This window comes from Sinohyriopsis cumingii, chromosome 15 (assembly GCF_028554795.1).
Source record: "Sinohyriopsis cumingii isolate HCF-2022 chromosome 15, ASM2855479v2, whole genome shotgun sequence".
NCBI classification, from domain to species: Eukaryota; Metazoa; Mollusca; class Bivalvia; order Unionida; family Unionidae; genus Sinohyriopsis; species Sinohyriopsis cumingii.
Genome location: NC_142975.1, coordinates 136,148,686 through 136,292,864, shown reverse-complemented (window position 1 = coordinate 136,292,864; position 144,179 = coordinate 136,148,686). Strand labels below are relative to the sequence as shown.

Sequence of the window (144,179 nt, the reverse complement as noted above, 5' to 3'; positions counted from 1 at the left end):
GGGACCACACAACTTAAATGGACTGATAAATAAGCATGTTTCTAGTGCCGGTCCGTGTTTCCACGAATACTTTTCACACAAATAGACATGTAACGGCTTCTCTGTGGTACATAGTCATACTTTGGATGTTAAACTTATAAAGTATCCTTTTTAGGTCAATTGCCACCACCGTTTTCGGCCGATGTAAGGCAACACATGAAATCTAATATAAATCGCGTGGACAAAGCACCGATGTAGCTGTTCGATCCGCCATGGTGTAGATAGGGTTGTCGGAACTTTGGCTAGCGAAGATTCGGTAGAAGCTGCAGCAACTTACAATGCTGGAATGGCGACAAGGAATGAAGTTATTCCGCCAGTATTTTTTTACATTTGCGTCACCTCTGACTTTGAAAACTTTTATCTCACCTAGGTTTATTTTGTTTGGCTGCATTAGGGTATGTTGCGTTTGGGTCAACCATCGGGAGTCATTTCCAGTTAACAGTTTTGGAAAAATTTCTCCATGTGAACTGGCAATCGTTTCATATTGCGCTCCTTGTTTTTGTCAGCCGTTATAGTTTAAAGCTAACCTTAAGCTAACCATAACTTCGTGACAGATATTGTTATTTTGAAAATTTAACAGGTTCAGACATTAGTCTGAGAAACCTTAATTAGTGCGTCAATAACCTGCATTCACATACCTACACAATCCATTAACAGCAGCTTATCAAAAAGAATCACAATAATGCATCTATAATTGTTGTAATTGTGCATGAGAGTGTATGTCTACCACAGACTGCTTAACCTTGACTAGATGCTAAAGAAAAAAGTAATAAATAGGGCACATTCCAGTGCGGTCTTTTTGATAAATTTGCAGACATGTCTCAACGTTTTGAGCTCGGTCTATGAATGGTAATAGCTTTTGATATGCACATGCAACATGATTGTTCTCAAAGTCAAGAACAATTTCTTCAGTGGGTTCCTGATGACCGTATAACCGCTTATTTGGTCAAGTGTCATATTAGTATGGACCTCTCCCCCACGCTCCCAAATTGCGTCTTGATATAATACATGTTTTAGGTACGCTGATACGTTGCTGGTTAGTTATTTATTTCTCTTGAGCCTCTAAAAAGCGTGTGGAATGACATCTGTGATCTGCCTCCAGAATTCATAAACGATAACAAACATATTTCGGCACCTATTGAAGGGATTATTACAGGCATCCACAATGTTAATTTTGACAACATAACTTTGCAAACAGTGATGCCAGCAGCCCGTCAATTGCGTCATTGCCGTTGGGTTTATGGTATAATGTTAGCGTGTGTTTGGCACAAAAGATAAACTCGCGGATATATCTTCAGAACCGAAATATATACCAGAGGAATCGCACACAAAACGACACTGCATATCCTTTTAAGTTATCTTCGACGCACCGCGAATCTAACATTATATTTCAGGTTTTTTTTTTTTAGTTAGCATAAAGGCGTCCTTGCCACCAGGTCTTTCATCAAAACTGGGAGGAGGGGTTTGCGGGTCCACGAAAAACACTTTAATAGGTGATTCTAAGCCAAAAGGTTTGATAAAGATTACGATAACCTCATACAGATCATATTACTTGAAGAGGTTAAGAATTGCATCCATAGTAATGTCACGACCTATCTTGATAACCAAAGGTGGAAACTTTGGAATATGCCGCTATCAGAGCTGATGATTTTTGCTTGAATCACAAAGTTTCATTTGTCGGTAAGTCTTCCTCTCAAAATTTATTTTGGTCAAAATCATACCAGTCTCATACGAGTACTTCCAAATCTCAGTCTGGCACAGCGTTTAGAAATCAAACTTCTGATAAGACTATTCAGAAATCCTTACCTCTTTTTACGTGCACTTATTGTAAAAGGAAAAGGCTAGATATTGATCACAGTAATCCTCTTTTTGTTACTCGTTTTCTTTATTCTATCAGGGCGACATTAAAAGAATAATCACTCATTGTCGGACATAAACAAGATCTTGACATTTCCTGTTCCTTTCAGACAGCTATTAGTAAAACTTACGCCGCATAAGTCCCATTTTGTTATTTTGTGAAAAATGGGGTCCTGGGGAGGAAATGTAGACCGCCTGGATTAGCCGCTGGTAACGAGTGGTTAGTGAACTATCAGACTGGTATTCAGAAGTCATATCGTTAGGAAATTCTTAGACTAATATAACTCCCATGGCTGGACATTTAGGACTCAATAAAATTAATCACAAGATCTTGAACCATTTTTATTTTCCAAAACTTAAAAGTGATGTTTCTAAAAACTGTAGATCCTGACACATTTGTCAAACGGTAGGAAACCTAACCAAAAAATCAGATGATATATAAGGCTCATCTGCAACATATTCCTACATTTGACGAACCACTTAACATAATAATCAGATACTGTGTCGGTCCTTTTCTCAGACCAAGTCTTGCAGCCAGCACTTCGTGGCCATACTGTGTGCGTCATTCAACATTCAACTGTTTAATGAACATGGTAACATCTGGTCTGGACAATTGTGAAGCGTACATTGTAGACGTCATAATCAACAATGATACCAGGAAAAGATCACTTGGAAACCATTCAGACTTTCATTGATCGACTCATTGATGTAAATTAGGTTAGTTATGGTTAACTTGAGTTTTGTCGTGTTTGTTTGGCGGTTTTTTTTAGTACATTTTTTGGAGATAAAGTCAATTGAAAGCTGTAGATGTTAAGCTCAAAGCTATCTCTGAATTCCCAAAGCATGTTAGTAAACTGCAAATAATGCGATTTTTAGGTACAGCTGGATATCATGAGAAAGTTTGTTAAAATCTCTCCATAATTGTTAAACCCCTGACCATTTTATCGAGTAAGAATTCCAAGTTCGCTTGTCTGACAAATGTTAGTAGGCTTTGGATAAATTAAAATCCATACTTAAAAGTGCACTAGCTCCTTCAGCTCAAAATTTTAGTAAATTATTTAAAGTCTTGATTGATGCAAGTGATGTTGGGGTTGGCGGAGTATTGATTCAAGAAGATAAAAATGGTATGGCTCATCTAGTGTGCTATTTTTCTATTTTTTTTTTTAAATAATAAGCACCAGAGAAATTATTCCATAATCGAGAAGGAATGTGTGGCTTTGGACCTATTTGAGGTGCCTATAGGTTCTGCTCCTTTTCCGATTATTGCATTCAGTGATCACAACCTCTAACTTCTAGTAACAAAATGAAAAACTAAAGTCAGTGATTCTTCAGGTGAGTCTGCTGTTGCAGGAATACAACATTGACCTCGTGCACAGCAGTGGAAAGGTAAATGTGATTGTACATGTACTCTCACCTGTAAAGAGGTTGTATATTGCTTTTTGTATATTTCGTGGCCTTCATAAGATATCTTCCAATGTAATTTTAATTATCATAGTATCATATGTGTGTTTGACTAATATGTAAAAGAAACGTTATAGTACAAACTTTTCGTTTTCTTTATGAGGGGAGATGTTATGTATATCTATAGTGTATACAACTTTTGTCTATGATTGTAGATTGTACCTTAAGATGATAGTCATTTGTATACAACATGATGACCTAGCTTTTTTCCAATATAAAATTACTCACATCTACGGAATTCAAGAATTTTCTATTTCGTCTCTTGTCAAGTAAAAAAAAATTATAAATGGATAATTTGCAAACGAATTAATTCCTTCTTTTTTAAGGTTCGTATCAGTCTTGGATAATCTATGATCACAGTTTGCAGTTATGGTGAGATATAAATTGAAAGGAATTATTTAAATTATTCATTGGAATTACTGAAGTACTCATTAACTGGATTAACATGTTATTTCGGGATTATTGAGGATTCTTTTAAAGACACTTTGGATTGCATCATTTTTATACACCAGGATATTCAAGACTATCCGAATTCATTCGGAATATTCTATTCTCCTGGACTTCAGATAAGACATTTAGGATTATGTGGGACTTGATGTACAATACTGTGAGTGTTTATTAAAGTTAAACTTTGTAACTCATAAAAATACACAACTTGTTGATTTTACTTAAATTTTTTGTTTCGCTTCTTTCTATTACTTAGTTTAAGATCTAAAGTCGTAATAGTTGTTTGTTTTTTAATTAAAAAAATTATACAGGCGAGCTCACGAGTAAATTTTCGGCTTAGCTCAGAACCTGAGGATGCAAGACCTGGAAAGAAAAGTTTTAAAAATTATTAATTGTTTAGAAAACTTTGATTTTCTAAACGGAAGAAATCAATCAGTGTTTGGGACAGTGAGACGTACAGTACCGTATCTGGTTCTGGTTCTGGTTCTGAAAACAAACTTCAAATGTTATCATTCTGATTGCGCATATTTTCTTCCAAGCAGTTTTATATTTTACTGTAAACCAGTGTTATATTTTCTTCCAAGCAGTGTTATATTTTCTTCCAAGCAGTGTTATATTTTACAGTAAAGCTTAACTTTTATACTCTAAACTTTCATCGGCATCCAGTCTTAGAATTGACGAAATGGATGACTTTGTTGTGCACTGTACCCGGTTTACAATTAAGTTCATCAATTTCATGTTTATAATTATAACGTTTGCTATCCGAGGAATAACTTTGCAGTTGGCATCAGCGACCCTTCAGTTATTATAGGTTACTGCATTTGTATGGGAAAATATGAAAGAGTTTTGGGATGGAATACTGCACGAACTTGTGAGTGCAGTATATCCTTCCGACAAAACGAGTTCATATTTTCCCACACAAATGTAGTAACCTTTTTATTATATGCTCATTTTTTTATTCTACCTAAGGTTTAATTATATAAACAAAATACACTACAAGAAACAACGTAAATGAATGAATGCCGTATTCCAAACTAAATACACAAGCGCAGATTTGACATTACACAATGACATCATTATTAATGTGCACATAACTCCGCCCAGATAAATTTGAACTTAGTCGCGCGCTCGACATAACTTTCGAAAGAAAATGGCGTGTTTAATTAAAATTGAAATTTGCAGTCATATTGTGAATGAATGCGCATTGCAACAACTGTTCCATTTGATATGGAATGAATATATTTTGGTATTTCGTTTCGATTCGACGAAAGTTTGTGATTTTGGACTGGATTCATCTGTGCAAATTATACATGAAATACATCGGATTGAAGTGGCGCGGGAGAAGCGTGTTTACGTCTGCAAATGTGTTTCTGTTTCTGTCACTGAATGTTTGAAATCATAATGTAGGAAAAATATGAAGTCTTTCAATTTCAGTTATCAAAAAGACGCTATGGAATTTAATGCTTATTTCATTTTGAGTGCAGTAAGGAGGATGCAATTGCACTTATCATCAAAATTACAGCACAATTTCGAAATGTGTAATCCAGATTGAAAACCGATGACATGGCTCATGTAATTCGGATTTGCAGAATTAAGAAAATACATTTTGAGGAAATTCAGGATGTAAAACTGTAAGTATATTTTAATTTGCCATTCTTATCACCAGATAAAGAAGACAGCATATGCCTTGTCACATGTATGTTATTTGCAAGGACCTAATCTTCCGTCTTTTATATAATGTAGCTAGCCTAAATCCGTAACATTGTATCAACGCGGAATATGCCAAAACAGCTGGGATTTTTTGCAGTCCACGAAATATGTTTTAGTTCACTCAGAAACAAATTTAAACAACCACAACGTAAAGAGCCTCTTACGCGAGTGTATATGATTTGTTTACAAATCAAAAGTGCTGGGTCTGCGTCATTGTTTGTTTACAATAGAATGAAGTTCCTTTATTCACGTGAATGCTATATGTGTATTGTCGCGCGCGTTCAGTATCGGGGAATATTGAACGATTCTGACAATGTAAAGTTAACGGGGGAAAAATGAGCATATAATAAAACACTATATAAAACAGGATTAAAGAAGCACCCACAGATCTTACGAATATTACAATATTTTATACCACACAACAGAAAGCAAAATGGCACACAGTTTTATTACATGCTTCTCGTAGAAGTTCCTACATTGGTTGAACTGGTTTACCGACTAGGTACTAAATAACTTGTGCCGTTAAGCACACAGCTAAACCACACCAAACCTAAATCGCGTTGATACTGAAAGAAATTGATATATTTGCAGATATTGCGACATTCCACACGTCAGTTCAAGATAACATTACAATCTGAAAATAGCCTCTGCATGATCTTAATCAGATAAGTTGATGGTGTCACAATAATGGAATGAACATACATGTAATAAAGATCACTAGGAACGTCGGTCAGCTTATCCGTTCAAAGTCTCATTCCATTGTCTATATTAAACATTAAAGTAATGAGTGAAGAATTATCTTCCGAAGGATGGTATTGTATTCAACTTACATATCACCTTTTATGGACAGCGTGGGGCTCATGCACACAAAATAATATTAAACTTCGTATAATCAAACTGTCAAATGCATGAAGCCAGAATTTAACTAGATTTCAATCCAATGACACCATATGCTGACATGTTTAACTCTTTAAACTGACTTCCTTTCGACGAACAAATTTCAAATTGATGTATTTTGGTTTACAAAGCCCTTCATAAATTTACGCTTTTTCACATAAGTTATAGACTTATCCAAACTAGTAATACATGTACCACTGCTATGGACACTTAAGATCAACCTCAAATATACGCTTGTAACTATCAAAATCAAAAACAAATTTATTTAAAGAGTCATGTACATGCATATTAGATCTGTTGACTTGAATCATCTTTGAAGTATTATCCTATGTTCTTTTCTGTATACTTGGCACCATATCGACAATAGCCACTATTGTGATTAAGTGCCGTTAAACACAGCTGCATACAAACATTTCTTGTATACCTGTGGTGTTTTTTGTTTCGGGGATGGGGTGGCGCGAAAGAACTGAAGCGTTTCCAGGAGTAAGTTTTCTTTATCTGAAGACACTTAAAATGCAGGAGCTTATGGTGGGGGGTATTGCCTATTTGGCCCCGGGCTGTGTTACAGTCCCACACACCATTTGCGTGCTTGGTTGCGCCCTACTCCCCTCCCGTATTTCAGGATCCTCTCCACTGTATGCATTCATCAGCGAGAGATATCATACAGTGATGTACATATATGTATATTATTGTACGTTTTATATCAAATGTGTGCCATATCAACCCACAAATTATCACCGATTCTTTCTTTTATTAATATTCTGTACATGTGTAGAACAGGGTGTGATCTTTAATACCTGATCTGAAATGAGCTAAAATGTATTTAAAAAAATGTTTTGTACCATCTGAAAATGAATTATTATTATTATCATTATTATTATTATTGTTATTATTATTATTATTATTTCTTGGGTCCGGAGCATATGTCATCAATACACGTAATCAACACCTCGATGGCTGACATGTGTAGTGACACAGTGGGCAGGGGGAGGCAAGCATGGAATAAATTTTCACGTGAAAGGTCTATAATATCGACGTGAATCACCGCCATGTCCGGATATATTTTTTTTTATTGCTATAATACGGTCACTTTTATTTTGATTATTCTATAACTTCATTCTCTGGGAATGTAGATCACATTGTGAGTTAAATCTTTATCGCTGCCAGTATTTCTTTTGAATGTTTCATACTGGAATACTGCAATTCTGCATATTCGACTTCAATGTGAGTGATTTTATGTACATTCTTTTAGGCTCATATGACTGTATTTCAAATGTCATCATTCCATCCTTTTATTTCTTCTATGCATTCTAACAACGTGTTTAATGTCATTTATATTTACCATAATGGTATACAAAATAATTTTTAAAGCATCTTAGTAAAGAGGTTCTCAAACTGACCACCGGTCATCCTTGAGCTCCATTCAAGTGGTCTGCGGAAATGTTGCAAGAGTTAGCTAACGGTACAACCAGCATTAGGAAATATCATTAAATGATCCGCTGAGACAAATGAGTAATGTTCACGTTATCCAGGAAAATACAAGTTTGAGAACCTTTGTCCTAGAAGCTACAGTGTAACAGCGAAAAATGTTCCATGAAAAAAAGTTAGTATAATGCAGATTTGAACTATGAAATCAGTGCCACCTCTTTGTAATGAAACATTACAATACAATAGGAATAGATGGCGTTGTTACGCCTCGCCATAAAAACTTCAATGCGTCTGCAGGTCCTGAACATTTCAGGTTCGGAGCATAAAAGACAATGCGCGGATACCTGAATATACTCACGACCCAGGTTGACTTGCCAGAGAAAATAGTTTAAATGTTTTAATGCTCTGGCGATCTCAATCTTCTGCCTATTTTGCCAAAATGGCGTCCACTCTCTATAATTAAAATGTTCAATATTTATTTATTTATTTATCATAACAAGCTGATTGGTGAACAATCAGCTGTTCCTTGAAAACCTTGCCAAAACCGGATAACCATTAGATAGGGATACACACGAACATATACAGATATTACATCATCGCTTTCAATGATGCAATACATCTTTCTGTGTAAATGTATTTCCTTCTAGATCAATGGACTTTGATACGAAACTTATTTCATGAATTGTAATTATGATATGTATATATATATATATATATATATATATATATATATATATATATATATATATATATATATATATATATATATATATCTGTGTGTGTGTGTTTGATTAATTTCTTTTAAAGTTTTGAAATAAAGCAATTTGTTGTACCTCAGTATTGATAAATCAAATTGTAATTCGCTCAAGGCACTTTCATATGCATATATGAACATAGTTTCAACTGCAAGCCATCGGTTCGATCAGTGGTGAATTTCCGCTGAATAATCACTAGCAACGTAAGAAAATAGCGATAAAAATATTAATAATCAACCGTTTTCTAACATAATTTCATTGCTCTCTCTCTCTCTCTCTCTCTCTCTCTCTCTCTCTCTCTCTCGTGTAGAAGGGACAGAATACACAGAAATCTGGAGAGAGAAAAAGAATTTGGTCCTGATGAAACCCAAGTGTCCTACATCAACCTGATTTGTCGCAACGGTATGTGTACACTTTCCTTGTGATTTATCTACAGTGTTCACAATATGGATGATACAAAGCTGTAATAGCCTGTCGATACTGTACGGTAAATGTCTTGGTTACGTAATCTATTCAATGCTTGTCTTGTGTTTTCTTAACGCTAAAATTACGTTCTAAAAATACGAAATTCTTGAAAGGAACACACACACACACACACACACACACACACACACACACACACTTTCTCGTCAAGTAACAGACTAATCGGCAAACAAACATAGGGATTGACAATAACAAAAATACACCCAAACAACATCTCTCTCTCTCTCTCTCTCTCTCTCTCTCTCTCTCGCCAGTATCATCATGCTATAATATCTTTGAACCTTAGACCTATGACTGAGACAGGTGACAACATAACCATGGGGCGCTTCATTCGGTCGAGTACTACCATCTTACAGTCAATTTGTTTTTACAGAGAGGGTACCCCTCTTTACGGAACTCCCATTCTTTCAACTTTGAGTGGATAATTTCATGGATAGCGGGAAAACTTTACGTTTAAACCTGCACAAAGAAACCTATTTTGCTTTCGTTTTAAAAACATATGTTATCAGTAAAAATTTTATACGGCACAGAGAAAATGTTTCTGAAAAATCAACAAAATGTGTGGATCGGAAAGGATTTCATGCGGCAGATGTTTTATTTATGTATTTAAATATGGAATCTGTCGAGAAACTTTTAGTGCTTATCTTCGTTTCGTGGGAATAGAGTTGTATTATAACAAACCCACCCTCACCCCATCTTTAACTGGAAATGCGTGCAGTTCTCTCCCTTGAGCAACTGGGAACGGCAGCAGCTATATGCTCACTGAATACAAAAACGATCGTTGCTACCGCCACCAGCTCAATTTGTATTTATTATTACTGTTACAATACAGTATCACACTTGCTTGATACATACGGATATGAAATTACATATGGATATGAAATTAATGTAGTAGTAAAAAAGATTATTACACATTTTTACTTGTATATTATACAGATGAGATGTGATTATTTTCTGTTCGAAAAATAACACACAAACCTATCTGTGATTGTTTTTGTTTTTGTTTTTTTATGTATTTTTTTCCTTTTAAAGATTTTAGGCTGCTCACAGCTCAGGCTGGTGTAGCTTCCACCCCCACCTCTGCATAAACATCTTCATTTGTCTATGTTTTAATCATTATTCTAGCCTGCTTAAAAAGATAATTCGATATTATTTTATGGCACACAAAAATATCAGCACTATGCAATAAAACAAAAGATATAAATAAAACGTATATACAGCAATGTATTGAACTTTTCATAGGAAATATTAGAAAGAAAAAAAATTATTTTGTGTAAACCTGTAATCATAAAAACAATATTTTTTTGGGTGAATTAGTCTTACAAAATTCTCATACAGGTAGGCATTTGTAAGGAACAAATTTCTGGATTGTCCTGTTACATTGTCCTAATAGATTTATTTGAGAAGAGAAGTAAGGCGGTACATATTGCCAGTGTCTTTTTTTTGTCACTTTCGCATAAATAAAACATGAATAAAGACAATCATTTTACATAATTTGCCTTTTGGATTGGACATACACTCGTAATTGCAAATTCTGAGCAATTAAAACTGCAAATTGTTGATTGGTCGAAGAGCACATTTCCCAGAAATATCCTTATATATATATATATATATATATATATATATATATATATATATATATATATATATATATATATATATATATATATATATATACACACATACATACATACATACATACATTTGTGAATTATTCCACAAGAATAGTCTGATTATATTCATTAACGACTGTTTGAAGAATTAACCCCAGAAAAACATTCCGTTACCTGATTTGTGTTCATTATATACACTTTATATAAAATGCTCCCATTTTGGAGAAATTTTTGGCAGGCAATAAATTGTTTGCAATTACTATGATCAAAAACCATGAAAAGGAATATCTTTTATTTGCTAATTTGTGATTTTTGATGCTTTGACCTTCGAAAAAATTACCATATTTATGAACCCGAGATGAAATTTAAAATTTTCCCTGTTATCCTATGGTGGTGAAAGTTAGTCAAATGACTCAAACCAACCAAAGGAAAGGGGAAAGAGAGATAGATATAGGATAAAAACAATTGTATGATTGATAGAAATTTTAATTAATGCAGAATAATGACTTATGCAAGCTATAAATACATTGTACATTTTAAAATGTTCGAAATACCTTTTTTGAAATCGTTATTTCGCTTAGTTTATATTACACACTCATTCCCATATATTCGCCGATACGTGAATGGCTGAGCGTTCAGTGTTCAAGGAACTATGTTTGTAGGGCTCTACTGTTTTCATTAAAATCATCTTTCACCTTTAAGTCATAAGTGTGTCTTATATTTATTTAATCTATATGAATGAAAATAGAAACAAAAAAAGAAAACAAGCAACTTATCAATTTGCAAAAGGGATCGTGAATAGCAACAAAAGGCACAGATCTACATACTGGGCTGGGATGTGAAGAATTCGTTCACACGGTCAATACACAGTTGCCTGTAGTAAATCTTAATTTCGTTCAAAGGCAGGTATGTGTATTTGTATGTGATATTAATAAAATAGACGTATAGTATGTACGCTGTATCTTCGATATACCGCTCGTATAAATGTTTCATAAACAGGAAACTCGGCAAGCCTCGTTTCCTTTTAACGAAAAAATTATACATCTCGTGGTATATCAACAATACAGCGTACATGCTATATATGTAGTCAAAGCTTGTATATATATATATATATATATATATATATATATATATATATATATATATATATATATATATATATATATATATATATATATATATGGTGGGGCGGACAAGGGAATCCAGAATGTTATTGTCTCAAAATTAGGCAGTGACCAATAAAATGCGTAGGGATTTTGTTCCAGATGAGATTTCTTTACTTGCAAGTACTTACAGTCTTCTTGGAATTAACTAACATTTTATTTTGTTTGAATTCACCCCTGCACGCTCAGAATGAAGGATGCACTTGATGCGCCCTCCTGTGTGTCATAATACGTGACTAATGGAGACAGGAGCTGCAATGGCACAGTGGTTAGCGTGCTAAACTAGCTTTCGTACGGATGTGGGTTCGAATCCTTCCTTTGGATCCTTTTGACCAGTCAACAGCCGTGACGTTCTTTTGAACAAGGTATTATACTTCAAACACCTCAATACTAAGTTACCTACTAGCGCTGCGTAAATCACACTCAAACAATTGCTTTATTTTACTTCATTCTTAGTTTTTATTATTTTTAGTGGGTGCGTATATTTTGTTAAATGTATATTTTTGAGAAGTTGATATACTAACTACAACATCCGAACTACATAATGTGCCCCCGTGTCTGTCTGTCTGTCTCCAAGCTCTATTTTCAAACTAAATTGTATTTTTATTTACCACCCCAATGTGAATATTTAGGACCGACAATTACCTTATTTAAACGGAGGAGATCATTTCTTTAGTGTTTCGTTTATGTAAATATATCTTGGGAAGAACTGATTTTATCACATAAAAAGTATCTGTAAAAATCAATACTAATTCTCCCAACGTGACCTTTGAAATAAATGTCCTGCTAGTTATAAAACTTTCCATATCTAATAAAGTCTTACTTCCACATGATTGTAATAATAATGAGCAAGAAGCAAAATTGTATTCTTATTTTTCTTCTTTTCTCAAAGCTATAAACAACTAATGCAAATTATATAAATAATGCTAAATGTTCATTTATTCTTAAAGCGAATTAAACTTTAAAGTATCACACAAGTTTCCCAAGTGTTTTTAGTTTAAAACTAGCTCGTGATACCGTCTGTTGACTATGTAACCAGCATAGTTATCGCACTTACTGTTTAACTCATCATGGACTTATCTTGGTCCCTGATTTTATATACATGCATAACGATTTCGCATACATGTATACCACAACCTCTGTATGTGTACGCGTGTGTGTCTGTGCGTGCGTGCGTGTGGGCTTTCGGTTTCTCTGAAAACTTATTTTCGAATTGATCGTTTTATTTAAATGAAAAGCAGCAATGTACCTGTGCTGGAACTACGGAGGAGCGGTGGAGGTGAAACATAACATTGTTTCCACACCTGTAGCGAATCATTCATTAAAAACGTCATTATCTGGAAGAAGGAAGCACTGATAATATCTCAGATGAAAGTGAATATTATAACTATTTATCAAATTAGATGTCCTTAGCGACACACGGCAGGCATACCGTCATCAGGTAGACTGGTCGTATCGGATCCATAGATGAGTGTTCGGTGATTAGAAACTGCATTATACATGACCAAGCTGGATGTTTTTGCGGTCAGATTTCACGGTACCATTTATTGTCATACTCGAGTATTATTTATTATAGCGTACATTGTGTTGAGAGCTTATTTGCAACTTTCTTTGTGCTACGTTGTAACTTGTAGGATATTTACTTTCTGCCACTGTGATACGTAGCAGCATATAATCCAGTGAAAGTGGAATGAGGAAATTTAAAACTGTTGATGAGCAACTTAGAATGCTAGCGTGTTTAATATGAAAAATATTACATCGAATCTGTGACCAAGAACCTGCAAACATGAAATTGCAATCTTCAAATATTATGCATAATAAACACAGAAAAAAAACATAACTAACATGTTAAAACATACAAATATTAAGTTAGAATATTTGTCATATATTATTGGAAAATATATACATTCAGACCATGTCTGTTATTTCTCTGGGACCAAAATATGCCTCGGATATGTCGGCGCAGTAATTACAGAAAAACATCATACATTTTGTTCACATAAATTTTTTCTCAACAAAGAAACTGCATTCTTTTCGGACCATCTCGGCTATTTCTAAGATTGTATTGACTGTAGGACTGACCGAAAAATTACGACTTAAATAATGGTTCAATGCATTCGTAAATTTGTGGTCAATCCTTATTTTGTAAATGACCGAGGTGCACCGAATGGTAGCTATGTGAATACCATCAAGGCACGATCCATAGGATTGACTTGAATGTTGCGAATGCTCCGTACTTTCCGCTACCTTCATGTTTTCGATATGGCAATAGCTCTGACCTTCCGCCCAACATTGTCCTTCAGAGATCTTACCCGTTGTGAGAAAGGGCGGGGAAGCTCGTACTACTGTTTAAGTTGATGGTATAGGGCATTTCACGGTTAGTATCTCCCCTTGAAAACACCAGAGGGCATCTCGGTGCAACTCACTTCCGGATAGTTCAATCAATTAAGATGGCAGATGTAGATCAAGAAAATGTGACAGACCGCTCACATTATGTAAACGAGATCGATATCTAACTATCTTAAAAAGAAATTCTATCAATATTTGATCAATTATTTTTGCATCTTTTATTTTTTTTCACTACTTGCGCTGCTCCCAGCTTTCAAATAAATATTCTCTGCCCATTTCAGAACTTTATTATCTTTCCATTACTACATTATGCTCTAGTTTGTTTTATTTGATTGTGCGAAAGTGTATCGCTGCCTAAAAAGTTCTTGCAAGTTATCTCGCTTGAAGAATAATGAAAATATGTTTGTTTTCTAGAGCTTCAATCATAGCAATTAATGGAGGTTGAATGACAACGAGAAAAAAAAATTATAACTTCTTAAGGTTCTTTTATTATTGGTTTAGACTGTTGCTTTTCTATTAATGTTCATTATATTTTTCATGAAATAACTTTAGTTTTTTCAAAATGCACAGATGTCAACCACGCTTGAACAGACAGGCGAACGTACGAGTCTCCTTGATTATTTTAATTTTATTTCCTTGAACGGTTGAAAATTTTAGAGTATACAGTTTGGAGAAATATCGATGTTACACACTTTATGCATGTATAGGACATTTGTGGCTCTCACCTATCTGCCTGTCTGTCTGTATGTATGTCTGTCTCCTTTCATCTGGTGCAATGGTATGTATATCCTCGAACGAATGTGTGTTCGCATACGTATATTATATAAACACACTTCTGGTTAAACACGAGTATAAAACGATGCTGAGATAGAAAGAGTGATAGATAAAGACAACAAATATGAATATTTGTGAGTATCCATTTATTATTGACTTGTAGAGCATGTTCTTACAAGCAGTCTCTTTTTTAAAATCATAATGTTTGCAATTTTACATCCAGTCACGTGGATCAATATTGATTTAAAAGGCAAACCAAAGAAATAGGACGGAATCTATGAAATAATCGGATTTTTACAACTTACATATTTGATACAAGGAAAGTTAAACAGATATAAACTAATTTTAAGAAGGCTGTTCTAGATGAATATGCTGGTGGCGATCAGAAATGTTGTCTTAAGACCCCAGCAAATTAGAGAGTTATTACGTGTCAGAATAAGCAAAGACAAATCAAGCTGAAAGTTACTGCATGTACCGTCCGATACTTGATGTTTCAAAAGTGAAAAAGAAAATGAAAAAATAAAACGTCATTGGGCATGTTATTTAATCTGAATATTGTACGATATTTACACCCAAATATGAATAAATATCCCGTCTAAATTAATTACACTCCTTTATCGTTATGATAGCTTTGTAAAGTTCCTCTGAATACATTAAAATACCGTGTTCCATTTTTTAAATAAATTTTCTGGTTTAAAATATTCAGCATTACTAATCAGCTGACGTATCGAATTCGTGTTATAATTTTCTTATCGAACTTGTGTTATAACTTTCTTATCGAACTTGTGTTATAACTTTCTTAACTCGTGTTATAAACGAACTATTAACCTTGCGAAAGTAACTGAGACAGAAGGATATATCAACATATGAAAAATGCAAATTGTTGAGATTGTTTTCGTTAAAGTTATATAGTCAAAACTGTGCAATAAATGTTTAAAATCGGAGAGCAAAGTGAAATATTCCTACAAATGCATCTGAAATTATGGATAATGAATCTATATTATCAGGTATGGACAGTGTATTTAATTTAATTATTTGATATCATTTAAGTATGGAAAGTAAATATTATTTAATTATCTGATATAATGTAAGTATGGACACTGAATCTAATTATCTGATTTAATGTCTATAATTATTCTCCTAGTATGAACAAAAGATGTTTGACATATATAATTGATTCATTGGTTTAACCATAATGATCTGTAGTACAGATTTAATGTCTATAGTTATTCTCCTAGTATGAACAAAAGATGTTTGACATATATAATTGATTCATTGGTTTAACCATAATGATCTGTAGTACAGCTAAGATTACTTCCTTTGTTGACTTTATGTTTCGCTAACCAATTGTAGAACGGTGAACTATTCGGAACTGGAAATTTTGTGTGGGCATGCGCATTGGAGCTAAGGGAGGTCATTTTAGGCGCTACGATCAGTAACTCCGTTGCAACCGTGAAACCCCCTTACACTATGTAAGAAAATAATTCTCTCCTCACTTTGTCTCAGAGCAGGTCTAATGGATTGTAGCCGCACTATGTCAGACAAAAACATGACGGCGCCCATAAAGTGTGCAATAGAGTCTGTGCATTATCGAATGCCCGTGCCTAATTTAAAGATGTTATTTAATTTTAACAATGGTTACATTTGGGAAAAATTATGATCGCAATAAATCAAATATAATCACATATAAAATTCTGTACGATTGTCAGCTATTGTGATGTCCTGATGATATTTGCCAGCCACGTATCGAGAAAACGGAGGTTATTAAATTGAGGCATTTAGTCTTTCCTTTCGTCAGTCCGTTTCTGCATACTTATTGTTGCATTTCAACCGAATTTTGTATGCTAATTGATACTGATAAGATCTTGTCTTAGTTCGATTGTCAGAACGCTGAGCCAATGCTCCAGGGAGTTACAGCCCCTGGTTTTCAGACCCACCCACACTCATTTCCACACGATAACTCCCTTCATTGTTTTACATTTCAAACAGTTTGATATGCATCTTGACATCGAAGCTACTTCGAATGAGTTTGCTTATTTGTCACTTTTCACGGTCATTATTCGCTAATCGTATAGCTCTTGTCTTACCCACACACTTTCATGTTAGCACATTATCTCCCTTAATTATAACTGGGTTTATTTATTTATTTTATTTTTATTTTATTTTATTTTATTTTTTGTTGCAGCTCGATAATGATACTAACGAAACCTTGTTTGACTTCGATTGCCAGCTTTCTTTATCATAGTTCAGCAGAGTTATAGCCCTTGACTAACGTACACACGTTCGTTCCACAGAGTAACAACCTTATTTATTCTTGGATTTTAAAGACTTTGGTTGCTCTTGATAATGAGCATTCTACATCATTATTCAGCGGAATTTCTAAAGAGTTAGAAGTGCTTATGATCCAAGCCATTTACCGTCATTTCACCGCAATAGCCGTATTAATTATTTGTGGATTTAAACCAACATTTGTATGCAGTTTAAAACTGTTAAGACAACAAAAAGAGTTCAGGTATCAGCATTTCGATGTCATTTAAAAGATGTAGGGCCCCTTATTTTCAGACCCTTCTACACACTTTCGTTTCTTACTCATAACTTTCCTTTTGGATTTCAAACAAGTTTATTAGACAGCGTGATACTGATTAGGACTGGGCTCAGTTTAGTTTTTCTGAGTTACATTTCCAGCACGTATCATTCTTTTAACGGAGTTACAGTCTCTGATTACCAGACTAGCCCACTTTCCCATATATTCATTTTTGAAAACCTAATGTTCAGGTCATCATAGATAAACTTATATCCTGTCACCGAATATGAAAATTATTCATGCTGATAAATAAACTAACTGATACATGCAAAAATGATAGAATAATGTTATAACAAGATATATACCAAATTGAAAATAATCAGAATCTTAGAAGACAAATGCCATTTTCATCACAAACAAGGACCATGGTTATTCCATTTTCATCACAAACGAGCATCATGGGAATGACTTTTTCATCACAAACAAGGATACTGAAGTGGAATTTTCGTCACAAATAAAAACGCTACTAATTATATTTTCATCACAGACTTCAACCCTGGTAATGTCATTTTCATCGCACACAAAGACCTGGTAATATCATCTTCATCATATACAATGACCTTAGTAATGTCATTTTCATCCCAAACAACGCCCCTGATAATGCCATTTTCATCACAAGCAACGCCCCTGGTAACGCCATTTCCCTCACATACAAAGACCCCAGTAACGCCATTTTCATCACAAACGACGCCCCTGATGATGCCATTTTCATCACAAACAACGCCCCGGTAACGCCATTTCCCTCACATACAAAGACCCCAGTAACGCCATTTTCATCACAAACGACGCCCTTGATGATGCCATTTTCATCACAAACGACGCCCCTGATAATGCCATTTTCATCACAAGCAACGCCCCCGATAATGCCATTTTCATCACAAGCAACGCCCCTGGTAACGCCATTTTCATCACATACAAAGACCCCAGTAACGCCATTTTCATCACAAACAACGCCCCTTGTAATGCCATTTTCATCGCAAACAACGCCCCTGATAACGCCATTTTCATCACAAACAACGCCTCTGATAATGCCATTTTCATCACAAACAAAGACCCTGTTAACGCCATTTTCATTACAAACAAAGACCCTTGTATTGCTACTTTCATCACAAACAACGCCCCTGATAATGCCATTTTCATCACATTATGTCTGCAGTGTGGCAATTTATAGTGATGCCTAGCACTGGGGCATCATGTCGCAGACATGTAGCATGATGTCCCACCTAGTCACATTATCCTGACACTAGGCCGACCAGTCCCAGCACTAACCTCTTAATGCTGAGCGCCAAGCGAGGCAGATGTTAGTACCATTTTTGTAAGTCTTTGGTATGACTCGGCCGGGGATCGAACCCACGACATCCCGCATCCGAAGCGGACGCTCTAATATAGACACAACAATATAACTGTAGACTGGTCTACAACTACCAGGATTTCCTTACTAAAGATGGTTACATAAACACAACAATGGAACTGTAAACTGGTCTACAACTACCAGGATTTCACTACTAAGGATTGCTATATAGACACAACAATGGAACTGTAGACTGGTCAACAACTACAGGATTTCCTTACTAAAGATGGTTACATAAACACAACAATGGAACTGTAAACTGGTCTACAACTAGCAGGATTATTTTTGAAGATGGCTATACAGACAAGGAACTTTATGGTAAAAATTGCTTAATTTACCTTTCAACAGAACCAGCATTGTACCATTTATAGGCAGGCTGCGAATACTGTAAATAATACTTTAAACAGGACCAAGAAACGAACTATGCCTGAAAATGGGTCCAACGATAGCAAAAAGGATAAAATATGACATCAATACAAACAATGTAAATGTAAGTAAAAACGAAACAAACAGTGTAAATGTCCGTAGAAACTAGTGATGTCTCCTTGAGTGCGGAAAATAGTCATTGCAATCCTGCCAATGTTCCAGTTATGAATTTAGGAATGTCAGTAAAATGTGTCAAAATAAATATTCACGGCATCAGAAGGAAAATAGATCAAGTTAAACTCGTGTTAATTTCTTTAGATAACAATGTACATTTTTCTTGGCATATCAGAAACAAAATTGACTGAAAGTCTTACTTATAATTTTCTCTGAATTCTGATGGATAAGACATACCGGCTTGTAGAGACAGTAAGCCAGGGAGGTGGGGGACTCATAGCACATGTAAACAATTTGACAGTTTACAAAATTAAAATCAATATGGATTCAGATCATGCCAGGAAAATCCAAACCCTATCTAGTGGATTTCATGTAAAGACATCCGTCCTCAAATGTTGACTGGAATGAAGATTTTGAATTTCAAATAGAGAAAGAATTTGACATATTATGTGACATAAATAGGAACTTCCTAAATGAACAAATAAAGAAACCTTGGTTGGATTTTCTTGAACCTCTATTGTTTTCACGATTCGTCAAGGACCAAATAAGGTAACATTCAAAACCACTTATAGACCATATATACACAAATTCCTAAGAAAATGTTTCAAGTATTTCTGTTCCAAAAATTGGTTAAGCTATCATTTTACAATTTTTCTCAAAAGAAAACATAACAACAATGTAGGATATATGAATTTTCATAGATCTATCACATACACATCTTTCAATAGTGAAAATTTCTTAAAGGATTCAGAGCAAATACCCTGGGAAGATATTTAAGCACTTGGTCTGATCTGTTTTTGGAAGTTTTAAATAACATGCCCCTTTGAAGACACATAGAGGTAAGTATAATCATCAAACTGGTTGGATCACCACAGAAATTGTAGATATTATGAAGAACGAGACCACATGAAATCTGTGGGTAATGAAAATGAAAATAAAGTTTGGAGAAAGAAAGCAACCAATAAATCACTACCAAAAAATTGTTGTAAAAAAAAACACAACCACAACAATTTCTGGCAAATGTTAAAGAATTTGGATCATGAAAGGACAAAAATAAGACAGATATAATATCTATAATTAATGATGGAAACCACGTTTATATGATCCATATGACATTTCAAATATTTTCAATTAATCCTTTGCGAAACTCCAAGGTTACAGAACATAAGTTTGACTCTGATCGTTCAGAACTCAAAAGTCTTTGTTCCACAAAACTTCCAAATGAAACTAAATTTGAAAATCCCAGAAACAAGTTCCGAGTTTGTTTTGAATTGCTTCTAAATCTACATGACTTGACATGATAGGTCCAAGACTTCTTAAGACAGCTGCATCTGCTATTATGATTGCATTACATTTCTGTGTAATCACAGTTGAGAACAAGGCAATTACCCCAATCATGGAATATTTGCAATGGTCTCAATATATAAATTATATTTAAAAGAAAATAAACTTTTATCTCTGGCTTTTTACAAAAGCTACATTCAATCGCATCTATATAATTTGGGGGACAGACAGCTTCTACAAGTATGAGAAAATGTTCCAGACTCCAGGAAAGGGCATGTAAAATAATTCTTGATCAGCAAACAGGAGATGTTCAAACTGCAATACTTACATTAAAAGTATTACCAATACATGAAAGAATATTTCTGAGAAAGGCCAAAATAATGTACAAGGTGTTTGTTTACAAAATCTGCTCCCACACATCTAAACACCATTTTCCAGAAAAAGGGAATCTACTGGTACCCCGAATCTAAGATCGTTAAAACGGCAAAATTTCAAAGTACCCGAGCCAAAAATGGATCTATTCAAAAATAGCTTTAATTTTCAGGTGCGCTTGTTTGGAATAACATTCCACATGACATTAAATCATCTCCAAGCATATCTTTCTTCCACAACAGGTGTATTAGATGGATGAAATCATAAGCAATGGTGTACTTATTAAAGTAGATGTTACACCATCCACCTCCTGTGCTTCATTTTCATTTCTACAGCAATGTAGCATTTTTGTGAATAGTTGCTTATAATATACTGTGTATCTGCTTGTGTGTGTGTGTGTGTGTGTGTGTGTGTGTTATTGTTAGCTTGTGTCTTATATGTATATAATAGAGGGTCTCATGGTTATAATAGAGGTTCTCATTGTAGAGCACTTTCTCATTATTATTATTATTATTACTATTATTATTATTTCCCATTCAAAACACGGCATACGGAAACAAATGACTTTAACCTCATACTTACCCACTGAAAACACACCTTTCTTATGTCACGTGTTTAGCTCGAATAAACAGTAACACAAGAAAGAGTGAAAACAACAGGCTTTGAAAAATATAACAAATATTTATTTCCATGGAAAAATTCTTTAAAATTAAAAAAAATGAACTTACGGGTTTTAAGAATCAAATCCAAAAAATAATCCAAGAATAATCCACGAATAAAATTTTAGTAGCCCTATTAATAAATGTTCTAATGATTTCAAGTTCGAGTCCCGACGAAGAATCCAAGATGAAAGAAGATGACGTACGCTGTAATCTATAGTGTTGAAGTCTACAGTTCCTTGTAGAAACAAGAAATGTCACTCCGGTTTTGGAAATCTGAATAAATTCTTATAAAAGCTTTCCTTGTTCAACAATTTCAAATAAGCACACGTATTTTTCAGGGGGAAAAAAAAGAAAGAATGAATCCTTTTGAATCCAAGTAATTTGAAATAACTCCAAGCAGTACAACATAACTTCCAGTGTAAGAGCACAGCTAACACTGAGAATATCTCTCCAAAACAAAGGTTATATCGTATTCTAAAACGCAAAAGGGGGGGGGGAGAGTCACGTGATCATGTTCCAGAACCTCGTCGAAATTATGTATTTGTTAAAGATTACGTACACCTAGTGTGGCCCTGACGAAAACCAATCATTTGACTCTAAGAAATAAAGAAAATAAAAAATTGTTCTCATCTTAAACACGTATTCCCATCATTACCTCGACAACCACCGATCATTTTAAAATAAAAATAGAACTTATTTACGTGATTGCTACAAATTTTTAATCAAGGTCAGGATCTAGATCAACACTGGTGTTTACAAAACGAACAGTCAAGGTCAAACTATTTTCTGAAAAGGTATCATCTCTAGTGAATAAATTTACATTACAATAGCATCTAATGAAAAATATTTAAAAAATTAAAACTGACAAAAAGCAATTAAATTGAAATAAATATATATTAGATCAGATATAATTAGATCAAATATACATAGCACCATATAGAAACAAATGATGTTAACCTCATCCATTCCCTGTACAGAAGGTGGATGGGAGGAGGGCTGTTGTTCGAGCAACCGAAAATAGAGATAGAAACGTGACACGACGAAAGTAAAGGAAGCTCACCGAAAGATATTTTATGCCACCTGGCCACTCAGAGCCCGGAACTAAGATTTGCTTAATCAAACAAGAAATAAATCCTCTGTTTCGCCTCAGACCTATTTGTTATTCGGTAAAGCAAACTTTAAATGTTCCATGCTATGGTAGTAAGATTCGTTCAGTATGTATTGTGTAACAAAGATTAGAAAGGCGATCGTTACAATTATCAGCCTATATCCCTATTAACTTGTATGGGATAAATTATGTGAACGAATCATTTTCAAACAAACCTTTTCGACACGTCAGTCAACTTTGTCAAATACCTCCTTATCAAATTATCTAACGCTAATGGAAGGACATGCAGCTTAGACCTGATGTGAATAGTTGTATTATGTTGCATAATGTTAGTCACCCAGTGGAAAATGTTTCCATAACCTGGGCCGAAATATCGGTTATATATTGCAAATTTGTGCCAGAATTTATCAGCAACTACTGCTTCGATTTTAATAAAAGTTTAAACTTGTCTTTCTTATAATTTATGTAGTAGATCTGTAAAATTTTAATGTTTTGAGACATCATAAACGATTTTAAGCCAATGAGCATTGGCGAGTCTTCGAGCAAGTCTTGGAAAGTTGCATACATTCATAATTACTTACAAACTAGTGATCATTTTTACCAGTAACAATTATATTTTCTTCATATTCATGCAACTGTATATGACTTGATTGTGTATTTGTGAATCACTTGATATAAATCAGTGGTTCCCAAGCTTTTCAAGTAGAGGGCCATATCTACTATTTTCGGTAACTAAGCGGGCCACAACGTTATAAAATTATAAATGTTTATCAATGTTTATCAAATTATAAAAGTCGTGTAATATCATTCTTAAATTTATTAACTTTCAGCAACCAAATTCTAAAACTTTAAAAGCAGTCAGTGTCAGTCCTACACTACAGTCATTTTCGGTTTTAAATCAAATGTTCATTTAACAAGTTTAAATCAGTTTCGAAAACCGATATTAATATAATTAATTTACAATTGTAACTGTTTTTCACAACCAGTTACTGAAGTTCAGATGCAAGTTTATCAATATCTGGGCACAAAGCTGTCGTGCCCAAAGTCATAAGCACAGCTAGGTTACTGTCAGTGAGTCTGGAACGTTGCTTGTTATTTTTATAATTGTCATTGCGGAAAATGACTGCTCGCATCTATAAGTCGAACCAAAACGACAAATATATATATATATATATATATATATATATATATATATATATATATATATATATATATATATATATATATATATATATATATATATATATATATATATATATATATATATGTGTGTGTGTGTGTGCGAATGAACGCAAGTATTCAAATTGTTCGACAGGCAATAGTCGCCAGAATGAGATCATATGATCAACTGAGGGTGAAGCAGGCAGCTCCATGAATTTGTATCTCAGTGCAGAATTGCATTTCAAATCAATTACTTCGTGCTGAAGGTTTTGCTGTAATTGGCAGATCTTGGCATCCGGAAATACGAACGGATTTATGAAGAGGGCAACATTATCCTCCTCTGTTGTGAACTCTTGAAATCTCGACTGAAATATATCCAGAAGACTTTCCACTTTAACCTTGTATTGTAACAAGTCAAATTTCTTTTCCACCACAAGTGTCTTCAGAGTTGGAAACGCCTCTAAAGTCCCTTCTGTCAGCTGTCTGATAAACAGGTGCAGTTTCATTTTAAATGCAGAAATGTCATCGCACAAATTTGTGAACAGTTTGTCTTTTCCCTGAAGCCTCGCATTTAAAGAGTTTAAATGAGACATGATGTCCACCAAAAATGTCAGGTCATTAAGCCAGTCATCATTCTGCAGACATTCCCGTTCTGTAGGCAATTCATCTATTTCAGACAAAAACAGATAGACACTATTTTTCAGTGCCCAGAAACGTGACAGTACTTTCCCTTTAGACAGCCATCTGTCTTCGCAGTGTATCAGTAGCTCACCGTATTCCTCGTTCAGGTCTGATAGAAACTGTCTGAACTCACGCTTGTTCAGCGCCTTGCTTCTAATTTTGTTTACACATCTCAGAACAACATCTATGATATGTTTCAGATTTAATGTCTTTCCACACAGTGCTTCCTGGTGAATGATACAATGATATTTTAATATAGTGCGATCAAGAAACTGTTCCAATAATGCCAGACATCCATATTTTTACCCGTCAAAGCCGGAGCACCGTTGGTGCATACACTATCCAATTTTGTCCATTCTCTGTTGTTTTTCTCTACACACAACTTCAGAGTTTCAAACAGATCAATTCCTTTGGTAGTCGCATCCATCGATTCAAGTCCTATAAGTTCTTCAATGACTTCAAAATTACCGTTTATTGCTCGAACAAAAACTGCGACCTGAGCTGTGTCAGAAATGTCAGTGGATTCGTCCATTGCCAATGAAAAAACTAACAATTTTTGACATGTGTTGCTACTTGACGACGAACATCGCTGGTCAACTCTTCAACTCTCCTAGCCATAGTATTATTAGACAAAGGAATCTGATCAAATTTTGTCTCACACTTTTTATCGACAAGCATTCTAGCAGTAATTTTAAGCGAAGGCTTTATTATTTCTTCTGCATCGGTGAACGGCTTCTTTTTGCGTGCCAACAGAAGAGCGACTTCGTACGAAGCAACAACAGCACTCATGCTCTGTTCTTTAGCCTTGGTGAAAAATGACTACTGACTGGTCAGAGAACCTTCTTTCTTAGCTATGAAATCTTTTCTTAACTCCGAACCGACCGGATATTGAGCATTTATGTTTGAATGTGTGGTCGTGTAGTGTCGTTCCAGATTGTATTTTTTTCGTAACAGAAACACAAAATCCGCAGATTAAGCAAACCGGTTTACCACTACGACTAGGCACAAACATAAATTTCTCCGTCCAATCTGCGTTGAATTCACGACAAGCAACGTCCTCACATTTTCGCTTATTAGCATTGTTTGATTCTACGTTATCCACGTTCATGCTTATCGGCTTTAACGGTAAATTTTTATATGAGAAATCTGATTTCAACACCAAACTGCAGACTACTAAACAGTTGTAACAGATGACATCATGGCGTCTTGCGCACTCTGATTGGTCGACAAGGCTGGGAAAAGAGAATTTCCAAACGTTTCGTTCGCTAACTCAACGGGCGCATTCGATAATTATATCCAAGCACAACCACGCGCAGAGTGAATTATCGAACGCCGACGGAGCTCCGAGTGCTCGACCAAAATGACAGACTGCTTAGAAATAACATTCTAGACTCTAGATACTGTAGATCGCGCATTATTGCAACTTTCGTCTAGTTATTATTTATTTATTTGAACGTCAATAAATTTTTGAAATTATTAAAATACATTATAGTAAATATAGAGGCCTCGCGGGCCACTTTCTGAGAGCTGACAGGCCACAAGTTGCCCGCGGGCTGTGGTTTGGGAACCCCTTATATTATAAATGTATCATAGTATTTGCGAATGACTTGATAGAAATGTATCATAATATTTGTGAATCACTTGATAGAAATGTATCATAGTATTTGTGAATCACTTGATAGAAATGTATCTTAGTATTTGCGAATCACTTGATATAAAAGTATCTTAGTATTTGTGAATGACTTCATAGAAATGTATAATAGTATTTGTGAATCACTTGATAGAAATGTATCTTTGTATTTGTGAATCACTTGATAGAAATGCATCATAGTATTTGTGAATCACTTGATATAAATGTATCTTAGTATTTGCGAATCACTTGATAGAAATGTATCATAATATTTGTGAATCACTTGATAGAAATGTATCTTTGTATTTCTGAATCACTTGATAGAAATGTATCTTAGTATTTGCTAATCACTTGGTAGAAATGTATCATAATATTTGTGAATCACTTGATATAAATGTATCATAGTATTTGTGAATGACTTGATATAAATGTATCATAATATTTGTGAATCACTTGATATAAATGTATCATAGTATTTGCAAATCACACGATAACAATGGATCATAATAATTGTTAATAACTTTATAGAAATGCATCGTAGTATTTGTGAATGACTTGAAAGAAATGCATCATACTATTTGTAAAGCACTTGATAGAAATGTATCACAATAGTTCAATTTGATTAAAATCAGATCTGCACTGTCCTAGGTAAAGATCTGACAATGACAGCTTAAGGGATATGTTCTGGTAACCTATGTGAGAACCATAATCGTTAGTTTTATTAGCCAATCGCATGAACTCTTCTATCTTCGAATTTCGGAGACTGAGCAATATGGATGAAGAGCATCAACGGATGCCAAACGATCTGATTCACTTTCAGATTTTTTAAAGCTGCATTCCCACTGGCTTATTCAAAGGTCACCAGAACATGACCGTTTTCAAATCATCACCTAGGACTGTGGAGATCTGATTTTAATCAGATTGCGCAGTATTTGTGAAACAATTGATAACAGATAGAACGTGCGTGTTATTTTCGGCGTCGACTTTGATCGTGTGACTTAAGGGTCTCTTACAAATATTGAAAGTTATGGAGTAGTCAACTCCTCTGATTATCTGGTTTTCATATTATTTTTCAAAAAACTGGCCATTCAGGTTTTGTTAATACATTTGCATCAAGTTTTCGATCAGCTTATGCCGGTGTACATCAAGGTTCAGTCCTTGGTCCTTTATTGTTCCTAGCATAAGTATATAAAATAATACAGCTGACGATTTTCTTAGTTTTACAAAAGTAGGTAAGCATATTCGTCAGTTCGAAATTAGAGAAATTGAATGTGTATTAAACGTTGACCATAGAAACATTAGATAGGTCCAAACAACTGCTTGAAAATTTGAATCAAGCCAAAACTGGAGTTCCTTTTTTCCGTATAAAGCAGCATGTACTTCATAATATTAAATTTAAACAGGAACAGCTTACCTTCCAAGAATATCATAGACGTCTTGTTAATTAGACTTTAACATAATTAACATTATGGTAATACTGCAATTTATAATAAGAAGAAAAAAATCTGGAAAATATATACCATTATTAAAAGATGCGGATGTCATTTGGAATAAATGTTCCTCTCCTGATTCCGAAAACATGAGAAAAACTACAGTTGGAATGTAGCTTTCCTTACTTGTAGTATATCATATAAAACATATTTATGAAAACCTTTCTAAAAATATTTAACATGATACCATAAAAGAACCAATGCAATGTGTAATTCCTATTTCCCCAATTTTAAAACTTACTCCATGTTTATTCCATGTTAGAGTTTTTTTTTTGTTATTTATCGAGTGTAGTACTTATTCAATCCGCATCCCATTTGGACTTCAACCAAGTTATCTAAGACTGAATTTAATATAATTTCGAAAGGTTTAAATCTTCTGTTGTAAACACTTTTGAAAATAAAATTTTAATTTTCATGTATAGTTGATCACAGTAACGTGACCAGTCATTCGGATTTTTTCCTGGATGTTACAATAACACAGACATAGTGTGGACAAGAAGGATATGTGATTGAAATTTGTCTGAAACAAAACTTTTGTCAGTTATTTCATGGATTAAAATAGGCATAAAATCTTCTAAATTATGTGACACTATTTAGTTCTCAAACTTTAGATTTTAATTTCTCACAACCCTGCACAGCCCACAAATCTCTTAACTGCCGTCGAGGCAGTGCTCTGAGGTCATCGCTGACTATCATGAAAGCCAAGATATTACAGACTCAACAACAAAAAATTCTCTTTTACATCTTTATTAAATAAGTACATGTAGAAATAAACTAAAATAATATACATGAAGTACAAGCACTTTTCTGATTTTTAAAAAAATAAATATATAAATATATAAATGATTATACTCGGATATGCTTCAATTTTAAAATAAATTACAATTACACTAGTTAACAAAATATGCACAAATGTTACTTTACTATGTTCATAAATATTGCACAGGTTATATGAATTTCATGTATCCACGATTGTATGTATGTATGTATGTATGTATGTATGTATGTATGTATGTATGTATGTATGTATGTATATGACTGAATTTGGACGGATAAAATTCAATATATTACCATTAATATAAACAAATTCAGTTACTTTTCTTACAAAAAAGTACATAAACGTGGGTAAGCACTGTCTGAATATAAATATATAATGAGAGAGAGAGAGAGAGAGAGAGAGAGAGAGAGAGAGAAACTATTTTGTTTGGATATGGACTTCATACAACTGCAATTCAATTTTAAAAACAAAACAACTCATTACTACGCACCAAAATATCTCATAAGGCACATATATAAGGTAAACAAGGTCTAGAAACAAACATTCCTTAATATATCGTCCAACCACAAATTTTGTGGTGACAAATAATTTCTTGTCCTTCATATAACACAGAGTGTTCAATAGCTACGGCATGACACTTTATGGGACGAAAAATCTATTTTATATAAAATAGAGTGCACGATGTTATTGCATGATCTGTAAGGGACGCGATATCCTTTATATAACACGAAGTGTACGATAGCGATGACTTAACACTTCCCGGGACGAGATATCCTTTATATAAAAAGGAATGTAAGACAGTTATTGCATGACACTGCCTGTGAATGTATATTCTTTATATAATACGGAGTGTATGACAGTTATGGCATGACACTGCCTAGGAATATATTCTTTATATAACACGGAGTGTATGACAGTTATGGCATGACACTGCCTGCGAATGTATATTCTTTATATAACACGGAGTGTATGACAGTTATGGCATGACACTGCCTAGGAATATATTCTTTATATAACACGGAGTGTATGACAGTCATGGCATGACACTGCCTGTGAATGTATATTCTTTATATAACACGGAGTGTATGACAGTTATGGCATGACACTGCCTAGGAATATATTCTTTATATAACACGGAGTGTATGACAGTTATGGCATGACACTGCCTGTGAATGTATATTCTTTATATAACACGGAGTGTATGACAGTTATGGCATGACACTGCCCGCGAATGTATATTCTTTATATAACACGGAGTGTAAGACGGTTATGGCATGACACTGGTTAATTTAGATTAAGTACATGGAAATGTGCAAGAAATATAAATCACGTGGATTTTCTTTTGGTTTTCCTTAAAAAAGAACGATCGCCTTAGGAGACATCTTCAAGAGAAAAAAAACCACTTCAGAAGTGTTCCAAAAATAAAAAACTCCACTTATAATTTGAAATAATTTTCCTAATAACATTTTTAAAACGGCCATAAAGGTAACAATTTTCAGGTTATCTAGTTCAGTCGATGAGTAGCGGGAATACGGATATAGTTCTTGTGAGTTTGAGAAGAAAGAAAGAAATAAAAGCACATTATATGTCTAAACGAACCGTGCTTAAAGTTGATGGACAGAGAAAGACGAGAGAGTTTGAAGATCCTACATAGGTGGTCCCTTTCTTCGGCTCAAACATACTACTAATGGACTCTCTTACGTTTATTTGTTGCCCTTGTTTTCCCGCTTCTAAGATTTCCTTTCACACGCCCTTTACTACTGTTAACAGTATGCTCACTGTTTCCGAGACATTCTTGAGCGATATTTTCCATCAATCTATGGGCTGACACGCCTCCACCAAAAGAAACAGTTTCCCTGGGCTGCATTGCTTTGGAGGTCGCGTACATTTTGTCCACCATAGACGATACTATTGTTTTATTTCCAAATTTTCGAGTCATGTGATGAATTGATAATGCGGGCGAATTTCTCAAACTTTTAGAAGCATTTTGTTTAGCCATTTGCGAGAGATGATTCTCTTTTCTTTTTAATTTACCCAGCAGTATGTCTTCTACGCTCAGTTCTGACTGACTGACAGATTCTCCGGGTAGAATATCACATTGGATACCATCCGATGGCTTTGCAGCAGAATCAGAAAAGTCTTCAGGTCTTTCACTCTGATTGCAATATTTCTGTGATGTTCCAGGCGTATCAAGCGATGCATTATGCTGTGGTGACGCTACAATGGAATGTGAAACTCCAGACGGTTGTGAATTCTTGGATGATACTGATGGCCCGGATGACAGTGTTGTGCTAGATCGCTGTGAAGATCTGGATGACTGTGTAGAAGGCGACGTCTCCTGAGAGGAAACAATACTCGAAGATAATGTACTTGAAGAGGTGAATGTCTCCTCTGATGAATGTAGGGACTCTGATGTTAATTCCTGTTCCTGTGGTGAGGTAGAAGTAGCTGAAGTTGTTGTTGAAGAAGAACTTGAGAAGAGACGAGGGAACATACTGGGGTCAATGTAATCTCCCCTCAACCAAACGTGTTGGCGTCCGCTGATATAGTGCCGGAAATGGCGTATGACGCGACTGCCTATTGAGTCGTAAGATTCTCCCATCACCTACAATTTTCAAAGACGATACTATCAGATTTTAATAACAGTGTTTACTACCAAATTCAAGTGACACTGCAAGCTAATTCAGTTAACCAGAGAGAGAGAGAGAGAGAGAGAGAGAGAGAGAGAGAGAGAGAGAGAGAGAGAGTCTGGTAGATTGATTTATATTATTTCATTCCTCCATTTTTTTAAGAATTAAAGAATATAAATGGAATACATAAAATCACGAAAACAGTGGATATGTTACTTATTAAGTCCTTTGAATTACTTCTAATATCAAACTAATAAATAAATTACTACAAGTACTAAGCTAGATAGAATACAATACGTTTCAACGTTGAAAAATAGAACTACACAACAAAAATAGATCCTTCTCGTTTTGCAGAACACTACAATTATTTATTTTATTATATTCTGTGAAAAGTTCTATATTCAATCGAATATATAATATCCTTTATCTGAATTAAATACTTGGTAGATAATCTGATCACATTAATCCATGCCTCGAGGTCCAGTCGTTCTGAAATATCGTTTTAACCACGAAGTAGCATACTCATTGTATCATCATCGATCTGATCACAGAAATCATGGTAAATCACTGGAGCCAGATACGAAAATAGACTTTCCATCAAATGGTTTCTGTCGTCTAAGGTTAAGGGACAATTCATCGAAATGTGTAAAATACGGCCATCACTCGTTTTGCTACATAGGGGAAACAGTCAAGATCTTGCTTGCATTCTTCCAATACGAATTAATGACCCATATTACATTTTTTTGTGCTTGATTCAGTGTAAGCGACTTTCTATAATGGTGCATTTTTAGTCCTGGATTAATTTAAAAAACTCGACCGAATCCCTCCGATGGATTTCTGATACTCATTTCATCTTTTCTCTCCTCGAATACTTGTAAAATCGTCCCGATTGAGTTTTACTATATTATTTTGTCTATAAATTTTCCAGTGAAAATAAAGTATTTGAGATATTCTTTTAAATCATACATTTTGAGTACAGTATTTATATCATATATAAATAATTGTTGCTATGCTAGGTGTAACAAAAATAAAATTTCCAAAATTCCAGAGAAGAAGAAAAACTTTTTTAGCAGTTAAGGTTGTCGATGTTTTACACATGCGACCTAGGAATACAAATTTTGCTTATCTATGCGAGCTTCCATTGAAATCATATGCATGCTGAAGTAGATCCAATAGGTGATCTTTTTGATGGAAAACTTGTACTCTCCGGGAGAAATATCGTTGTATTTTTTCCAATTTTCAATGCCATGATATGTCATATTAAACCCGAGTTCTGGGCCATACGAAGCAGACGGCAACATAACTCTTTCCCAGACTTTCAAAGAATGTACAGAATTCATTCCATTTGCATTTAATCCAATTGAGTAATGTGAGTTTATTACACATCTGGCTTTACTGCAAGAACAGATCATTATTTCCTTGAATGAGAAAAAGTAAATCTTGCATACTTCACTCTTTTGCTCTAGGAAAATCCTGTAATCCCAAAGTAATTCCATTTGATGAGTATACTTCGTTTTTTCTACTGAATATCATCCAGATACCCTTGCTAGTGTTAGGGTTGAATTTTTCACGAAGCTGTATTGAAAACAATTTTTTATTTCTGTGATACAAGTGTGTATTATTTTAATAAAGATTGTGCTTTTTATTTGGAAATTCTAAAATCCCTCTCACAGCATAACGTATTTATTCTTATATTCTAATTCAGCAAACATTTAGACTCGAAAACAAGGCGTGTAAGCAAACCAAATTATTTTCTGTTCAGTATATCAGTCAAGTTTCACGTGTTTCATGGAAAAGGCTTATGCGGCAGATTTTTTATCTATGACGTATACAAACCCAGAGAATACAGACAGTAACGGATCTTTGAGTTCTGGTGAAGAACTATGGTGCACAGTTAGCAAAACGTATGTCCTTATTAATATCTGGTCTCGAGGATACATACTAAAATCGCGTCTAAAGCGAGAACCGCAGTTTGCAAATTAGTTCGTTGCCAGAGCTCAGGAGTCCATCTGTCTTACAGGTAAGCGACTGTTTGTGTTTAGTTAAATCTAAGAGCGGCAAATTTGTAACATTGTTTTATTTGTTTTAATATTTCTTTACTATTCTTTAAAATAATGTATTGGAAAGTTGAATTGTATACAGAATGTATATTTACTTGCATTTACACTCTTGATTATTAATAAAAGACGAGTTCACTACCAACTTCATGCTCAGTAACAATTAATTTAGAAATAAAATATTCTTTAAATAATAGAGTTTAATGTTTAGGTATTTTATATTACAATTCAGAAAATTACGTTTCTACAAATTATGGCTGAATTAATCTCAAATATTGAATTTACACACACTCTGATTCATTGTTAACCCGCAATTTAGTCATCGGTAGTTTATTCAATAGGTCATTTATGTCCTCGAGAAAGAGAAAAGCAGACATTACACGCCTTTGACCAACGCCTCTTCGTAACGGAAATGTGTCCTCTACACACTACACAGGCAGCTTACTGTGTGTAGGAATGGGCGATTATTCTCAATATTTTGCATTAATTCCCAGATCCTTTAATTTTTATAATAGTCCACAATGCCACGGTCTAGCGAATGCCTTCCCATTATCCCGGAAAACAGCATATACATTAGAGTTATGATTAGAATAGTAGATCAGATATTCTTGTGGGGTAAATGCAGCAGAGACAGCACCAGGCTCCTTATGAAATCTAAACTGCTTAGGATGTGGAACGTTAATGTTGTCTAAATGCTTTTGAATTCTGGTCATCAATATTTTTTCAAACAATTTTCCCAGACAAGATGTCAATGTTAAACCAAGATGATTCACTGGATCCTTTTAAACTTTACCATTTTGTTTTTATATCGGTAGAATCATCTCACGTGTATATGCATTAGGCAAATACTCAAAATGCATCGTGTAATTAAAACGGACAGCTAAAATGTCTCATTAATTATTTTTCCACCATACTTTAATGCTCATTCCATATGCAATCAATGCCTGGTAAGTTTCTATTTTTAGAGACTTGACATTATGCAATACTTCCTCCTTTGTAATAGGACCACATTTTATGCTCTCAGTCTATAGTTTAATTTGTTCGTATATATTCTTCATCCTGACACAATCACTATATTCCTCATATGTTGTACCGCTTAATTCAGAAAAATATAGTTTCCATAAATTGACACATTCATCCAAATTATCTGATTCCATTCCTTGGAATACAATATTACCATAATCTGATTTATCCTCCCTTCTTTCCCGTATGACTGCGTATAATTCGTCTATTCCCAATATGGAACTCTTTCCTTTCATTCAAATAAGCACTCTTTATATATCTTTTTCTCAAGGACATGTTTCTTTTTGCGTCCTTGTATTTTCTGTTGCTGTTAGAGTCTGTGCTTCTGTGTTTTCCTGCTTTGGTCAATTCTCATTTCTTGACGTAACTTCTCAAGGCCACTTTATTCCAATATGATTCCAAGTTCGACTTGAATTCAGACTTTGCACTATATCTGTCTGATGCAGTCATTACACTCTTAGTTATCAGTTCATTATACTTCTCTTTATTTTCTACCTTTTTACACTCATAGGTGAAATAAAAAATGCACAAGCGTCAGATTTATACATACTCATTTCTAATGAATTCGCCAAAATCCTCGTTATTCTTGAAAATACACGTATCTTCATATTTTCTTTCAACACTTATTTTTCAAGTGCCGCTGTACATGATTCGATATTGAGAAATCAATTATGTTGTTTACTATGTGTCTTTTTAACTCCACCTCTGATTCTTTCAGGTATTAGTGCTTACTTTGCATGGTGATGATCTATAAAATAAGGCAACGCCACCACTGCCTCTAATAGCACTGTGATATGTCTTCAGTACGGAGCGCTACTAATTTCAAATCGTCATGCAATTTATCTAAATACGTGAGATTCTCTGTACAAAGCCAATGTTCAGTAATAACAAATATATCTGTGTCTGGTAACAATTCAATTAGTTTCTGCATGCTAGACATTATACCACGTACATTCCATGTTGAAATGATGAGCATAATTACAATTAGGACGCAATTACCAGTCATATGATCATGTTCATTAGCACTACGTGTTATATTCCTCAATTGTTTCATCTGATGAGTAGCATTCTCTCCATTTTCTGTTTGATATCCATTCCCTAAATTTTATTCCAGAACTCCAAAATAATGCATTGCTCATCACCAGATCATTTGTGTCCATTACCTTTAGCCAAAATGTATGTATGTATGTATGTATGTATATATATATATATATATATATATATATATATATATATATATATATATATATATATATATATATATATATATATATATATATATATGTGTGTGTGTGTGTGTGTGTGTGTGTGTGTGATCCATCCGATTAGGATCGTTCCTTTATGAGGCGGACAAATGTGTTACTGTCACACCTTCCTCCTTGCAATGGTTTATAATAGCAGTCCTTGCAACATCTATATTCTTTTCTGATTTGTCGTTGGATAATAGAATGCAGTTTATTTTGTTTCTTACGACTAGTTCAAAAACATCCGAATCTAAATATCATTTTGATTGGGTCTGGTCTCAATATCTCTATACGATGTATTTTTTTTCTGTTTCTCCTCGTCATTCGGAAGCATTCTTTGATCTTGTAATCTGATGTGCCTTTTTTGTGCTTTGTTTGTGCTGTTCTCATTTATTTTTATGTTATTTCTTTCTCCATAATTTGACATATTTTTTCTGATTTTCAGTGGAGTAACTATCTCTTGCATTTTTATATGTTATTTCTGTTTGGTGATTATGACTCACATCCAATCATTCCGTGAAACAGGCGGAAAATCTTTCAATGTAACCATAGCGGCACCATTTCCAGACGAATTTGCTGCAAGAGCTTGAGCAGGCTCTTTGTGTATCTTCTTCTGTTCATATCCTACAATTTCTTATCAACAGAATGAGACGTACCATATCTACTCTCCTTGAATGTTGATAGTTCATGATTATCTTTCAGATGCAACTCTACGTACCATATCTACTCTCCTTGAATTTCATAGTTCATGATTATCTTTCAGTTGCAACTCTACGTACCATATCTACTCTCCTTGAATGCTGATAGTTCATGATTATCTTTCAGTTGCAACTCTACGTACCGTATCTACTCTCCTTGAATGTTCATAGTTCATGATTATCTTTCAGTTGCAACTCTACGTACCATATCTACTCTCCTTGAATGTTCATAGTTCATGATTATCTTTCAGTTGCAACTCTACGTACCATATCTACTCTCCTTGAATGTTCATAGTTCATGATTATCTTTCAGTTGCAACTCTACGTACCATATCTACTCTCCTTGAATTCTGATAGTTCATGATTATCTTTCAGTTGCAACTCTACGTACCATATCTACTCTCCTTGAATGCTGATAGTTCATGATTATCTTTCAGTTGCAACTCTACGTACCATATCTACTCTCCTTGAATATTCATAGTTCATGATTATCTTTCAGTTGCAACTCTACGTACCATATCTACCTTCCTTGAATGTTCATAGTTTATGTTTATCTTTCAGTTGCAACTCTACGTACCATATCTACCCTCCTTGAATGTTCATAGTTCATGATTATCTTTCAGTTGCAACTCTACGTACCATATCTACTCTCCTTGAATGTTCATAGTTCATGATTATCTTTCAGTTGCAACTCTACGACCCTTGGCTTGAAAAGATGACTGAATCGCAGGTTTAATGGACTTATTTATTTATTTATTTATTTATTTATTTATTTAAGTGAGAGCAAACTTCATAATATAGTAATATGGTTACAATGTTTCTGTTCTCGTTAGTTTTCAAATGTCTAGCATATGTAAAGTTAAAAATGAAACAATGCGATGAATATGTTGCATTTTTCATCCTTCTTTTCTTCTGCCGATTTCCTGAATGATTTTGTATGATTGTATTTTGGACCTGAATTTGTTCAATATCACGTTTATTGCGTAACTGATTAGGGACACTGATGTTTTTCATTTTAATTTGGTAAACAAATAATATATAGTTAATATTTCTCTAGGAGAGTATGTTAAATATTAGCATCATTGTCAACAGAGGTAAACATATTTAATTGGGCCTGGGTCTAGGTTATTGGAATTCCTCCATAAAGAACCGTTGTATCTGAAGTTTGACACATTGTTTACAACTTATAAATGAACTTTGGACCTACATCCTGTCTTTTCTTTGTGTCTTGGTTTTTCATATAATCTTGTTTACTTGAAAAATTACTGATTCTGACATTTAACATCTTTAGCAGAATCATTTGTATGGCTGTGTTCATATTCTGATTTGGGTAGAATTATTTATTCAAATTATTATTCACTGGAAACAGACAGTTCCGGTGGCATACATTTTGAGAGCGTCGACCTCAGATGAGGGAGTTCGTGCGTTCTAATCCCAGCCGAGTCACACCCGACTTAAAAAAAATGGTACTAGCAGCTGCCACGCTTGGCGTTCAGCATTAAGGGGTTAGTGGTAAGACTGGTCGGCCTGGTGTCAGGAAAATGTGACTGGGTGGTACATGACGCTATATGTCTGCAGCATGATGTCCCAGAGCTAGACAGCACTATAAACTGCCACACTGCAGACATCGTAGCGATATGACTGAAAAATTGTTAAAGCTACGTAAACAATCAAATCACACACACACGCACACACACTGGAAACAAAAAATGATCTTCAATAATATTCTTGGACAGAAACATTAACTTGGAATTGTAGTGAATTCAGACAAAGACATCTTGGATTATATTATTGTGAGTCATTAAAAGACTATTGGCACATCTCATCTCCACTTCTCAGGATACTAAATGCACATCAATTCACTCAGTCTTGGATCATATTTCGAAAACCACTGGAATTTAGTTAGAACTGTATTCATTATGACTGGTGATAGAACTTTTTGACTGCTTGGGATTTAATTCGCAATATATATATATATATATATATATATATATATATATATATATATATATATATATATATATATATATATATATATATATATATATATATATATATATATAAAACACTTTTTGCAGGAAAATCTACTTGGCCTATAAAGCCTTATAACGTATAATCGTTTTGACTTCGTTTTAGATACATAAACGTATGTTGTTTCAAACGATAGCAATAAGGTATTAATTTGCATGTCGTTATATCTTCTCTTTGAAAAAATACAACAGTAAATGAAAGCGTCGATGCGGTATTTAACTACGTGTTTTTTAGCTTCAGGATTTATTTTATGACACATTTCTTCACACCTCTGTGTTAAATTGAAGCTTTCGTATTAAATTGAAGTTTTCGTAATTCTTTGACCTTTCCGAATACCTGTGAAATATAAAATGTTACGACGATTTTTAGGGCAATTTGAGATGAATTCCATGGAGTCTCAGAGTGCATCTAATAATTCTATCGATTTTCGGCAAAGACAATATTCCGCAACACCTTTGCCCCACCTATCATCAATCTTAGTATACGAGGAATGACTCACATATTGAAAACTGAACTAAACGTTCATAAAGTCTGATAACATATCTCTCCTATCACACCTAATTGTTGTACCTTAACAAGTCACAAGTCCGAGGGCAATTTCAATTTGCTAAATTTATCGCCTTTGAGAGCGCGTGGTCATAAAATCGGCGCGACGATAACTTTGGATCCGACAGCCCGAGGGTTAAAGTTACCAGACACGTATGTTGAATAATCAGTAATTACTTACGATATGGGTTCCAAGGGAGTTCACTTTAGCAGACAATAAAGGAAAAGTGTTTCTGTTTGTATTCTACAAGGAGCTGGCAGCAAATTTTATAGGTCGTGACCCCACCCATTTTGAAAATAATTCTGCGGGCACCCCTGCAATATTGTGAGCAAATTTAATTCCTTAAGGCTTCCAGAAAGATGATTTTCATTCACTCCTATGTCGACAGGATTTTCTGTCATTACATGTAAAGAAATAAGTTGTGAGCACATAGTCTTTATTAATAAAGAATAAAAAATATCCATTCAAACGTGTTAAGGTGTGCAATAATAATATAGATCAATGTACCAACAAATTGAATTTTTAAGGGCAATGATTGTTACATGCTTCAAATGATCTGTATAAAACAAGCATGTTTAGGGTCCGTTATCGCTTATCGTACCTATCGGTCCAGAGCGGATACTGTCAATCAGTTGGCGCATAATAACACCGCTGACCAACCACGTTACCTAATTTCGTGCTTACATTTTTCCGACATGCCGGTTTGATCAAGCGATTTGTCGATGGCTTGGTGGGTTATACATATGCCGTTCAGTCAGTCTATCGATGGCCCAGTGATATGCCCGTCAAACAGTCTGTTGATGGTCCAGTGATATGCCAGCTAAAGCAGTCTGTCGATGACCCAGTGATATATATCGATCAAGCAGTCTCTCGATGGCCCAGTGATATGCCAGTCAAGCAGTCTGTCGATGGCCCCGTGGGTTATTCATATATATATATATAATTAAACACGATTTCAAATCTTGATAACTTCAAAATCTCTCGTCCAATTTTCATGAAGTGTTCATCACATACTTTTAAAATATCTTCGGTCACTCACCCAGACTTTTTCAAGTAATTTTCATATATGTATATCATCTACTGGAAGTATACAGCAGGAAATACAAGCGTGGACAAAGTATTCACATACATGCTTAATAGCTTCGGGATTTATTACATGACATCTGTCTTAAATTGAAGCTTTCACTGAAAAATTTCCCGCGGTTTTAAAGAAATAAATATGCCAAAAGTGTAGAGCACAGTAAATATACAAGACAAGCTGCACAAATCTGGGCGTACTACTCACTTCAATTTCCAGTTCCTGATCTCCAATAATCATCTTGGCTTTATAGAGGTTTTTGCGACGAGAAGCATGAACACCTCGGCTCTGGATTGGACCTATTAGTTCCAGATCCATGGAATCAAGGAGTTCCTGGCGCACAGTGACTACGTCACTTCCAGAATCAACCATGAATTCTGTGAAAAACAAGTACGAAACTCTAATGCTGCATCACTATCTACTAACAAATTGGCTCACTTTATTTTTGCCAAATGTTCTTTGCGCTTCGCTATAAACAAAAATAAATCCTCGATGTAAGACTCAATACTGCTAAGTATTTAACACAAATATGTACACTTAGTTTTCGCCTTATACAGTAAAGTGTACTTCTCCCCCACCACATCCAATTAACAACACAAATGAGATTACATTTAGCAAAGAACGTAATTATAAAAGCTTACAGTGAATTGAAACTTCGTGCTGTCATCGTGATTGCTAAAATCATCCCTTCCAATATTACATAACAAAATGGTAAATATTTTGACATTAGTGATGCATCCAATATAAATCCCCATAGAAAAATTTACCTATTGTATGATGCTGATCCGCTTCAACAGTACTGGCAATAGTTGCCTCAATTACAAGAAAGTCATATTTGGCCTCCTGCAAATATTGGGGTTTTCCCCAACGGCCATATGCCACAGGCTGCTCTACGTCACTTCCAGCTTCGCTAGACGACGACTCGATGGCCTGCTTCTGGGCTGTTCTCTGACGTTTGACAAGGTGTCTCACTGAACAGACGAAATAGTATCAATACTTTTCATTCAATAACTGAGCAGTCAAAGTTAAGATTATCGTTCTGAATACATTCACAAGCTTGACTGCAACAATTATAACACGTACATCACTGTATTATTCTGCATAAATGCAGCAGAATACGAAGAAACTTTATTTTCAGTTTCACGATATTATCTGCATAAAGTTAGATCTGATCAAAGGTCGATTTATATTCAAATAGATCCATTTTGCAAACAATAAAAACATTAAATAATTGCATGACCAGTGGATTCTCTGACAAGGATAACGTACTTCCGATACAAATACTTTTAAAAAAAATAAAAATAATAAATTATAAAGTTACTGTTTCCCTTTCTCCATTTGTTATTTCTATCATTTTCCCTGATCGTTCAAGTAAACGCAATCTCACCTGCCCTCTCTAGCCTCTTTTTATGACCCGGCATGGTTATCTCTAGCTCATCATACAGTCCTTCATCTGGGAGATTGAGACGGGAGATGGTCGTGAAATCTGTCAACTCGCTCCGCACAAAATTGATAAAATAATGATCCAAGCCTTTCTCCCTCAGCCATTCATACAGGCGGTACTCCTTACTCGGCTGGAACGTTCGGGCTGAATAAGTAAATAAACAAACAAACAATTCAACAAACACAAACAAATAAATAGATAAAATAAATGAACAGCTGGTTTGCTTTACTGTTTTATGACACAACATTTAAGTTTTTAGTGCCAAGGCAATTGGAGTGAAATGCCTTGGCCAAGGACATACCAGGCTGGTTTGATGGTAGGATTCAAACACGCAACCTTTCATTCAAGAGTCTGGTGCACTAAACATTGAGTCATTGCAGCTTCTAAAATAAGTAAGTAAACAAATAAGTGGGCAGTTCAGTTTTAGTGACATGTATAATTGAGGGGAATAAACAACCAAACCTATTACAATAACAATAGTCAACTAATAAGAAGCAATACATTAATAAGTCATAGTCTAGGAAACAAATGCCGAAAGCAACGACGACGAGCATGATGACGTCGATAGCGGCGAAGACAAAAAGAAGAAAAGATGAGTTGTGGAGGCCAGACGTGGATGTGTGCAGATATGCATCGATGTATACTGATGAGGTTTCAATTATTTATGCATCTTTAAACTGTCTATGAAGAAAAAAAAAATGTTACTTTAATGACACACCGGTCGTTCATAATGGATCTCAAATGGTGTCCAGGTGAACCTTGGATAGTTTTGTATTTTTACTTAGTATTATGAGTTCTCAGATTTGACGAGAATGGAAGCTAAAAATAATTCCCATAATGGATCTTCCAAACCGATTTACCTCATGTGCATATTTCATGCATAGTATTTGGGTAGAAGGAAAGAGATAGCGAGAGAGAGAGAGAGAGAGAGAGAGAGAGAGAGAGAGAGAGAGAGAGAGAGGGAGAGTTTGTTTGCAAATTTGTAAATTGATGATCAAGTTTTAAAAGTGCACCCACCCCTCTACAGCCTTACTATATTCTGTGACAACGGTTTCTGGTGAGTCAATATTCTGCTTCCATTTACAAAACAGGTAATTTTAATATAGCTCTTGAGACATACATTTTTAAAACGACGATTATGGATTATTAATGAGAACTAGTTGATGCGATCAGCCTCAATTATAATGGACGAGTATTGAACGAAACCGTAGAACACTGTAATCACCTGGTGTACCTAGTTTAACTACATCAGTCCTAACAATTTTTGTCACTTTATTATGTTTCGAATGTCAATATAGACATCGGATGCTCTTTCTGCTTTTCATGCAGTTTGTCAAGACTAGGAGATATTTTCTGCAAATTACAGAATTTTAGACTATTTGAAACTGCAGTGGAAACGGCTGATTATGCAAATCTCTCTACATATGTGAACAATTACATCTCACTGCCATGTGGTGCACATAATTACAAATTTTTTAAATAATCAAACTAAATACAATTAAAGCGTGACTATTCCAAATAAATATCAAAATAATTCTTACTAATACTGCATACACTTTTAAGGTATGGCCTATAATTGTTGCCATTGATGGTATATATATATATATATATATATATATATATATATATATATATATATATATATATATATATATATATATATATATAGTTACGTTTAGGCTCTTTTAAAAAATAACAAGAAAAGAGTGAAGACAACAAGCTTTATAAAATTTAACAATTTATTTCCCTAGAAAAACAAGGTAAAAAGGAGAAAAAAGAACTTACAGTTCTATGAATCAGATCAAAAATAATCCAAGAGTAATCCAAGAATTAAAAAATAGAAGTCCTAGTAATAAAAAAAATCCTAATATAACTGAGTTCTAATCCTGATGATATCCAAAATGGAAGACAATGACGTATACTGTGGTCAGCATCGTCCTGATGTGTCAACAGCTCTTTGTTGAATCACAGAAAATAATATTCCAGTGTTTGAATTCTTTGTAAATTTCGATAACTGTCTTTATCCAAGAATTAATTTAGAGCACAAGCATTTCCAGGGGAAAATAATTGTTTGGAATCCAAATAATTTGAAGAAAAATAAAAAATTCCAACTCAAACTGGTCACAACAAAATACCTTTAAGTGTTAATGGTTTACAGCCCGACTGACTAAATTCTCTATAAGAAACAGTTATACACAAATTTAAGACACAAAACAGATTCCCGTATGAGGGTCACATGACCATGTTACTAGAACAAGATAGAAATTTTTACATGCCTAGCATCACGTATTCCCAGTATGTCCTCGACAATAACCAATGATTTTTAATCTGGGAAAGAATATTTAAAAAAATTTAAAACAAAAAAGTTGTTTACTTCAACTCGCTGATTTCTGAATCAAGGTTAGGAACTAGGTCAGCATTAGATACAAAGTTTCTATTATTAGTGTTTACGAAAAAACAGTCAGGTCAAACTGAACTGAATTTCTGGAAAATGTCAAATCCAGTAATATATTACAATAGCATGTAATGAAATAAAAAAATTAAAACTAACAAACAAACAAGTAAATTAAATCAAATATATATATAAATAATCTGCCCATCACATAATGCACATGCAGATAAGGAGATGAGGGTACGTGTTGTTTGTCCGACTGCTCACTCATACCAAACTACAGAGACCCAGATCTGCCGGTGCATTATGCGACGGCAGATCTGGGTCTGTGCGGTTTGCAGTTTGACTCGTTTTATAAGCGAGTACACACGGTGAATTTAAATGCAAAGGTCTCTAAGTATTAATATGCCGTCAACAGAGAAAAGATTGCCTACAATTTTCTGCTTTTTTAAAACCTGTCCCTAAAATGTTTCTGATTATTTTTTCTTTCGAATATCTTGACTGCGTTTATCTGTTATAACTGTTGCGGTTATTCTTTTATTGATCAAGAATGTATATACTGCATCGAGCCACCTCCTGTTGATATTATCACAATATTTTGACACTTTAGAACTAAAAAGGTTAATCAGATTCGTTAGGAAATAACCGATAAATGGGCAGTTTTTGATGGATCGTTATACGAATGCGGTAAAAGAACAGTGGACTCGCGTTTCCCGACCTCACATCACCTGGGACAAGCAAACGACAGTTGCTGCTTATGACCATGAATTATATTTCTGGGTTAATCTTCCTCTTCAAATACGGTTATCAAAAATCAAAGACAGAAAAGGAAAATACAGAATAAATGCAAGTTATCGATATTGTTCGCTTGGTCATGAAATAATAAAACCATCAAGACTTAATGGAGGATGATTTAGCTCAGAACACGAATATCCACGGTTTTCATTATAACTTTTTACCGTATATACTCAATTATCAGTAGAGTCAAACTGCAAACAAAAAAGGTCCTGATCTGCCCTAGCATATCGCGCCTGCATATCAAGGTCTATCATGTTTTCTCTACTGATTACGTATAACAAACCTCACGGACTCAGGTCTGCCAGCGCATTATGCTACGATATACCATGATCTTTGTTGTTTGCAGTTTGACTGGACTTATAAGCGAATAAAAATGGTAATATTTGACGTAAATTTTCAATCTGTGTCATGACAATTGTACAGCCTGCGTCTAAATGGTTATAACATTCAATTTTGATATCGATACGCTGGCATGCAATTGATATCCCTAATTTCCTGCCTTCACTTCGATATCTTGACCGTGTCAAGTACTGATTGTTGCATTAATTCGACTGCATATTTCAAGGACGGGCTTCATATGGCCCGAAACATGCACATGCGATCTCTAAATTGATGCCGACAGCATATGCGACTTAGGCATATAAATGAAGTTATTTAAGTGCTCGGTTCCTTCCACACAAATCAGACACTAGAACGAAATGAGAAAAAACAACTTAGTTTCATGCTAATTTCAATACATGGACAATTTGGCTATCAAAGCTGATCTCTGTCTAGATGAGTAGAACTGACTCCGAAATACCCTTTCTATATTGCGTCGATGTTGTTAAGAGTTCCGATCAACAACAAAGCCATGCGAGACTTTGACAATTGGATGCCATCTCTTTTCAGTAAAATCTGGACAGAGGTATACAATCAATAGCCGGGCTCATAAAAGACGTCCGATTCACTTTGAAAGGAATGTAGATTTTAATGCCGTCCAAGTCTAATTCGACCGTTATGGTGTTTATGTGTGAGGCATTTTACCCATATTGTCTTGGCACTGTATAGTATTGAAGGCACCGTTAAACATCGGTTAATCAATCGATAAATTACCCAGCCTCGCTGAACGCTGCAACAGCTCACAAATCAGCAATTTTTAAGTGCAATTATAAATAAACGGTACACAGGAAGCGATAAACTATTTAAATTCATTAAAAAACAAATCCTTGCCTTTTCTTTGAGCAAGACCATGTATCATATAAACTTTTGTCCTTCTTCCCAGTTTCGTCCTCCACCCCAAGTCACGCCATCCTTGATGAGCCTGTAGACGTAATCGTCGGTCCCAAAAATAATGTGCAGGGACAAATATGTCATCTAGCCACATATAATACAAATCTCAGCAAAGCTTTCACACAGAACAGGCATATAAAGTTTATTGTTGACATTTTTAAGCAAAAATAATTGTGATGTATTTTGCTCTAATTTTTTAATTTGTTTTAGTCATCTCGACAGGTACTATCGATTGTTTTTTCCGCATCAGTACAGTTTATTGATCGGTGGTACAATGCTAGTATAATTCATTAATTACAATATGCCATCAATGTTTGCAATGCAATCAAATATCGCAGATCCGCAGGTATGTGTTCTGAAGTAATTGAAATTCGTTACAGGGATTGCATTTTTCTCGACGTGACAGTGTTTTTTCTTCTAATTATTTTTTTTTTTATACATGAATTTAGAAATCAGTTTCTATTCGATAACAAAAACATTATAAAAGAATAAAGGTCTAAAACGTATGTCCATTCAATGGACAATAACGGATTCAACTAAATAAGTATTGATGAAAAGAGCATGAAAACGTGGATATTTTAAACAAACAATTAGTGCTTATTGTATCGTGTGAGCTAAGAATATTAGATTAAATCTACTGAGAAGCAAGAGTCCCAAGATGGAAATGACACTATGTGGCTGCTACCTATTATGTTTTATTTATTGTGATGTTTTGCTCTTAAATACATTGTTTCGCGACCGACAGGGTAATTTTCGAGGTGTCTCAAGGGTTGGTGGAAGGCTAGGATTTTATTTTGAACTGAGATATTTTACTGTCTTTTATATCAAGGAAGCTTTTGTTTCTTCAAGCTAATATAATGGATACAATCGGCTATTTTTTCTGCTTCAATCGAGGGCAATATTGTTTTATTAAGCTGTCTAGGAAAGTGCATTTAAATATTTAAAAAAACAGCCCCCCTCCCCGAAAATCCAAAGGTCGGACCTGTAAAGGTTTTAACGATTTTATCACGAGTGGATGGTCCTGGTGTTATGACGTCATGCTTTGAGATATTTATAGAACTGCCGCAGGAGTGGGAAAATCCCTCTACATCCAAGCGTGGATAAAATTAGATATACATTTGAATGAGACAATAAACGATGCATTTGAGTCTTAAAAAATCTAAATTTGCCACATAACTTCGTTGTTAGTGTTATTCATTTAAATATCTAGATCTGGTATATTAACTTGCATCTGAGGTAAAACATAAGACACAAATAACAGACCTCAGTTGAAAAGTCTTTTGAAGTATTGTCAGCCTTAATCTAAAATTATTACGTATTATTTTCTTTTGTTTAAACAATGTCGTGTAATCTTCACATACATTTTAAGGGATTAGCACATAAACAAAGATGTGAAAGAGTACAATATTACATATGAATATGATTTCTTAAAATAATCCTATAAGGAATTCTTGTAGTAATCCGATCAGAGATTTATACAAGTTACTTTGTGATTTTTTTATTTTTTGGTCCTTGTTTTGTCTGCGAAAGGTTTCATACATCTGTAATCCTATTATTAACTTTCTCTGATTTCCCAAAATAAGGTTAAATCAATGGGCATGAAACTATTTAGGATTAATCTCGTGTGCAAAATCATCGACGAGTCCTAGCTACGTATTACCATTTAATCTATACCGCGCCGCTCACTAATCATCCCTCGATACATAGAAATTGACAATTAACACAGGGCTATCTGGGATTATTATTCTCTATTCTATCAATCAGCTAGTACATTGTGTGATGTCAATATCACGAAATTACTTATCTATTTCACCACAGGTGTCAGTTACACGAAACTTGACAAGTATATCGCCTCCAGTAAGTTTAGATGACGTGATTAGCAAGGGGCTCGGTTCTTTATCAGAGATAATCCTCTACCATTAGAAAAAAGGTTTTAAGAGATTTTAGTCCAAAAATATGCCACGTTTTTGAATCATTATCGTTTAAATTGATCACTATTGATTTAAACTGTTTATACTTGATGATATCACTAGATGAACCTGGTGTCATCGCAGCAGTTGATGCTGTTGTTATTGTTCACAATAACGATGCTGTTGATTTTTATTTTACAAAAGCAATGACTGCAACACCAAGCAACAATTTAAAAAAGAAAGAAAACTATATAATATTATCGTTGTCGTTGATACTACCATTCTGTATCATTCCTATTCCCACTACGGTATCTGATGTTGAAGATGACAACGAGGATAACGACCTAGATCATGTATGTACAACTTCCTTCAGGACGCGGCCAGATAAGTGATTTTTAAAGCCACAGCTTATGATGTAAATTAATGGATTAAACCAGGCCACGGGCGGGATCTGGCCCGCGGGCCATATTTGGCCAACCTTGACTTAGATCTCTTTTCATCGATCGACATAATATTGATTCCCCTAACGAAACATGAGCCAGGTCTCTAAAATATCTTTAGATCCAGATTTTTTTGTATGCACAAATGCTCTATAGTCTCCGTGCCAGACTCGAGATAGCAGATTCACGTCTGAATACGAGACTTCCAATAATACCTGTACAATTATAGCGATTTATTCCTGGGTCAATGATGCTACAGATTCGAACACAACGAAACCATTACTGTCTCTGAAGTAAAACTGCACGTTAAGCCTAATATATCCGTAGGATATGGCTGGACCATTTTGATAGCAGTGCAGTATATAAAAAAGAAAACGTATTTTATTTTTGTTGTTGTTGTTTTTTATTATAAAAAAATCGTCGTTTTTGTTTAAATACCGAAATAAATAAAAACATAAGTAATGAATGTGTTATTTCTGGAAGCGGTTGGGTGGGAAATTTAAGAAAGAGAACAAAATGTTTTGATGTTGTACAGAACACCGGTAAGAAAGTGAAGAAGCAGATGATGATGATGATGTCAACGATGATGATGTAAATGATGATATAAACGAAAGGCATAGCTTCGGCTTTAACCTACCACAATACGACTTCTACCTCTGACGATTCTTCCATCTAACTCTGTTCGTGTCGTATATATTACCCCCACGCACAACCCGCGTATAATTATTTTCTCCCCAAGCGACTTAATATAAATCTTTCACAAAAGCCCAAAATGGTAAATTTCTTTATCGACATAATTCAATTATTTGCGTCCTCAGTTTTCATGCATTTCATGGAAAATTCCAAATTATAAGCGTTTTTAAAAAATACAAGCTATCCAGTAGTTTCCATTTCAGTTGTATCATTAAGAGAATATAATGTATGTATAAAAACCGACTCCCCGTAATTAAAAAAAAAATAAAAAAAAAAATAAAAAAAAAAAAACAGGCTCTGAATGAAAACCGGGTTGCAGCAAAATATTCATACGAGCAGTGTTCCGCTAGTTCAGTCATAAAACTCTGGGTTAATCCTACAAGTGACAAAGAATAGCCCACCATTGATTTGGCGTTCATTTATACCACCCCACCCCCGCCAACACACACAAGCACTTTTTTTTCTCCAGCCTTATGTTAGTCCATTAATAATGGTTTTGGTTTGTGTTCGATAGTTCTTAATGCAAGCCCATTATTGATCTCCGATAATCGCTTTGAGGTTTTATTATTTGCATGATTTTGCAACATCAGTTAGAGAGAAATTCATTACCGCTGATACCCACAAAAGATTCCCAATAATATCTGCCAATTTTTCTTGCTGAAACTTCTTTGCTTCTGTTTGAGAGTTCTAAGCGACATGAAATCCAAAGAGAGAGAGAGAGAGAGAGAGAGAGAGAGAGAGAGAGAGAGAGAGAGAGTATTCAGGGTAGGGACCTTACATTTTTGAGAGTTAATTTTTCGAAGGCCAAAAATATCTGGCTCTCATTTGTGGCAAAATAACACCATATTATATTCGTTATATTATCTGAAAAATTTATCTTGAGATATTAAAAACCCACAAAATATATCGGCTCGAAAGAAAATTGCAGTTAGTTCCATCAAAATTAAATAGTTCCTTATAGCAGATGAATTTGCTATGTGTATATTAATGTGTTGAACAAATGCTAAAGTCAGTAATGGTGTGCATCATTTATAAAAATTAAAAAAAAAACAACAACAACAACATTTGTGTAAAATACTGTCTAGTGCTGTATATAATGATGAAATGTCACAGCGCTATAAGAGAAGAGTGTAAACTATAAATATAGTAGTCTTGTAGGTGATTCAGGTAGCCCTGGTTTGTTTAGGGGATTTCCAAAATCTAAAATTATCTTGTCAATAACGCCAACATCAGCAGTTCTCTTAAGTTGTCAGTATATTGCTTACGCTATTTAATTACTGGTGGAAAAATCTGCAAACATTGCAGCAATAAAGGATTTATCCCCAAGATCCATATAAAAAGGTCGTTTTGTAATTATAGCCTGAGATATGGAGATCTACATTTTTTACGGATAGGGGATTATCTCTTAAAATGAGTATTATACAGAGACGGTTGTAGGATTATCACTTAAATAAGTATTACAAAGACGGTTATAGGGTTATCTCTTAAATGATTTTTACAAAAATGGCTATCGGATTATCACTTGAATAAGTATTACGAAGACGGTCTTAGGATTATCACTTAAATGAGTATCACGGAAACGGTTATAAATTATTGCTTAAATGAGTATTGCAAAGACGGTTATATGATTATCACTTAAATGAGTATTGCAAAGACAGTTATATGATTATCACTTAAATGATTATTACAAAGACGGTTATAGGATTATCACTTAAATGAGTATTACAAAGACGGTTATAGGATTATCACTTCAATGAGTATTACAAAGACTTACACTTGGATGCTCATTTATTGAGGATAAACGGTCTCCTTGTCCATAAAAAATACTTTTAAAAGTTTAAAGAAATTGTGTACAAGTTTTAATCTTTCGTCCATATATTCAAAGCTGTTATTATCCATGTTTTTTTAAGAACATGGTGTAGGGTATTTGATACGTTCGTGTGTAAAGGCACACAGCAGCTCTGAAGATAAACATATTGAGAACAGGAGCATGTGCGAGTTGGTCGAACACGAGGAGGGGAAATAAGTGGTTGAAACATATGTTTGAACAGTCTGCTTTGCCGAATTGTTTCGAGTTTTGATTCTGATTGTGGGGATGACATACGACTACCTCGTTGTTGAGAGAGAGAGAGAGAGAGAGAGAGAGAGAGAGAGAGAGAGAGAGAGATTGTGTGTTTGTGTTCAATATTAAATATAACATATAAATCCTATTTCACAGAAGTTTGCATTTTACACAGATAAAATTTCTTATATTCTTGAATTCATTAGTTCAGTACATACATTTTTTCGGTACACTGCCTACCTGGCGATATTTCTTCGACACTAAGTAATCAACATAGGATCAAAGGGTTGAGCTGTCTTTTTTTCCAGGTTATTTACGTTCTATAAATTGTGTCAAACTTTGGCGGATAGGAAGACGAAAATGTATTTAGTCCTCGCTACTTATCCGGTACATGCTAGTGTTCTGTGGTCCTGTCAATTTTAGTGCTTAGACTGCCTATCAGTTTGATTGCTTAACTGAGGAGCGTTACACATTGCGTACTACACACGTAAACCATTAGGCGTAATCAACGTGTTGTATGTATCAACACACAATCATTAATTCTAAAAATACAAATACTTACAGGCTTCAATAATTATTTTCCTCTCTGCTTCGTCATTAATAAACATTAAATCCAAGTCCTCGGGACAAAGATGTTGAATATCATCTTCGGAGTCGAAACCCTTTGCCACGAACATGTCATAGTGCTCGACAAGACCCAATCCATCTAGGAAATTCCTCACTCCTTCTGTCATAGCGCAGTAATTCTCATTGGAAAGATCATCGTAACTTCCATCAACCTCTGTCAACATGTGGGACAGAGTGAAACTGCTTCTAACACTGGTCCCGGTCATCTTGAAGTATTCTGTATATATGAAATAAGTAAACTAGAGATTGTTTAGTCATAGAAGCGTGTCAAGCCTCTTGATTGGTTAACAGGTAACGGGACGCTCAGCGGTATCCAATGTAAGCGTTTCTACGGGCACTTGCTCAGTCAAGTGATGTTTCCAACCGTTTTATTAGCATGTGCTCTATTTATAGCGTCACACCAGTCTTGTTCGTGACGTCATCAAATACCGTTCGCAAAAATAGAGGAAATCCCCTCTTGTATTCAGAATACTTTTGATTTCTTCGTGCAGAACAACTATAGATCTTGCGGACGTGTCGAACTGTTAAAGATGGCTGACTCAATGGCAGTGGAAGAAAGGAAAGTTGCATTGGTAACAGGAATAACTGGACAGGTAACGATGTAAAAACTGTTCTTGTAAAATGTATGCAATATATCCACCAGAATTTCCCATCTCGTAAGATCCTTGACGTGAATTGTGTTCAAAGAAATGGATTGATGACAAAAGTGAACTGGTGGAAGGGTAGTCCGGGTTTCCTCTGACCCTTGCCACCCCATTTTTGATATTTGGATTTATGTTGGTGTGTAGGGTCAGAGTCCATTCCTTATCGAAAAGTTGGAATTCGCCGACACCATTTGTTGTCGGCATGGGGTAGCCGCTTACTAGCTGGCCCAGCAAACTTGAAAATTTAATTTTCGTTATGTCTGTCAACACCAAAATATGCTACACAGTGCAGTAAGACCTTAGCACCCAAAACATATATATCAAGGCCGAGGTCTTACATTGTAGGACTATGCGAGTGTTGTTATAATCTTTAACTAGCAGGAGTGTAATTATTTAAATGTTGTCCTTTTGTTTTGACCAACAAAAACATCTGCATGTGATCTTAGTCCTACATGTAAGACCCTGACGCTGATATTTATGTTTTGGGCGTCAGGGTCTTACTGCCTAACTAACAGCGCTATGTAGTGTTTTGATGTCGACTAACATCGTAACGAAAGTAAAATTTTCAGGAATATCTCACACAACTGGTAACTAAAATAAGCACGCTTTTCTACAAAGTAAAGTCATAATGTTTTAGTCAGACTTTATTTACTCTGATGTCTTTTCCCTAATAAATTCAGATTCTCACAAAAGAAATGGACCTGTTTTCAAGTTTCGTTGGCATACATTTCAGTTAACTAGAAAGGGATGAAAGCCGGGAATGCCGAAATCGGGTTAAGTTGAAATATTATTCTTCAACGAAACGAATTAAAAAAATATTATGCCTATTGGAACTGTAAGGCAATGTTTTGTTCAAGAAACATATCCACCACATGAACCTACTTGAACCTACTTCAGCGTATCTCGACTACCATTGCATTGCAACAAATTCAAATATATGTCAACAGAACATGAAAATGTGTCCATTTGCTAGTGTCATATTTTCATTCCGCCAGGATAAAAACAGTACAGTAAGTATATTAATTACACATAAATTAGTGGGAGAGTGTCGAGATATGCTGCCAAATGTGTGAGATATTCCTGAAACTGACACTACTCATTCCGATGTTGTTGACATTGGAACATGCTATACAAGGCCGTTATTTGGATAGTAAGACATAGCACTTAAACAAAGCCAACATGTCTTAATGTCTTACATTGTAGGACTATATGTGATCTTAGCCCTGGTTGTACCCAAACTGAGAATTTGCATTATTTTACTTGTATGTGAGACAGTGGCAATATATTTGTCAGATCTATGACTATTTCAGAAGTAATGGAAAGGTAAGGATGCAAAATCACTTTATACCATATTTGCTAGACTATAAGTCGATGTGGAGAATAAGTCGCATCAGCAAATTTGGCAAATTTTGCATCCTTCTTCCATAAATAAGTCAATGCTGAGTATAAGACAAGGTCAGATCAACACCTTGGATTGTGTTTTTCACTTCATACTAACTAATTTGTTTCACATGAAGTATTTTAAATGTGTTATGTACTTTTAGCTTCATATCATGACACTGACCCAAATATTTACTCAGTTATAGATGGGATAAAACTCACGATACTGTGTGGAATTAAATTATAATAACTTCCAGTTTCATAAGTATTAAAAGTATCACCGTATACTATTTCAGATTACCAGCAAAAGGGAAATTACATCGTTAATACTAAAATGCTTATTTTTTGGGGTGGGTGGAAGAGAGATAGAGAATGATGCATATGTGTTCCATCACATTTTTCTTCTTGCACCTTATGATCTAAATAAAATATGGTCCATATATGAGAGAGAGAGAGAGAGAGAGAGAGAGAGAAAGTTCAGCTCTTAGTGGGATTTTTTGTTGTTTTCTTATTGCCTTATTACCCCCTGTGTTGCTGAAGCTTTTGTTAAAGAGAGGAAACATTAATAAATGAAACAATTAATGTATACTATGAAAATTCATACCATATTACTTTAGGGTTTAAATATTCACAATAGTTATATCCAGATAGTCTCAGTTAGGCTAAATCCCAAGAATGACCATTTTGTATGCTAATTTTCTTTGCTAGAATAATGCCTTCTCCATTCCCAACAAATAAGATTATGTTTAAAGTGCATATACTTTTCCTGTACTTTGGTGGCAATTGTTTTTGAGCATTGCTTATGCTAGATGTACTTTAAATTGCAGTCAGTTCCATCTGCAAGTTCAAAAATATCATTGGCTGAGAAATTTACATTAGTAACCACCTGCCATGGCCTTTCATTATATGGTACGGTATTCATAATACCCATGTGTAGCCTCATTTTGCTATTGGTAGCCTTGCTAATTTGTTCTGCCGAATTTTGACCTCAAACAGGTGCTTGCTTGGAATGACTGCACACAGCCATAGCATATTTAATTACCACGTAAATACCACTACAAGGCATTTGATTCTATTAATAATGCAATTTGGCAACAAAAACTAGAATGAATTGCTTACCTAGTGGTATTAATTGATAATGGAATATGGTACTGTACTTGTACATGAGAAAGATTGGTCATCAGGTAAGTGAACAATACAGATTTACAATCCTGAAGACATCTCTGTCTGTTTCAGTGGGGCATATATTTTATTTGATCATTAGGTGCAAGAAGAAAGCAGTGATGGAATATGTCCTTGTCATGGTTATTCATCTTCTAAATTGTAAATTCTAACGCACATATATGTAATCAAATTTAAACAACGTATATTACAAACAACGTACATTACTGGTGCATGCTGCTTTAGTGCAATTACATCTGATGTATGTTAATTTTTAATACTGATCATGTAATTGTTTAAAATACTCACTGTGGGATCCTATATTTTTTCATGCATGAGCTCTTCCCCAAAATGAAATATGATTTACACATTATTTTTCATACTCTTGGAGAATTATTTTTGGAATATAAGATGAAGCTAAGATTTTCTGGTAAAAAAGTAATGTCTTATAGGCTGGCAAATATGTACTTTTAACGCAGGGAAACTTTTGTTTAGATCTTGACAATTTTTAGGTGGTATTAGGCAAGATTCCTTTTAGGAAAATTCAGGATTTACAGGAGGTGACTATAGTCCAAATATATCTCCCTGTTTGTTTGTACTTCCATACCGATTTCAGTAACGGAAATCTTTTATGTGATAAAAAGTACACATAACTTAGTCAATTCAGTCAGTGATTTTTAGTTTTTAACCTGACTGTGACTAGAGTAGCCCTAACACTGGCATCATCAGCGCCTTTCATGCTTAACAGACTTTCCATATTAACACATAGTAGCCATGTTGCATACACTATGGGGAATCTGTTTTCCTCAACATAGTGACATACTTCATCCTATTTGGTAACTGATCGATAACTCCATAAATTACCATAATGTTGAGATTTTAGAGTTATATTCCTTTGCTTGATTCAACATTGGAAGTTCTGTGCATCTTTTATCTCATTTGTGCTTTTAATTTTTAAATCGATAGAGGGGTGCAAACAAATGGGAAGGTATATTCACACTATAATCATCCCAAGACATAGACCAATAAGTAGATCTCCGTATTTTTTTCTGACATTACTGGTGGCGGAGACCAACTGGGTCAGGTCATATTTCATACTGAATCAGTACTGACTAACAGATGCTCACAAGCAAGTAATTAATTTATTTCAACTGACCTTTGTATGTGGATGGTAAGTAAAATCCATCTTCTTTCGACCCTTGGCATTTAATCCTTCAGAACACTTTGTACTTTTAAGTATTAATCCCTGTTAGAACAGAAGACCTGTTCATGGATCATTTAGCTGACCTTTTTTAAATTGCTGATGCATGCATGGAAGGCACCATCACCCCAAGGCAAGAGTAATAATATGATTTAACTACAGATCTGTTGCAAGCATTCGTTATTTCCTAGTGATATATTCCTCGCTAGAAAGTTTCCAAGAGTTATTCTTGCTTTGGGGTGATGCTGCTTTCTACCCAAGCCAAAGACTCTTGATAAAACCTCATTGCACATTAAGGTTTTACAGTTGAAACTCTTTATTACAATGAACAGAAATCTTAGAATTTAGTCTAATATACCTAAGAAATAAAATATCTACTTTTTTTGACTGTGAACCATTCATTAATAGATGAGTGTGATTTTGTTACAACAATAAAATTAATTTATCCAGCATTGGTAGTTTCTGATATGAAACCTGTAATTAGGTTTGAAATATAATTTAACTGAAATATACAGGTGGTTAATGGTATTGACATTGTAATCTTCATTATATAAGCACTTGAGCAACTGTGTGGAAGTAAGACATTCAATTTCATGTCTTGTGGGGTTCTTTTAATAACACAGAGAAAGAACCAGTATAGCTTTACAATTCTTTAATGCAACTCTTTTGATTCTATAAGCCAGAATGCCCAATAGAGCACAAGGCACTGGTTTTAACTGTGGATCAAATTGATGAGATATTAATCGTTTGTCTGACTTGAGCTCCAAAGTTCCCGGAGTTGGTTTGGTGTTAACGAAAAAAGTTTTGACATTGTAATTAAAATAAGCATTCAGCCCATAAACCATGGCCTGGCATATTGTAATTAAAATAAACATTCAGCCCACATAACCATGGCCTGGCACATTGTAATTAAAATAAACATTCAGCCCACATAACCTTGGCTTGACACAATGTAATTAAAATAAACATTCAGCGTACATAACCATGGCATGGTAGCTTGTAATTAAAATAAACGTTCAGCATACATAACCATGGCCTGGCACCTTGTAATTAAAATAAACATTCAGCATATATAACCATGGCCTGGCACATTGTAATTAAAATAAACATTCAGCCCACATAACCATGGTTTGACACAATGTAATTAAAATAAACATTCAGCATACATAACCATGGCCTGGTAGCTTGTAATTAAAATAAACATTCAGCATACATAACTATGGCCTGGCACATTGTAATTAAAACAAACATTCAGCATATATAACCATGGCCTGGCACATTGCAATTAAAATAAACATTCAGCATACATAACCATAGCCTAGCACATTGTAATTAAAATAAACATTCAGCATACATAACCATGGCCTGGCACATTGTAATTAAAACAAAACATTCAGCATACATAACCATGGCCTGGCACATTGTAATTAAAACAAAACATTCAGCATACATAACCATGGCCTGGCACATTGTAATTAAAACAAACATTCAGCCCACATAACCATGGTTTGACACAATGTAATTAAAATAAACATTCAGCATACATAACCATGGCCTGGTAGCTTGTAATTAAAATAAACATTCAGCATACATAACTATGGCCTGGCACATTGTAATTAAAACAAACATTCAGCATATATAACCATGGCCTGGCACATTGCAATTAAAATAAACATTCAGCATACATAACCATAGCCTAGCACATTGTAATTAAAATAAACATTCAGCATACATAACCATGGCCTGGCACATTGTAATTAAAACAAACATTCAGCATACATAACCATGGCCTGGCACATTGCAATTAAAATAAACATTCAGCATACATAACCATAGCCTGGCACATTGTAATTAAGATAAACATTCAGCATACATAACCATGGCCTGGCACATTGTAATTAAAATAAACATTCAGCATACATAACCATGGCTTGGCACCTTGTAATTAAGATAAACATTCAGCATACATAACCATGGCCTGGCACCTTGTAATTAAAATAAACATTCAGCCCACATAACCATGGCTTGACACATTGTAATTAAAATAAACATTCAGCATACATAACCATGGCCTGGTAGCTTGTAATTAAAATAAACATTAAGCATACATAACTATGGCCTGGCACATTGTAATTAAAACAAACATTCAGCATATATAACCATGGCCTGGCACATTGCAATTAAAATAAACATTCAGCATACATAACCATAGCCTGGCACATTGTAATTAAAATAAACATTTAGCATACATAACCATGGCCTGGCACATTGTAATTAAAACAAAACATTCAGCATACATAACCATGGCCTGGCACATTGTAATTAAGATAAACATTCAGCATACATAACCATGGCCTGGCACATTGCAATTAAAATAAACATTTAGCATACATAACCATGGCCTGGCACATTGTAATTAAAACAAACATTCAGCATACATAACCATGGCCTGGCACATTGTAATTAAGATAAACATTCAGCATACATAACCATGGCCTGGCACATCACAATTAAAATAAACATTCAGCATACATAACCATGGCCTGGCACATTGTAATTAAAATAAACATTCAGCATGCATAACCATGGCCTGGCACATTGTAATTAAAATAAACATTCAGCATACATAACCATGGCCTGGCACATTGTAATTAAAATAAACATTCAGCATACATAACCATGGCCTAGCACATTGTAATTAAAATAAACATTCAGCATACATAACCATGGCTTGGCATATTGTAATTAAGATAAACATTCAGCATACATAACCATGGCCTGGCAGATTGTAATTAAAATAAACATTCAGCAACATAACCATGGCCTGGCACATTGTAATTAAAATAAACATTCAGCATACATAACCATGGCTTGGCACATTGTAATTAAAATAAACATTCAGCATACATAACCATGGCTTGGCACATTGTAATTAAAATAAACATTCAGCATACATAACCATGGCTTGGCACATTGTCATTAAAATAAACATTCAGTATACATAACCATGGCTTGGCACATTGTAATTAAAATAAACATTCAGCATATATAACCATAACCTGGCAGCTAAGCTGACACTGGATCATGCTCTAGATGTATCACTATAGTCATGTCATAATAGCATCTTAACACTTCCCACCTTAAGAGAGAAAATTGTTAACAAATAGTTTTTGACATGTCATAAATTTCTGTCACATAACTGAGAATTTATTTAAGTTCATTGTAAAATTCAAATCAAAAGCATTTATTCTTTCTGCATTGTACCAAATTTCACTTATATTCACAGAAAATAAAGATTTCACTGAATTTACTCAGACCTTTCACAGGCCACTCCAGTGGCCTAGTGGTTAGAGCGGATGCTGGAGGTCAGGGGTTCAACCCCCAGCTGAGTCATATAAAAAACTTATAATAAAAATAATACCAACAACTGCCATACTAGGTGCTCAGTATTAAGAGGTTAGTATTAGGACTGGTGGGCCTGGTGTCAGGTTAATGTGATTGGGTGGAACATGATGCTACATGTCTGCGGCAGGATGCCCCAGTGCTAGACATCACTATAAACTGCCACACTGCAGACATCATAGTGATATGACTGAAAAATTGTTAAAGCTACATTAAAAATTCAAATCACACACAGACACACACAGACCTTTCAGTGATACAAATTAAAACAGTTCTAAAAAAAATGACCTAACACGTGTAATATATACTCTAGATGCATGTACCATCACTATGATCATATCATAATAGCATCTTAACACATGGGTAAAGAGTGACCTCCATAAAAACAGTTGAGTCACTCTTTTGAGAAAAAAAAGAAAAAAAGATAAACCCAATATTCATTTAAATTTTATTTATTGCCATGACTTTTGCAAATAGGGAGCTATATGTTCAGTTGTAATTGTAAATCCCACCACCACTTCAGCTTAAATGGGTCTATTCTAGTTAGTGATCCACAGTAGTGGAAGCTAAGTGTAGGCAACTTTTCCACTACATTGGATTGCGAATTTGAAACGATGTGGAGCCAATGTTTTGGGTGGGGGTGGGTAGGTGGCATTAATTCAAACTACTCCTGATTATTCAGACCTTCACCTTGTTTTAACAGGTGTTTAGAATGGTCAATGCAGCATGCCTCGGTGGTCTATTGTTTCCCATAAATAGGTGGGTAATATGTTTGATTTATGAATTAGGATAAAAAACATTTAAGACTTCCACATTGTCTGGTGCTTGATTGTGTATGCCAGTTGATTGAGCAAACATTTGTTGGCTCCTGTTTACCCTGGATTGAGGAACAATTGTTCACAGGAAGTATTCAGGACAAACACAAAGAAAATGTAATGGCTTAATTGTTGATGGTTCACTAATATTTAGATTAGGAATTTCCAGCTAGTTAAGGAGTAAACATCTTTAAAAAAAATAAGCCAGAGGATATTTTTTCTTCATTCAAGAATACAGTACATCATACCAAATTATTAAATGAATCTGTTGTTTATATTGACACTAAAGCTTTTTAGTACTTCAAGAAATAGATGAAATTACTGCAGAATTTTGGGAGCCACACCATGATTGTGTTCTGTACTAAATTTGTACTATAGGGAAGTGTTATGGCTGGGTTTCAATGCGGTATTAAAATTGTCTCCAATACTTAGACTGCTCCAGGACACCATCTTTGACATGTTATGAAATTTTAGTATACAATACTGAAAAATAAAATCTGTGTAGCAGTGTACTTATGGTTCATTGAACATCTTGAACAAGTATTATTTTTATTTATCATTTAATTTTAGACTAATTGGTTACAATTATCAGAATCATAACTAAGCATCAGCTGATTTGGCCTGGTTAGAGTCTATATATTATGTAAAATGTGTTATTTAGGAAATGAACTATTTAAATATGAATAATCTTATGCATTTGTCATGGACCAGTTTTGTGTTTTGAATGTCACTATGTAACTTTTGACCATACGTATGTCATCCTCCTTTGATGTTCCTTCAGTTCGATGTCATGAATCAGGCTTTTGATGTTTTAGACATCAGCTGTTTTAAACAGAGTAATTGTTGCCCCTGGACAGATGTCTGATCAGGCAGCCACGATAATGTGAGAAAACCTGACACATTTGAGTGGTCAGACTTGTCATGCAATGCTGTGCACTTTGATGTTCTACTTATTTCTCAGAAGCACACCCATAGTAACCAGTTTGTGGAATTCATTTCATTGCTGTAAGTGACAGTCAAGGTGTTAAATTGCACAAAAAGGATGTTCTCAAATTTATTTTGCATAAATTCTCCTTTCTCCTTCCTTAACCGAAGGATAAGTTGGGTTTTTTTGGTGGGGTGGGGGTAATGCCATTTTTCAGCACAACATGGGGTACCCATGGCAGCCAGTATAACTGGTGAAGAAAGAACCCAGGAAAACCCCGGGGAAGAACCACCAACCCATGAGAACCTTCTGGCAAACTTTCTCGTGTACCCATGTTGGTCGAGCCTGAAACTCGAATCCACACTGACAGGTGTGATAATGGTTGTGATCTGTAACATTGAGTGACCATTTGGCCACTTGAGGCCATGAGGGATAAGTAAATAAACATTCATTTTGAGTAATGAGGTTTTTACTTTCAAAACAATTGTTTCAACATAATAACATCAAGTTACACTTGCATATGGACCGTCATCCATCGCATTTGAAGAAAATCATTCCCCTGACCCTTGTCCACATCTTCATTCCCATATTAAAATATTAAGTAAATAGCAGTATTATGAAAATGGTCTATTATACATACCAGATACAGACTAAGGAAGGAAGTCGGGTTTTCAGTTGGTCAAATAGGGTAAAACAATTAACTTTAGCCAGACTGGAACAAGCACTAATGAAACCAGTTTGACTATCCAGTTATGTTCAAATCAGTTTAATTAGATGGGCTTCAGAGTGTACATAGAATGCATTGTTGCAATCAGACCATCATACAGCCATTATTGCTGGGTTGTGAAATAACCTCACAACTACTTGTATGAACACACATGAGGTGTTTGGTGATTCTCCTCTGGTATAGTGCACCACATATGTTACAAGAACAAAGGCCAGGAATGTTCCAATGGTGACCTTGCCTCTGCCACCATATTGTTTCATGTGAATGAAATTATGGTGACAGATTATATTCAAGGTTTCTTTCACAACTTAATGGAAAATGCTAAGGATATTTCAGTTGGCATTGTTGGTGCTGTGTGAGGCTCCATATGGTCTCCTCAATTCAGGCAAAATTTAAATCAATACTAAAACAGTCATAACTGGGTTACATTTAATGTTAAAGTAAAATAACTTTTCCTAAATTTTCCATGACAAGTAATTTAATAATATTCATTTGTTCTTGTATATTTTTCTATATATGTTACCTGATTGCTGGCTGAAAAGATGTATAAATTATAATCATTGATTCTACCCAGTAGTATAATTTCTACACTAGTAAATTCAGCTTCTCCTTTGGTGGGAGCATAGCATGAATGAAACATGTGTTTGCAAAATGTACACATTTTGTTATAAAACTTTAATTTTAAATTTGTAATCTGGTTTGCAGTTAACGTCACCATACAGTGAAAAATAAGTCAAAAGTGAAAGTAGAATCGAACACTCTAGTGCAAAGCACCTTTCTGTGTTTTTTTTTTACCAGTAAAATTTAACAATATCGATAGTTGCACTTTGCATTATAAATTTATCAGATTCCTTTGTGTTTTAAGTTTTAATGCTTGAAATTTTCATTATTTGGGAGTATATACAACATGAATGCAGCCGATGGAACATCATCATGTGAATAACTTTTATCCACTATGTGACTAATCATATCCATTGTACAGTCTCAGTATTTGCACTATTCCAAGGTCACTTACAGCATTGTAAAATAAAAAATAGACCAACATAGCAAGTGAGGTGGCCAAAATTACCCAGCTTTACTGTACAGTGAAACTTTAAAATCTGAAAGTGCTCTTGGTTTAAATTTTGTATTTGATTTTTTTTAGTTGTTGAAGGTTGCAGGTAAGAGACTGCTTTACACTGTCTGAGTGAGTTTACACTGTCTCCAGCATGTATTTGGCATTCATGATACAGCCTTACTGTGGTTCAAGTCCTACTTGGTCAACAGGACACAAATTGTATCTGCAAACGGAATACACTCCAGCCCAGTTGATCTATGTTGTGTTGTTCCATAGGGGTCTGTTCTTGGACCTCTTCTCTTCATTCTGTACACTCAGTCGCTCTCAAGTGTCATAGATCATCATCCAGTGTCTCACCAATTGCGCGCTGATGACACCCAAATATACAAATCTAGCCACCCAACTGAAGTTGATGCTACCATCCAAGGTATAGAGAGGTGCATTTTTGATGTGAAATCATGGATGACATGTAACAAGCTGCAGATGAATGATGATAAAACTGAGGCCATTATGATTACAACACAAAGATTTTCTCATTCACATCCTTTACCACAAACAATAAATATCAGCAACACCAACATTAAATTCACAGTCAGTATGAAACCTCGGTGTTACTCTGGACAGTACTCTCACATTGCACCAACATGTCATGAACATATGCAAGGCTGCATATCTTGAGCTGAGATGCATCAGCTCAATTCGCAAATATCTTTCAGTTGATGCCACTAAAACACTTGTGTGTTCATTAGTACTTCAAGACTGGACTATTGTAACTCAGTTCTGTCTGGTTCATCTCAGTATCTGTTCCAGAAACTTCAAAAAGTTCAAAACACAGCTGCTCGGATCATACTTAGAGTACCATGATCAGAGCACACCTCCCCGCTGCTCTGTACCCTACACTGGCTATCCATTCGATCCAGGATCAAATTCAAAATTTGTTCTCTGTGCTACGTTTCACTGTTGGACTCTAGTCCAACATACCTATCCGACCTCACCGATGTGTACACACCAGCAAGATACTTATGCTCCTCTTCTGACAATCGTATACTCATTATTCCCACTATGAAAACAAAGTCATATGGACAGTGTTCTTTTGCATACCAGGGCCCAGCAACATGGAATGAATTGCCCACTGAACTTAGACACAAAGACACAGTGATCAATTTCAAGAGGGCTCTCAAAGCTCACTTATATCGACTGCAAGAACAAACTTAAAGACCTAATAATGTTTCCTACCTTAAATATTCTCAGCATGTTTTTTTTAAAATGTTTTCTCATTTCATGGTGCTTGTTTTTTTAATTATTATATGTTTTTTATCTTATAGGTGTTGTCTAATGTTGTAAAGCGCTTAGAGCTTCTAAAGATTAGGCACTATACAAAGTCCTCATTATTATTATTATTATTATCTTTATTATTATTATCTGGTGTTGCTTTAGTGGCCTAAGTGGTTGGAACTTTTGCCTCAGATGCAGGAGGTCACATGTTTGAATACTGGCTGAGTTAAAGACTTATAAAAATGATACTTGCAGCTGCTTCACTTGGTGCTCAGCATGAAAGGTTATTGTTAGGACTGGTCTTCCTGTTGCCAGGAGAATATAATTGGGTGGGGCATGGTGCTTCATGTCTTTGACATGATGGCCCAGTGCTGGATGGCACTATAAACTGCCACACAGCAGACATAATAGCAATGTTAAAAATCCAGAAATACTGTCTATTTAAGCTTTAAACAGTCTGAACAAGCTTTACACTGGGTCTGGTTGAGCTTTACACAGTGATTGAACAAGCTTTACACTGGGTCTGGTTGAGCTTTGCACAGTGACTGAACAATCTTTAAACTGGGTCTAGTTGAGCTTTACACAGTGACTGAACAAGCTTTACACTGGGTCTGGTTGAGCTTTGCACAGTGACTGAACAAGCTTTACACTGGGTCTAGTTGAGCTTAATACAGTGACTGAACAAGCTTTAACTGGGTCTAGTTGAGCTTTACACAGTGACTGAACAAGCTTTACACTGGGTCTAGTTGAGCTTTACACAGTGACTGAACAAGCTTTACACTGGGTCTAGTTGAGCTTAATACAGTGACTGAACAAGCTTTACACTGGGTCTAGTTGAGCTTTACACAATGACTGAACAAGCTTTACACTGGGTCTAGTTGAGCTTTATACAGTGACTGAACAAGCTTTACACTGGGTCTAGTTGAGCTTTACACAGTGACTGAACAAGCTTTACACTGGGTCTAGTTGAGCTTAATACAGTGACTGAACAAGCTTTACACTGGGTCTAGCTGAGCTTTACACAGTGACTGAACAAGCATTACACTGTACCTAGGTGAACTTTACACTGCAACTGAACAAGCTTTACACTGTACCTAGGTGAATTTTACACTGCAACTGAACAAGCTTTGCACCGTGACTTAGGATCACTGTGAGTGAGTGATGCCATTTGAGTGATGACTAGAATTAGTGATTCATTTTTGATTTCACAGTTTTACTGAATAAAATTGTCTGTAATGTTGAATCATCCTAATATTCCATGCCTGTAAAAAAAAAAACATGACCACATCATTACCCCATGGATGATACCTACATAGATGGGAAATTATATCGGGACCTGATTGAGACTTTCTTGTTGTGTGTTAGAGATGGTGTTAACACAAAGAATATATTGAAGATCACTTTACATACAGTAAAAGCCAATTTCTGTTTCCATATTGGACTATATTACTAGCATTCTGTTCATGGAATACACGTGTTGAATTGGATAAACAGACAGATAAAATGCAGATGTGACTTAAACTTAGCAAATGTCAAATGTGACTTAAACTTAGCAAATGTCAAATGTGACTTAACATTAGCAAATGTCAAATGTGACTTAAACTTAGCAAATGTCAAATGTGACTTAACTTAGCAAATGTCAAATGTGACTTAACATTAGCAAATGTCAAATGTGACTTAAACTTAGCAAATGTCAAATGTGACTTAACATTAGCAAATGTCAAATGTGACTTAAACTTAGCAAATGTCAAATGTGACTTAAACTTAGCAAATGTCAAATGTGACTTAACTTAGCAAATGTCAAATGTGACTTAACATTAGCAAATGTCAAATGTGACTTAACATTAGCAAATGTCAAATGTGACTTAACATTAGCAAATGTCAAATGTGACTTAACATTAGCAAATGTCAAATGTGACTTAACATTAGCAAATGTCAAATGTGACTTAGCATTAGCAAATGTATACCAGGTTACTAACAGACTGAAGACCCTTTTTCAAGCAACAGATTTATTTCTCATTGCTCAGTTAGAGGCTTTTTGGATAACTCTGATATTCATGGTTTATTTGAGGCTTTTGGGGTAATTCTGACATTCAGGGTCTGTTAGAAGCTTTTTGAATAAATGTGATATTCATGATCTGTTAGGGGCTTTTTGGATAAATCAGACATGTTTATTGTAATTCTGTTATTTTGTGCAAGACTACATGTTCTTCTCTGTTATCAGGCCTAAAGATTGGGTTCGAGTTTCGGATTCGGCCAATGTGGGTATGTGAGAATGCTTGCCAGGAGCTTCTCGTAGGTCGGTGGTTCTTTCTGGGATTTTCCAGGGTTCTTCCTCCACTATTGATACTGGCTGCCATGTATAGTCTATCTTCTGCTGAAAAATGGCATTAAACCCTACAACAACAACAACAATAATAATACTGATAATTTTGTTGTCATTGAGAATATATTTGATATGAAACTAATAACATTCTATTGGGAAAAGAAACTAGGCCTGAACTTTGCACATGGCAGACAATTCTTACCAGTCTTAACGATCATTTATGATATATTCAAAATAATACTGCTAAATAACTTTACTGACATTTAATAGGTTGTAGTTTAAGTATAAAATGTTATTTATTACTGAAAATTGCTGACCTAGATGGATTTCAGTTCTTAAATGTTTATGGCATACTGCCCATTTCTTTGTTTCTAAAATATGTTTGCATGTTTCCTCTTATAATTGTCATGTGTCAGGATATGTAACTCCAATATTAACACTTATGGAAAATGAATAAAATAGAATTGCTTTTACTAGACAATTTTACAGCCAAATTATTGGTACAGTTTTTGACAGTAACGGTAGTTACTAATATGTTTTATTAACTTAACAGGTGAATCTGCTTATAAAATCTTTTTCAGTAGATGAAGAAAGGATGAGACTTTCAGAAGATTATGATTAAGAATATTAAGAGCAATATTGGTTTGTAATGAAATGACAATATTGAAATTCATTGTATTATTCAGCATGTGTTGATTCCTTAGTATTGCTCTATATAGGTTGACACGAGTGTTCTCAGTACTTGGATTTATCAGTGTATTGTAGCTGTCAAGACCTCTATCTTTTCATTGCAATTTATTTCTTCAAAGCTCTGTTAGTGTTTTGGGGAATCAGCATATGTTGTAAGAACTACCTGAATATGACAGTTTTGTTTAGAATAAATAGCTTGCAGTTTTGGGGGCAGAAAAACCATGTAAGGTGTCATTTCATTAAAGATCGCGATTAAAGGCAGTTAAGACTTACAGATTATTACATACAGTAAAATATTCAGCTGTTCATTAACTGTATAGAGATTTGGATAGAAAGCGGCAACACTAGTGATGTTTATCCACATTATTGTGGAATGAGGTGGTTGGCAACTTTTGTGACTCTGGAGAAAACTAATCAAGATCCTGATATAAGGGAGGTAACTCTGTTATGAAGCATAGCAGTACATTAATTTGCTTATATGGATCATTTCCCTTGAATTAGGTTATTAACAGGAAATGTTCTTGGCATTGAGAGAAAAAGATAAGTGAATTGAACACCTCTTCAGAATGTTTGCCAGATCCTTACAAGGTTTCAGCATTGAGATGCAGTTTTATAAATCTTTTATTTGTAGGTAAATATGTTGATCTTGAAACAGAACCTTTGATCATTTTACAGAAGTGTTCCTCATATGCAGATGTTCTGGGCTTTTTATAGTATTACTCGGATTTGACTGCTTCTGATTGGTACCTTTTTATGGCCCGTAGCAGAGTTGATTGCTTTTCATCTATACCTTTTTATAACCTATTTTTCAGATTTGACTGTATACTGCTTCTCCTCTGTACTTCAGTGAAGAAGCTTGCCATTTTTCATTATGTTTTTCTACTTAATTGTTAAAAATATCTTTTATGTCGATTTTAATAATCTTTTTAAATATAAGAAGTTAAAGTTAGTAGAGGCATGTTGCCCATACAGCTGATTCCCCATCTCCATGTAGCTGATGGATCCAAGGGAAAGGACAAGCTGATAACGTCATGGCACCAGTGGCGTCACAGGAGTTGCTGAGATGACACTGAAAGCAATGCCAAGTTGCCTTAGGGACTCTGTCTCCAAATTTTATGTTGGGGTTTAGTCCCTTAGTCTTTCACATGAGGGGGCATAGTCGCAAGGCTAATGAGCCCCATCTGCCTGAAGCATCTGGTTTTGAGGTGCCAGAAACTTGCCTGTCATCCCTTCTCCAGTCAGTTTAAACAGGTTCCACGGGACTTAGTAGTTAAGCCACTTATGAAGGCCTGGAGTTGGATCTGGTTGTCAGAGGCGCTCTCAGGCACAAGCCGTTGAGGGATTTCCAAGGCAAGTGAGTGCTTATCTCCCACATCTGCCCCCAATGATAACAGCCCTTGGAACCTCTACCATATATGTAAACTTTAATTACCATGATTAAATTAAAAGAATTATAAAACAAAATATATTACACAGTATATGTGCCCCCAAATAACTAATTCAGAGTAAATAGTTTATTTAGTAAACAGTGTTGCATGCCTTAAGAGTTAAACCTAACTAAACATAAGGAAATAAGGTGGGATATAAAAATTGGGAAGAACAGTTGCCACATGTACAGTAACTTGTGACTGCAAATTTGAACTGTTAAAATGAAGTCCTTGGCATCGTAAGTTACAACAAAATATGGCATCATTTATTTGCCAATCAATTGCTGGTGCTTGTATACACGCACTGTAGAACATGGTTTCTTTGAAATATGTGTGAATGTCAGTCCAATTCACAAGATAAATGCAATGATACAGATTAATTGTTAATTAGTCACACTGGCCTTATGCTTGTGTACTTCAGTCTGACCATTAGCTATTATGCAGTTTAGCCACATCTGACCAGAATTTGAAATGGGGGGCTTGTCCTGGGGGAAAATAAGGCGTGTCATAGAGAGAAATGGCACATCCTATGGGCGCTTGCACATTGGGGCAAGGGGGTGGGGGCAATAGTTGCCTACCCCAATTTCGCCTACATCCATACAATTTTAATGCTGACCACTATGCGTCCCCCCCAAAAAAAAGTTTCTGTGGGTGCCTCCTTTGAGAAATTCAACCTTATTGGACCTGGAAGATCGGTCAATATTTATTGAAACTGGCACTTAAAAAATGCAGTGTAAAGACCTCATTTTAGGTCCAAATTGCAATATTTTATTTGTTATTCTCCCTACTTGGCTTTTGAAAAGTTGACTAGCATGCCAGACTCCAATTTCCACATGCCCAAAATGTCCCCCTTTTTTTAAATATTGTCACTCAATGTTGCTATAGTTACAATTCGAATATAAATTTTATAAAAATGAATTACACATGAACACTATTATGGTAACTGAAATGATCATGCTTTGCAGTCTGTATATGCAGTAAAATGGACTTCAAAGAAATGTTGCCACTGTTCACAAACTTGCCAAAAATGTAATACTTAGCGGCTTAAACATTGTCATTCAGTAATATGTAATAAAATTTTTTTTTTTTTTACACACATCTGTCATCTCTTAGATTTAGATGGGTTGTTCCACCTCTTGATCCTACTTATGCAAATGACCACAATGGGTTCACCCACTGCAACCTTCAACACATTACACTAGCTATTGTCATCTGGTTAATGTAAAACTTTGATTTTATACCTGACTACTTTTCCTTTAATTACACTATCCAAACTGTTCAAGGGATATTTTTATATCAGTTCCAATCATTACAGATTACCATTGATACATACTACATGTAATAGGCATAGACTGTTTTTTGTTTATACTGAAAATTTTGTTTTCTTGAAACACTACTGTGTCAGGGGGTTTGGGAGTGCAGAATCATATTTTTTGGAAGGCTTCCATTTGATTAAAATCAGACTTAAATTTCACATCTTGAAAATACCTTTACTCATTTCATCAGCATGATCAAAGTTTCTTCGTGCAAACTTTTTTATTTTAACTAGCCCGGCGGGCACCTCACTTGGAATACAGGATGGGCTCGAATCAGATGGCTATCAGATTTTGTGAGCACTGAAGTCTTGAATACAAACTATATTAATCTGAGGTCACATATGTCTAACACAGCAGCTAATTTGAAAATCTTGTTAATGCTGAATATTAGTGATGGTTTCAACAATAAGCGGTTAAAAGGAAGAAGTGGTCTTACCTTGAAGAGTATTAGTCCCTTCAAGAGACTTCTTTAATCTTTATCCTAAAATTACAGTAACTATCTCGTTATATACAGGGAATAGATTAATGTAGAACTATTTACCTTTGAACATTGTGGAATTAGTATTTAGGTATAAAAGTCTTCACAGTTTCATTCTTGGTTTACTTTTTAATTTATCCATTATCAGTGGATTTAATGACATCATTTTTTAATCTTGATGCAATGAAGGAATCAGCGTCAGCTCAGTGACATTTCTTTAATTAAATCAATTTTATCAAAGGAGTCTGATGTTTTATCGACAAAGTATGATGAAATCTCTGACAACACAAAATCACCTTTTCGGTACTATAAAAACTTATTATAGTACCAATAAGGTAATTTCATGTTGTCAGAGATTTCATTGTACTTTACTGATAAAAAGTCTGACTCCTGTGGTTTTATACACCTACTCATTCATCCATTAGGTCATTAATATTTCTTTTCTGGCCCATAACATGGTAACAGTTGCGAAGATGTTAATGAAACATAGTCCAGCCATACATGTATATTATAACTATGAAGAATGTCACATGCCAATGCCAGTCACCCCCACCCAACCAACAACCTCAAGGTGAAGGTCAAAGTGAGGGTAGTTGTGATTCTGTGAATTGCATCTTTGTCCTGAGTATGACTTTAGAACCTGTGATGATTTTTAATGAAACGTTAGCCAGTTATACATGGTGTTTAGACATTATACCAAAGTGCAAAGGTCACAGACAGGGAAGATATCAATTAGTTATGACTGTCCATGTACGGGTAGAAGTTTTAAACTAATAAAGATGTTTTCACAGCCTTTCAGCCACTGCAAGAAATAAATATAAGTCATTGACCTGTTTTCTTATCCAGGCTGTCACTCTTTAACTCCTGATATTTTGATGAAACTTGACCTAGGTCCACAGCTTGTCATACAGTAGTCAAGTCCTTACCTCAAAGGTCAAGGCCATTAGGGTCCAGGACCAAAGATGAATGTATCATGTGTGACCTGCAATACTTATAAGAAAATTTTAGGATGTTTTGATTTATTCATTTTTAAATTGTATTAACTTTTATTGACCCTTGATTTCAAATTTTTAATCTTTTTTTAATAGTTACGTTAATAAAGTACGTGCATATAATTTCTTGAATCAGTCCATTTTTAATATTAGGACTATTTGCGATCCTAGTTTTATCAAACGATTAACAGGTTTTTATCGTGCAGATATTTTATTATGAGCAATATCTACACATATGAATGTTGCATATGATTGACTGAGCTTCTTGCTGTTTGAACAACATTATTTTGGATATGATATTGATTGGACTTGGTAAATAGTGTGATATGCCAAGATGTTCGATGAGTTTTATTAGGAGTGAGACCTACCGGTATGCATTTATATGTGATCCTGCATCTGATTCAAATATTTTTATTCCACTCTGGAGGCTATTTAAAATAGGATTTTGACCAGACTTGAGGATAAACAGGCCTCTGTCATCAGGATCTTATGCATGATAACCATACATCTGTTGGCTGAACTTGTGAATCGTCAAGCAGTTCTATTTCTGACAATATTATGATCAAACTTGTTAAACAGTCATAATATTTAGCAAGATCTGTGTATATTAATGATTTAATCTTGTATCTGATTGGCTGAGTTTCTTACTACTCTAGAGATGTCTTAGGTTGTTATTATCATTGTTATAAACAAGTTTTTATTATCATTATAAATGGCAGGGTTTATGATCATTGTCACCAGAGGCGGGAGGTCATGGGTTTGAACACCAGCCAAGTCATACCAAAGACTTCTAAAAATGGTACTAACAGCTGCTTCGTTAGGCGCTCAGCATTAAGTGGGCCTGGTGTCAGGATAATGTGACTGGGTGGGACATCATGCTACATGTCTGCAGCATGATGCCCCAGTGCTAGACATTAAACTGCCACACTGCAGACATCGTAGTGATATGACTGGAAAATTGTTAAAGCTTCTTTAAAAATCTAAATCACACATTATCATTGTCATAGGAAGGTTTTTATGATCATTGTCATAGGCAAGTGTTTATTATCATTGTCATAGGCAGGGTTTTATGATCATTGTCATGGACAGGGGACAGGTTTTTATGATCATTGTCATGGACAGGGGACAGGTTTTTATAATCATTGTCACAGGTGAGTGTTTATTATCATTGTCATAGGCAGGGGACAGGTTTTTATGATCGTTGTCATAGGCAGGGGAAAGGATTTTATGATCATTGTCATGGACAGGGGACAGGTTTTTATGATCATTGTCATAGGCAGGGGACAGGTTTTTATGATCATTGTCATGGACAGGGGACAGGTTTTTATGATCATTGTCATAGGTGAGTGTTTATTGATATTGTCATAGGCAAGTGTTTATTAGCATTGTCACAGTCAGGTTTTTATGATCATTGTCATGGACAGGTTGTTATGATCATTGTCATTGGCAAGTGTTTATTATCATTGTCATATGCAGGTTTTTATGATCATTTTCATAGGGGGGCGCTCACCAGTTATTTTGTACTTTTGAGAGAGTGACGTAGGTAAGGTGAAGTTGTTTGCATTTGTAACAGGCAGAATGGAGATAATGTTGGTATACCTCTATGTTACTTTTATGTAATGTGGCTGACATTTCTTTGGATACTGTACTTGTGAAAATTGTACGTGATCTAAGAACACGGTACAACAAAATGGATGCTCCCCTGTGCTTGACAAATTAACCAGAATTGATCAAAAGTACACTGACTTTAGCAATTATTAAAATAGGGAAAATGAATTTTGCCTAAGTAGACAATAGCATTTACTGAAAGTGCAATGAACCAAGTACAGAATATCTGAAAAGTAAAAAAAGTTATCGGCTCTTTTTTCTACAATTTACCTCTGAAGTCCAGGAAGTGAAAATGACCATGCGGAGCTAGCAGTTTTTTTATACGAGCACATCTTAAGTCAGCCCAAGCTGTATACTCTAGAACCTAAATTACACCCATCAATCATATATCAAAATAAAGGGAATTAAAAGTTCTTTTAACAGCACCTAAGATATACAAAGTCTTGATTATATAGCCAATGTAACCAGTGAAGAAATCATGGGAAATTCTTTTTCCTTAAAATTCTAACCCTATGCAAAATACTTAACTGTAGAGCGCCACCTAGGCAAGTGTTCATTATCATTGTCATAGGCAGGTTTTAATGATCATTGTCATGGACAGGTTGTTATGATCATTGTCATGGACAGATTGTTATGATCATTGTCATGGACAGGTTTTAATGATCATTGTCATAGGCAGGTTTTTATGATCACTGTCACAGTCAGGTTTTTGTGATCATTGTCATAGGCAAGTGTTTATTATCATTGTCATAGGCAAGTGTTTATTATCATTGTCATAGGCAAGTGTTTATGATCACTGTCACAGTCAGGTTTTTATGATCACTGTCACAGTCAGGTTTTTATGATCATTGTCATAGGCAAGTGTTTATTATCATTGTCATAGGCAAGTGTTTATTATCATTGTCATAGGCAGGTTTTTATGATCCTTGTCATAGGCAAGTGTTTATTATGATTGTCATAGGCAGGTTTTTATGATCCTTGTCATAGGCAAGTGTTTATTATCATTGTCTTAGGCAGGTTTTTATGATCATTGTCATAGGCAAGTGTTTATTATCATTGTCATAGGCAAGTGTTTATTATCATTGTCATAGGCAAGTGTTTATGATCACTGTCACAGTCAGGTTTTTATGATCACTGTCACAGTCAGGTTTTTATGATCATTGTCTTAGGCAAGTGTTTATTATCATTGTCATAGGCAAGTGTTTATTATCATTGTCATAGGCAGGTTTTTATGATCACTGTCACAGTCAGGTTTTTATGATCACTGTCACAGTCAGCTTTTTATGATCATTGTCATGGACAGGTTTTTATGATCATTGTCATAGGCAAGTCTTTATTATCTTTGTCTTTGGCAAGTGTTTATTATCATTGTCTTAGGCAAGCGTTTATTATCATTGTCAAATGCAGGTTTTTATGATCATTGTATTTTATGATCATTGTTTTAAGTAAGTGTTTGTTACAATTGTTTTAGGCAAGCGTTTATTATCATTGTCACAGACAGGTTTTCATGATCATTGTCATAGGCAAGTGTTTATTATCATTGTCATAGGCAAGTTTTTATGATCATTGTCATAGGCAGGTTTTATGATCATTGTCATATGCAGGTTTTTATGATCATTGTCATAGGCAAGTATTTATGATCATTGTCATAGGCAAGTGTTTATTATCATTGTCATAATCAAGTTTTTATGATCACTGTCATATGCAGGTTTTTATGATCATTGTCATATGCAGGTTTTTATGATAATTGTGATCGACCAGATTTTATATGATCATTGTCTTGGACAGGTTCCATATTAAATGAGATCAGATTGGCTGAGTTTGTTACTTCTCCAGATCTAAAGATGATTATTTCTCATCAAGTTTCAATAAAGCTCTGTAAATGGATTTATGTAATCAGGATCCTGGAAGACTTCAAGTGTGAACAAGAGTCTGTATATATTAATTATGTGCTGATCTTTACAAGGAGTTACAGCAAAACAGATACAACCAATATTATATAAAGTTTGAGAGATAGTTTGCATATGATTGTTTTCCAATAATGCTACATACACCACCTTATTGAAATGGTCAGCTTAAGCTATGTAAAACCAGGTGAGCAACATCAGGGCCACTGCACTACCTCTACTTTGATATCATAGAAAGAAATGTTATTTTTATTTGTGTTTGTCCTTTATGTCTTGGCGCACACAAGGTAATTTTTATTCATAGAAAGGAATATGCTTTTTATTGGTATGTCTTTTATGCCTGTCACGCCATAGGTAATTTTGATGTCGTGTTCAGGTTTTTAAATTATTTTTTTTCATCATGCCTAAGGTAACATTTTATATCGGAGAAAAGAATGTGTATAATTTCTATATATCTTGTATGTCTTGTCACACCTGACATAATTTTTGTATATCATATAAAGGAGTCTTTTTTTGTTGATATTGTGCTTATTACATGGAACACTGCTTAATTTTCTGATCTCTTTTATCACAATTTTTCTTTTGCATGTCAGATGTTTAAAATATGTATTGGAAGCTACTAACACCAGATACAGGTGAGCTATATAATAGTTGGTTGTACTTCCTTTTTACCTAGCTGAAGGTACTGATTGGTGGAGTAATTCATTTGTCACAAGATATAATGTTACTTGACGAGCATGTACTTGATCATGCCATGGGTCTGCTGCAGTAAGGTACATGTAGTTTCTTCATCCGTTGGAAGACAGACAATACACATGCTCACACTTGGGTTGTCATAAGTTGATCACAGGGAACGGGGTACTACCTGGTTTAATTTATAGACTAGATGGAGAGAAAAGTGGCTTTGGTAACAGGAGTGACCGGGCAGGTATGATGTTTCTACATGTATTTAGCTTACACATGTATATGCACAGAACATCACAAAAAGTCATATTTATAGACATTTTCCTTGTATATAATCAGTATTTTAAAAATCTGCCTTGAAAATATTTTTTTTTAAAAGACATTTAAAGTGATTAATTCGAACAATGTACATTATTAACATTCTGCACTCACGTCTCCCAAGTTTCATTAAAGAAGCCTTATTCAGGCAGGAGAGAGGTAATTTCACCCACATATTAGCGTCCAGCATGAACCCAGAATTATTAACCTAAGTTACTTTGACTTTTTAGATCCTTTTCTGTACTTGTTATAGTAATTTCCTCTCTCAAAGTCAGTATGGTAAAGGACTTAAAAATTTAAATAGGGAATTTTATATACAAAAATTGGGGAAAATGGATGGTGCCACCACCCATCCCTGCTTAACAATTTCACAATCGATTCATTGAAAAAGAAAATATGGCTTCTTTAATTCAAATTTGTTGTGAGGATATAGAAATGGCAGTTATTTTGTGAGGAAAATAACAGTTTATTGCATCAGAAAAATCTAACCCATTGGAAAGAAGACCCTATTCTAAATTCTATTATGGCATATGAGTTATTGTTTCCTCAATTTTTAAAAACTGAGGTGTGCACGCAGTCCATAATTGAAGAGAGTGCAAGGCAAATTCAAATTCTCCAAAAACACTTTTGCTTCAAATGCAACCTGGCATTATCCACTTCTTCTCTAAAGGTGTATTCCATCCCAAAGCATAATGTAAATTACATGACTAGTATGTTCACTGCACCGTCCAACAATGTAAAAAGATTGTCTTACCATCAGAATCCACCCAGATTGTCCAGTTTGGAATGTTCAATCATAAGCCACCCAGATTCCACCTTGGCTCATTTCATTTTCATGAAAACTTTGTGATGTGGTCCAAAAAAGCATAATATACTCAGTGATTTGTTGGTCTTGATAAGGAGTCACATTTTCCCTGTAAAACTGTAAACATGCGTTGTATTCTGAATATTCTTTGTAAGTTTTCATTGGGTATACGGCATACTTAGACCAGCATTTAGGTCAAGTGCAAATCAACTTTTAGCCACACTTGGACAGTGAGACCATGTGCTCTCTATACATTGATTTCCTTCCTGTTTAGTTCATAATGGTCAACCATTTAATCTTAAAGGTGGTGGTAGGTGGGATGGACTGGGATTTTCTTTAGAGTCAGGATATTTTTCATCTTTTACTGCATGATAATATATTTTGTCAACTAATATAATGGGCATCATAGTTTTTTTTCCTTCAAATTAGAGCAACAATTTTTTCAGGTTATGTGTGGGCCAGACATTTGGTATTAAAAATAAACACTTATCCCCCCCCCCATTAAACGGTCAGTCACTTGTAGGTGTTCAGTTGCAAGTGTGATGATGACCTTGTTTTGTTGGCATTATGAGATCAGAGTTAGGTCAATGGCATGTCATTGCATATCACACTTAGGGCATGGCCTTACTCATGGGCCAATGTTGCAACACTGTAGACATGTATTTTGTTTCTTGTCTTGTTATTGTGTATATGTTTGTAAGGTTGAGACCTTTATAGTTTCAAAGTCATGAGCTAAGGTCAAGACCCCCACTTTAGGACAAGACCTGGGGCACAAGATCCCTACTTAAAGGCAAGACCCAGGGCCAGTGTTGGATGTACAAGTGCATTTGTTGCCTCATATTCATTTAAAATATACATATCTCTTTCTTCCTTACTGAAGCATTCCATTCTCACCATAGGATTGCTGAAAAAAATTAGTTTCCAAGCAGTACCTTTCGTGAATTAGTTCTCACATCATCATCTTTATTTCCTTACATAGAAGATTACATGATTTAATAAATGACTATAATAATATGTTGATAATAAATTAGTCAAGTGCAACCAGAAAGCTGATGTGGTTTTTTTGACACACCAGTCAAAATTTCCTTTTGAAAATGGCTTGGCTATAAAATCATTCCCCACCACATCTTTGGCCTTGGGGCCCCGAGTGGCCAAGTGGTCTAAAGCGCTCTCCATTACGGATCACTGCCATCTCACCTCTGTCTGCATGGGTTCGAGTCTCGGATTCAGCTAATGTGTGTATGTGAGAAAGCTTGCCAGTAGCTTCTCGTGGGTCAGTGGTTCTTTCCGGGGTTTTCTGGGTTCTTCCTCCACCATTAATACTGGCTGCCATGTATAGCCTATCATGTGCTGAAAAATGGTGTTAAACTCTACAACAACAGCAACAAAAAGTCTTTGGCCTTACTTCATGTATGCTTTTTTTCTCTCAACCATCTTGGTCATGTAACCAAATGGCAGATGAAAACTGAATGAGCAGTTTATTTATTTACTTCAAAATTTCAAATGGAACCACAGACAGCTATTTTATATACAGTGTATCCCTTTATGAATAACAATATGAACACTGAATGCTCATCCATGCATATACTTACTAACTGTAATCTTGTGGGTACCAAAGTACTGGCCAGAAATGGAGAATGAACATTATTGATAACTTAATGGAAGAGAAATACTCTACTAATTATACTTATGCTGGCTTCATTGATCAAGTCACAGCTGGTGACTGCTATCAATAGTAACAGTTGTGTAATTTTAGCCCGATAGTGCTTAGTTGTTGCATGACTTTCTTACCTAGCAATCCCATTAATGTATGCTGAGTTGGTTTGCATGACTTTGTTACCTAGCAGTCCCATTAATGTATGCTGAGTTGTTTCAGCCAGATCCTTAACAGTTGTAAAACTAGTATTTTTTATATTCAGATTGGGGAAAAATTATTCAAAATGATGCTGAATTGTCCAAAGTAAAAATAGTGCAGGATATTACAACCAGTATGGCTGACTTAGGTGCTAATTTGAGAATCTTAATGCCCAGGAATATTAGTGATAGTTTCATCACTCAGCAGTTAGAAAGCAGAAGTGGTCTTCTCTTGTATTCCTAGAAATTTTTTTGGGACAGTAGAGCATCAGTCCCATCAAGGGACTCTTGTTTACATGAGTATGATTATGTGAAATGATAAGTGAATCATTTGTTAAACATTTTTTTTATTACACATTCAGAAAGATGTATCTAGTTTTAAAAGGTAGTTTGCAGATTTAATGGCAGAATGAAAAAAGTACATTTCAGAATAATCAAAAGGCAGAAGAAATCAGAAACTTAACCCCCTTGGCTATAAAGTACCAGGAGTCAGATAATTCCGTTAGCTGATTTATTTAGGTAGTACTAGTATTCTTGATGTATACATACATAGTGCCAACAAAGCAAAGTATACATTACATGCAAAAACAAATGGATAGCTTATGAGTGTATTATGATACAAATTGTATCATCACTTCTATATTGCTACATGTATCTTCACTCCTGTATTGCTACTTGTATTGTATAATCAATTCTGTATTGTTACATGTATCATCAATCCTTTATTGTCACTCCTGTATTGCTCGTAAATGTATTGTACCATTTACTCAATCATGACTAAGATGCACAGCTCCAGTATTTATCACATCCAATTTCTTCATGATAATATGTATATTTTCTATTTCAGCATGATAAATGTGTCATTACAAATTTTGTATATAATTATTAGTAGGTTTCACAAATATTCTTTATTATCAAATTGGGTCTTTTCCTGAATCCCCCCCCCCCCAAGCATGTGATCTCAAGAAGTGAGCTTGATTATAGGCCATATCTCATGACTCATAGGATTTGTCATATCTCATGACTCATTGGGTAGGTCATATCTCATGACTCATTGGATAGGTCATATCTCTTGACTCTTTGGATAGGCCATATCTCTTGACTCATGGATGGGTCATATCTCATGACGTGTTGGATAGGTCATATTTCATGACTCTTTGGATAGGCCATATCTCTTGACTCTGGATAGGCCATATATATTGACTCATGGATGGGTCATATCTCATGACTTGTTGGATTACAGTTGCCGTATTACCATATTTACTGGATGATAATCCCATGCTATATATATCATATCTAATGACTGATAGAACACAGTTGCTGTATATCCATATATATATTCTGTGATAAGCCTTTCCCATTTATAAAAAAAATGTTGGCAACAAGTTTTTAAGGATACCTTTCTCTCATAATAAGCCTACTGCTGCTATATATGATGAAGTATAATTTACCTGTATACCTGTAGCCACAAAGGAATAAGAGAACCTAGGATAGTTATTTTGTTGTTGTTGGTAATCATACTTTGAGAAGACAAATTAGTTTTATATGTCATTGAGTTCTGTACCCACCCAGACCAGCCTGAATAAGTTCTCTTGGTATGTCATTGGGAAAGAACCTAGTTTTCATTTCCTTGGCGTGGTTTAGCCAAAATAAAGTGCTGACTTTTCCATTAAAAATTAACCAACCAACCCACATTCTTCGCTGAAACCAATTATTTGAGACAATTTTATTATGAAAGCTACCGGGTAAGTGTCTTTCCCAGTGGACACAAAGGGGTCTTCTGACCCAGGCTGGCCTGGGCAGGTATTGAACAAACAACCCTTGTCTTTACCAAATGAGCTAATATGGCTCACTGTCAGCCAAGATACTGAAAAAAGAAGAGAAAACACCTTGTCTTATGCATGAATTTTTTCCTATCTTATTCGAATTTAGTATGATGGTCCTGCCCACACATGCACACACTTGGAAGATGATATTAGGCTTTGATAAATGTTATTCATCTATAATGTGTCTGAATAATATTTTTTATTCGTGAACTATTGAGACTATTGTCATAAGAAATAACTATCAGAATATATACTAAGTTTTATTCTTTGTCTCGTTCTAGGATGGGTCCTACCTTGCTGAGCTGTTAATTAACAAAGGTTATGAGGTAAGTGCCTTATTGCACTTAAATGCCATAGTAGCTCATGCAAATCGTTGGACCTGATCATTAATATATAATGAGCTAGGAGACTAGGTTGTTCTTATCATTTCAAGCACACAATTTTGACCAGGGATTATCATTAACTTAACACGGATTTTTTTTGTTGGTCAGCAGTGCATAGAAATAAATGTACTATCGTTGCAGAAAATCAGCTTGCCCTCCCAGTCAAAAATCATTACAGTAATTTTTAAATTGTATTACTGTATTCTAAAAACATGTTTGACAATGCAATTGGATGTACATCACATTGAAAAATATGGTTGGATGAAAATTTATGATTTAACAGAACTTTCTAAAATAACAATTTTCGAATTTTAATTGACCCTTCTGACCTATGGATGTCAGTATATGTATAACTGACCCTCAAAACCCATTTGCTGAATCAACTGCTGGAGATAGTGGTGGCAGGGCTGGGTTCATACTGTTTGCAATGGAGTCTGTGTTGTGTTTATTAACTCACATGGCCAAATGAATATAATTTCACAATTTCAGTTGCCAAGACTAAAACCATGCACACAGCATGGAAACACAGCCTGTATGTTCATACACATAACATGGAAACACTGTATGTTCATACATATAACATGGAAACACAATCTGTATGTTCATACATATAACATGGAAACACAGTCTGTATGTTCATAAATATAACATGGAAACACTGTATGTTCATACATATAACATGGAAACACAGTCTGTATGTTCATACATATAACCTGGAAACACAGTCTATGTTCATACATATAACATGGAAACACAGTCTGTATGTTCCATACATATAACATGGAAACACTGTTCATACATATAACATGGAAACAGTCTGGATGTTCATACATATAACATGGAAACACAGTTTGTATGTTCATACATATAACAGCAGTATTTTTGTGCACACAGTTTGATGACAGTATGTATTAATTTTCAAGTTGATGATGTCACGAGTTTTAAACAAACATTTATTTAGCAAGGGAAGCACCCATTGACTCTTTCAAACAGACTGATAGTTGTAGATTATTTCATTGTTGTACTCAGAATCTTACGACTTGCTTTAAATTTAGAACCTCATAACATTGTTTATCACTTGAAACTGGCAGATGGTCAAATATTCCAAGGAATGAAAGATTGTACATTATGCAACAAAGATTATATAGGTAATGAATTTCATTGCATATTTAATTTTCTTGATTTCTAATCTTAAGTTAACTATACCTAAAAAGTAATATCTTAGAAGGCCAAATACATTACTTACAAAAAATATGTTTAATCCAAAAGGTAACGAGCTTTTAAAGTTGTGTACATTTTGCAGTTCACTATAAAAGCCAAGAAAGAAAACCTTTGGACTCCTCACATTTTCCAAACGAGGGAAGAGGGTTGGCCCAAGGGAGTTTCACTTTCTCCTGCAGTGAAGGAGAAGGTGAAACATCCCAGTAGGAGTTCATATTTACTTAGATGAGTGCTCTCACTCTGAATCATGGGACAGTCAGGTTTGGAGCACGTTTTGGTCTGTTTTAAAAGGCAGTCAGGTTTGGAGCACTTCTTGGTCTGTTTTAAAAGGCAGTCAGGTTTGGAGTACTTCTTGGTCTGTTTTAAAAGGCAGTCAAGGTTGGAGCACTTCTTGGTCTGTTTTAAAAGGCAGCCAGGGTTGGAGCACTTCTTGGTCTGTTTTAAAAGGCAGTGAGGGTTGGAGCACTTCTTGGTCTGTTTTGGTCTGTTTTAAAAGGCAGTCAAGGTTGGAGCACTTCTTGGTCTGTTTTAAAAGGCAGTCAGGGTTGGAGCACTTCTTGGTCTGTTTTAAAAGGCAGCCAGGGTTGGAGCACTTCTTGGTCTGTTTTAAAAGGCAGTCAGGGTTGGAGCACTTCTTGGTCTGTTTTGGTCTGTTTTAAAAGGCAGTCAAGGTTGGAGCACTTCTTGGTCTGTTTTAAAAGGCAGTCAGGGTTGGAACACTTCTTGGTCTGTTTTAAAAGGCAGTCAGGATTAGAGACTTTCTTGGTCTGTTTTAAAAGGCTGAGGGTTGGTTCCTTAGATCCTCTCTAATGTCTCAGATGAGATGTGACCTTTGAAGAGCATGCCCTCCTCAAGTGATTTCTCCAGGGTAGTATACCAGCAGAGGTAAAGAAGCTGAGCCTATGACACAACATCTTCACTACAGCCTCTTGTAAATGCTGAAGCACCACTCGAGACATTGATTCCTCCTTTTAAACAAGAGCTGGGTACCATGAAATATTTTCTACTTTGGTATATTGTGGTATTTTTTTAGCATACCGCAATACTTACGACAGTATATATCAATTATATTAGGGACCTACCATATTAATTTTCTGCTGATGGGGCCTAGAATTTTTCTGTCGGTTTTATTTACATTACTGGCTATCATATAGGTGGAAAAAATATCTTGCTCTGCTTTAATGCAAATTAACTCCATCTTATATTCATGATATTATTTTATGCATATTATCTCCATCTTATATTCATGATATTATTTTATGCATATTATCTCCATCTTATATTCATGATATTATTTTATGCATATTATCACCATCTTATATTCATGATATTATTTTTAAAAAGTGCACTGTCTTATCATGAAGGAATTAAAGTCTCAGCTCAAAATAAGTATTGCAGCACCCCACCCACCACATTAAATGGTCAGTACTTTATAGTAGATGAATTTGCAATGTTAATTGTTTTATATGTCGTCATCTAAAAACTATCTAAAGTGGGATGATAAAGTTTACACTGTAGCTGACGCCATGGAAAAGACATTGTGCTGACATTACAAAGCTTGTTGATACAAATACAGTGTTGACACTGAAGCCTACAGTTTGCTAGCTACACTATTGATATCATAGGCAAGGAAACTGAGTGGGATGCCGACACCCAGGCAAGATATTTATAACTACACTGTTGATATAATAGGCAAGGAAACTTGGAGTGGGATGCCGACACCCAGGCAAGATATTTATAACTACACTGTTGATATAATAGGCAAGGAAACTTTGAGTGGGATGCTGACACCCAGGCAAGATATTTATAACTACACTGTTGATATAATAGGCAAGGAAACTTTGAGTGGGATGCCGACACCCAGGCAAGATATTTATAACTACACTGTTGATATAATAGGCAAGGAAACTTTGAGTGGGATGCTGACACCCAGGCAAGATATTTATAACTACACTGTTGATATAATAGGCAAGGAAACTTTGAGTGGGATGCCAACTCCCAGGGCAAGATGTTTATTATGGACAGACAGTAAATATAAAATACACTGACTAGGCAAACAAATTATTCATTAGATTAGATAAATTAAAATAAATTTCAGGCAGAAAACAACCACTCTTAGATTGATTCTCGCTCTTACAAAGTAACACAAGTACTTAACACATTGACAAGTGCTGGTATATAACACAAAAATCCCTTTCATTTTTTTTATTGCAAAATTTTTCGCAAAGTTGGATTTGTTCTGAATATCGTTCACAACATCCCATTCCACCACCATGTTGGAATATTTGACACATGTCAAACATGCGATTAAAGGTTCATAAATATAATTATGTATGTAATATTCAAAAATAATTTGTGACTAATACAACTATTTTGTAAACAGAATTTAAAAAAATAATTTTGGAATCATTTTGTATGAAAAGTGAAGATAAACTTTTAATATCATTAATTTTGTTGTTGTTGTGGGGTTTAACGCCATTTTTCAGCACACGATAGGCTATGCATGGCAGCCAGTATTAATGGTGGAGGAAGAATCCGGGAAGAACCACTGACCCACAAGAAGCTGCTGGCAAGCTTTCTCACTTACCCACATTGGCCAAATCCTAGACCCGAACCCACGCAGACAGAGGTGAGATGGCAGTGAACTGTAACAGAGAGCACTTTAGACCACTCGGCCACTCGGGGCCCCCATTAATTTTGTAAGAACCCATAAATTCTGTCCTGATGGAAACTACCGAAGTAGTGGTACAGTGAAAAGTTACTGCAGTTTATGCCACCGGAAACACATACCACAGTAAAATAGTATACTGGTAATACCACGCACCACAGTTCCAGACACTGAAGGACACAGTAGAAAAGATAAGCATGCAATGTGATTCTCACAAGAATGAATATGGGCCTTAAGGTTCAGGGCCTCGAAGGTTTTATATCCCTACTTGTTATACCTCTGAGGTGGTCTATGGCCTTGCTGAAGAACAGACTCGATAGCTAGTGCAGAAACCAGGAGAGAATCTTTTTGTACTCCAAGCCTGAAGTGTATGGATGCAAGTCTAGTGGAAGGAGGCAATCTTTGTTCACTGCCTTATCAAATGTCCAAACTTACTCCTCCTCCAAAACCTGGCCTGATATGTGAAAAAGAGCTGGGGACCCTAATGATGGGGCAGAGACCATCACCATTGGTTCATCTGAGAACTCATTTCGACTGACCCTTCTAGTATCTATTGCCAGTGGGGGATATGATGAAATTGTGTTGCCCTCATCACTAAGCCACTCATGGGGGTTGGAGTTGTTATGGCTAACTCTACTAGTGGACCTCTGAAGCAAAATGGAATTGCTGATCCTTTCTAGATCGCCTATGATTTTGTCATAAGTCTTATGAAATTCACCCTTAAAATATGGACTTATGGCATACTAGCAAAAAGTACAGAAAAATGATCATTACCAAACAATCCGGATAATTGGTTCATCCATGTTTTATTTCAATCCGGGTTTCACCTTAGAATTAGTGAAATTAGTCAGAGAACCAGACTGTCTTGACTGCAGCACCCCAGATGCTTTAAACTGCACCTATTTGTTCATTCAAAGCATCTGTATAATCAAACTGTTGATTATAGAATTGTTAAAAATGGCATCCAGAAAGCGATGCATGTTTAAGGGCTCACGGTACTAATTCAGTTCCTATAGTAAACCTATGCAAACACCATATTAAAAATTCAATAACTTAAAATTTCTGACCAATCCTGGTCAGCCAAACCCATATATATTCTATTATAGGTTCACCCATTTCCAGGCTGATTCCCATTTATCCATATAATTAGTACCGTGTGTCCTATAATATATCGACCCTTGATTTTCTTGACAGCCCTAGGAATAGTAGTTCAATACATAAGTAAGCAATGTGCATAGTTCTGCTTGTCAAAGATTAGTGAATATTAAATTATATTGCAAGTTCATGTTCACCTAAAGAGCAATGGTACATTTCAGGCAACATTTAAATATTTGAGCTTTATTTAAGAAAATCAGAAACAAATATTAAAATAAAGTTGTCCTATAAGAGTCATCTTTTTTAATATCACCATTTATCGCTCTTTAATTTAATGCTGAAATATATTACCAGCCTTGTCATATTATGTAATTAATGAGTATGGTAAAAGGTCAAGGTAACTATCTATATGTACATGTATTATTACAGAAAAAGATATTTAAATGGCAAAAATGACCTAAAATTCCTCCCAGAAGACATATAATTTAAAACTAAAGTAAGGTATGTGTGTGATTAGGATTTTTAATGTAGCTTTAACAAGTTTTCAGTCATATCACTACGATGTCTGCAGTGTGGCAGTTTATAGTGATGTCTAGCACTGGGGCATCATGCTCTTGAATGGTCTTTGTTTTCACTGTCACAGGACATGAGATTAATATAACTGAAGTCAAATCAACCCATAATTTTTTTTGTACCTTGGCATAGGGTGCTGGATCTGCTGGCTAAATCAGAGAACTTTAAAAAGGTTGAACACATTTTCCTGTATCCCGATCATATTCGACCCATGGCCAGTTTGTTTTCAAGTGTTCTTTAAATGTGAGAACAAGGTGTTCATCATACATTGTATCCTTGTTTCACTTGTTCTTTTTTGCGTTGGGGGGGGTCCATTTTCTTAATTCTTGGGTTCCTGCAGCTTTTTTGGATTTGCAGAGGGATGAGAAACCAAAGTTAAAATAAATAAAACATGATCATATGTTACGTTTGTTGGCGTGGAACAAGCATTGCAGGTCAGTTCACATCTTAATGTTGTAATTAGTAGCTAATTCAAACTTAGGTATAGGACCAGTCATATAATATGCATGGACACATCTTTTTTTAACCAACCATTACATCAGAAACAGTGTCACTCTACCGTTTCATAATTTGCATAGTTTAGATTTTAAAGAAAAAGAATTTCACTTGTTTTCTGCACTAGTCGTACTGCCTGTTTAAAAAATGACCTCGAATATCACAGGTATTTTTAAAAGAACTTAATTCCCTTTATTTTGGTGTATGATTAATTGGTGTAGTATGGGTTATAGAGCATACAGCTTGGCCTTACTTCAGATGTACACCTATAATAAAAACTGCTTGCTCCGTTTGGTCATTTTCACTTCTTGGATTTCAAAGGTAAATTGTTTTAAAGAAAGAGCTGATAATTTTTTTTTTTATACATTTGATATATTTGTTAATTCATTCATTGCACATTCAGATGCTGATATTGTCTAGTCTGGCAAAACTAATTTTCCCTACTTGAATAACTGCTAAATATGGTGTACAATTAGACTTATTCAGGCTGATTTTTTGAGCACATGGGAACAGTAATTTTAGTTAGCTGTGTGCTTAGATAATTTACAATTTCCTCAAGTACTATATCCAAAGAAATTTCAGCCGCAATACATGAAAGTAACTTAGAGGTATGCCAGCATTCACCATTGTGCATGTTACAAATGCAAACAACTTCACCTTACACCCACCGCTTTCTCAGAAGTTCATAATATCTGTAGAGCACCCTCAGTATTGAGTGTCATTGAATGAAGCTTCAAGCGGATGACTTTAGAATTGTCTCTTTCCAAGTAGTAAGGTGAAGCTCGTTTGAATGAGATCAGACTTTAGGTCTAGGGACATTGATACTTATTTGGAAGGGTACTTGAATTTAGACATAAAATAGCACTGGCTCGCACACTTTTCTATCTATATTGTTGCAGACTATCACTTCACAGCAAAAGTGTTACTAGGCTTTGAGTAACATTGCTTGTACATAATTTTGCATATTTATTTGTTGACATTTTTCATTTTGCTTAAGAAACAATTCTGAGACTGCAGAGGAATACTTTTAATTTCCTTTTTTTTTTTTTGAATAAAAGGGAGGTCTGATGGACTTTTGTCAAGCTTATCTTTTGAATCTGACTGGGACCGTGCTATTTTCATGCCCTGTTAGACCTCATGAAATTAGGGCAATTGCTAGATCTTGGGCCTATTTTGATAACTCCTTTTTGGAGAATGTTATGATAGCCTCTTTCAGGTGGTCTCGCACTACCAACTTCTGCCATTACCATCAATCATTGGTGAATCAGAGCAAAGGCATTTTGTGTTTAGCTTTATCATGACAACACAAAACATGGCCCATCCCTCTAAAAGCTTGCCACATTGAACAGTACTATTGTTAGGGTAAATACAGCAGTTATCTGTACCAGATTTGTTGAGGCCATCAACCTCCCTCCTATATGGTAAATTCAGCAATGCAGTAGTAGCAGGTAATTTAAGTACAGTTTTTAAAATGTATTTTTTTGGGGAAAGAACTAATTTTACGTAGGTAATACTTACCTGCTACTGTTGCAAAGATTATCTGCTGCCCCCCACCCCCACCCCAGCTCTGATGTCCTGTAATCTAAGTTTAAGTAAAAAGGTGATAGTAATCCACATGTTTTCTGTGATATAGGAGTCAGACTGAGATCATGTTCATTAAACTTTTAGCCCTCCAGTGCTAATTAATGGAGAGAATAATTAGCATTGAATAGATACTCTAAGTCCCAGGAAAGGAAAGCAGTGAAATAGTAGAAGTTAGGTATTAGAATTTTTAGAATTAGTTATAAACTACCCACCTACCCCAACTGCATTTTGCTACATTATGATGGTAAGTACATCATTATTGCCTTGTAAGAATGTGATATCAATGTTACATACATGTTCACCCGTTTCTGCTTTTGATTTAATTTGTTATTTGTACTGTTGATTTGTATTGTTTAACAAACATTATCTGCTGTTACCTTAGTAGCTCAGCAAGAAATATTGATCGCTGCAGTAATGTGACATCAGTAAAACATTTAAGAACAAAATATTTTATAATCCATACACTGCAATGGGGCTCAGACTGACTATGTCAACAACGATAAAAATCATTGTAACAGGTGCTCTGCGTAATCACTTTTATAGGGAGTTGTCAGTTTTTGTTGTTGTTGATATCTCTTGCTGTTGTCATATGTTTTTATGTTCATTGTACAGCACTCCCTTATAATATGATTCCAGATAAATGGATGTATTTGGGTAGGTGAATGGCCATTGACACATAATTGGAGGCATTTGGATTGGTGAATGGCCTATGACACATAATTGGATGCATTTGGGTAGGTGAATCGCCTATGACATAATTGGATGCATTTGGGTTGGTGAATGGCCTATGACACATAATTGGATGCATTTGGATAGGTAAATGGCCTATGACGCATAATTGGATGCATTTGGGTAGGTGAATCGCCTATGACATAATTGGATGCATTTGGGTTGGTGAATGGTCTGTGACACATAATTGGATGCATTTGGATAGGTAAATGGCCTATGACACATAATTGGATGCATTTGGGTAGGTGAATGGCCTATGACACATAATTGGATGCATTTGGGTAGTTGAATGGCCTGTGACACATAATTGGATGCATTTGGATAGGTGAATGGCCTATGACACATAATTGGATGCATTTGGATAGGTGAATGGCCTATGACACATAATTGGATGCATTTGGGTGTTGAATGGCCTATGACACATAATTGGATGCATTTGGATAGGTGAATGGCTTATGACACATAATTGGATGCATTTGGGTAGGTGAACGGCCTGTGACGCATAATTTGATGCATTTGGGTAGTTGAATGGCCTATGACACATAATTGGATGCATTTGGGTAGGTGAATGGCCTATGACACATAATTGGATGCATTTGGGTAGTTGAATGGCCTATGACACATAATTGGATGCAGTTGGGTAGGTGAATGGCCTATGACACATAATTGGATGCATTTGGGTAGGTGAATGGCCTATGACACATAATTGGATGCAGCTGGGTAGGTGAATGGCCTATGACATATAATTTGATGCAGTTGGGTAGGTGAATGGCCTATGACACATAATTGGATGCAGTTGGGTAGGTGAATGACCTATGACATTGTCTGTGTTGTCTTGTACCATTTATCATATATGTCTCATCCATTCCATTTTTGGATAGAGCTGTTGTATCTAACAATTAAAGTCACCTTCTTACATGGGATGTTGATTGTAACTGGCACAGGTCAAGAACCTATCAACATATATTGATTCATTTTTGGTGTGAACATTGTCTCACAGTACTAGATGTGCATTTATGGGTTTTGTCTTTTCAACCCCATTTTGGATAGAGTTATGGCCCTTGACAATTAACTTAATAACTTCACGTAGGATGTTGCTTGTAATCAGCATTGTTCAAGAACTAAAGAGCATGATTTGATGCATTTTGGTATGAACATTATCTCTTAGAACTAGATGTGTATTTTATTTAGTAAAGTGTCATCTACTCTTAGTTACACTCCGTGTTGAGCTTATTCATGTCCTGGCATGGAAACTTGGAATATTGCTTCCAGCTGGCATAGCTCAAAAACCATTCAGCATATCCTGATCCAATTTGGAAAGAACATTGTCTTTTAGACTTAGATGTACATTGTATTAATATTGTCTCATCTGCACCATATTTGACTGAGTTAAGGTCTTTATCAATCAATTCAGTTTACATGGGATGTTGCTTATAGTCAGCATAGCCCAAGATCCATTCAGTATCTTCATATACATTTGATGTAAAGGCTGTTTATTGATCTATGTGCCTACTCCATTTAGGTCTAAGTTCACGGGTTCTAACCCCAGCCAAGTCATACCAAAGACTTATAAAAATGGTACTAGCCGCTGCCTCACTTTGCGCTCAGCATAAAGAAGTTATTGTTATGACTGGTCAGCCTGGTGTCAGGATAATGTGACTGGGTGGTACATGATGCTGCATGTCTGAGGCATGATGCCCCAGTGCTAGACATCACTTTAAACTGTCACACTGCAGACATTGTAGTGATATGACTGAAAAATTGTTAAAGCTTTGTTGGAAAAAAAACCACACACAACTTATGGTCCTTTTCAGTCAACCTAATGTTTTCATCTGTACAAGTGATGCTGCTTGTATTACTGAGACTTTGAGGTGGATTGCAATTCAAGAAATCCTCATCATTTAGAGGAGTCATTAGGCCTTGGAATAACCACCTTCTTCCAGCCTTAGTTTTGCAACACAAATGTTTCCGTTTAAGGTACTACGGTGCAGTTTATAGTCAGTTGGGCACATTGTGATGCATCCTTTTCTGATAACTCTTGTGCAGTTGCAGATCAGAATCTTTGCAGTTTGTTCTAGATATAATTTGATGCAAAAAGCATTGACTCTGTTTTCCTGGCATATTATGTAACATTATATCTAGGTTCATACTGTTTTTAGTATGATGCATGTATTTGACATGAACGTGTTCTGTGATGTAAAAGAATTTAATTGCCAGTTCCTTTAATTACAGGTGCATGGTATAATTCGAAGATCCAGTTCTTTCAACACTGGCAGGATACAACATCTATATGCTGACCCTAGGTCTCACAGAGAAGGATGTAAGTTTAGATTACCATATTCTCCCTGTGTATAATAAATAGATCCAGCTGCGAACAATGTAGATCACTAGGCCAGTGCTGTGTACCGGCTGTAAAAAGTATAGATCAGGCTAGGCCAGCACTGTGTACCAGCTCTGACCAGTGTTGATCAGGCTAGGCCAGCACTGTGTACCAGCTCTGTACCAGCTCTGAACAGTGTTGATCAGGCTAGGCCAGCACTGTCTACAGTTATGAGTAGTGTAGATCAAGCTATGTCAACACTGTCTACAGCTGTGAACAGTGTAGATCAAGCTAGACCAGTACTACATACAGCTACGAATCATGTAGATCAAGCTAGGCCAGCACTGTCTACCAGCTGTGAACGGTGTAGGTCAAGTTATGCCAGCACTACCTACAGCTGTGAACAGTGTAGATCAAGCTAGGCCAGCAGTGTCTACCAGTTGTGAAAAGTGTAGATCAAGTTATGCCAGCACTGCCAACAGCTGTGGACAGTGTAGATCAAGCTAGGCCAGCACTGTCTACCAGCTGTGAACAGTGTAGATCAAGTTATGCCAGCACTACCTACAGCTGTGAACAGTGTAGATCAAGCTAGGCCAGCAGTGTCTACCAGCTGTGAACAGATAGATCAAGCTATGCCAGCACTGTCTACAGCTGTGAACAGTGTGGATCAATCTATGCCAGCATTGTCTACAGCTATGAACATTGTAGATTAAGCTATGCCAGCACTGTTTACAGCTGTGAACAGTGTAGATCAAGCTATGCCAGCACTGTCTACAGCTGTGAACAGTGTAGATCAAGCTATGCCAACACTGTGTACCAGCAGATCAGTTTACATATTCATCAAACTCTATCCACTCAAATAAAATATTGGTTCTTGGTAGTGACATTACAGTCACAGATGTACATGAAGAAATTTGAAAGTTGTCCTTCATTCAGTTGTTAAATGGGAGGGTAGTTCCATGAAAAACAAAAACAAGTATGATGTAATCCAAAAACTCAAAATCAAATGTTGAGAGTGCAGTTAGTTACGAGTTTAATACATATCCAAATTATCTGATCTGCTGGAAGATACAGAATAAATAGTGTATACTCACATCCTTTAATGCTTTATCAGGCTATTTTTTTATAACTGAACATTTCACAGGGAAATTCCTCCTCAATTTAAAGAAAATAGAGAATTTTCTGAATATATGGGAGATTTCATAAACATATTGGAACTGGTAAAAAAAAGATGCATCATTTTTGTGCATTCACGCAATTTTATTTGCACAGTAATTTACAGATTAGCATGTATCACACAAGTTGCTTGTCAAAGAATAGATATCAAGTTGCAAGTTTGGACTTTGCCTAGGTGAGCCAGTTTTACAGGCATTTTTTACATGATTTATTTGGCTTTTGTTTGTTGTCTCTTATGAGTCACAATACTTTATCTCCACAAGCTCATTGAAAATTACGAAGGAAAGGTGTTCACATATATCTTTAGAACATTAGAAATATTAGATAATGTATAAAAACCTGTTTAGTCTTACATAAGATTTTAATCACGAAACAAATTCTTGACTTTTCTTCAAATCTGTGAGATATCTTTGCTAATGTTACAAATGAGATACACTTTAAATAATTAAATAAACATCACCTGATTAGATATCTTGATGTGAAGACATGGCGGTATACATTCGGAAAAGACATTTTGTACGGTAATTTGTATACTGCTCTAAACAGTGATGAAAATGGAGTATAAAATCATTTTTTGCCAGAAAAACAACAAAAGTCATTGTGGACAATAATTTATATGGTGCAAATATGGATTTGGATTTTTTTAACTGAAGTGGTGGCCTCATCTTTAACAGAAAAGAGGGTGTGCATTTAAAAACAATGCTTTTTTCTGATTGGCTGTAGATGCGTCACGAATCTTCACTGTTCTGTACTATTGCACCTTATGAATGAAATTCAAAATATGATTAAATGTAAGAATGTTATTATACTAAGAGTTCATTTAACTATTTTTGCTGTTGAATTTAATTATAAGGCTTGACTGTTTATTTTTTTAATTCAACAAAGTATGAACTGAAAAAATTCTGTGCAAACTTTGTATAATCTGCTTCACTGATTATACAGTTTGCATGTTGTTTTTTTCTTCAGTTCATACTTCATTGATTTTAAAAAGTAACAGTCAATCCTTAATTAAAATTTAAACATCTAGAACTTCATTTAAAGAATATTTTTTAAAATTTATTTTCAGAAATGTAGAGCAAGCATTTTTAATTAAATTTAATTTTTCAGAATATTAATTAGCATCAGATTTTATTCAGCTGAAAGGACATATTGTAAAGCTTACATCATCTTGTCTATTTCAATTTCCAGAGGTGATATTGAACCTGTTTAATTTTCAGAATATTCATTAACACACATTTTTGTTCATATGAAAGGAAATATTCTAAAGTTTACATCATGTTGTCAGTCTCAATTTCTAAAGGTGATATTTGTCATCTAGAATATTGATGTAGGTATTTCTGTGATGGAAGATATTACCTGTTTATATATTAAAAAGAATGAAAATATTTTTTGGATGGCTTCAGAGTTACAGGGCCATTGAAGATACATTCAGGATGGCATGAACTGGAGCAACACAATGTCTGAAGGAGAATGCCTGGATATTTCAAAACTGTACTTCACATTTTTTTCTATGCAAAATCAAGGCTTATGAGCGGTCAATTTTTCTGCAACTGAATGTTGTTTTTGTGTACTACTTTATGTCCCATTGAAGCAGCTTCTGTTTTAAGAAAAACATGATAACGTCCCCATATGTATGTCCCCAAAAATTGATACTCCCCACTCCACCCCAACCCCATTTTTCCCATTTAGCCTATCAAAATATAAAATCTTGCATGCTTTTTAGTTCTATATTTTTATTGCCATTAGGTAGCAAGAACATGCTTTAAAATCAGCATGTATGCAAATTTAGTAGCATTTGCTTGATTCAAAACTTTATCAACTTAACTTTGCTGTTACATGTACAAAATTTGACCTTGAATGTACTTCATTCCATTTTCCCATCACCTAATTTGACTCAAGGGATATGTCCTCAGGTCCATATGGTCAAAATATAAATTCCTTTGTTACTTCTTTGATAAAGGGTCACAGTAGTAACTGAAATAAAGATAAATTGAATGACATACCTCTTCCATGAGATCTGTATACAAAAGGAATATTAAACTTATTTCAAAGAAGGGTTAAATGGTATTTAAATTTTTTTTTTTTTGATGTGATAGTGAGGAATTTCAGCAGTGTTCATTATACTGTGTATTTACTTGTAAGTCATGTTAAACTGCAAACAACCAAGATCCTGATCTGCTGTAGCATAATGCATCTACTGATCAGGTTCTGTGTTTGTTCTACTGATTACTGCTTAGAAACTGCACAGACCCAGATCTGCAGGTGCATTATGCAATGGCAGATCTGGCGGGAGGTCATGGGTTCGAACCCCGGCTGAGTCATACCAAAGACTTACAAAAATGGTACTAACAGGTGCCTTGGTAGACGCTCAGCATTAAGAGGCTAGTGTTAGGACTGGTTGGCCTGGTGTCAGAATAATGTGACTGGGTGGGACATCATACTACATGTCTGCAGCATGATGCCCCAGTGCTAGACATCACTATAAACTGCCACACTGCAGACATCATAGCAATATGACTGAAAAATTGTTAAAGCTACGTTAAAAATCCTAATCACACACACACACACATGGCAGATCTGGGTCTATGTAATTTGCAGTTGGACTCGTCTAATAAGCGAGCATTAATGGTACCTCAAATTTCACATTAAGTAATACATGGCAGGAATATCTTTAAACGACACAATGTATTAGCTTATTTAATACATGTATGTTTGAGCACAGGAGTCTGATGTTTTATCAGTAAAGTATGGCAAAAACTCTTGACAACATGAAATCACCTTATCGGGAATATAAATGAACATAAACATTTATATTACCAATAAGGTGATTTCATGTTGTCAGAGGTTTCGCCGTACTTTACCGATAAAACTTCAGACTCCTGTGGTTTGATATATTACCACTGAATTGAAAATTTTATTATGATGTGAATGCATAGGTTTGAAATTTGCAAATTATGATTGGAGTCATGTCAGGTAATTACTTACAGAGATTAAAGGTGGGGTATGATTCAGAATGGGTCGGATTTTGTCTGTGTCCCAGTTTAAATTTAGTTACATGTTATTAACTATAATATTCATTGTGGTAGCTCTCTAAACAGGTGGTCTCTCATTACAGTGGTCTTTCAGAACAGGTTTACAGCCTATCTCAGTGGTGGTTATAATTACCAATGAATCATGAGTACCCAGCTGCAGACAGTATATACTGGTCTGCAAAATTGTCCTGCCCCAAATGTACTGGATGACCAAAGTCAGTGATGTTGAAGTTATAGATAGAACTAACACGGTTTATTCAATGACTGAAAATTGGGGTGGGGGACTTCTACAGCATTTGAAAAAGGAGGTTATTTTGCAAATGTATCAGAGATCTAATGAGCTAATAAAGAAAGGGATTGAAAATTGACTAATCAGTTGGTTGATTTTTTGTGTACAATATTCTTGGAAATAAGCACAAATCCTACAATCAAGCGTCATACTATGGACCATGACAGATGTGATGTTATATTGAAATATGTGATGTTATATTGAAATATGTGCTGTTTGCTGTTGGGCATCTACTGAAGGTCAGAAAACATTATGGTATAAAGGAAAATTGCCCTACTTTGATTCCTAACACTGTTGGGCATCTACTGAAGGTCAGAAAACATTATGGTATAAAGGAAAATTGCCCTACTTTGATTACTAATCATAATCAGCCTTGATCTTAAAGTTGTTTAGGGTGGGTGGGTGTAGCCCGTAGCAAACAGTGCTGTCTGGACCTTAGGTATACATGCAAAAGTACCAGGCATAATATACAAATTATAAACTGAAAATCAATCACTATGCTGTATTTTAATAGGAAAGAGATGGAAGTTTGGCATACAGCAGCAGGAGGGGGTGATCTGACCAAATGGCAGATGGGGGTGGGGGTGTCAAAAATACATGAAACTGTATCACATGAAAAAATACATTAATACATGAAACTGTTGCAATGCATGGTAACATAAACTATATGTGACACATCGTGATTTTTTTTATGTGGTCTAAAATGTGAATATTTTTGTTAAAAAAAATTAACAACTAATAGTTAAAGAAGAGGGGGTCAACCTACCTGAGAGGCACCAGACATGGGTGAAAAAAATGATGCCAAAAAAAAATACATGGAACCATTGGAATGACCAATGAACAGCAACATAAATGATATGTGACACATCGTGATGCTTTTTTATGTGCTATATAAAATGTGACTATTGTTGATATGTTGTTTACAGTATGTGCAAAGAATTAAATTTTCCCTCTTGATGCTTGTTTCAGAAAGTAAACTATCCATCATCCAGGAGATCTGAAATTTATTTTTGCTTTGCTTTGCATAGCTGATAGCTTTTTGCTTCTGAGAATCGCCTTAAAATATGAATCACATTTAAATACTATTCTGACAAAATCATGCTTTGTATGTTATATTTGGAGTAAAATCCAACTGTTATTCACATTTAATTTGTATTATGTTTGAAGTTTGTCCATGATTATAGATTGTAAGGGTCATTTTGTAAACAACATAATACATAGCTAATTTTTATCTTTACTTGTTGAATATATTTTAAGATAATTATTATTTGTAGGTAAACGTGTTTACTAGAATTTGAGTTCTGGACATTAGTTTTCCCCTCATGAATTCATGGTCTACCTGAAATTTGCCATAGACTTGATTAATATTTATGTAAATGACTTGACCTTGTTTATAATGAACTTTTGACTCTGATCCTGGTCCTCTTATTGTGGGTTAGGCTTTTATATTACTCATTGCTATCTTAACATCTGTAGTGGAACAGTATTTTAGTTGTGTTCCAACTATAATTTGATAGGATTTATTTAAATTATTCATTGGAATTACAAGGTACTCATTGATACCTATGGACTAAATCTTTATTTTGAGATTATTTTGAATTTAAAGACATTTGTGATACATCAAGACTGTTAGCACATCAGCACATTTCAGGCTATTGGTACATCAGCACATTCAAGATTAGATTGCATTCAGAACGCTCAATAATTTAGGACTTGTGAAACAACTTTTAGGACTATTGGGGATTTAATTCACATTACTGTAAGTTCTCGTGAAATATTCACTCTATATTCTTGGGAAATAAGTTATTTGTTGATGATTTCAAAACTTGTTGCTTTTCTCTCTTTTCTGTTACTTAATTTTAAGACCATGAAGTCATAACAATGCATTCAGCTAACACTGGGAGTGTCAGTTTGTATATGCCTGCCCTCTATTCCAGATGCTTCATCAAGGTCTACAAATAGTCAGAACTTTCAGTGCTCACATCATTCTCATAGCCCCACTGTATCCCCAGTGATTGTGTGTGATTCATCGATCTTCCAGACCTTTTAGTAGTTCAATAGAGACCTCTACCTTGCAGGAGTGATCTTCTTCCATTCCAATACATTTTTTGGCCGTGTTGCCAGTTACATCACTGATTTGAGTAGAGTAGAAGAAAAAAAACCAAGGTTTATGATGCCAAATGGAGAATCTTCTGTTTTGTAGGAAACATGCCGATTTGAGCTATTCCTCTGTAACTTCTGTTGCTGAGTTCTTTTTGATGCTTTTTGAGAATGAGAGATGCTGAGTATCAGCTATCAAGACTATAGAGCTACCATTTCCAGCATTCTCTGAGGGCTCAGTGATATGTTTGACTCTCACTTTGCTGATCTGATTAAATACTTTCAGCTGCAGAGACTTGTCACCTGCTGTCTTGCACTCAGATAGAATTTATGTTGTGCTTTATGGTATTTAATGAAACACTTTATGAACCATTAGGTGAGGCTTCCTTTCAGGACCTCACACTCAAAACTGCTTTTACTCGCTTTGGCATCAGCAAGAAGACACGGCAAGATTCATGCATTGCTTGCCAACACTGGTTTTCTCAGGTTAAAAGACAATTATAAATCCATTTCTCTCCTTTGTCGATTTTTAGCTAAATATTGGTTACCTTCAATAGCTCCATTACCTATAGAGATTTCTAGTCTCTGTCGAATCTCAGCAGGAAATGATCTGGATAGGTTTCTATGCCTAGTTAGGATGCTGTCTTTTGTATAAATGCCTTGCAGAGGAAAAGGAAGGTTAGGAAACATGTTTTCCTTCCTCTTAAGGGCTGTGTTGATACTTCAGTTTAGTTATCTGATGGTGGAAATCTTTTACTGATAGAGTGCTTTCCTTTAAAAATTTAAATGCCCATGATCTTTGATCTGTCACTATTTCATGGGCCTGTCTAAATCATTCTTCTTTAGAGGACATCATGAAAACAGCATTTTGGTGATCCCATACTACCTTCTTCCTTCCTTCATTAGCACATTGAAGTGTAGGCATTTTTTCTCTCTCTGGAATCCATAGTTGCAGCACAACATGTGGCCCAGCAGAACACCAGCATCTCTCTGATGGTGAGTTTATTCCATTTTTTGTCTGTGTTGATCAGATTAACACTTCAGCCTACCCACCTAATTGTTGTTCTTGTTGTTGTTGTTCTAGGGTTTAACACCATTTTTCAGCACAAGATAGGCTATACATGGCGGCCAGTATAACTGGTGGAGGAAGAACCCTGGAAAACCCAGGGAAGAACCACCAACCCACGAGAAGCTACTGGCAGGCTTTCCCACGTACCCACACTAAGCAAGCCTTGGACTCGCCCACCTAATTGACAAATGCAGCTGTGCAGTAGCAGAAGTTAAGTTATTCTTACTATTAAAATGAAGTTTTTGGAGGGGTAAAACTAATTTGAATTATGCAATACATACCCATCACTACTGCTGAGCGCCTTCCTCTGATACCATTATGATGTTCTGACATAATTTGTCTTGTATGAAAAAGATGACTGTTCTGCACATGGGCATGCAGGTAGGTGCACAGGTGGACGGTCTAATCAACAATCTATATTTTTTGGGAGGATGTATTCACATGGAATGGATAGGGTTTTCGACATGAAAAACTAAAAGCTGTGTAATAGCAGTGAGGAAGTCTTTCATAACCAACGTTAGTTTTATTGCCCCCCCCACCCCAATTTAAGTTTAGCATCATTTATTCCAACCGCTGCCTCGCATTTCTCATGGTCTTTTTTTCCATCGCATTTAAATTTGAAGCATTTTATTCATAGGCTTTAATTAATGTGATCTTTCAAATAAAGTTAAATCTTGATTTTTCCTGCACCTTTTCTAAATTTGGTATGCAACTTTTCTAATTTGATTTTCTTATAGCCACACTTTCCCCTATCCAAACTCCTAGACACTTAATAACAGATCTTAAAGTGCCATAACAGTGTACCTACATTTATTCAGTTCATTTCTTGGTGAATGAGAGTATATATTCAAAATACGAACCTAAAAAATCCAATGAAATAATTTTCAGTAATAACTGCATGGGAGCCAGTAGAATATCATGTTTGTACCTGTCTACAATAATAACTGAATGCAGCTGATGACCACTTCCAGTATTTAATGAAAACAAAGCTTGACATCACATTTTGAACACTTGTTGTAAACAAAGGCCAAGTTGGTATTGTCACATTATGGAAAAGTCTTCAGAAATGGAACATGAAAGCTGCGATTCTGAAGGAAGTGAATTGTCACTGTCCTGCAAGTCTTCACTATTTGAAGATCGGGAGGTACATGTAATAAGCTCGGAAGATTCTGATAATGGTGTAGAAGCTGCTGCCAACAACCAAATTAATCCGTACCAGTTTGAACCCTATATTTCCAATACTGACAGATCCAAAGTTGCAGATGAAGATGACGAAGATGAAAGACAAGATAGATTGACGAACAATTCATGGTAATTGTTTTCTGAATATGTCAACGGCCATAAGTTACGATAAATATATGTATCCGACAATATTTACAGTACTGTTCAAGAGCCTCCTGTTCATTTACAAATCTATTTTTTTCTCACCTGTACTAAAGGCTGTATAAGTGTATTGCATTTCATGGGTAGACAACATATTTATACATTGATAAGTAAAAGGTACAAGTTAAAATTTAAAATTTCTCATATATATGCTAATAGTTGATTTTTTAAAATAAACTATGATGTGAACCCTTTTTTTCTGTGGCAAGCATCTACTTGCAACTTCTATTTTCTTTCATATCTAATTTAATTTTAAGTGTTGCACTAAATGTTTTACCTGTTCCTGACTTTAGTCAGTTTATGTCATTGTACTGTGCTATTGATGTGTTCATAAATATGAGATTAAATTTGACAAGCACAGTACTATGCATCAGAGAAGAAAACTCTATTTTAGGTGTAATTATGGACATTGTTTGGTAATGCCCACAGCAAGGGAATGTGTATGTTGTTGTGACATAGAGAAGGTCACAAGTGTCTGCAATGAATGCCAGGGGGATACAATGTATAACACACCATCCAGGGTTCAGTCCAGTTTGTCTTGACATCCATGTTTTAAAAGTTGCATAATACCAGTATAGATAACAATTTGGAGAACGTCCAGAACAAGGAAATGAGTAAGTAAAATGTCTGAGTAATTTTTCGTGTTCTTTTGTTTTCATGATCTATGCATGACAGCGTAGTATTGGGGTTATTAATACAGCAAATAAATAAACCACTTTTTCCAGTCATTTTATGCTTTCATGGATTAACCCCTGTTCTGGAGGCTTACGCTCTCTGTCTAACCTTTATACCACAGTGATAATGATAAATCATGCCAAAAAAACAACACATATACATGTACAAATATTGTTTTATTTCATTTTTTGTGTAGGAAAATAAAATACATATACATACATACATATATATATATATATATATATATATATATATATATATATATATATATATATATATATATATATATATATATATATATATATATTATGTTATATTTCGAATCATTTAACTTTATTGATATACAAAATAGCGATAAATCAGACTGGGCCACACTACTAACATTTGATTTCCTAATTAATTTGATCTAATGCATCAAGCATATTTTATTTCAACTTAGTTTTCAAATTATTATTTCAGAAGATATTGCTATACAGCATTTAGACAATTTGCTCGGTGGTGTTGGCACTTCTTGGGCAATGAATTGAGGGTCATCATTCCATCATGTGTTGTTGAGAGGATCCGCACTGCCTTTTCTGATCAAAACCTGAACTACACTGGCTTTCATGAGGCTGACACAATTAAATTTTTGAGTAGCAATATCCTTGTCAGGCCTCTCATGCAGACTACATAATGGTGGTGGTACATCTACCAGAAGTTTTACTCCTTCATCATTCATGTGAGACACCTGTCCGATTCTGAATGCTGTTTTCATCCGACATTCAACATAATCCACAAATTAAAGTGAATTTGATTTGCATTGTATTGTTCAAGCCAAAAAACTGCAACCTTTTGTTGAAGTTAATTCATAAATTAAAAATATTTGTCTTTAAAATTGTTTGCATATTTTTATTATTTTACCACAGGGTAAAATCCTGACCTTTAAAATTAAATGAGTGTCAACTTTAACAAATATTTTGCCTTTACTATTTGAATTTAATTTTTAAAAATAATATCGGTACTTACACTTGGTACAACATTATTTATATCTCTGAGTGATGTATTCCTTTCTGTTCATTAATTACTAAAGCATTCTGTGATTGGAAAAACCAATCATCCTTGGTGCAAAACGATTGATCATGGAGTAGTATCCCTCCAGTACTTAAGTTTGTTGTCCAGATGACAGCATTGGTACATCTTTTCTCATTTGTCTGTCTCTTCAAACGTTTCAAATACTTTAGATCCTGTAAGTTATAAAATATATTCATCAAAGCTTGGTTTTATGCTATCTTGAATGAAAATTAAAGTGTGCACTAACAAAAATGTATCTAAATTCAGCAAAAGCCCCTATCCACCATAACAGAATATGTTTGAAACATTAAAAAAAAATTATTTTTAAATACCGACTTATTTTTTCCTTATGATGAGCAAACCTGTCCATTTCTCCAAGCGTTTAAGCTGTAGTTCTTCCTTTAATTTATTTCTAGAAATCTGACATACATTTTGTTAAAACATGTTTTGTCAGAAATTTTGCTCTGATAAAAATATGGATTTATATATATATATATATATATATATATATATATATATATATATATATATATATATATATATACATACATACATACATACATACATACACACACACACACACACTTAAGCTAAATTTTATGTACCTCTTTCATAATGTCAAATTAATTTTCTAATCCATGATCCTGAGTTGTCTCACTTCCTGTTGTGAACACTGTTCCTTATGTGCAGCAATAATCTAAAACAAAACATACCTTATTAGAGAACATTTATCAATCACTTATACTGATGGCTATTCACTGACTTCCTAAAAATAATTAATCATGATATGACTAAAAAATTGTTGAACATGACAACACCACCACCACCCAAAAATCATAACAATATTGTCAAATTTCTACTCCATATTGTTTTGTAGAGATTTTTTTATTAATTGCAGATGGGAATAAATCTCATCATGGTTGTAAATATGTACATGTAATCTGATTCACGCATTTGTCCGACATTGAAATATATATGTAGGCCTTCTAATTCTACCAGCAGAAAGATTTTTCTATTCACATGGTCAAACAAAGTTGAAGGCAACATGAAAATTTTGACAATATTTATCCACTGTTTATATCTCAGTTCTTGATTAATTTGATATGTGCTGCATTTGTTTTGGAAACTGACGGAACATTCAGGGTACAAATGGAAATGATGTGGTGACTGATCTTTTGAATATCATAGACATAATAATATGGTACTTGTCATTAAAAACTCACCCTTGCTGCTTCTCTCCTTGAATAGCCCCTTCTTAATTTCTTTGGAAGTGACACATGACAAGTTACTTCCTCTGATGGTGACAACATTTCAAGTCTACACAAATTTGATGCTTTGGTGTTGAAGGTTCTGATACATTTGCAGTTACCTTGGCTTGGTTGTCATTTTCCTTCACACAGTGGATAGAAGGGACAGCATGGTCATTGAGTTTGACTTTCTTTGGTGCCCTACCCATATGCTCAACCTCAAATTGATACCTAAATGGTGTGAAATAAAAGGAGCAGAGGGCAGAAAACTCAGTTGGACCATCTCGGTTTGCTCTTTTGATATTTACGAAAGCTATCCACCTACGACAAAGTGCTTGGTCTTTCAGGAAAGAATGCATGCAAAACACACCTGAGCGTATTTTATTATGGCGAATTTTTCTATTGTTTTTTTTAAATACTGCTTCCAGATTTTATTTTCTATTCAAATAATATTAAATTTTATTTACTTTATCTTCACTGGTATAGCACTTTAAAAAGATATACCCCCACAAATATTCATTCCACTTGTTAGTGCTAATTGGTGGCCTCCAGTCATGTCAGAAAATAAGTGGAGAACAACTTGTTGCTCTTAGCAGCAAGAGGGAGGATTTTATTTCTTGCACATATTGTAAACACTTTATTGACACCAGTCATTCTGTAGTGTATCATAACCATCAACCCTGCAACTGAACACATGTTTGCTACTCCATCACTGCTGATGCAGAGTGATCATTTTCTTTGTTGAGAAAAATTCAATAAGTTTGGGGAAGTTTAAACAACAGTACCATCCAGTCTCGTGAGTGCCAAGATGGACACAGATGACACTGTATTACCTTCATCCTCCCTTTCACCTCAAACTATTGACAGCAGCAAAGACTGCATCTTGTTAAGAAAATATTCCACTCTCCAATGGATTTGTCTTTCTGTGCTGGAATTAAACAAAAGATTTATTAGACAATGGTTGGGCTAAATGATTCATTATGTTTCTGATTTTTTTAAAAACTTTCTTGTAGCACATTAAAGTGGGCCTCATTAAAAAATTAACAAGTGTCATTATCACCATTTAAAAGTCATCATGAGTACAACTACATTGTAGACGTGTAATGTCACTTTAATATGCATATTATGGGAGATATGGTAGGTCATTGGTTGTCATGATGGACTCGTCAGGTTTCTGGGTCTAAATCTTGAGGGTTAGGTACTGTGGTTTGTATTAAGTCACTTCACTCTCATTTCTTGGTCATAAACCCCGATCTGCCTTCATACTAATTTTGTGATACATTAAGTTCTCTGTTTTTTATGAAAGAGTTTATAACCTGGTAAGCTATCATTTTGTATTGTGGTTAATCTGGGTGTATGCAGTTTGCAGTTAAGTGTTTGCTTTCATATTGTGTGGTAGGTAATCTGGATCTATGCAGTTTACAGTTAAGTGTTTGCTGTCATATTTTATGGTAGGTAATCTGGATCTATGCAGTTTACAGTTAAGTGTTTGCTTTCATATTGTGTGGTTACCTCAGATGTGGGAGGTCGTGGGTTCGATCCCCAGCCGAGTCATACCAAAGACTTACAAAAATGGTACTAACAGCTGCCTTGCTAGGTGCTCAGCATTAAGAGGTTAGTGTTAGGACTGGTCAGCCTGGTGTCAGGATAATGTGACTGAGTGGGAACATCATGCTGCATGTCTGTGGCATGATGCTCCAGTGCTAGACATCACTTTAAATTGCCACACTGCAGACATCATAGCGATATGACTGGAAAATTGTTAAAGCTATGTTAAAAATCTAAATCACACACACTTTCATATTGTGTGGTAGGTAATCTGGGTCAGTGCAGTTTGCAGTGCAGTGTTTGCTTTCATAATGTGTGGTAGCTAATCTGGGTCTGTGCAGTTTGCAGTTAAGTATTTGCTTAATATTGTTAAGTTTTGACTATCATAATGTGTGGTGGGTAATCTGGGTCTATGCAGTTTACAGTTAAGTGTTTGCTTTCATATGGTTAAGTTTTAACTATCATATTGCGTGGTAGGCAATCTGGATCTCTCTAGTTTGCAGTTAAGTTTTTGCTGACTGTTAAATATGGTAAGTTATTTTAAATAGATACATTGCAGTTTTAATCTATACCCTTTTCTTCCCTAGCATACCTAGATTGCCTAGTTTATTGCATTAAATGATCAATTATTCTTATGTGTAAATAAAACTGTATACAGCATTGTTTGACAAGGTGTACACGTGGCCATATGTGTGTATCAATATTGGATTTCAAATTTCATGTTGCATTGATCCCTAGTGCGTCATCATGCTTGAGTTCTGCAGTTTAAGTCAGTGCAGGGAGAATAGCAAAGGTGTGCATTTGCTGTTAAATGCAGAGTAGACTTTAAGATAGTTAAAGGTACAAGAAATAATATCACCTGACATGGTAGGCAAACATCATTGCTTAGGGAAACTATTGAGATCTTCTAAAGTATGAATCTTCATATTCACAATGAATGTCATCAGGTGGACACCACACATTAAACTTGAGAAAGAAACTAAAAATGCTTGTAGATTTTATTAAAAAATCTTTGCAGTGAACTATGAGACATCCAGTTCTTCTATTTCACATTAATTACTTTTCCCTGGCTCATATTATTTAATTATTTTGTCACATTGCCATCACTCAATCCATGTGTCTATCCATCATGTTTTCCCGTCCACTCTTATTATTTCACTTCAGCTCTGTAACTTTTTTAATTTAATATTTCTCATATCACTTTATTCCCATCAAATTTGGCTTTTAATTGGATGGCACATGACATGTAATATTTTTTCATATCACATGATTATTCTTCATGTTACATCATCATAACATCATTTAGTTTTCTGACACATGGCATTAAGTTCTTTGCATTGTGTAGTTTAAATGGCATTTGTAAAATTCTGAAGCAAAATTAAATGCAAGATTTTCTCAGCTTTATTTGTTAAATCAATTTCAGACTTTTTTTGATGAATACTAAGTTTTGTGAACCAGTAAAATGTTTCATATTGACCTCCACTTTAGTCAATATTAGATGTACTGGTTGATAAAAGTTTATATTCACTTTTCCATAGGTCTTTAATTGTATGACCATAGATTTTGTATATTTAAATTGGTACTGTTCTGTATTTGTATTTTCTATTTTATGTTGGATGTGCAAAAGTTGCATCTTTACCACTGCTGATATTTCTGTCTGAATTTGATCATGAAATATTATAATTGTTTACCTTCAAGATCCACATCATTCCAAATCCATATTTTCTCACTGTGTTCATTCAAATTATGTTCATTGACATATAATATCTTATTTCATATAATACTGAAAATTACAATGTAGTTCAATTTAAGTTACAGGTAAGATATTAATTTTAATTCAGACTAATCAATATTGTCCCATTATGTAATATCTGACTAAAAGGGAAGAACTGGCTCAGGTATACATGTATTATAGATTCTAATCATTGAGCACTAATCAACAAATCTGTGATGCAGCCAGAAGTCCTTAAATGATCCAGCTGTGACCAGATTTAATAGAAGGCCTCTGGGCATCAAGTTGTTTTAAGACTGCGCAAATTCAAAGTCTGTGGATTCATCATCAAAAATTGTTACTAAAAATAGACAACCTGCTCCTGTGAATGCCATCTGTTCAAAAACTGCTCAACAGATTTGACAGATATAAACATCCTGGGATCAAAGGACCTTTTCAGTTTCATACAGACGATGTCAGTCTGCTGTCAAATTGGGTCATCCTGTCTAGAAATAGTAATGTTATTAGGAAACTATTTGGCAACAAATAAATAATTCATAATTTGAATATAAGATGTTTTTCATTTAACTTTCTTTGTTAGGATTCATGAAGAATGCACGAACAGTCCCTATAAATTTCAACAATTTTTTTTAGCGATGCATCTCCATTATGGTGACTTGACAGACAGCACCTGCCTAGTGAAAATTGTCAGCCAAGTCCGTCCCACAGAAGTCTACAATCTAGGGGCACAGAGTCATGTCAAGGTAGGTCAGCATTGATAATATTCATCATTTTTGCAGAGTAATTTCTTTCTTTTTCTTTCCACTCTGGTGGCCTAGTGGTTAGAGCGTCCGCCTTGAATGCAGGAGGTCGTGGGTTCGATCCCTGGCTGAGTCATACCAAAGACTTACAAAAATGGTACTAACAGCTGCCTCGCTTGGCACTCAGCATTAAGAGGTTAGTGTTAGGACTGGTCGGCCTGGTGTCAGGATAATGTGACTGGGTGGGACATCATGCTACATGTCTGCAGCATGATGCCCCAATGCTAGACACCACAATAAACAGCCACACTGCAGACATCGTAGCAATATGACTGAAAAATTGTTAAAGCTATGTTAAAAATCCAAATCACACTCACTCTTTCCTTTTGTCTGCCATATTGGCGGCATAATGAGAATTTGTCAGCACAAATTCAATTAATTTACTGTTGAAAATTTGAATGTCTGAGTCATTGACTGCATATTGTGAGCAATTTTTAATCCATGATTCTAAGCAGTAAGTCATGACAAATATGCAAATAATGTGGACATTTTCAACCAACAATAACATATTTTAAACTTTAAAAAAACTTGCTTGGAACCTCGAAGAGAAAATGGTTTAACCCTCCAACATTGCAGGCAAGGGAGACAACTCCTGACATAATGCTAACTACTTATGTTAAATTTGGCGAGTGAGACATTGTTGTAAATCTGCATGGTCACATTAAAAATAAGTTTTTGAATAATTTTGTTTTCACCAGTTTTCAGGCCTGCAGAAAGTCATAATGGCCTGTTGGTATGGGAGTTATTTTCTAATTTGTTAAACCAGAGATTTTACAACAGAAAATGATATAGTAAATAGTAAAAGTGGTCAGTACATGTATACATATATTCCTATTTTCTGTGCAATTAATTTCCACATTGACTTGTATTTATACTCACAGATTTTAAACAAGAAGATTTGTAAATATACAAGTGGATATGGTCTAAAGCTTTTTGACCAGCATCACAAAAACTTCCAGAATTCATCCATGTTTTGTTGAAAACAACATGCATTCTGTGTAGTTAGTTATCATTGCTTCATGAAGATATGGTAGAAATAAAAATTTCTTTATACTTTTTACCTTAAACAACATTTTATGGAAAAACATCTTTTCAAAAGGAAAATCATGCAGTTTCTAATCTTCATTTTAGATCCCACAAAAAAATAGATTATTACTGTACCAAGATGGGTGTAGACAAATGAAACTAAATCATTTTAAATGATAATTGTATTGTATTTCTTAAATTGACAAAAGCACAAATCGAACCCTGATTCCCAGTTTATTGTTTGTTATCTTTACTTTATATGTATTCAGATATTAACACTTATGTGATTTGATTAATATCATTTTCAGTACTGGAAGGTATTACATATGTTTATTTCATTGTCTTGACAGTTCTGAATGGAAAAATGTAGTACCGGTGCTCTCTGCTAAAGTGTTTTGCATACAGAAAGTAAGCACCATCAAGTGATGTTAATGAAAAAAATTCTGAATTGGATTCTATAAAGCATGGATGTTCTGTTGCTTGAGTTATGCTACAGTTTTTCAATATGTATGAAGTAGTAAGCCAATAGTTAAACTAAGGTCTTTGTGAGTCACTTAATACTTCATGCTACTTGTTTACTTAATTGGAAATTACCATGGACAGGTAAAAACATGGATTTCCTGGTTTTTACAGTCTTACCAATACTATTGTCATCATATCCAATAGTGTTCAGTAAATAAAAAGTTTCAAACACCAACATTTTTTTTCATAAGCAGCATTTGATACCAGCTTGAATCATGAAATAATAATACTGTAGCTGTAACTAAGATTGGCAGTCCGTTAGTCATTTAGGCCTTACAACATAATAACTATGCTTCCAGTTTGAGAAAGAAAAAAAGCATTAGGCCAATTGGTGAGAATGAAATATTTTAATTCATTTTTCCCCGAACTATTTGCCAAACGTGAACCACAGTTGTTGAACCTAATTTAATTCGTTTGAGAAAGACCTTGTCAATATTAATCAACAAAATGTTACATGATAGCTTGATATGCACTCTGTAGTAATATGTCAGTAATTTGCATATGTTTGATATAACTTTATATAAATTTGAAGTTTAAATGGTTTGTGAACAGCTTGCAAAGGTAGAGATTATTACATCATGCTTTCTAGACTGTGTCCAGTATGCATGTAAAAAAATATTAGAAGAGAAGGTAAGCATCTTAATATCTGATATCTAACACTGCTACCCATGAACAAATATTAAATTGGTCTGGTCACAACATTCAGAAAATCCTTTATTCATTTTGTTTTTTAATTCTTTTTTATTATGATCAAAAACATTTCTTGGGTCAGAAGGTAAAAACTAAGCATAGTTGGGAAACTGGAAATAAGGTTATTTTTCCTTTAGGTTTTATGAACTAAATTTTCTGCCCAGGCACAGTTTGCATTTTCATGTGCCCCCTAAATTCAGCGTTTAAGTACTGTTAGAAGAGGTTTAGACATTCCTTTAATTTTTGTACATCCATTAAAAGTACATTAACACATGAAATGTGAGTTGAGGAAAGTTAATTGCAAAATGCCACTTTGTTGCTGACAATTTTGTATTTGAATTGTTTCTTCAGCTCATTTTAAAAAATCAGTTTAACACTACCCTTACATCTTGCAGACAGTTTGATTATCCCCATTGTGATGTTCTCCATCCATTAATGTGTTGGTTTGTCTGTAAACACATCACCTAGGAAAGCTGCTGGATGGAAATTAACAAAAAGTGATAGAGGGGTATATTTTTTTGTTTTTGCAAGAGGGGTATTATTTTTGGCTCCTTTAGCAGACTTCCATGGAGGGGTTGGGGGTTGGAATGCAAATCAAAGGTCAAATGTACAAACAAATTGCAGAATATGTTCTGTTGTCTGTCTGTTGACTGTTCAGTTTCTGCAAGATAGCTTTACTCTGAATTGATCTCTATTTGGTTGGCAGTTTTTTTTATAGATGAGACCTCCAAAGAATTTGATTTTCAGAATTTTCTTGTCATCATTTAGAGGAGTTATGGACCCTGATTTCCTGTCTTAACCTTTGTGTTCTACAGCATAACTTTGTCAAAGATTGACTTTGGTTTCCATTGCAAAACTTTGTCAGAGATTGAATATAGTTTCCATGGCATAACTTTAACAAAGATTGACTTTGGTTTCCATTGCATAACTTTGTCAAAGATTGAATATGGTTTCCATGGCATAACTTTAACAAAGATTGACTTTGGTTTCCACAGTTTAACTTTCTTAGAGATGGACTTTGGTTTCCAAACCATACCTTTTACAAAGACTGACTTTGGTGTCCTTGGCATAACTTCGGCAAAGATCATTGAATTTTTCAGTGATATTTTGCATACATCTTTGTATTGATAAGAGCACCATTGAGTTCCATTTTCATTGTTGCACAAATCATTTAACCAAGTTGCTTCACTGATTGCCAGTCCTCCTACATTTGATTTCTGTGGTATATCTTTGATAAGGATTGTTGGATTTCAACCAGATTTATCATGCATCTGTATGTTGAGGACACCTTGAAATGAGTTAGATTTCCAGCATTCCATGTCATAGACATAATGGCTCCTGAATACTCATCTTTTACAAACTATGGATTCCTAACACACATTCCTCTGTTTCAGGCCCTAAGCACAAATTGTAGAGTGCAGTTCCTTTGCAATGCACCCATTGCAAACAGCTCTAGTATATTGCACTGTGTTCACATGGACTTTGCAATACACCCCTTGCTAATAGCTCTAGTATACTGCACTTTGTTCATGTGAATTATGGTTCTGAAAGTTTGATCTGCTCAATTCCTTTGGTGTTTGAGCTTTTGAGATTTTGTTGCAATTTTTAATAGGTACAAAGTCAGATCATTTTCAATTTTCGATATGTTACACCTGTGTTAAAAAAGTCATGACTCTTTTTATGTCACCACTGCTTGTAGTTTTACTATATACTGTCCATCTGCATGGCCATCTGTCCATCTGTTCAGGAACCCAGTTACAGAGTGGTCAAAGGGTGCTCACCTTTACAGAGCACACACATCTTACCTCTGTCAACATTGGTGGGTAAATGAGAAAGCTTGCCAGGAGCTTCCCATGGGTCAGTAGCTCTTCCCAGGCTTGTCCCAGGTACCTCCTCCACCAAATATAATTGTCACACTGTATCGGCTATATGCTGAAAAACAGTGTTAAACCCACAGAAAGAAAACAATCCAAAAAATGCCCCTAGAAGCGCATTAGCATGATAATGCACAAACCACTTTGTTTCGAAAAATTAAAATTGTTTGGTGGACATATTCTTTTGCATATGCATATAGCCTGATTAAGATTTCATGCCATTAACCCAACTTTTAAATGGTTTTTATTAAAACAACTTTTAAATGGATTTTTTGGTGTATTTTGAACTTTTTGGGCATAGACTGTGTTCATGAAAAATGTTTGGGCATAGACTGTGTTCATGAAAACCATCTGAGGAAGATTACACAAAAGCACCTGATACTGACAAATTAAATGTGACTGGCATGTTTATGTTCTTATGTAGAACACAAGATTATATTTTCATCAGATCAGTTTTTCCTTGTTTTTTTTAAAGCTTTGAACATTTTAGTCTTAAATTTGTTTCTGCAGAGGGCTTTTGTACATGTATCTATTTTTTATTGTCTGCAGTGGTGCATATATAATTTCCAAATTCATAACTGTTTGAGCTGAATTTAAGGATTAAAAAGTATTTTACATCAGGAACTTTTGGTATTTGGGTGGCTTGAAGTTTTGACCTGTTATGGGGTAAGCACAGCTATAATACAAACCCCTTGATAATGAATCCAGTGTCAAAACTTGAAAAGAAGGAACTTTACTTCCAGTATGACATTATTAATAGATTCACCACTCAACATGTTCTGATATATAAGTAGGTAGGTAGGTATAATGGCACATAAGCACAGTTCTGGCTATATAGTACCTACTATGTTTAAGTATCACAACAGGGGTATTCTAAACAATATTGGTTGGTAGGGGTCATTTTTGTAGAAATACCAATGACATACACGTGTCATATGCAACTGCTGAATGAAATCATCAGATTGCAATATGGTCCTTGTCCGCACATGATGGTGCTTGTCCACACATGATGGTCCTTGTCCACACATGATGTTGCTTGTCCACACATGATGGTGCTTGTCCACACATGATGGTGCTTGTCCACACATGACGGTGCTTGTCCACACATGATGGTGTACAGATATGACATCTGTTGATTTACCTGATAGTTACTATTAAAGGTAGACAATCATTGGGAACTGCTACAAGGGTTTAAAATTATGTTTCCCTTCCATAGGAGGCAAATTTATTTATTTCATGCTATCTGTCTGTTCGTCTTCATTTACACTGAGTTTGTTAGTAAGAACTACTGAACATTTGACATGTAGATGCCTTGCAAGGGTCTTGGGACCCAAATAGGTTCTGGTGATGCTGACCCAGTTAAATCTGAAAGTACTGAATGATTGCATTTGTACCAGGGTTGATGGATGATTGGTAATGGTTTTGTTCTACTACAGGTAAATAAATATTACATGCTTTCTGGTCTTCTGGCTCCAGTAAGGTACATTTGAATCTGTTTTAACATTGCAGGTGTCATTTGAGTTAGCAGAATACACAGCCAATGTCGATGCTGTTGGGACCTTGAGGCTTCTGGATGCATTACGAACATGTGGTCTTAGTGAGACTGTCAAGTTTTATCAGGCATCTACTAGTGAGATGTTTGGGAAAGTTCAGGAAATTCCACAAAAAGAAACGACTCCATTTTATCCTAGATCACCTTATGGTAAGCATTGGAAGTGCATACACACTGTATAAACTCGAAAATAAGTAAAGTCCATCTGCAGACTGTACAGACCCAGATCTGCAATTGCATAATGTGCCAGCAGATTTGGGTCTTTGCAGTATGCCAGGAGTAATCAGTAGAACAAACAACATTAACCCTGATCTGATAGCACATTATGTAATGGCGTATAAAAGTATGCATTTAGACTTGACTAATTATAGATAGAAGATCTCATTTACAAGCACCTGTTCTGTATAATTGTGGGGTTATATTATAAATCCCTCCATGCTAATTATGGTACAGGGTCCATTTTCTGTTGCTAAATATAGTTTGTGTTACTAATAATAGAAACAAACTTATTATCATACCAAAATTAGTTAAAAAAAGAAGATATGCAGGTAAATCAATATCACTTCAGTCCTCCAAGCCATTAGTATTCACAATACTTTGATTGCCTTTGTTGTTTATCCATGACAAAAATTTAAACACTAACATAAAATAAATATTTTTCTTATCATTAAAGTGTTCAGAGTTACTATTCTTAATGTGTTAGAGTTTTGTTTATTATGAATCTTAGAAAATCATTTTGTTTTCATTTATTATTACCCACAAATTAGGAAAACTTTCTTGGTACATCAGAGGTTTTGATTTGCACATACTTTGAGCGACAAGACATCGGTTATAGGATTTCTCAGTTATCATATTAATTTGTTTTTTTATTTGTTTGTCCATTAAACTGCCTAATAAACACCTTAATGAAGTAAAGTTACAAGGTCACTATGTTTAGCTTAACAGACTTTTTTTCAGACAATCAATGAAGATGTTGCTGACTAAACTTAATTTAAAGACAGCTTGGTATAAAATTAAATTCTGAAGTTATTGGGTCTTGTTTACAGACTGTTTCTTTATCAGACAGTTAATAGAGGTATTCTGACTAAACTTGTTTGGTCATTATGTTTTTCCAAATGTTTAAGCACTCTAAAACCCACAGAACACACAACAAAAGAGGTGTGAAATCTCCCTGACTAAAAAATCCTATTAGTTATGGATTGTCCCAGGGTCTGTACTGTGACAGACATTACTTAAGTTCCTCACACCATGTGATTTGTGTCGCAGTGTGTCAGCACATGATATCTTTTGAACAAAATATGTAAATCCTGTGTACCTAAATTTACAAAAATATACAATAGCAACAGTAACTAACTTGTATCTGCGCTGGTTCGAGTCTCGGATTCAACCAATGTGGGTATGTGAGAAAGCTTGCCAGTAGCTTCTCGTGGGTCAGTGATTCTTTCCGGGCTTTTCCTGGTTTCTTCCTCCACCATTAATACTGGCTGCCATGTATAGCCTATCGTGTGCTGAAAAATGGCGTTAAACCCCACAAGAACAACAACAACTAACTTTTATTACCATCCTCCAATACTTTTTTTGGTCTTGATCAAATAAAAAATTTCCATCTGACTTTACCAGAAATGTACATTAATTAGGTTTTATATAAGTCTGCTTGTTTTCAATTAATATTTTATTTTTAACAACAAAAGAGTGGAATAAAATACTTGTCTGGTTAAAGTCAGTGCTGTAGTTGTCTAAAAGAAAAAATAACTTTTATAAATAATTGGTTTGAGAGGAAGCAGTTTATTATGGGACAATAACACTAGCACTAAAGCAGCACTAAATCTGATACTGAAAATGACACAATAATAATTAGGTATATATATCAATGTTTTTGTTTTTGTCATGACTTTTTGTATTTCTTTTGAGTGTTTTTAGTTTAAATTTTACAGATATAATGACCGTAACGTAATTTTCTGGAAAAGATTATCAGCATGAGCCATTAGAATTTCATGATCTCTGATATATTTATTATTCCTTGTACGTAGCTTAGGGAAATATAATGATTTTATTAAACTCAAGATAGGAACAGAAAAGAAAATTGAGAGAGAACCCCTGATTTTTTCTGCTTACCTGTAAGTCTTAAAGTTTTCATGTTTTAAATTAAAAAAATTAATTTTATTTATGCAAGAGTTATTTCACTTCTAAAATTGTGCATGCATTGAACAATATTGTGGAAAATATTGAGGAAGCCTTTTTCTTGATCAGGAATACTTAAAAAGCCTCAAAATAAATTATTGTAACAGTATATTCACAAGCTACAACAGAACTAAAGTATTGAAAACATGCATTAAGTAGTTCACAGGAGGATGGTAGTAACAGCTGCTGATTTTAAGTGCCATCACATGTTTTGGAGACAGTGCATTTGACTCTTAAATAAATGAAACAGTGATTTCTTCATGTTTGGCTGGAAGAAACTCGAGCCCACCATAAAATCCATTTATTTCTCAGGCACCAGATTCATTCTCTTTTACCAAATATACTTTATTTCACTAATAATTGTATTTTACTGAACTAAGTAACAGATCTAATGGCCTTGTAGGTAAATTTTATATGTCAAGGGAGGCAACTCAGATTTAGGTAAATAATAAAACCTTATAGTAATCTCTTCACTCAGTAGAAACTATTTTTAAACAGAAATAATGACACACAGAGCAATATAGCAGTATCTCAGGAGTTATGTTCTTGCATCTGATCCTATGAAAATTAGCACCCATTGAACCTTCCAAGCCATTAATGTTTTCCATACATTGATTTTCAAAAGTTGTATGAATAAAATAAAAAAATGAAAGTGCAGGTATTTCATTGATGATTTGAAACATCTTTGAAAGTTATCTCCAGAGTCTTTTTAGCATTATGAGGCACTGTTTTCAAATCCATTCAGCTGTTCTTCTCCCTAATTGTAAGATATCACTATGAATACTTCTGAATATATTTATGAGAATGAAATTTGTTTAGTTATTATTGGAAAATGTTCCAAATGAGTCTTCACTTTAGGGCCAGGAGAGTAAAAGTACATACAAATTTATTTATTTTTATGGGGACCACTCTGGGTTGTGGGTTTGAACCTTGGCAGAGTCATACCAATGACTTAGCACTCAGCATTAGGAAGTTAGTGTTAGGACTGGTTGGCCTGGTATCAGGATAATGTGACTGGGTAGGACATCTTGATGCTCCAGTGCTAGATATCTCTATAAACTGTCACACTGCAGACATAGCAACATGACTGTAAAATTGTTAAAGCAGCGTTAAAAATCAAAAACACACAAACACACACACAGTTTTGTGGGCAGTAATGGACTTTTAAATGTAAAGCAGATACCATTCTGTATTGTAGTTAACACACTGAATTCACTTTATTGATTGCATACAAGTTTCTATGGATGTTGTGGTTGCTTAGTAGGACCCAATTAAATACTGTAATATTTTAAAGAAAATAAATATCTAGATTTATCCACTAATTGAAGGACCCACAAAATAGTCATTTTAACAAGACCATGTAAAAGTATAACCAATGAAAATAAATAAATTCATACAGATAGGCACCATAAGCCATGAACATTTTGCCTGAAATTTCAAGCATTTCAAGGATCCAAGTGCAAGGTAACGTTTGTAGCCATTTTCGGAAACAATCTCTCTTCAGAAGGGCCATTGGCAAATTCAGACTAAGTTGCAGCACTTTATTGTGTCAATTTCTCTTGACTTACAAAACATACATAAGTTAATCATGCTTCAGTTTGTTTTTCGTTTGCTAAAAGGTGCAGTGTATAATGTTATACATGCTTGTCTGTAGTCCAGCTTAACCTTTTTTGTTTCAGCACATAAACTTTAGTTTTACACCATCTGGTTTTACCAAACTTTGTGGATGGCTTGCACTTGGGGTAACAGAAAGGCCTGTGTTCAGCTGTCATATGGTCAGAGATCAATTTCACTTTGACTGGAATAGCATTAATTTCACATTTCAGACTGGGACCAAGCATTATTGTTTGCACTTGGGATAAAGAAAAAAAAGCCTATCAGTTTTTGAGGTTACAAAGCTACAGGTCAGGGTCACTGGCTGAAAGCAGAAGTATATTTTTTAACAATAACTTTAGTTCTACATCACAGACCTGTTCTAAACTTTGTGGCTGGCTTGTACTTGGATCAGTTGAGAAGGTTAATGATTTTAGATTCAAAAGGTCAAGGTCACTGTTACTGAGAAATTACATGGTTCTTTGACTATGTACCTTGACTAACATTTTGGATGGCTTGCTTAGTCAAAGGTCTCTGTGGCTGAAAGAAGAAAAAAATGGTTTCACATAATAATTTTGCATCCAAATCATGTAGCTTGACGAAACTGTTTGGGGGGCTTGCACTTATAGTAAGGAAGAAGCCTATTGATTTGGGGTCACATGGTAAAAGGTCAAAGTCATTGTGACTAAAAGAAAATGGATTTTTGCACAGTTACTTTTGTCTTGATAAGTTCTTTGATCAATCTTTGTAGATAGCTTGTAATTAGAACGAAATTTTCAATTATAATGGTGTAAAGGTCTAAGATTGAGGTCATGGTTAGACAGTAAGAAAATAATGGCTTCAACACAGTAAGTTTAGTTCAGAACTGCATGCCTTGACCAAAATTCAAGGAAATTGAGACATGTTGGTCAGTAATCTCCAAATTCAGCCATGCATTGCTAGTGTCTACATAGGGAACTACTGTTACAAGTGGATGCTCTTAAAATAAGTAAAAGAAAAGAATGAAAGGCAACAAGCTTTGTAAAATTCAATAATTAATTTCTTTCTCTAGAATGCAAAGTGAAATGAGAAAAAACAGAACTTACAGTATTGCGAATTAGATCCCAAAATAATCCAAGAATTACAGACTAAAGTCCTGAATAAAATTCAGTAGAAGTCCAGAATAAATCCAAAAACTGAAGGTGATGATGTGTCTGTGGTAACATGTAGAGTGTTGATGTGTCAACAGTCTGTTGTTGAATTACAGTAATATAATTTCACGTTTGAATTCACTATAAATTCTAGTGAATGTCTCTGTTAATGAATTTTATCAGAGCACTTTTGTATTTCCGGAGAAAATAATCACTTGAATTCAATAATTTGAAGAAATAAAATTTCCAGACCAAAAATGAAATACTGGACACAACATATAATAGAACTTGAAAGTGCTAGATCTTAAAGCACACCTGAAAAATCCTCTTAGTTTCAAGATAATATAGTTCTCTGCTTGACCTCAGGTCACAATTAGTATTTTCTTTTTTTTAAAAATGACCTAATGGAAAATAACATTTTAGAATGATCCTGATGTTTCCAAAATTAAAACCAGAACCTGGATTATGTAAAATACGCTAAGGAAATTCCCAAACCTATACCTAGCCTCAAATAAACATATTTACTTTTATTAGTAATAATACTGATTTTAAACCAATACACAGAGAATAATTTAGCTATATATTAGTTGTTTACAGAATAAAGTCAGTTAAGGTCAAGCAGAAATGAACTCAGTTTTGGACAAGTTCAAGTACAACATTACATTACAGTAGCATGTAATGAAATTTAAAAAAAAAATTAAAATGAAGCTAACAAACAAACAAAACAAATTAAATATACATAACAATATTTTAAAACACTGTTTTAAACAAATTTACAATGCACATTACTCTTACTTGACTGATAATGTAGATCTATACACTTTGCATTTCAACAGTGTCTTTAGAACATTAATATCACTCAACTGCAGTTAGATAAACTTTGAGAAAGTGCACTATACAGTTGTTCAGTTTTCTTTTATTTTCAGGTTGTGCTAAAGTATATGGTTACTGGATAGTAGTGAACTACAGAGAGGCTTACAATATGTTTGCCTGTAATGGTATTTTGTTCAACCATGAGAGTCCCAGGAGAGGTAAGTTGAGAATCAATGCTTCTAATCACCCAGTTTACCTTTTTTCTTCCACATTAAGCCCATAAAAGCTTGCCTCAAGACTAGTTTGAAAAATTAAGGAATGGGCCTATTATCAGGAAAAGTCTTGTTACATGAAAGATGGATATTTTGTTAAAGTAGGTGATGGACTGACCATAATGCTTGAAATTTTTATGGAAAAAGGCCTTTAAGTTTTAGTAAAAAATTTTGTTATTGATCCTTGCAACAATAGTGGTTTGAAAGTTCAGATACAGAAAGCCTTACTAAACACCAGTCTCTCAAATATTTGACATTACTATAATTACAGAGATACTATACTTTGTGGAATGATTATGAAGTTTTAGTGAAGAATCCTCAAAATCTGGAAAACAATAATTTTATAGGATAACATTTTGAATACATTTTCAGAATGGATACAGGCAACATACCTGCCAACCCTTATGCTTTTGGCATAATCATTACATATTTTTCACCTCATTAAGGTGTCCCAGTGGTTTCCATGCCAGATTCAGGATACAAAGGGTGTGGGTTAAAATCCTACCATTGGAACAGTCTGGATCAACTACGGTGGTGTGTCCTTGGGCAAGGCATGTTATTCCAATTGCCTTGGCACTAAATAACCTGATTGTGTTGCTGTGCCATAAAGCACCAAAGCAAACCAAAACTTAATTACATCTTATGCTCTTGTCTGTTCATGGATTATACTTTTTGGGTACATTAAATGAAATTTTTAAAAAATTGGGTACATTTAGCTGAGAATGTAGACAATGAGACTGGGAATATTGGTTTAGAGGATGTAGATGAAAGACTGGGTGCATTGTAACAGAGGATGTAAACAAAATGACACTGGGTACTTTGTAGTAGATGAGTAAATAAAGACATCATATGATATATTGTTGCAGAGGTTGTGGATAAATATACACTGGGTATATTGTAGCAAAGGATGTTGGTACATTGTAGTAGATTTAAATATTGGGCACATTGTAGTTGATTTAAAGATTGGGCACATTGTAGTAGGTTTAAAGACTGGGTACACTGTAGTAGATTCAAAGACTGGCTACATTGTAGTAGATTCAAAGACTGGCTACATTGTAGTAGATTTAAAGACTGGCTACATTGTAGCACAGGATGTGGGTACATTGTAGTAGATTCAAAGACTGGGTACATTATAATAGATTTAAAGACTGGATACATTGTAGCAGATGATGTGGGTACATTGTAGTAGATTCACAAACTGAGTACATTGTAGCAGAGGATGTTGACCAATAGACAACAGAGAATACATTGTAGCAGAAAATGGAGATTCAGAGTCATTGGTGGTACATTGTAGCAGGTGTTGACCAATAAACACTGAATATATTGTCACAGAAAATGGAGATTCAGAGACATTGGTGGTACATTGTAGCAGATGTTGACAAAAAGACACTGAGAATACACTGTAGCAGAAGATGTTGACAAAATGACACTGAGAATACACTGTAGCAGAAGATGTTGACAAAAAGACACTGAGAATACACTGTAGCAGAAGATGTTGACAAAAAGACACTGAGAATACACTGTAGCAGAAGATGTTGAAAAAAAGACACTGAAGGTACATTATAGCAGAGGATATCTTATAGCTGAGAATGTAGATGCAAAGACACTGTGGACACATTCTGATCAAAGATGTAGACAAAAAGACAATGTACTTTGCAGAAAAACTATTTGATGTCACATATACGATAAGTAGAGTTTAGCTCTTAGTCTGTTTTTTTCTATTTTTATTGACATGATTTAGAAATGACTGATAGGGAATAGCCTCAATCTGTGATTAATTATATCTATTTTTCTATCTTTTCTCTTTTTGGCAGGAGAAACATTTGTCACAAGAAAAATCACACGAGCAGTTGCAAAGATTACACTTGAGCAACAGAAATTTATAGAACTAGGTAACCTTGATGCTAAAAGAGATTGGGGCCATGCTAAAGATTATGTTGAGGTACGTATTATATTTCTGTGGCCCCCTTTCTTTCAGTAAGAATATCTTGATTGACATGTGCAATTGAAATTCTGAATCCATAAGGAGATGACCAGATTACATTTATGACACCATTTAAATGATATTTTTTGTGTGGATAAAGTTTAATATTGGAGTAATTGCCTTTCAGGGCAGAATTTTGCTAGCACATATACAGAAGCAGCTTGACCCTGGAAAATGAGGTTTGACCGTCGTCTTTATGTGCATACAGTATTTTTTCCATGATGAGTACAGCATGATGCATTTTTAATATAGTTCAGGCATTTTACATGTATTATTGGAAAAAAATTGTAAATGTGTGGGGTGGAGTGGGAAAAAAATTATGTATGGAAGTGATATATTAATATTTTTGTGAAATTTCAGAGCCTTTTGCAAGCATTATATGGTTTTCACAAGTTTTGAACCTGGACTTCCAGGTTAAATTTCAGATATGTGCGTTTTATAAACACAAATCTAGTTTCTAATTCATGCCTTTTGTGGGTATCAGTTTACACAGATTTATGGAAATGGTATTTTAATAGCAGTAATACATTATCTGTCACTATTGCCTTGCTAATGGCATTTTAATGGCAGTAATACATTATCTGTCACTATTGCCTTGCTAATGGCATTTTAATGGCAGTAATACATTATCTGTCACTATTGCCTTGCTAATGGCATTTTAATGGCAGTAATACATTATCTGTCACTATTGCCTTGCTAATGGCATTTTAATGGCAGTAATACATTATCTGTCACTATTGCCTTGCTAATGGCATTTTAATGGCAGTAATACATTACCTGTCACTATTGCCTTGCTAATGGCATTTTAATGGCAGTAATACATTACCTGTCACTATTGCCTTGCTAATGGCATTTTAATGGCAGTAATACATTCTCTGTCACTATTGCCTTGCTAATGGCATTTTAATGGCAGTAATACATTCTCTGTCACTATTGCCTTGCTAATGGCATTTTAATGGCAGTAATACATTATCTGTCACTATTGCCTTGCTTTCCTTCAAGGACACTAAGCCTGTCGTAAATCCAACCTCCCATTAGATGGAATATTATCTAAATGTGAAACAGAGAGAATCCAAAACTAGTTTGACAACAATGTCATCAGTTCATGCATAATTCCTTTTTCTTGGATGCTTGCAATGCTAGTCATGTCCAAATTGCTTTTGGAATAGTGCCTTCATTTATGAATTTAAATATGTTTTCAGCAAATTCTTCAAATTTTCTGTTTAAATGAGTGATTGTCTCCTCAGTCCTTTTTATTTGATTGTGATTTTAATTCTCTTGATAATTTAGAGGACTTTACTGTGCAGTTTTCATCTAGCAGCTCTCGATTATATTTTATCTTACAGTAAGTATTACTAACATTTCTTGGTTGCAGTCTTAATTCCCTTTTGTTCACCACTTTTAGGAAATAATTAATAGTACTTGCTTAGAAAGTGCTCTTAATTGTTTTGTTCTTAATTGTTTTGTTCATTAATTGTGGAAAATTAATAAGTACATGTTTAGGCAGCACAGTTATGCATTGAAATCATTTTATAGCATTGCTTCTTATGTATATTTGTGAACAATTACTCACTTTGGCAGTATTAATTTAATTACTAAGACAAATAATTTTCTTGTGCTGCTTCGAAAAAGTATTTGCCTCAGCGGTGTAATTTTGATTATTGTATCATAATCTTATTGCACTGTTTAGAAATCAAATATCTGCATAACATCTTTTCTTTCAGAGATTACTAGCTTCCACAGTATACAGTTCTCTTTTCAGGAATGTCACAAAATGTGGGGAAATGTGGGCACAACTAGGTGTGTTGTCTTTGGCCGAACAGTGTTTGGGACCAGGCTGAGAGTCTGTCACGCATATAAAGGGAGGAAAAAATGCCCCATATACTATTCAATCACAGGAGAGTATAGGATCCTTATCTCCCTAATCAATGGAGCATATGGGATCTTCCCCTTCCCTAGAAAAGAGTATTGCCACATTGCAACAGTTATATCCTGAGTCCTATGGGATTTGGAATATAACTCCTCAGTCCTATTAGAGAATGGGACCAATAAATTTTTTATCTCAAGAATATACAGGATCTATGAAGTCAAGAAAAGCAGTGCTCCAGAAGAGTCACAGAACTCTATCAGGGTAGGTACTCCTCCATCTCAGGAGCATATGAGATCGGTTTCTCATTGAGAAGAGATATATAATGCACCTGAAGAGTCACAGCACATTGTCAGGTTGCGTGGCACAATGAAGGGACCAAAAGAGTGAGGAGTGATATTGCTCTGGATCATCTGATGGAGGCTTGTTTCTTTTCTTCTTCCCTTTTTCTCACAGATCCAGGTGACAGAGAAAGAAGATATATGCTCTTTTCATAAGACAGTAAATGAAACCTTCTCCTCCCAGATATTTATCCTAATCCATTGAACATGGAGGCAAGAAAATCCTGTATAATTTGGAGAGACTCTAATGCACCACATCATGGCCATATCTCCTTTTATTCACTCATTCAACCATGGTAAGGAAGCTTTCCCAAAGGTTTTTGTGAGGCCAGGAATTTGCCAAGCAATATAAGGGGAATCTCTGTTATCCCCTGTAGCTGTGACTTCTACTTTCTAGATTCACTCTCCTGCTTGACCTCCTACCTGTGCCCCCCCAATTCCCCAGTAGTGATTCTGATGGGAACCTGCGCTTGCCATCTGGTAAATATGTTGGACTTGATGGAGCATAGTTTATATGCAAGTAACAATGGCCTCATTACTTTAGGCCAAGACCTCATTGTCAGCTTGCCCCCCCCCCTCTCTTTTAGCTCTGCATGTCAATCAAACAAGGAGTCATCGTGTGTGATGGTGTCTTCTAACAACATGTCACTAGTAATGTACTTTAGGCAACAAGGAAGTATACCTGTTCCTTCTCTTTGTGTGGAGGTTTGGAACCTATTTCATTGGGCAGCCTCAGAGGTGATTAAACTACATGTTTGACCTACTGCAGGCCAAATAATATTCTGTCTGACAGTCTGTCCAGGAGAGGCTAATTAGTCTAGACAAGATTTCAAGCAGGGTTGCCAACTACATAATCCAGGCCAGGAGACGGTCTGTGTCCAGGATCAGCAATGTAAAGTGGAGAATGTTTTGTGATTGGTAGAGTAGGAAATGTATTATCCTAGCTGACCGTCAGCAGACTTTTTTCTCTTTCTAGAAATGTTTGGTTTCTACGATAAAGGGCTATAGGGTAGCCCCGTCCAACATGTTAAACCACTCTAAGGGTCTAGCCACTGGTTCAGATCCTCATCAAGTATTGTGCTATCTAGTTCCTAAAAGGAAATGATAGTGCATGTTTTGGGTTTTATCAAAACCCACTTGTGAACCTTGGGTGAAGCTTTTGAGAACCTTACCCTTTAACACATGAACCCCTGGCGATGAGTTAACTTGGCAGGAGGTAGTAGCCTACTGCCAAGCTCTGTAGCATCAAGGTCATGTATGATACATTAAAGTGGGTGGTATTATAGAAAGGTAGACAGATGTAGCTCTACAGTGATACCAAATAATCTGGAAGTTCCAGTTGCACTACAAAATACAGAGGGAAAAACCTCATTTTTTGGACCTGATTTTTTTCCACCCAAAATTCGCCCATGGTCGGAATCCAATTATGTGTCTGGATTTTAGACTTTTTGGTCTCAGATCTAAGGCAGACTTGTACGAATTGCAAACAGACAGATGAGCCTTTGCAAAAAGTAGGATAAGATGGGCATTTGGAATAAAGAGTGGTCTCAATACGAAAATGCTGGAATAGTTAAGCAAAAAAAAAAGAAGAAAAGAACTCCAACTTTTACCCTTCTGCTCATGTGCAAGCCATATAGCCAATGAAATATGATGTTTCTAACACAACTAGGCATTATGTTATTGGAAGATCACCTGGAAGTTGATGTATTAGGATGTATTCAGAAATAGCTTTCAAAATGTGTTTTCTACTCGAATTTAAGGCGAAAACGACAAAAACCTCCAGGGCTAATGTGTTAAACTGTTTTCCTGCTGACATAGGATCAGCATAAAGGAGGAGTGAGTCTCATGGCATATCTGTAGAAAAAGGTTGGTTGTAGTTCAGTGGCAATTAATGAGTCTGTATCTCTCCATTGACAACCATGTTTTTGTGGTGAAACACTATCATACTGTTTTACCCCCATGCCCTAGAGATTCCCAGTCATTCGTATCTTACTGTGTTAGCGTCGTACCCTATAAAGATCCCCAGTCTCATTCGTATCATACTGTGTTAACCCCATGCCCTATAGAGATCCCCAGTCTCAGTCATATCTGTGCTGAGAATGATCAAGATAGACTTCTCAGCTGAGTTAGGGTATTATGGTTCTGTTAGGCAGAAGGGAGAAGAATGGGTAGAAAGTGTCTAGATTTCTAGAACTTACACTTTAATGAGAGGTTGACATTCTGAGCTTGGTCAGTGGGATTTAGGTGTCCTTGAAGGTATGCAAGGCAATAGTTAAGGTAAGTATTACATTATTAAAATTAGTTTTACCCTCCCAAAAAGCTTCATTTTTGTCAGTACTTAATATCCCAACAAATCTTTGATTTTAATGTTGATGCTGGTGAGCGTGGTCATCTCCTCTCTGGCAATAGATTAACTATATCAGTAGACCAATAAAGGAGAAAAGTATGTTATGTTTTACAAAGGATACATGTGTTTCAGAACATAATAGGATGTTATGGTTGAAGTTAGAGTGTCCGCCTCAGGTGCGGGAGGTCATGGGTTCGATCCCTGGCCAAGTCATACCAAAGACTTACAAAAATGGTACTAACAGCTGCCTTGCTTGGCGCTTAGCATTAAGAGGTTAGTGTTAGGACTGGTCGGCCTGGTGTCAGGATAATGTGACTGGGTGGGACATCATGCTACATGTCTGCGGCAAGATGCCCCGGTGCTAGTCGTCACTATAAACTGCCACATCATAGCGATATGACTGAAAAATTGTAAAGCTACATTACAAAATCCAAATCACACACACACACACTGATTTGCTGTACTAATGAGCTTGTCATTTGCAGGCCATGTGGTTAATGCTCCAACAAGAAGTACCAGAGGATTATGTGATAGCCACCAATGAATCTCACAGTGTCCGAGAGTTTGTTGAGGCAGCTTTTAAATGTGTGGATATTGCTGTCAAGTAAGAAAAACCACTTTATGTCAGACTCCACAGAAAATTTTATTTATGGACCACACAGAAGCTTTTAGTTCCATTTAAACATACATGGTACCCAGAGAAGGCACTTTTATAAAAATGTGTGCCAGGGTACTCTGGTTGCTCAGAGAGTTTATATGAAAATGATGCAAAGTTCTAAATTGTATCTATAAATGACTACTTCACATCAAAAGTGCCTTCCTGGGCCTCAGGTATATTTGGTTGGAACAGCCCTTACAATTTATAGAGCATGGGAAGGCAGAATTTAATATGTATTATAGTTCAGTCAGCATGACTTGTTGGTTTGACCTTTGACCAGTTGAGAAATTGGTATGTTACTGTGCATGCACTGGCTCTTACCTGAGATTTCTTTTTACTGAAGTTTATTGTGACATCCATATATTTATGAATTTTAACATAAGATGATTCAAAGTAGGTATAACAAGTTGTAACAGAGTCGATAACATTTATGTAGTTAATTTTTACATATACCATGAAAATGTGTAATTTTCAGTTCTGGTTGCTGTTGTTACATCTTGGTGCTATCCTTCCATGCTTCACTAGTTTTCTCTCCATTTATTTGCAAAATAAAGTTATTAAAAAAGCTATAGAATTTCGCCCAACAGCAGTATTTTATGCCACTCAGATGTTTTTAAAACTTTTGATTGGCAAGCAGCAGACTTACCGTCTTGAAAATACATAATTAATGGGCATGTCGGTCAAGTTTGACAGTAAAGTTTTATTTAATCAAGTAATGGTGGATGATAATAAATCTAGTCATCATTGCCACATTCCTTTTTCATTTTAATTAGGGTCTGGACTGCACATACTTTGTTTTTAATGTCCAAGGCAGTTTTATTCAGTTATAAGGTTTGGATCAGACCAGTAGATAAGCTTTCACACCTCTTTGGTCTCTTGCTTTGTGGCTATAGAGTGTTTCTAAACAGTTGGGAAAACATGATGACCAAATAATTAAATGAGATAATTCTTGGCACCTTATGTCTAATGTCTGACATTATTACCCCATGCAATGGTTTGATCATTATCTTTTCCATATGGGGTGTTTTACTGAGGAGATTATGTTACAGTCTTCCAGTGAAACATTTGGCATTCATAGATGCCATTGTAATGCCTACTGCAATTTCATTTGGCATTCATAAATGCAATTTGAGTGCCCATTGCATTTGCATTCGGCATTCACATATACCATTTTAATGCCCATTGCTGTTCATCGACTTGTAAGAAGTGCTGGTTGTTGGCTGTTAAATTGTTAGACATAAGAACACAATTAAATATCCTGACCAAATAGACTGTAGGAGTGGAAGGATAAGGGTGACTAATAGATGCTTTCATGCAGGTTTTTGGGGTAGCTATCATTTCATAACACTATGGTTTGCCAAGGATGTAATACCAATGATTGAACAGATGGACATGTGGATGTTGCTTTAAAGAAATGGTTATATTTGTGTTTTCACCCAGTAGAGCATCAGTTCTTTCAATTGTTTTGGCAGCTTCCATTTCATAAGCACCATGTTATGCTAAGGACCATTTTGTGAAATGATGGACTTTTGGATGTTATCATATAAGTCCAGTCCAACTGCAGACTGATAGATCCATCTGTCATTGTTTAATAGTCCATTAGATTTGGGGTTATGCAGTTTGATAGGAATAAACAAGAAATAGCACAGACCCTGCTCTGGCAATGTATTACTCGATGGCAGATCACACTGTGTTGTTTGCAGTCGGACTCGTCTTATAAATGAGTATATATACAGTACTTTAAATAAATGCTTTGATTGATGATTTTGTTTTGGAGTTTTTGTTGCATACAGCGCAACAAGACTAGAAGATTTTATCATGCCAGGGCAGAAGGAGCAAAGTCATTTGCCCAAGGATACATTACAATAGCTGATGATAGCTGATATGGTGGTGGGAATTGAATTCACACCCTTGTTAACTTTTGTTCAAGAACTAAATTCTTAAATTCTGATATTTTGAATGTACTACATACCATAATTAACATTCTACCTAAGTTTATATTAATTTAATTACAGTGCTTGCAAACTCATTTCCATTTCTTTAATCACCAAGTCAGTGCAGTTTCTTAACTTGGGCTAATATCCCTCATTTCAGCAATGAGCCATTTCATCTGCAGTTTTGACAATGCCTCACATTGAAATAAAATGACCACACTTTTTTGTGTGTCTTTGTTGTCATCAATCTGATTAAAATCAGATCTCCAATTAGGGGTCATGTTCTGGTGACCTTTGAGTTAGCCAATGGAAATGCAGATTTCAGAAATTTGAAAGTGAGTCAGACTGTTTGGCACACAGTGATGCTCTTCAGTTGTACTGCTCAGTTTCCCAAAGGCGAAGATATAAGATTTCATCTGATTGGCTGATAAAATTAGCAATTATGGTAATGACATAGCTCACCAGAACATGGCCAATAAGCAGTTGCTGTCAGATCTTCATGTGGGACAGTGGAGATCTGATTTTAATCAGATTGTGTTGTCATAGTACAACAAGCAGGCACATATAAATTTTAATTACACAGGCGAAAACTGACACCAAAAATTGTCTTGAAAGTGGGGGAAACTAGAACACCTAGAAAAAACAACATCCTTGTATAGGTTAAAACTGAGGATCAAATTGAGGGTCCTGTTTGTGCAAACCAAACAAGTTGCCACTGTGTTAATTGTTATAGTTAGGTAAGTTAAAGCTGCATTAATGAAAATGGACTGCAAAAAATTACATATTGCCTTAAAATTATTTTGAATATTGAGACAGTCTGGTCAGTAGAGTCCAAATTTAAGAGTGGCTCACTGTAGTTCTTTTGAGAACTCAATCGATCACATACGGTATTGGGACAGAATTAAAATCAAATTAATATTGGTTTTGTCACTTGTTTTCCACTACTTGTCTACCCACCAATAATACCCAATAGTTTTAGATTGTAATTCAGGTATGTAATGAAATTAAATCATTGTGTTTTGTAGGTGGGAAGGAGAAGGAGTGAATGAAGTAGGAAAGAATAAGGCCACAGGGGAAGTTATTGTGAAAGTCAATCCAAAATTCTACAGACCCACAGAAGTTGTAAGTATTTGTCAATGTATTGCATTCCACCTTTTTGCAAAATGTGGTAGTTTCTGCATGGTTACATTATATTACTATCTAGATACATCATCCTCAGGTTCTTCCCAGGGTTTTCCCGGGTTCTTCCTCCACCATTAATACTGGCCACCATGTATATACTATCTTGTGCTGAAAAATGGCGTTAAACCCTACAACAACAACAATAACAACAACATACAAAACATGTGTTGAAGGCAAAAGACACAGTCAGGCTCTTAAAAAGTTCAAACAATTGGCCCAGAAGTATGAAAAGAAATATTCAGATATTTGTCCAGTTTACTTGAAAAAAAGCAGGAAAAGTAACAGTTACATTTCAGGTAAGATAATTGTTGTTGCTACATGAAAATAAACAAGCGCAACAAAAATTACCTCAGGATGAGAGTTCTGAGAAGCCATTGGTCTCTTTTAGGTTTGGAACTGCAGTTTCTGAAAGTGAAATGGCAGACTTTAAGGTAAAGTGTTCATTATGAAGTTTTAGTTGAACGTGATATTGCCTCCACTGCATCAGACCAAACATTTTTAAATTTCCAAATGCACAATTTCCAAGTTAACGAATGCAGTATGTGATATTTTGTTAACACCTTTGTCTCTTTTCATCTGCCAGTTCATGACACTTTCATTTGACACTGAAGCTGTTTGAGGTTTAGGGTTGAAACTTAGTATGCTGCTACATCATTATTAGTTGCGTTATCCACTTTATTGCACTGTCCACTTCATTGCACTGTCCACTTCATTGCTTTGTCCACTTCATTGCACTGTCCACTTCATTGCACTGTCCACCTCATTGCATTGTCCACTTCATTGCACTGTCCACTTCATTAGATGAAGATTACTATACATGCTGTTTATAAACTATGTTGTATTTCTTGAAAAACTTATAATCGTCAGTAGCATCAGTTGGAAAATTACTACTGACTTACTGATCAAGGTTAAAAAAATAAGAATAAAAGTCTCCATATCCGACCCTGTTGCACACAAAAACTTGTAATTGTAGGAAAATGCTTGTAGGATATGGTATTATTTTTTATCGAGTTCAAATTGATGAATAAATACCACAAGTCTAACTTAAAGTGCAAAATCACCAGGATCTGGCAACTCTGCTGAAAATGCATTTGACCTTGGCTCTAAAGTCCAGACCATCAGTATATGTAGGGACTTGTACATCTACAGTATGTTCAACTAGATCAAAGAATAAAGAACTTTAAAGTCACAAGGGAAATGTAAACGATGTACAGTAATTAAATATTGACAGTACAAACGAGTTTAGAATATAATTTGGTTAAACATGAAAAGTCAAAGAGCTGTAAACACTGACAGATAAGTGTGATAATTAATTGCAAAATTTTCTCCCCTTCTGTGCCTGGCCCAAAAGCCATTTGAGTGTCTTTACCTAAATATATTTTGACAAGAATGTTTTAAATTCTTAGTTTTTATTTAAGAATGAAAAGCCAAATTCTGATAGTTTGAAGGCACAACATACCATAATCAACATTCTTCATAAGTTACTCTTCTTGCAAATTAACTTTATTTCCTTGAAAAGGTTTTGAATTTCCAAACAAAATATCTGTATGAACCATGCTAATGATTCATCTCCATTATGTGGTTGGGATGGCATGTTGAGGAGGAGGGAGAGGGAAAGGTGGGGTATATTTATGAGAGCCAATTGCTCACACACACCTGGTTATTTAAATGCCAGTGAAATGTAGATATTGAACATTATTACTTTTATGTCTACCTTGTTACTGTACCTCTCTGTCACAATAGTCACTTTTATGTCTACCTTGTTACTGTACCACTCTGTCACAATTGTCACTTTTACGTCCACCTTGTTACTGTACAACTCTGTCACAATAGTCACAGCCAAATTTCATCACTGTATACCTTTTGTTATGCCACAAAAGTAGGCAAGTGATACAAATTCTGTAAATTTCCTCATTTATATACAAATTTCTTGTTAAAGTTTAAGAACTATTTGAATGAACATACTAATGCAGAATCTTTGTATATTTTTGTGATCCTTTCGAATTCACACACTTCTTGGATGAACCAGTCATAGAAATTGCCTCCCCCTCCCTCCCTCCCCTCCTCCCTGTCAATAAAGAGATTAAACATTACTTGTGTAGACCATGTATAGTCATGGATACCATTTTACTGGTTAATTAGAACTTGATTTACCATGTAACACATGTATAGTCATGGATACCATTACACTGGGCTCAGTATAACATGGCTGATAATATAACACATGTATGGCCACGGATACCATTATTCATGTCTCAGGGGGCCCCAAGTGGTCTAAAGCAATCTCCGTTATGGATCACTGCCATTTCACCTATGTCTGCGTGGGTTCGAGTCTCGGATTCGGCTAATGTGGGTATGTGAGAAAGCTTGCCAGTAGCTTCTCATGGGTCGGTGGTTCTTTCCGGGCTTTTTCTGGGTTCTTCCTCCACTATTAATACTGGCCGCCATGTATAGCCTATCATGTGCTGAAAAATGGAGTTAAACTCTACAACAACAACAACAATACATGCCTCAGTTTGACATGGTTCATGATATAACACATGTATAGTCATGGATATCATTATACTAGCTTCATTATAACATGGTTCATGATATAACACATGTATATTCATGGATACCATTATTCTAGCATCATTATAACATGGTTCATGATATAATACAGATACTGTCATGAATAGCTTTATAGTGGCCTCATGATAACTTGGTTCATGTCATTACACATGTATTGTCATAGATAGCATAACTGGCCTCGGTAAAATATTTTCGCAGGGTATGGATACCAGCATACTGACCTCAGTATAACATGATCCATGATATAACACAGGTTTGGTCATGGATACCATCATAATGACCTCAGTATGACACGATCCATGATATAACACAGGTTTGGTCATGGATACCATCATAATGACCTCAGTATGACACGATCCATGATATAACACAGGTTTGGTCATGGATACCAGCATACTGACCTCAGTATAACATGATCCATGATATAACACAGGTTTGGTCATGGATACCATCATAATGACCTCAGTATGACACGATCCATGATATAACACAGGTTTGGTCATGGATACCATTGTACCAGTTGTATCATGCAATGCTCCAGAACTCATTTAACTTAATTTTAATTTATTCTTGGCTTATTTTAAACTCAAAATTAAATCACAAATTAGATGTACAAACTCATAATGTTATTTGAATAAAATATGTTAGTATACAGTATGATTTAAAGCCCCAATGCAACCATTGTGTGATATGTATTTTACTTTTTACATTTTCATTTGTGATTTTATTACAGTTTGCTCTGACAAATTGCGTGGAAAAGGTCTCTCATTAAAAACAAATTAAATATGGTGGTTCTGAGATTTATTGTTTAATTTATCATTAAAATGTATCATGCTTTACATCATTTTAAAAGTCTTTCCAAGTGAAATGCATAGGAATTGCTTTTATTTTCATATTTTAAAAAAGGAGAAAGCTTATCAAACAGTTGAACCTTTTTAATTTAATTCTTTTTGCCAAAGTAGGTCAACACTCTTGAACAGTGAAAAATATTACCTTCCCTCCAATTCTGATAGGCTATACTGCATTCTCACAAGCTTTTTGACTGACATACAGTGGTATGAATGTAACTCTTATGTCTCTTATGGCAAAAGTTTATGGAAGAATACAGCTTTAAATATTTTGGAACATTTGATTGCTGATAGTGCATTTGAAATGTGTAACAAATAAGATTCACAATTGTTGCCTATAGCATTACTGTTTGCCTTGAAGAATCTCCAAAAGCTGGTACATATACAAAGCTGGGCCTTTGACATAAACAGTGTTGAAGAATCTCCAAAAGCTGGTACATATACAAAGCTGGGCCTTTGACATAAACAGTGTTGAAGAATCTCCAAAAGCTGGTACATATACAAAGTTGGGCCTTTGACATAAACAGTGTTGAAGAATTTCCAAAAGCTGATACATATACAAAGCTGGGCCTTTGACATAAACAGTGTTGAAGAATCTCCAAAAGCTGGTACATAAACAAAGCTGGGCCTTTGACATAAACAGTGTTGAAGAATCTCCAAAAGCTGGTTCATGTACAAAGCTGGGCCTTTGACATAAACAGTGTTGAAGAATCTCCAAAAGCTGGTTCATATACAAAGCTGGGCCTTTGACATAAACAGTGTTGTACCAGGATCTGTAGCTTTGGATCTATTGTTGTTCTTGTTGTAGAGTTTAATGCCATTTTTCAGCACAAGATAGGCTATACATGGCGGCCAGTATAATTGGTGGAGGAAGAACCCTGAAAAACCCCTGGAAGAACCACCAACCCACAAGAAGCTCCTGGCAGGCTTTCTCACGTACCAACATTAGCCGAGCCTGAGACTCGAACTCACGCAGACAGAGGTGAGACGGCAAGCTTGGGACCTGTAAAATAATGGAAGTTCGTTACTGCTAGAAGTGTGCCACTCCTGCAGTACTCATATCTGCAGCACTGTACTTATTGACCTGTTCATTTTTGTATTATATGACATCAGAACAGACTAAGCTGACAGACAGTACAGAAACAAAAAATAGATCTGCGGTATGCATGATGTGTGCTAAAAACATTTTCTGTTGAAGGTGGAACACTTTTTTAGGCAATTCACTTTTGTTGATTTAGCACACTTTTGTTGATATATCACACATCATGACTGTTCAGTTTGCTTGTTTTTAAGAGGAAATGCCAAAGAATGGATTAATTTTCCTTTTTTTAAATGTTTTGATGGGAAATGGTACCAAAATTCTGTCCAAACAAAGCTACTTTATATAATACTCATGACAAAAAATGAAAATAAAAATTCCCATTAGTCTATGCAGTAACTTAATAAAAATAAAAATTCGCATTAGTCTATGCAGTAACTTAATAAAAATAAAAATTCGCATTAGTCTGTGCAGTAACTTAATAAAAATAAAATTTGCATTAGTCTATGCAGTAACTTAATAAAAATAAAAATTCGCATTAGTCTATGCAGTAACTTAATAAAAATAAAAATTCGCATTAGTCTATGCAGTAACTTAGTATTAATTAGTAGATAATTTTGTCTTATGCAATTAAAGTGATTAAAGTGACATGGGTGATAGTTTGCACTTTAACAATGTTAAAAATTCCTTTTTTGTTGCCAGTTTCAAAAAATATTTTAAAATATATTAGATGATCTAACTTTATAGATTGTCATCAAGACCACCTGAAAACATGTGGATCAGAGTAACAGGTAATTTGTACAGTTCCTATGTATCTACAGCTTATTACTTGCCGCACATCTTGGTACAGTTCCTGAGTATTTACAGCCTATCAGTTGACACAAATCTTGGTACAGTTCCCAAGAATCTACAGCTTATCACTTGACACAAATCTTTCTTCAGTTTTTAAGTATCCACAGCTTATCACATGGCTGTAGAGTCTCCAGATATCTACAGATTATCACATTACATACATCTTGATATAGTTCCCACATACTTACAGCTAATCAATTGACACACATCTTTGTACAGTTCCCAAGTATCTAGTTTTTCACATGGCTGTGTAGTTCTCAAGTGTCAACAACTTATTACTTGACACACATCTTTGTACAGTTCCCAAGTATCTACAGCTTATAAAATGGCTACACATATCTCAAGTATCTACAGTTTCCACTTAACACACATCATTATACATTTTCCAAGTATCTATACCACTTGAGACTCATCTTTTGGCAGTTCTCATGTATCTACAACTAGTTTATCACTTGACATCTTTTGGCCATTCCCAAGTATCTACAGCTTATCACATGTATGTACAGCTCCAAAGTATCTACTGCTTATCACTTGTCTTGGTACATTTCCCAAGTATCTACAGCTTATCACTTGACACGTGTCTTGGTACATTTCTCAAGTATCTACAGCTTATCCCTTAACACATGTCTTGGTACATTTCCCAAGTATCTACTGCTTATCACTTGACATGTCTTGGTACATTTCCCAAGTATCTACAGCTAATCACTTGACACACATCACTGCACATTTCCCAAGTATTTAGACTTACCACTTGTGACACATCTTTTTTTGCAGTTTCCATGTATCTACAGCTAATCACTTGACACATGTCTTGGTACATTTCCCAAGTATCTACAGCTAATCACTTGACACACATCACTGCACATTTCCCAAGTATCTACAGCTTATCACTTGACACATGTCTTGGTACATTTCCCAAGTATCTACTGCTAATCACTTGACACGTGTGTTGGTACATTTCTCAAGTATCTACAGCTTATCACTTGACACGTGTCTTGATACATTTCCCAAGTATCTACAGCTTATCACTTGACACATGCCTTGGTACATTTCCCAAGTATCTACAGCATATCACTTGACACACATCACTGCACATTTCCCCAGTATCTACAGCTTATCACTTGACACGTGTCTTGGTACATTTCCCAAGTATCTACAGCTTATCACTTGACACGTGTCTTGGTACATTTCCCAAGTATCTACAGCTTATCACTTGACACATGCCTTGGTACATTTCCCAAGTATCTACAGCTTATCATTTGACACACACCACTGCACATTTCCCAAGTATTTAGACTTACCACTTGCAACACATCTTTTTGCAGTTTCCATGTATCTACAGCTAATCACTTGACACATGCCTTGGTACATTTCCCAAGTATCTACAGCTTATCATTTGACACACACCACTGCACATTTCCCAAGTATTTAGACTTACCACTTGCGACACATCTTTTTGCAGTTTCCATGTATCTACAGCTAATCACTTGACGTACATCTTTGTAAAGTTCACAGGTATCTGCAACTTATCACTTGACTGTACAGTTCCCAGGTATATACAGCTTATCACTTGATTATTTAGATCGCAGGTATCTACAGCTTATCACTTGACTGTACAGTTTCCAAGTATCTATAGCTTACTACTTGCCATGTCTTTGATATGGTCTCCTGACTAAAAATTCAAATATTTTTTTCATTTACTTTGGTAGTTTACCGGAGCAGTAACCTTCCATCAACCAAATTGGTCTCCTGTTCTCATCCATTTGATCTCTTACTTTTTTGCCGTAAAGACATTTTTCTCATGTGTCTTATCAGATGGAGTGTATGCATGTTGTATAGGCCTTTGGAGTTTTTTCAGACATTTTTTCTACTGAGCATTCCACGGTTTTTGACCTTGGAATAGATATATATCAGAACTTACACTTTTCTGTGCATCTTGCAAAAGGATATATTGTCTAAATTTAATTTTGCTTTAAAAGCGTCTATCTTCTTATATACTTTATGCAAGAATCAGCATGTTTGTCTGTTTACCACAAGCCATTCCAAATTATTTTTGATGCATATCCTTCTAAACACTGGGTATGATTTGTCTCCTCTTTTTGTGCTTTTATTACATTCTTCCTTCAGTGTATGTTGCTGCTTTTATCTGATCTCTTTCAGTCTATTCTGGAATGTGTTATGGACTTCTTCATGTTTCCTTTGTGTTTCTTGAATCAGCATTAGTCATTTCTCAGCTGATATTTTAGCTAGCCTCACTTGGATGTGATTATGGGTAAACAATAAATGTTTATACTAATAAAGTTTAAATGTTAGATATAATGCTGATTAGCTGGTCTAAGTATCCAAATACAGATTAAATAGCTGGTTTTAATATCCAAATACAGATTATTTAGCTGGTCTGAGTATCCAAATACAGATTAAGTAGCTGGTTTGAATATCCAAATACAGATTAAGTAGCTGGTTTGAGTATCCAAATACAGGTTATTAAATAAGTAGCTGGTCTAAGTATCCAAATGCAGATTAAGTAGCTGGTCTAAGCATCCAAATACAGATTAATTAGCTGGTTTGAGTATCCAAATACAGATTAAGTAGCTGGTCTGAGTATCCAAATACAGGTTATTAAATAAGTAGCTGGTCTAAGTATCCAAATGCAGATTAAGTAGCTGGTCTAAGCATCAAAATACAGATTAATTAGCTGGTTTGAGTATCCAAATACAGATTAAGTAGCTGGTCTGAGTATCCAAATACAGGTTATTAAAAAAGTAGCTGGTCTGAGTATCCAAATGCAGATTAAGTAGCTGGTCTAAGTATCCAAATACAGATTAGGTAGCTAGTCTGAGTGTTGAACAAAATATTTGGTAGTGTATGCTGCTTGCTTTCACCTTCATATTCTTTTTGACATTTTCCATCTGTCCTGCTGCTTGGAAGTTGATGTTTGAAATTCTTTTAACTGACATAACAATTGTAGAATAGCAGATAATGTGGCTTATACTTTATAATTATGTTCATGGCAGAGGAAGTTTATCATATACACAGTCTTCTCTTCTCACCAAATACCAGTATTTTCACAGACATTAGATTACTTAAACCCCGGGGGCTCCGAGTGGCCGAGTGGTCTAAAGCGCTCTCCGTTCTGGATCACTGCCATCTCACCTCTGTCTGCGTGGGTTCGAGTCCAAGGCTCGGCTAGCGTGGGTACGTGGGAAAGCCTGCCAGTAGCTTCTCGTGGGTCGATGGTTCTTCCCTGGGTTTTCCAGGGTTCTTCCTCCACCAGTTATACTGGCCACCATGTATAGCCTATCTTGTGCTGAAAAATGGCGTTAAACACTAGAACAACAACAACAACAACAACTTAAGCTCTGTGCGATGGAATTCAGAAGGTCTGACAGTAAACTAGCATTGATACAAACTCTTGTGATGGAATTCAGAAGGTCAGTAAACTAGCATTGATACAAATTCATATCAGATATGTGTAGAGATATTTTTAAATTCCAAAGAGGCTGTATGACAGATTTACAGGCTGTATGACAGATTTACTTAGATCGACAAGATCTTTGCAGCCTTCAGCAATTTTGGGCACCTTCAAATCGAAAAGCATCATCTGCAACAGTCCATTTTTATGAAGGTCATTTTCTCATTCAGAAAGAAAAACCCCTCTGCATTTAAATATAATGTCTGATGAGAGGATATCAAAGTCCATGTCATAGGTATTCATTTTCAAACCTACCTAGTGCAATACACACATGGAAAAGCAAAGTCAAAGAACGTAACAGGTGGCTGTAGCACATTTACATCCCATGCATATGAACTCAGTGTTTGATGATAATTTAGATACTTTTAAGTTCTCAGTGTCAAATCCTTTATTATTCTGGTCATTTCTATTTTGTATACAATCATGTATCTAATATGATAAGTACTTATTTTTGCACAATATTGTTTATAATTAAAATTCCAGTATAAAAATTGTATAAATTATGCTAATAGAAGATGAATATTGATTTTATATGTTCTGTTTTGTTTGACTAATCAGAAAGCATGCTTGTTTAATCAGTTTCACATGCTTATCAAAATTATATTTTGCATGTTTTATTATATTGCAGTTATTGTTGTATTGAAAATCTGACAGATCAAATAAATTGAGAAGAAATGCAAGTTCGTTACATTAACACATCCTTGTTAATTCACATGGCTGTATCCAAGTGACCTTATGGTATGGCAGGGCATGGTTGTATGCATTGTTAATTCACATGGCTGTATCCAAGTGACCTTATGGTATGGCAGGGCATGGTTGTATGCATTGTTAATTCACATGGCTGTATCTAAGTGACCTTATGGTATGGCAGGGCATGGTTGTATGCATTGTTAATTCACATGGCTGTATCTAAGTGACCTTATGGTATGGCAGGGCATGGTTGTATGCATTGTTAATTCACATGGCTGTATCCAAGTGACCTTATGGTATGGCAGGGCATGGTTGTATGCATTGTTAATTCACATGGCTGTATCCAAGTGACCTAATAGTATGGCAGGGCATGGTTGTATGCATTGTTAATTCACATGGCTGTATCTAAGTGACCTTATGGTATGGCAGGGCATGGTTGTATGCATTGTTAATTCACATGGCTGTATCCAAGTGACCTTATGGTATGGCAGGGCATGGTTGTATGCATTGTTAATTCACATGGCTGTATCCAAGTGACCTAATGGTATGGCAGGGCATGGTTGTATGCATTGTTAATTCACATGGCTGTATCCAAGTGACCTAATAGTATGGCAGGGCATGGTTGTATGCATTGTTAATTCACATGGCTGTATCTAAGTGACCTTATGGTATGGCAGGGCATGGTTGTATGCATTGTTAATTCACATGGCTGTATCCAAGTGACCTAATAGTATGGCAGGGCATGGTTGTATGCATTGTTAATTCACATGGCTGTATCTAAGTGACCTTATGGTATGGCAGGGCATGGTTGTATGCATTGTTAATTCACATGGCTGTATCTAAGTGACCTTATGGTATGGCAGGGCATGGTTGTATGCATTGTTAATTCACATGGCTGTATCCAAGTGACCTTATGGTATGGCAGGGCATGGTTGTATGCATTGTTAATTCACATGGCTGTATCCAAGTGACCTAATAGTATGGCAGGGCATGGTTGTATGCATTGTTAATTCACATGGCTGTATCTAAGTGACCTTATGGTATGGCAGGGCATGGTTGTATGCATTGTTAATTCACATGGCTGTATCCAAGTGACCTTATGGTATGGCAGGGCATGGTTGTATGCACTGTTAATTCACATGGCTGTATCTAAGTGACCTTATGGTATGGCAGGGCATGGTTGTATGCATTGTTAATTCACATGGCTGTATCTAAGTGACCTTATGGTATGGCAGGGCATGGTTGTATGCATTGTTAATTCACATGGCTGTATCCAAGTGACCTTATGGTATGGCAGGGCATGGTTGTATGCATTGTTAATTCACATGGCTGTATCCAAGTGACCTAATGGTATGGCAGGGCATGGTTGTATGCATTGTTAATTCACATGGCTATATCCAAGTGACCTTATGGTATGGCAGGGCATGGTTGTATGCATTGTTAATTCACATGGCTGTATCCAAGTGACCTAATAGTATGGCAGGGCATGGTTGTATGCATTGTTAATTCACATGGCTGTATCTAAGTGACCTTATGGTATGGCAGGGCATGGTTGTATGCATTGTTAATTCACATGGCTGTATCCAAGTGACCTAATGGTATGGCAGGGCATGGTTGTATGCACTGTTAATTCACATGGCTGTATCTAAGTGACCTTATGGTATGGCAGGGCATGGTTGTATGCATTGTTAATTCACATGGCTGTATCCAAGTGACCTAATGGTATGGCTTGGCATCCCGTATGCATTGTCTTCATACATATGCTATTTTCAATTTCCACTTATAAACCATAGGAAAAGTTTTAACCAGATCTGGCAGAGAGTATTCTTGCATAAAGATCTTCAAGACTGTACAAACAATGTCGATCTGTCATCAAATAATGGCCATTATTACGAAATACAGAAATTTGAAAAAATCCTTTAAAAAATCGCGTATTAGAATTTCAGCATGATTGTGCAAATGATGAAGATCAATCATCAAATTTGACTACCAGCACAGAATAGTGAAGAGGACAATGGAAAAAAAACAACACATTAATGACATATGAAAAGCCGCTCAGCTGAATTTGGCATAATTTTAGTTGAGGAATTCTGGTAGCCCAGAGTTTGCCCGGATTACTCTCCTGATTGCTCCTGCATTAAGCTTTTGTCAGGTGAATGATATCAAGTCCACTTGGGCATCTTGTTTTTAAGCAAATAATACACTTACCTTTCAGGAATTTCTTCTGGGAGATTCCACAAAGGCCAAAGAGAAAATAGGTTGGAAGCCTGAATATGATTTTCAGGTTAGTATTGAAAGTTTAAGGACCTCTCTCTTAACGTGTAAGTTGCAGCTCATGTATTAACTTTGAGAGATTTTGATCTCTTCAAAGCCAATTTCATGCATTCTGTTTTTTTTGTAACTGTACTATATTTTGTGTCAAGGAATCATATATTGCCTCCAAGATACACATACTTTGTTCATACCATTCATCTACATTATTGATATTAACCGACTGTCTGTAGAAACTGCCTCCTTACAACAAATTTAATATTACCGCTTATTTCTTGTTGGGATTGGTTGAATGTCAAGGGACACAACTCAAATTTCAACAAATTATAAATTACTGTGGATATCTCCCCTGATTGTTTCAAGTTGGTAATAGTTGTTAGGAAAGTGTCTCTAAATGTTATTGCTAAAATGTTTCTTTAAATCTGATATTTTGTATCATTACTTATTAAAAGATGATGAAGTGTTTGACAAATTTATTATTCATTTCAGCCCTGTGCAGTCAGAGTATCAATGCTATTTATAATCATGATAAATATAAACATTTGTACTAAGTTAACTCAAGATATGTTGCACTGCTGACACTGCTTTAGTAATATTTTTATGTGAACTCTCTCGATGAACAGTATTCTGGGTACTTTGATTCTCCATTATGACTAATTGAAAATACCAGAAAAGTCTTTTTATGTCATCTCTCCATGCATCCATCTGTTGATCCCTCTGTCCGTCCATTGATCCTTCAGCACAAGTTTGTTATTGCTACTCTTCCTAAACTACTGGAAGGATTGCCACATAATTCAACACACATATTCACAGTAGGGTCAGGCTGTTCCAAAATTAAAATGGTGCTGATCTGATCTACAAAATGGTTGCCATGTGGGCCATCTTGAAAATCTTGCTATTGTTACGGTTCCTGAATGGATGATCATAGTGACATGAGGTTTCACTAAGAGACTATCTATGATATGTAGATGGGGTTTTTTCTATGATAATGGTGCTGATTTGACCTCAATCATGGCTGCCATTACAGCCATATTGAAAATCTTATTACTGATTCTTGTGATCACATGCACATATGAATTTGGAGTTGTCACTAAAAGACTCATGTGATAGCTAGTTGGTCCTAACAGAAATATGCATTCGGGTGCTGATCTGACCTTTCAGAATGGTTGCAGTGGAGGCAATCTTTAAAACCTTGTTATTGCAAGTTTTCCTTAGTGGGTGGTTGTATTGACAAGGTGTTACCACAGAAATATTTCATTTATTGTTTCTTCAGAATGATCTTATCTCACAAAATGGCTGCCCTCAGAGGTCAGTTTTAAAATCTTGTCACCTCACTTCCTGAACAGATATATATGTTAGCATTGTTTTTTCACTTAAGGTTCCACTTTTGAGTTTTGCAATTCATATATATAAGCAGCAGAGGGGGTGAACAGACCGAAACTAAATTTAAAAATAACTATTCCACGGGAATTACTTCTCGATAGAAGCCTATTTCGGTGAAATAAACCCTTCCACTGGAAGTCAAAGGGACTTCTCAGGCCCACATAAAACACGCGCCGAAATAATTTACGCTGCAAAAATTGTGTCGAGGCCGACGCGATATCGTGTTCGCGGATCATGCAAATTTATTGTCACAAATCCATGCGGGGTTCTTTGAGCGCGACTGAAGAAATTTTTAAATTTATTAATGTCCATGTCGCCACTACACCAAGTTTGATGAATATTTCTCAACGTGTGAACATCAACTCCATTGAATACCGCAAGAAGATTACAGTTATCCCTGATTACTTTTGGTATCTGTGTGTAACGTTGAGTAACATAAATGACATCTGTGTTTCGGTGACGACCCCGGGAAAATATTCTTGCGGGATTTTTTTGCTTGTCCAGCATCACATCATCGTACACTACTAGGTTATTTATTTCCCCGTCGAGGTCCTCAACGGATGGAGCTTCTTCGATATCAGTGATAAATTCAACTACATCCTCGTCACTTAGCGCTTTTGCACTTTCATTAAAATCTTTTATAACATCATAGCATCGCTGGTCATCTACAGATGGTGCTACCAAATACAGTTTATCCCACTTCATCCACTTCATAATCAGGTTCAGCAACAACTGCGTTTTACCCGATCCTGACGGTCCTATAATAATCATCCGGATCGAGTTTGGTAGCACTGAATTATGCTTGATTGGCTCCCTTCGCCGCGTCGCAGAAAAGTCTGTAATTTCCATTTGTATACAAAGAATAATAATTATGGATCTATATTGTGTGAAGTGTCGGGCACGAACCCCTACGAATGATCTAACAACGGTTACAACAAAAAATAACAGACTAGCAACTTCAGGTACATGTACTCAATGTGGCACAAAAAAATTTAGATTTCAAAAAAAAAAAGCGGAGGTGACATTGCAGCCGCGTTCGGACGACTTCCAGGTACCCCTTGGAGTAAATATCCCGGAGAAAAACATCTTCCCGGATACAATTACTGCGGTCCCGGGACTCGTCTAGATATCAGACTTGACAGCAACGATCAACCCAAACCTGGCGAGTATCCGATAAACGCTATCGACGCAGCGTGTCACATACATGATATTGCTTATCGAAGTAAAGATCTACAAGACAGGCATATCGCGGATGTGAAATTAATTCATGCACTAAGCGCCATAAAAAATAAATCACTTAAGGAGTCACTCGCTAATTGGTTAATAAGGACCGCGATGAAATCTAAATTAGTAATCGGGGCTGGATAATTAATAACCATGCAAGCATTTCCTCGGAAGTCCCAGGGACTTCTCATGCAAGCGGTTTATTATTCCCCAATCGGATACTGGAGAGGTAAATCAGCAATTAATAAACTCGCCAACGCGGCATCAGTACCACGCGAGGTTGCCAAAAATTGGCTGTCAAAACAAGCAATATGGC

General features: G+C 35.2%; 2 protein-coding genes and 1 pseudogene across 4 annotated transcripts; 2 read left to right on the top strand and 1 right to left on the bottom strand.

Annotated features, from left to right (window-relative positions):
• Nucleotides 1–28,578: 28,578 nt before the first annotated feature.
• On the bottom strand, nt 28,579–51,892 carry LOC149782854 (uncharacterized). Its single transcript, XM_089934384.1, has 5 exons — nt 51,496–51,892; nt 41,313–41,513; nt 40,693–40,896; nt 40,133–40,302; nt 28,579–31,222 (listed from the first exon to the last, which is right to left on the bottom strand). The coding sequence occupies exons 1-5, from the start codon at nt 51,764–51,766 to the stop codon at nt 30,302–30,304; spliced, it is 1,767 nt and encodes a 588-aa protein (XP_089790510.1). The 5' UTR covers nt 51,767–51,892; the 3' UTR covers nt 28,579–30,301.
• Nucleotides 51,893–52,000: 108 nt separating this feature from the next.
• On the top strand, nt 52,001–141,344 carry LOC149782852 (GDP-mannose 4,6 dehydratase-like). Of its 2 annotated transcripts, none has more exons than XM_089934385.1 (10): nt 52,001–52,153; nt 80,660–80,704; nt 91,359–91,446; nt 107,381–107,490; nt 113,169–113,361; nt 119,042–119,146; nt 121,015–121,142; nt 126,225–126,343; nt 129,357–129,453; nt 141,201–141,344. In XM_089934385.1, the coding sequence occupies exons 1-10, from the start codon at nt 52,091–52,093 to the stop codon at nt 141,327–141,329; spliced, it is 1,077 nt and encodes a 358-aa protein (XP_089790511.1). In that variant the 5' UTR covers nt 52,001–52,090; the 3' UTR covers nt 141,330–141,344. The 2 variants fall into 2 exon arrangements, with proteins under 2 accessions (XP_089790511.1, XP_089790512.1); XM_089934386.1 differs by lacking the exon at nt 52,001–52,153 and adding an exon at nt 75,618–75,819.
• On the top strand, nt 93,602–102,486 carry LOC149782853 (uncharacterized; annotated as a pseudogene). The gene is made up of 3 exons (XR_016414471.1): nt 93,602–100,423; nt 100,890–101,109; nt 101,630–102,486. The product of XR_016414471.1 is annotated as an uncharacterized LOC149782853 (transcript).
• Nucleotides 141,345–144,179: the final 2,835 nt, after the last annotated feature.

What these genes read in the sequence shown, in the direction of transcription:
- LOC149782854 (XM_089934384.1), bottom strand. Translation starts at nt 51,766, where the DNA reads ATGACCGGGACCAGTGTTAGAAGCAGTTTCACTCTGTCCCACATGTTG. An exon ending in GAAAATAATTATTGAAGCCT is followed by an intron (nt 41,514 to 51,495) that starts GTAAGTATTTGT and finishes TTACTTATTCAG; the next exon opens with CCCGAACGTTCCAGCCGAGT. An exon ending in ATCAGGAACTGGAAATTGAA is followed by an intron (nt 31,223 to 40,132) that starts GTGAGTAGTACG and finishes TGAAAATTGTAG; the next exon opens with GTGATGGGAGAATCTTACGA.
- LOC149782852 (XM_089934385.1), top strand. Translation starts at nt 52,091, where the DNA reads ATGGCTGACTCAATGGCAGTGGAAGAAAGGAAAGTTGCATTGGTAACA. An exon ending in GGGCACAGAGTCATGTCAAG is followed by an intron (nt 107,491 to 113,168) that starts GTAGGTCAGCAT and finishes TTAACATTGCAG; the next exon opens with GTGTCATTTGAGTTAGCAGA. An exon ending in TGTGTGGATATTGCTGTCAA is followed by an intron (nt 126,344 to 129,356) that starts GTAAGAAAAACC and finishes TGTGTTTTGTAG; the next exon opens with GTGGGAAGGAGAAGGAGTGA.